This window comes from Gavia stellata, chromosome 1 (assembly GCF_030936135.1).
Source record: "Gavia stellata isolate bGavSte3 chromosome 1, bGavSte3.hap2, whole genome shotgun sequence".
NCBI classification, from domain to species: domain Eukaryota; kingdom Metazoa; phylum Chordata; class Aves; order Gaviiformes; family Gaviidae; genus Gavia; species Gavia stellata.
Window position 1 is genome coordinate 119,317,367 of NC_082594.1, and position 144,179 is coordinate 119,461,545.

A 144,179-nucleotide genomic window follows, 5' to 3' on the forward strand; every position below is an offset into this window, starting at 1 on the left:
GATGAACTGATCATTTAGTTCCCCTTTTAGGGTAGGATGTTTAATAAGCACGGTGTACATTTAAAAAAGGGAAAAAGTGCATCTAAAATACATGCTATATTTTTATGTGCCTTCAAATCAAGGTTAAGATGCTATAAGAACACTTATTCAGAGATGGAAGTTTTACCTTGTTAGTCTGTGCCATTCTGACGTACATCAAAAAATGGTTTGAAAGCCGTTCATTCATGGATTCTCACTGAGGCAAGACATAACGCTTCTAGAGATCTCCCCAGTAACAAAGAACGTTACTCGATGCACAAGGGAGAATCAGGAGGAGTCATGTCAGGGCCCATACCCAACGCAGCTGCTGCAATACAAGTATTACACCAGAATAGCATGGGTGACGGAGACACAGCAGCAGTTAACCCAAATCTCTTTTGGATCGCTGTGAGAGCTACTCTGATGCTGCACGTAAATGAGCCTCTTGCCTATTTTGACTGCTTTATTTGATTAGCTTTATCAGAAGTAAGGCCAGGCCAAACTGTTATGGTCATTAAAGATGAAAGCCATACATCAGTTGTAAAGAACAAATCAGCTGAAGTGCTAGCCTCATTCGGATTTGGGTAGCTGTGCTGCCTTCTAGTGCTTTTATCTTCTTTAACAAAAGACTTAGTTCTGCAACAACTTTTGAAGCACTTCTTACTATAGAATTGATTACCACCTGTGGTTTTAGGGTAGCAGATCTATTTCCTTTTCCTCTGTGACCATGAAGGGTTACATCACCACGACACACTGGTAAGTGACCATGGTACTGGCGCATCCCTACTATCACAAAGTGAAACATAGAGGAAGCATTTACATAAGTGACCACCTTAAACACAGCTGTAGGGAGTGGAAATTCTTCAGTGAAATACAAAGAGTCACACGAAACCTAGGTTTCTCTCAAGAACACTTGTGACTTTTTGATCGAGGCATTTTATTTTGGTACCACCTGAAACACATTTTTTAAAGGGAGCCATGGGAGCTCTGTGATGCTTGCCCCTGTTGAAAACTATGTACTACTACTAAGAAAATAAAACCTTCCAAGGCCATTAGGCCTTGACCTCAAATCTTAGGAGGCAGCCAGGAAGATCAGCCAAAGAAAGCATTTTCCAACAAATGTTTCATGATTGCTATGATCTGCTTTATAAAAACCTGTCTTTAGTAAAAAATCATGTGGTGGTGACACAGCAGCACCATCTAAAAGCTAAGACTAGTGACTGCATATGCCCTGTGGTCTCTGATCCAAGTTGGACAAACTGATAACTGAGAACTTGAAGTCTCACTTTTACCTGAGTTTCTACCTGGAAGTTAAGAGACTACATCAGTATGTGCTGTTCAAGTTTCCCCTGGAACAACGTCTCACTTATAGCCAACATTGCATAAAGTTACATCAACTTGCCAGCAGGCCATGTTCTATGACAGAACAGACTGTTTAAGCCAGATCAGAGGCTCAAAATTTCCTCCCACCAAATCAATTTTTCTGACAGGAACACTGCACTGATACAGCCATTCATTTTGCAAGAAATGGGTCACCATGCTCTAAAGTGCTCATAGCTAATTTAAATACCCTGCAAATTTAAAGCAAGCCCCCCGCAGTTTTCATGACTGATGTCCTCAAAAGACATTTTTCTCCTAAGATAGCCAAATGAACTAAGGGCATCCTCCCCACCCCAGCAGAGCTAACTGCAGCTCCCACTCTCCCCTGAAGGAACTCTCCTCTCCCCACCACCGAGACACTGACAGACATTTTCCTGCACCAGGTACAGCATTGCTGCTCTTCCATGCTAAAAGCCATGGCATCTCTTCTCCAGTATTTCACATTTTTCTTCCACTGCTGTATCCTTGATCTTTTCATTTTACCTCTCTTTCAGCATGTTTCACCTTCTCTTTGCACATCTTAGTAAGAAAGCCAAGAGTTTGTTAGTCCCCTAGTTGACTGTAATAGTCCACAGCCATTTGAGTGTAATCTCTTTTTCCACTCTCTTCCATAGTGGAGAATGCTTTTGACAAGCCATAATGTAATTGTGTTAGATGTCACTGAATAAAGGATAAAATTTGGCAAGGCCTTCATTTCTTATTGTGCTAACCCCCCCACCACCCCCACCCCCCAACCTAACAGGGAAATTACTTTTTGTACATTTGAAAAGGGAATGGCAGAAAAGCATAATAATATTTGAGCTCGTTATCTCTGCTGCCTCTGAGGTATACTGGCACTGATATGTGCTATGCATAATATGGTTGTGAGTAGTCAGACAAATACGGTCTTAATTGCCCTCACTAGAGACCATGCAGATTTCTCTGGCTACTCCACAATCCAACAAAAATGGTCATTTACTTGCCCTGAGCTTGCTCACCTGCCTTTTCCCTGGGGCTGCAATTTCCTTTAAGTTAGAGTGCCTGACTTGTTTACTACCTCATTTCCATCAGAGTTGCTTGTGAAAAAGGAGGCAGGACATAGTACAGGTATTAAATTACAATTCCCTGAGAAAAAGGTGTAAAAAGGGAAAATGTTGCAGCCTTGTCCTGAAGGTGAGCAAAAGTCATCTTAGGACATCAGAAGTATCCAAGAGGTACTTGAACAGACACAAAAGCTTTTCCAGTACTCTTCAGAGGACGCTGCTTCCCCACATGTGCAAACCTTGCCCCTTACCTCTCCACAGGCATGCCTCCCATCCTTTCTGCTTTTCCCTTCTCACACCTTCTCCACCCACATGTGCTTACCAAATCCCTGTCACCAGCCAGAACTGATTACAACAGAACAAAAAACAAACCTCTGCAGCACTCTGGACTAGCATTCATCTGCTACAAAGCAAAGTAAATATCACTTATTAATTAGCCTTGTTTTTTCCTGCATTTTCAGACTAGCTGAAAAGAAACTCCAGGAGATCAGCAAAGGGTTATGCAGAACTCAGTGCAGCTTTTACATACATCAGGAGGCCTCGATGCATAATTTACATCTAATGCAATGCAGTTCACAGGGAGTCGCCCATATGCTGAGATTGAGCGAAGTTCAGTTTTCAAGGATCCCTTTGTTCTTTCTGTGATTACCTAGCTCATGTTCTCCTCAACCATTCAGTTTAACCACGTATTTTAATTCCATCCCTGAGTAAGTTACATTCTTGGCTTTCCATTTCAATTTCCACAGGGCAAATAAAACTGATGAAAAGCGTTTTGACAAGGGTATTGTTATTGCATCCAGTAGCCTGAGATGACTCCAAATCTGGATATTACATTTAATGTTTCTGAGACAGATGCTGTTAGGTCTTTTCAGAAGAACACAATATTATCTGCATACATCAGTAACTTCTGTGTCTCAAGTTGCATATGCTTTATATCCTCTTAAGTTTTCAGAGACACTGCTGACAATTTAATACTACACGGGCACCTCCAACACTTTTCATTCACAAAGTAGTGAAAAGGATAACCGTGGAAGCTCATGCACCAAAGGGGCAGAGTACCTTATGCATTTATTTCCTCCACCAAAAGATGCAGCAGTGAGAAACACTGCCCAACCCATGCTCCTCTTAGTCATAGAAGCCTGAAGAACCAAAGCTACTGCTCACAACCAGCATCTGCTTTTAGACATCTAAGATTTTCTTCAGTTCAGGTGCCGTGGTTCTGAACACTGCCCTCTCACTGCTCTAGATCCTATGGACTGGACCTTGCCAGCAGCCACAATGCTCAGACTGGGGGCAAATGTGGAGTGCTCCATGACCATGGGTGTACTGACAGAGAACTGGTGCGAATGTAAAGTCGAAGCTCATCAGTGTAACAAGGTGAGCAGAGAATAAAGGTAATGAAAAGTCAGAAGAATTTTTCAGAGACAAAAGACAGTTCAGTCACAGTTGTACCAAGTATTTCTGAGCTCACAGCAACAGCGTCACTGGAGAATCTCACGTAGAACTACTGCATTTCCAGCCTGGTTACATGGAGCTCCTTACAGAAGACCTCAGGCAATCAACTTTATTCCTGCCTTTGTTAACAAGGTGCAGAATCACCAGTGTGGTAGTTTTTCCAGTATTTACACGTTGATATTCTTTTGTATTCAGAAAAAAAATAAAACCTGCATTAACAAGTCATGTTTGTGATTGCAAAAAACTTATAATTACATATACACAGAGATGTACACACAGAACATATGAAATATATAAATATACACAGTCTCACACACACACACATTTCCACATGAGCAACTCATCTACCAGAAAAAACTCTTTTCTTTAAAACACCATTCCTTAAAAACAATTGTAAGATTCAATCAGGGAAAGGACCCCTCTTTGCTCGGAGAGGTATGACAGGGCTCCGTTCTACTTCAACACAAGCATTCGACCTAATATATACACTGTTACATGATCCACTCATAGGCATAATTCTAGCACTGCTGGATCAGAAGTTTTTACACCTAACCCACTGGCAGTACATAGGAAGACACAGTTCGCATGTGCATACACATGAACTTGTGCATGTATATCTATACATTTATCCATAGCATTGTATAGCAGAATTGAGGGAACCTAAAAACAACATCAATACATGTTCGCACTGGGACCCTCTTTCCTTACACGCTACAGATATGACATCACGAATTCACATAACATCTCTTAACTCGGTGGATAAGCCACTTCTCCAGACTGTTTTGTTCGTCATGACTGTAATTATGTAACAAAACTCTCTGAATACTATGCCGTTATTGCGGTTATTAATCATTCTGCTTCTGTTTCAAATATGTGCTCTAGAGCCTGCTGGATATACTGCATTATGCCACAAACTGAGTACTAAAGCTAAACACATCTAAATCCACTGTTTTAAGGACATCTCAATGTAATGTACTCTTTCAATTTATATTTTTGTAAGCTCAAAAATATAAAAATATTAAAAACCAAAAAGCTGGTGTCGATATAGCTGCTGACCTTTGCAACTGTAAACAGAAGACAGGTTTTAACCAGAAAACAACTTAGCAAATACGAAACCTGTTTTGCCACTGCTTGGAATAGTCAGTGCTTAAGAAGACAGACTCTGCATACCAATCAGTTCTTACAGGAAAACAGATTTCTAGTCATGTTTGAGAGAGAATACAGGATTTCCATGACTTCAGAAGAAGGCAATATTCAGACCATTTATTTTAAAAATACACTGTATTAAAACCAAATTAGTAATTAAAAAAAAAAAACAACAAACCAAAACAGTGCAAAAAACCACCATGCAGGCCTCTGTTCTAAGATATAAATCCATTTAAGAGCATCACCTTGAAAATAATACAAAGCTCCCTGGACTTCATAAGGACTTCACAGAGGCCCAGAAGTCCATATTAGAAGACACATTCTGTATTTTAAACTAAACTAAGTATCTAGCTTCCTTTTTATTAGGCAGCATCTGATACAAAACTGCAAAGCCCTAAATTCAGTTGCCTTGGACATGTTCATACACACATACTATATTAGAAATAAATACTAATTTATCACATATCCCTTATAAAAAACTAACAGGCATCAGATGGACTACATTTTCTTTAACTTAGCTACGTACATTGGACCCCATGCTCTCCCTTTCTCTGGGAGAACCAGAAGTTCATGCTGTTGCATACCACTGAAAAAAGTGAACTCCTGAGAAACAGCTTTGGCTATTTTACTTATGTCTACAGGAATAACATTACTGCAGGAGTTTAGAATGAGATTTATTACATCGCTGTTTTCTGCCTTGGAGAGAGTGCATGTAGAATAGACTAATGATCCACCAGGACGCAATGCTTTAATAGCAGACCTGCAAATAATGAAAAAAAAAATTTCAACATAAGAAGTGACATACTGGGGGTGAAGGAACATGTAAAGACTTACAAATCTAGAGTTATAAATAGGTATAAATAAATATGACAAAAATAACATCATGAAAACGTCTTAACAGTATGTAATTGACAGTTCAGGAAACTACCTGCAACACATTTTTGCTTTCTCATTTATTAATGTATTCTTAGTTAAAGGAAAGTATTTTTTATACAACAGTGACAAGTAGAAAGCAGCATCCTTTCAGAGTTGCAGAACATACTTCAAACATTTATATGTGCAGCACATCTGTGAAAATGCTGCAACTGTGCATACAAAACGGGTTACACAACACGAAAAGTGCTAGTTAGATACTTAGCTAGCTGCTTATGTGAACAAATATCAGTCGCAGTAATAGCCTGAACTAATTACTGCGCTGTAATTTTACAAACATTTCTGAAAATTCTGCAACTTACTTAGCAAGTAAGAGGACTCAGGGGTTTCACTGAGCCACTACTTTTCAACCTGATTTCCTAAGGAAATATGACTTATCGGAACATATTGTCTGTTTGTATGCCCTTCACTTATTAACCTGTTGACAAATTTTGACTAAACAAAGGCAAAATAGTGGCTTAAGATTTCCAGTACCCTGAAAGCTTCACGACTACTGGTGGCTGGACAGAACAGTTTTGTTTCCACTTCCCCACTGAAACGGAGTTTAAACAGGCTGTTTACTTTCCATTAAAGCCGATCTGCAAGGCCCTTTTTCAGGCAGATAAAATCTAACCTGTAAGAGTATTGAAATGAGATATGCAATCTATATTCACCTATTGCAAATTAAAACAGTAAGGAGAAAACCCCCAAATCTTGAACCACAAAACAGCATTCTTCAAATCTGGTGCCACCACATAACTGAAAGAGGAAGCTACACTAAAAGTTCATTTGCTATGAAAATGCTCTCTTAAGGTGATCCCTTTTAATCATACACTTTGGAGCCTTCTAGGACATAATGGCTCAAAGATTGAGTTGTAAGCTAGTATTCAAACAGGTCACCTCACTGCTGCTGGAAAACAGATATGACCAGGTGGGAGCAAATACCACATTAAAATACAATTGTTCCCTAAACAAAACTTATTTTCTTTAAAAACAAGAGAATCTGAACAGGTGAATACTGTTACTCAGCTTGTGAATATCAGAAAGACAACAAGGTAGCCACTCAGGGGACTGCAGGTGTGTCAATGGGAATTCAGCAGGTGCACAAGGGCAGGGCAGATACTGGAAGCATGGACTCATGGAGCACAATGACACATGCAGTCATGCTGTATGGAAAGATGCTGAATAATCTCAGATTGGTAGATATTACTAATAATACTGCACTGACCCCCAAAAAAATCTACAGGGAAAAATAAAAAGACAAAAAAAAAAAAAAAAAACACCAAGAAAAACCCCCATATCCTCAAACCAGAGGAGGTGAGCAGCCTGCAAATGTAGTAAGCCTTATTCCAAGCCCAGACAAACAAACACAATGCCACTGAAACAGCAGTTCCTCCAGAGGCAAGCTGAGGACTTGCTAAGGGTGATATCTGAACAAAAATAGTTGAGAAAGGAAAGAAGAAAATATAAGGGGAAAAAGACAAGTCCTTTTAACAGGATTGGGCCTTTTCAGGAAGAGAATCAATAAAGAAAAGCCTTATCAAGGATCAAAGCAGAACACAGATCAAAGCTACTCTGAAAGTCCTGTCCGAAATAATAAGGAAACAGCAGGAAAAATGACTGTTTCAGACATAGAAAATACAGCTCTGTTCACCTTCCCAGGTGAAAACTCCTGCGTATTATACCCAATTTCTTTCTCTGGGGAGTGTACACATTATCTTGCTCATCTCTTCTATGAGTCTCAGTTATGTTAATCAGAAAGCCAAGTACATATTTTACTGGAGTCTATACTACTGCAATTTTAGGTAGTGTAAAATAACAGAGCTCTCTCAACTGATGATGCTCAAAGAAAAATCAGTGTTTAATGCCTTTGTTGTATCAGTCTTCAGTAAAAAGATGGAGAGTGAGCAGATGGCTAGCACACTTAGCCTAAGTGAGCAAGCAGTTCAAGTTCAGCCTGTTATAGGTAAAGAACAGCTTACAGAGTACTTAGGTAGTCCGAATACTTTCAATTTAACTGGGCCTAATGGACTCTTTCTTGGATACTTACAAAATTAGCTAAAGCTATCACAAAACTGCAAGCTTATCTCAGACTTCTAAGTAGCTTTTGAGAGTCTGCAAAAATATTTAAAACTGTTTTAGACACAGGTTGATACAGGACGACATTTACAACGCCAGCTTGAGACAGTAAAAGAGAGCAAGTGTCATCCTAACGTCCCTTCCAGACCTTATTTTCTAAAACTCTGCAGTTACCAGCATGCATTTGAATTGCCCAGCTCCAAATACGTATCCTTCTACCCCTCTGCATCCCAACACACATATACTCCTTAGCAGGCTACAAGAGCACCAGTACTGGATGTGAGGCCCTAAGCTGTCTCCACTTTCTCTCCAGCTACCTTCCTTGTTTGCAGCTGTCCTGCTGGAGCTGCAGCTGTCCATTTAAACGGGCAGGGCTTATATTGCTGCTCTCTGGCCTGTGTGAGCAACCACAGTGTGCGCAGATGTATGGAAGGTAACTATTGTAAAGCAGAGCAGGAATGTACAACCTTCCCTTCTCATGAACAACAAGCCAGCAAGAGAACCGCACACTGATCCGCTGTCTCCTTGGCCTCATACCAGTTCTGGAAAACATAAAAGCATTTCTTCCCCCGTGTAATAGTTGCTTGCTTTCTAGCTTTCACATTAGAACTCAAAGAGAAAAGGGCTGAAGTCTAAATGGGGTCTCAAAGTTGAGCTGATCTTCCCAGTACTGTTAGAAACCACCTACTTTACTCATTTTCATAGAACTTCGCCCTGCAGCTACACCTTTTCCATACATATGGGAATGCCAAGCCATGAGAGGGCAGCTAGTTGGCTTGGAAATGGGAAAGTGTTTTTTGCATGACAATCAAGATGTACTTTTAGCATACCTGGTAACTTTACTCATAGAAGCAGGTAACAGCAACTGCTTTCCTACCTATAAGATGGATAAAACATGAACACTTATACAAGTGAGAATATATTTTTACCATTGAGAGGCGGAAAAGGTAAAAGGTAAAGGTAAATACCAAAAAAGTAGATAAGCTACAGCTTACAGGGTTAAAAGCCTGGACACTTGCTAAAGGTCCTTTTCTTACCATACATAAAGTAACACCCATTCAAGACAACACTTTCAAAGGCACCGTGCTCCTACAACTGAGTCACTGGGGCAGTGATTCAGAGGAAAGAGCAGCACAGGCTTCTGAACGAAATCCTGAAAATCTCACATCAAAGACCCCCTAACTCTAAGCTTCCGTAGCTTGGCAATCTTCACTGGCCCATGACCCAAAAAGGTCAGGCTACTCAGTGCAGTTATTTTTATTCTGAACTTAAGTCATGAATTAAAATATCTAAGGAGGATTACTTGATGCTGCAAGGTTAATCAATGTATCTATCCATCTTGTCAAATTCAGCAACAGTTGTTTCAGTGGCTGTGTTCAAAGTCAACCGACCGCCATCCCTGATTAAGCCGTGCTTGGCTTTTGATAAACCTGCACTGAGCTGCAAAATTCAAAGTGAAGAAGTGCTGGGCTCAAAGTCACAGGGTGATACTACGCTGGGCTAAGCAGATTCAGGCAGTTTGGTTGTCCTCACCAGCAGCATGACAGAGAATTCATTCATAAGAGAATTTGTTCAAATAAATTTAAGAAACTAGTCTTCCTCTACAATCACTGGAGGGAAACAAGCTTATCCAGAGCTGAAGCCTAACTTACAGACATCTGGCAGAACCCACCACCGCTACTATGATGCCACCATCTAAGAATGTAAGATTCCTCTTACATTAGGCATCTTGATTATCCCCCAAATCCTTACTTAAAGCTCGACTCCTGGCTGAAGGAATTTGGTGCCTAAGGTACTCTGTAACTTCCAAAAATGGGCTCCAAATCTAGAATGATTAAAAAGGATGCTAGGGCAGAAGACCCTAAAATATTTTTTCACCTTCCTCTTATTATAATATATTGTTTAAAAATAAAATACATTACTTAAAGGTAATTAATCCGCGGTTATTTTTCTCTTAGTGGTACAGATGACCTTCATGTTTATTAAAGAACTAAAACTTTCAGTTTAACTATAGATCTAGTTATACTTAAATTTCAGAATTTTAAATTGTTATATACATTTACCATTATGAATTTTACATGTTAAAGGCACTAATGCTGCAAAGTTTCAAGCTTTATATGGAGAAACATAAGAATACACATTAAAAGCACAGGAAACTTTTCCTGGAGCCTCATGACTTGTTCACCTTTCCCTACAACCATTTTTGGCTTAGTAACATGACAACCCCTTAGTACTTGCAATCAAAACCCTAAAGAAGCAGCACCACTGTTGGCAGCTGATGTGTAACTCCAGCTTTTATGTTGCATGCTATCATACTACACCACTGCAGAAGTACGATGTTACTGTTTTAGCACTGTAAGATAGCCAAGGCATAGCAGAAAAGACTAAAATTGGTGAAATGAATAACAATCCATTAACATGCCCCATTTACCATTTAAGGCCTGTACACAAGATCGCCAAGATTAGTTCTTCCAGGAGATGATATAAAACAGTATGCAAAAGAAGTAATTACATTACAGAACTGCAAGTACTACTGCACATTTGTTACAAGATTACATACATGCTAAACTACAGAAAAAAAAAGTCAACTCTTTTCTGGAATTCTGAACACAACTTTAGCGCATATCACAATTTAGAAGACTTTAGTGATATCAAATAGTCCAAAATTTTAATGATATTTTCAAATCATCAATAGCTTGGAATTACAATAGCTGGAAAACTGCAGGATAGAGTGAGATTCACTGCCACATCATTCTGTAGAAACTTGCCTGATGCTTCTCCACACTTGCTTTAAACTGCTGACATTATCACTTTATAGCCACCGAATCCACACTTAAATCCTTCCAGCACATAAGTGCAAGACATATCTGTAATCCAAACAAGAGGGTGGCCGATGTCCATCCCATTCTGGAAGTACTCTAAAACAATGTAACACATGCAGATTGCTCCCCTTCTCATTCTAAATGAGGTTTTACCAAAAAAAAAAAAAAAAAAAAAAAAATTAGCAATACCTTATATTTTTGCAGGGTGTGTCTTTGGATACAGGTTCAATGGCACATATTGTACTATGGAAGTCAGAGGTACAGAAGATGCATTAGAGTAATCTATCCTAACCCCTCGTATTACAGGAGTACTGGATAAGATTTTTAAAAAGAAATACATTATTTTAAAGCAGTTTTATTTAGCTTATTTGTCAAGATTTACTTTAAATCTAGCAATAGAGAAGATGCTAACAATAAATTAGGGAAAACAGAGCAGTATTACTATTTAATATCTGAAGGAAAAAAGACCACTCTAGAGTCACACAACAACTCTAAAACTAAAAAACTCTTACATGCAACAAAAACGTAGTTAGCCAGAACCTAAAAAGAGGATTTTTCACACTTATAGAAAATTAAACATGATAGGCTGACATTTTGTTCATTCTAAAAGTCTTGGTGTCTCAAACATCCTTTTAAAAACAGGCAGACAATAAATATATATTTCATACTATACGTAGCACCTGCATGTCCAGCCTACTCCTCCTGTGCTTGGGTTTACGTTGCATGCCATTGGAAGGGTCAGCATTAATTATGTTAATCATTCAACCATTTTCAGTATTAGAGTAAAAAGATTACATATATTTTAAGGCAATTTTAAAATAATACAACACTTCAACAGTGCCATCTATTGGTAACTGGGATGTATTTCTGCTCAATACGCAAGATAATGTCTGATGAGAATAAAAACTGCTAACCCTTTTATGTTATTCAAGAAACAAAGCATCTCAAGATGCATTTGCTTTTATCCTCAATCCTTTTATTGACTAAAGATATCACACATTTTCTTCGTCCTCTTACAAAAGTCCAGATACATCATGGTAATATGGCCCGCATGTTAAAGATTTTGCTCTTCCCCCCCCCCCCACCTCCAAACCAAGTCAAAATGATAAGGAAAGTCCTCCTGTATCAAAATACCAATTTTTTTAATACTTAATGACGGGTGGTGACAGAGGTACACAGGAGACACAGACACTAGTTCAAGTATTCTCTCCATACCGCAAGCATGTACGCCCTCTGCTTTCAGCGTTAGATTGAACTATAAATAAAAGTAGACATGGCCACCAAAAAAATCCCCAAACCAACCACCAACCACCACAAACTCAAAAAACCCACCCTGTTCTGCTCTAGACAAAATTTGTCCCGAAAATTCTGATAAATAACATTTCTATAGCAAACAATTTTAAATTCTTCTAAAGCAAAGACTGAACCTTCAGTTTAAAACTATTGAGCTTTCTCCTCTAATGCATGGTGACTTCTGAAATACTCATCCTGTTAACACAGGGCTATGAGATATCCTTCACAATAGCAGCTGCCTCGCACACTCACATGCTGGGTTTCTGCATGCTCAGTATCACTAACAGCAAGGCTGTTTCTAGCTGGCTAGCCTCCAGCAGCCAGAAGTAGTCCACTTGTCCTGCTGTAATAATCCTTCAATCCTTCCGTTATTTTAGGCATCCCAGGACTACCTTCTTACCTTATACACTCTCAGAGGTCCATCCCTCTTCTCAACTTAAACTTATTATTTACAAGAAGAAAAACATATATAGCCCAAGCAGAACCTTCTCAGCTAGAGAAGCTATCATAAGGGACTTGATCCGTAAGTTACTCACAGGGCACAGCCAAAGGCTTAAGGAACCAGGCAGTACTTAAAATTAGAAGCTATTTATTGTAACATCTCTGATGGAAGACAACATGGACCCACAACAATGGCCACAGCACTCACTCTCTGTGAAGAAATTCAAACCAACTATGAGTCTAAAAAACTCACTAAAATGATTCATACCTCCAGCAATATAACCAACAGTGTTTTGGGGAATGGCACGGCACAAACACGCCACATTTAAGCATAAGATATTAGAAAAAAAATAAAGGCTCCCTGTCCAGTCAGCAGCTATTAACTTTTCATCTGGAGGGGCAAGGGTGCACAGAGAGGGAACACAGTTTGCACAGCAAGACACCCTGAACAGCATGCCCAATTTGGAGCCTGGGCAGTCTATATAAACTACTCAGCTTTTCCGAGATGGAAAATGGTTAAAGAAGGAATCATCCACACAATCCACAGAAGATCTGTTGGTCCAACAGTTGCAATTCTAACAAATTCTCAGTGGAGCTAACTGACTAGAAGGTTACGGATAATGAGTGGATTAAATAGTCAACTACAGAGGAGCAAGAGGAAAAATTCCAGGGAAAGAGATGAAGAACAGTGCGGAGAAGCAACTCGCAGTGCGGTTTTCCTGACTTTCCCCTGTGTCTTTTTTCCCTTCTCCCCAGAATATGGCATCCACTTCACTTCCTCCCTCAGCTCACCTCTCCCTCTCTGGTGTCGCGGTTCAGAATTCCCTCAGGTCACTCCAAAATGTCCTGAACTTCACCCAGGGAGCTCCCGCGCAGGAGGCCAGCACACTCCAACACAGAAATCTATGGCACAAGACAGCTGCTGCATTTCTTAAGGGACTCCACTGTGCTTCTCCTTCCCCCATGGCATTCAGCCTTGCCATCCTTTTAATGCCTAACACTAAACAAACTCAAGCAACTTCTACAATGGCAAATTTTTTTTAAAGGCTCAAGTCACTGGCTCTCCGTGCCTTTGCAATGAACATTAAAGGCTGAGATTTTTTTCATCAGTAGCAAATCATAAACAAATCTGAATCACTTTGCCTGGACAGGACAACTAGCTAACTGTGAGTATCTTCCTTTTTACTTCATCATTACATCCCCATGTGCTATATAAAGGCTCTTATCTTAATCAAAGCAGAAATGGTACAGTGGTACCATATGTTGGTACCCAAACTATACGATGATATATTTATAAAAAACAATTTTTGCCTACAACAACAAAAACACCTCGACAATTAAGAGCACACAATTCCTCTGCTAGGTACATGTGGAAAACTCTACATCTCAACAAATAAATCTATGAACATATGTATTCTATGAAACCAAGTCACTAATTTTCACATACCAGAGAAAACAGAGCAGCTTGTAACTTAAGGACTGTTATACTTGTGTCCTACGTTTTCACCACAAGTTTTAACATACATTCTAAGTAAGATGTATTTTCAAAGGTCTTGTCTTGAGAAAATAAAGCAGGTCCTGTGGCATATAGATTAGCCTTTAGACTTAGGTTGCCAACTCCACCTGATGACTTAAGGGAAAATGTCAATCTCATTTTACTTCCCATGCGTGCAGACTGGTAAACCACCATACAAAGTGGCTTGCATGATCAGCAATCTCTGCTTCAGTGAAGCCCAGGACTGAAGCAGCACGACAAACACGGATCAAAAGCTTTACGAAGCCGCTTGCACAACACCTGGTTACTTATATATGACACTAACTAATGGTTCAAGTACCCTTTAATTCAGAAAAATAGGTCCAGAATATTTAGGTTGAGGTTTTTTTATTTCTCCTTCCAAGTGAAAGCATGTGCACAACGCTCCTACCTCCCAAACTATTCAATGGGGGGTGGGGGGGGTGGGGGTGGTGTGTGTGGGTGTCAACAAACCCTCCAAAACTTCTGGTAAACTTTTCTTGAAAAAGATCAGCAATTTCAAATGCCATGTTATGATTGATATCCAAAGCAAAAAAATGTCTTTGTACAGAGGGAAACCATCATTTTATCTCAGTATTGCACTCCGCTTGCAGAGGGTTTGTAAGAGGAGATACGTATGTTATACGTAACCAGACATAGTTCCTTAAAAATCATTGTATTTATAACCAAAGCAGGGATTGAAACATTTCACTAACTAGGAAGAATAAAGAGTTTTCTGTATTTCTCCATCCAAGTTTAATGCTTCATCCTGAGTTTTGAAAAATGGGAATACATACAACTCAAAACAGATCAACTAGGAAAATGAGCCTTTTATATGGCTTATTTTGCTACCAGTAATCCAAAGCACAGAATATTCATGGTCCTTCAAACTTCTCATGCACCCCGAATTCCCCTAAATCTCCTAGCTTTGTGCGTGCATGTCTTAGGTATTCAAAACAATCTCCCTTGTAGCTAACTACTCGGGAGAAAAAGAGGTGAAAAAGGAAAGTCAGCCAATATGTTTCTTTTAAAATTAGTCTGAGCTTCTGTGGACCAGAACTCTATTAAATACCAGTTAGAGCTGTTTAATTACTGAGAGATGTTGTGTATAGAAGAGTTACAGTAGTCTGAATGCCTTTGCTACGTTTTCTAAATTGTATCCTGTTGGATTTGTTTTCAGCTGAACCCTAACACAGTTTCTTTCAGATGCAGTAACTGGTCTAGCAATAATTACAACATCCGTAACAGTTTCACCACTAAGTTATTATGCACTCGAGCTTAACCCAAAATTTAATTTCTATCTGAGAACCGATAACATTGGTAAATTCACTTACGGGAACCACTGCATTTTGTGCTAGCATTCAGTATCAGGAAATGAACATTCCTTCCTTACTTTGCAATTTGTTTTCTGCATGAACACTCCAAATAATAACAAGATTTGCAGTGTGTTCTTGGATTATAGCACTCAGCAGGGATGCTTTGGTTTTGGTATTAACGATCATTAAAATCTCAATTTTCTTCAAATCAGTGGTGCCCTCACTGCTTTTAAAATTTGCTGTTCAGCATTTATGCCACTTATTTATATTTCAGAATTTATGCCACTTATTTACATTTCAGATTTTATTCAGACTGGAGTAGGAAGATCATTGCATCAGTTTCAACACTTCTTTCAGATCTTTATTCTCTGAAGCCTCTATGTACTTAATAAATTACACTGTATTGCAAAAAATACTTTTCCTTCCTTCACTTCCTCTCTGATGTCCCCAGCTTCCCCCCAAGTTGATCTGCTAAAAAACTCAACACCCCCCCCAAAAAAAAAAGAAAAAAGCACAAGATGACCAAACCCAGAAAAATAGACTACAAGATTACGAATCCCAAATTTTGCGCTGAGCATCACTTGATAGAAATGAAAACAGAACTCCCTTTTGCATTTAATTCTTCTCATTTGTGTGTAATCCTTATACTTAATAATACTGCTAAACTGAAATAATGCTTGGCTTTAAGCTTCGTCTTCAAATCACACAATATTTCTTACACTACGCTCAACAAAATCGCTGGGATCCAGCTTTATACTTATTTTTGTTTTACAGATACAGAAACCAAGGTGAGAAATGCCCACAAGCATAAAGCACCAGGTCATCTAAATAGATAATCCAGAGGTAGCTCTGCATGAGCCGACTCACATAAGATGCAGTACAGCTGGATTAATGTAGGTTCAGCCTTCCTGAATATTACTGGAAGTATCAGAGATGGGATTCAAACTCAATTTTTTTTTTTATAATTATGCACTCTAGCCATAAAACAAAGGCTTGAATAGGGTAGCATTCCACAATTTTAGTTTCACCAAACTTCTAATGCACTTGCATGTATCATTTAGCCTTTCCTGGTCTCATTTTATCATTTACTTTTTCTCTTTCACATGGGATTTGAGATGTCTTTAGTATTGGAAATTCATTCTAAAGTGATCAGATAAAAGGAACAATAAAAATACAGTGGACAGCTATACCATTTACTAAGTACACGTCAAATATTTTACCCGGTAACGCTTGTAATGTCTAACTCTTGAACCTAACCATTTATTTCATATGCTCTGAAATCTTTTAAAAGACAATAATAATTCCAGTGCACACAACAATAGATTGGTCAATTGACAGAACTACTCAGACCTATGTTGAACAATAAAATTGAAATTACCATCCTTTAACTTCAATTTACATATCAAAAGTATTTTGTCCTTACAAATCTAATTCTTATTGTTGTTGCTGTAGCAAAGCATACTTTCAACAGAAGCAAAGTTCTCTTCTTGATTTAGGAATAATTCAATTAAATCTGATTTGGGCTGACAGGATTGTCTCCTTTTTCTAAAACCAAGGTTCCTGCTGTCATGAGTTCTCCACTTCAGGATTACAATCTGGAGTGATTCATGCAAATTTTCAGAATTTCTCTGCATGATATATGCTTTCTTTTGGTAGGGGTTCACAAATTGGATTCCGTATGTCAAATATTGAAAAGGGAAAACTGAAACAGGTCAGTGTTTTAAATGTGATTGATTTCTTCAAAGGAAATGGGTGACATGATACATTACTGCAATAAGATAGTCATATTTCTGTTATAAATCATAGGCTTCTGCTAGGCCTTTTTCAACTGGAAGTCATGCAAAACTATCTTGAACTGCTGCAATGGGAACTTTCCATGAAAACTTTTTCTTTTTTATAATATGTTATTCTTCCCTCAATTTGCTTTGACAGATGGACTTCAGGCGTGACTGTTACTTTGCAAAAAACACGCAAGTCTAGGAGGTGTTATGGGGAAGTCACTTTTTCTAGGTTTTTTGACCAGCGAGAAGAGTTTGAAATGCTTCACAAATGCTAGCCTATGGCTGGCATCATTAAAAAGTGTGATACATGACAACCTTGATTTGGATTATTGGGTAGATGTTCTTGAAAAACAAACAATCCTCTCTCCCCCACCAAACCCCACATTCTTTTACTCTTTTACCCCATCAATTATGATCAGTAGTCCTTCTGTGCTACAAATAGTGAAACGGGTATTAAATTCAAGCAGCATGTAAGAATGTGCAATAGTGGACTCAATCTCTTCATATAAATAGCCCAGAAAGCAAATTCTGAAGCAGCATTAACTAATGACCTAAGTGGTGGTTGCTAACCAGTCCTGACTTACAGCTCAGTTATTAAAAAGACTGTAATAAAGAACTGTCAGGGATATTTCTGTGAAAGAACATTAACAACAACAAAAGGAGTTTGGGGAAGAATGCCCAGCTTGGCGGGTTTATAGACTACTTTCACAGATAATTTAAAAAAACGCTATTAAAAATTATATACTTGGTTTTGCTTCAGCTGAGGAATATATCTGAAACCATTTAGCTGTGTCCACCAAAAATATTTTGATATGGTACCAGACTGTTCTAAGTCATCTGAAAATGGACATATATGTGAATAAGTGAGTTAAGAGGACTGTACAGCAGTACGGTGGTAGAGGATCTAGGCCTCACTGCTTATATTAGCCCATACAAATTTCCATATTCGCATTAACTTAGATCAACTGTTTATTCTAAAGAGCATTGCAACAACATATTCTTCACATTCTCTTCACATGGTGAAACCTGGTTTTTGGTTATTAAACATGACAAATCTTGCCCTTGTGTCATTTTTATTAATTATGAAAAGCTCCTTTTATAGCTTTCCTTTGCACTTCTCACCTTAGCAGCTGGAATTGTAGAGACGATAACTCCTTCCTTTGTGTTAGCCTAAGCATAGCTTGCTGAATATCAGAAGAGAATAGCCAACTTCTGTCATTTGAACAAGGAGCATCAACCAGTACCTATATAAAAAATAAGAGCAAATAAGACAATTCACAATAAAGATACTCACTTTCTGAACACTGTGTGCCAAAAAATCTACTCAACTTACTTTTGCAAACACTTAAACCACCTTTCTTGTTTTCCATTTTAGAGGCAAAAATGATCTAATTACTATTTTGAGATGTTTTTATGGAGTTATCAGGGGGAGTGAGGGGGAGAGATAAGAAATTACTGCTCCAAAAGTACCCCCTACCTGAATAGCTCTCACCTGTTCCCTCCCTCCTAATTACACATCATGCAAAGAACACAGCTACAAGGTCTTCAGAATTCACTACCAAGGCTAAATGGGTAACATCATCTAACACATGAATAAATGCACAACAGGCTTCATAAACTGATTCCTAAGGCTCTGCAAATCCTGTATGACCTTGGTTCCCCTTGATAGGTCAGATATTTTTGTGGGGGCCAGAAAAAAGAAGAAAATTAAAAAGAGAGCAGCACAGGAAGAAAAAGAATGCAGAAATATCATTTGCTAGTAAGTAATAATGTTACCTTGTCATATAATTCCGGCTTAAGATCTCCAATCTCTCTACCATCCAGTTTAGAGACCGTTATTAAGTTAATCAAATGATCTGGGATGAAGGATTCTATTGTTTGTTTCAACCATCTTGACCTCAAATCATCATATTCGTTACAGTGAAACTGACCTTAGAAAATTAAAAAAATGAAGTAAACACCCTAAAATAAGACTTTATGTTTTTCCTGTTTTGTTTTTTTTACAAATAACAGGACTTACACCAATTTCAGAAGTTCTACTGTTTTGCCTTGACTGCCATGGAGTTTACTCCTTATGTGCTTAAGTTATTGCACATTTTATAACACTGCTGAATTTTTATAAACCCCAGTAAATTTCAACATGCTCCTATACAGCAAGCCATAAATATTTACTAGCAAATACTTAGTGTAGCAAGACTTCCACAGTAAAACAAACTTTAAACATGATCCATATCCAAAGACCAGTGCTAAGTGAGTGGGCTCCTTAAGCCATTGTCCAAGTGAAGTACATGCCCCTTATTAATTAATTAATTGACCTTTAAATAAATAGAACATCACTTTTGTGTATCCTAAGCCAAGCAGTCCAACCCCTATTTATTCGAAATTTAAGCTAAAAGGTTTTTAACAGAAACGTTTTGATTGCAGTTACTTTCAACAACGTAGCCAGAGTAATTACCCCTTCAGAAGAAACACTGTTGTTGCTTATACCCAGAGCAGAAACCCAGCACATTATTTTTTCCTCTTAGTCCTGTTTTCTGATTTAATAAAATTTCTATTTTCATGTCTCCACAGGTTGTCCTACACCACGTTTGCCACACACAATATGGTACATTTTAGCATTCACTGAGGTACATTAAGAATCAACTTCCTTACATCTTAGGTTCTCAGCAACAATTTGATATTTTCAGAAGCAGCCATGGGATAAAAGTGTTTTTTTTCCCAAATCTTTTGAAAGGGTAATCCACATGTAATTTACCTCACTGGCACCACCTCGTTCCTCTAGAAGAGGAAGGGAGAACCAGCTGTAATCAACAGGTGCAGGTGGTTATAGTAATGGTCTCATCGGTAAGAACATAAGGTGCTGTGAACATTTTGAGACAATTACTACCCAAGTTAACACATAAACTTGGAAACAGCAATCACACCTGCTTTAATTCCCTGGCCTGGATGAACTGAGCTGCTACTTGCTGTTGCCTTCCAAACACTGTGATTATCTTAGTGCCCTTCTGCAACATCTAGGTGGATTCAGACACAGAGCTTATTAAATACTGATATAAACCAATTTCTCATCATAAGCTTTCTCCTCTGCCTAGATCTTGCACATTTAATTTGTTATGCTCTGTTTTACATCAGTATGCTTAAATTTACCTACACTATTTGCATAGCACTGGCCAGAGAGTTAGCAGAGGAAAAGGAAAAAAAAAAAGTACAAGTATTCTAAGATTGCAGATTACTTACCTCCCTGTGCCAATAAATCTACATGATTTTAAGTAACTTCTTGAGAAGTAACAATAAGGGAACCAGGGGAGGAAGAAAAACATAGAGCTACTCCACTTTTGTCTGTCAGTCTGCAGTAACCTATATTTAAATAACTACTGCATTTTTCATGCTCTTTTAGGTAAAAAGACTTCATAAAAATCTTAGTAAACAGCACGGACCTACTTGGAATATAAACTGTTGTTTGGTTTTTTGCCCCCAATCCAAATCTTGTACAGAAAACAGGCATAACTGAAATAGCCCAGGCACAGAGCCAGGGATCAGCTTCTAACAGCACCTCGATACATTACCTGGATAGGCACACTGCAGTATAGCTACTGATTTACCCCCTGGTGCAGCACAGAGGTCCAAAACATCTTCCCCATCTTGCACTTCTAATGCCAGCACTGGCAACAGCGAAGCAGCATTCAGCAGGTAATACTCTTTCAGTTTACCAGCCTGGTGTTTTTGTGCTGGGAATCTCCCAGGAGTTCTCCTGATGTAACACTTCAACGATGCCGGAAGATAGGGCAAAGGTCCTTGAAAGGGAGGATGATATCCCTTCACACGCAAGGTGTTCTCCAGTTCAGCGGACTGGCTGAACTTGTTAAGCAGGATGGCGTACTGCCAGCACAATGGGTATGTGAGTACATCTCTAGATTGGAAAAAGGAAAAGCTACTTAATAACTTGGCAAATAAAATGAGCTTTCTATAGCGTAGGAAGCCTTTTCTTAAATGAGGGTAACAGTCTCACCATTGGATGATTCTGGTACAATCAAAAAGGAATCATTTTGATTAGATATGATTAAGAAAAGTATGCAGGAAAATAATTTTAATAGGAAATCAAGCCACTGTTTTCTCTAATTATTTAAAACACCAACTTCTTCTGAAACACGGTATTGTCTATTTTTCCTAATTATTTAACAAATGACTACAGAAGTTATAAATTATGAAGCATAATGTTCTTTCTGACTACAAAGTAATTCCCTAGGGACAAAGAACAACTGTAATATTAGTTGTAAATATCACAACAAAAAGAATGACACCATAAAATGCAGGTTTTACAAGTATTCTTTTCTGTATTTCCTTTTATGTTCTGCAAACATTGGGCCAGAAAAACTTAAACCAATAGATATTCCTAGAAAAAGCAGTGCTTATATGGTAGGAACACACTTGTTCATATTTCAGTTCACTTTTTCAGATCTTTCTTACATGGATTTCCCCCATTTTCTATTTGAATTTCTCTCAGTATTTTTTCATTTAGCCTCAAAAAATACTTTTCAGGATTATTCAATACCTAAAAAAGAAATGCACATTGATCCAACCTAAAAGAGTTTTTAAGTTGATTCACTTAAACCTATGCTGTATATCTATGCTTTTTTTTTTTCCTTTAAACAATGGAGACACTTATTTTAAGCTACTTTTTAATCCAAACACACTAAACCAAAGAGGGCACTCAGAGGAATCACATGGTTTCTAAGGCACTGATCACGTAAGATGCCTTTCCCTTCAAAGCAATGTGACACAGATCATGGAAGCACTGCTCATGCACTTCAGGTCAAAGCCAACTGTTTTTGTCAAATTCCTGTTGAAAAGTATAGCAGCTAAGCAGTGAACTTCTCCAGAGGGACTCTTCTGCTGGCTTTCCTACAAGCGACAACCACCAGCTAGCAAGGAAGGGAAGATACCTTCTCTCAATACCACAGCCAGTTCTTTAGCAACTGTGTGATCAAGGCCCAACTTAAGCGATATCCTTTTCTGTACATGTCTTTAATATTCAATTTCTTCTAATGAAAGAAATCAGGGGATGTACTTCTCTCCTAACATCCTTGTACCACTCTCTCTAGATACTATAAAGCTGTACAAAAAAACTCGCCTAACAGCAGCTGTTAAGTATAAAGGGATGCTTTTTGGACCATGTTTTTATAAAACTGTCAACAAATGCAGAAGATGGCAGTCTCCTTGCAGTCCATCTGCATACAGAAGAACAGAAACTTCATCATGCCAACAGAATCATGTCAAGGAAAAAACCTAAGAAATACCAAGTTTTAGTCTTTTGTTATTTCACACTTCTACGCTAGTTCTAAACTGAAAATAAACTGAAGCAGTTGTTACAGTCCATGACTCTTTTCAAAGTTATTTTATGAAGCACTTAAAAAATAACAGAACCTCTCCCCTCCCTCCCCCATCTCCCCAAAATAACAGACCTGACACTCGTCCATGTATCTCCCAACTCCATTGTGTACTGCTTCTCAAAATGATCCAGAACAACTTGACAAATCTGCTTTTGAAGTTTCCCTTTTGTTTTATTTTCCAGCTTCAGAGAAAGGAGGAAAAAAGAAAAGTAGTAAAAACAAACAAGTAAAACCCTCCCTAGTTCTCACTAGAATTATTAAAATAATATTTTATCAATTTAAATCAACTTAGTGATATTAGGATGCTCAAATATCAAGGTCACATCACACATGTGAACAAGATGTAACAGACATTTCAGAGAATAAACAAGTTAAGCTCGCATACTCTCTTCTTCCCTATCAGTGAAGAGGTCATTCAAAGCTTGTTGATAATACTCCTTCTCCGTGTCCACCACGCTAATAATATGGTGGTTTCTGGGACTCTGATATACCAGGAGCAAAATAAGCAAGGCATGTTTATGACCATGTACTATGATCACCTCTGCCAGGATGTACCCATGTCCTTCACTAAAAGAAAAAAATTAATTTGGGTCATTGTGGAAGTCAGCTGGAGTTGAGCCGCAAAGCACTGCAACAACTAATTTATTCCAGGAATAAGGAAAAAAAAAAAATCGGATATACCTTTTTTTTAAACTATGAAAATTTTATATTTTATTTGGAGGGGAAGAACTTTTGGCTTCTAAGCAAACTTGTGCTATTCAGAAGGAAAACCCCACAGGGAAACACTAAGTTTTGCGGGATTTCCCGCCCTAGGGACATGGAGCAGCCCCCCCTCCCCGCCCCCTGCACTGTCCTTCCTCCTGCTTCCCCTTCCTGCCCAACACCCCTCCCCTCCGAACAGAAACACCTGGCAGCAGGTGGAACCCGAAGGACCAGCTAAGCTCCGCGTTTCTTCTGTTGTCTCGTAGTTTCTCAATCGAAGATCACAGGGCATTTGTGGGTCCGATTTTTCTCTCTCAACACGAAGCCACTCCTGTACAGGAGGGCTGCACCGCCTCACCGAGGCAGCCACCGCTGTACCGCGGCCAAATGCGGACGGGCATGGCACTGAGGGCAAAACTGGGCAGGAGGAGCTCCCAGTACAGAGGACTGGGACAAAGACACGCTTGTTTACAGAAGGGACGAGGGGATTGCACACGGGGCCTAACCGTTGCGGAGCGGCACCGGTCAGGAGACCGTACCGGGGCTCTTTCTGCAGCTACAAAGGCCCCCAGGAGCGTCAGAGCACCCCAAACCGCCGACGCCGCCGTTTCAAACGCTGACGCTTCCCTCTCAGCAAAGCGAGGGGCCCCTCCGCGCTGCCCCGCCCGCAGGCGGAGGCAGGGGCCGGCGGCCGCGGCCCTTCGCTCCCTGCGGCGGCGGAGGGGACTACTTCCGTACGGGCCCGAGCCCGCCGAAGGGCTCCAGCCCCGGACACGCAAGAAGGGCCCGAACGACCCTCCTGCCTCCGCTTCCGGGCCCGAGCCGCGCCGCTCGTCCCCCCGCCGGCGCCTCACCTGCTCCGAGGCCCGGGCGGCCGCTCGCCGCGGCACCAGGGCGGCCGCATCGCGGGGGGGCGGCGGCGGCAGCAGCAGCAGCCGCCGTGACGCCGCTGGCGGCAGCCGCATGGCGGGAGCCGGGCTGGGCGCCGGGAGTGGGGCGCCCCCCGGCGGGCGAGGCGGGCAGCTCCACCGTCCGGCCCCGCCGCCCTCCTCCTCCTGCCCCGTCGCTCCCAGGAGGTGCTGGGGTTGGTTTGAGGGGTTTTTTGTTTGTTTCTTGGATTCTGGTTTGTTTGTGGTTTTCTTTTTTTACCCTGGGAGGCTGTACTGTCCTCCAGCCCCCAGCAGATAAACCAGGATTAGGCAGTGACTGGACCCTTAGTAAATCAACTTAAAAAACTGGTCCTCAGCCCAGAGCCTGCTTAAGCTGCTGCCATCCAGGCCACCACCGTCAGACCTCTGCTAATGGCTTTTCACCAGTCCTTAACTCCTGGCTCAAGCTGTGCCAGGGGAGGTTCAGGCTGGATATTAGGAAAAATTTCTTTACTGGGAGAGTGGTGAAACACTGGAATAAGCTGCCCAGGGAAGTGGTAGAGTCACCATCGCTGGAGGTGTTCAAAAAACATGTAGATGTGGCACTGCAGGACATGGTTTAACAGGCATGGTCATGTTGGGTTGATAGTTGGACTTGATGATCTTACAGGTCTTTTCCAACCTTAATGATTCTGTAATTCTGTGAAATATCGATAGAAACTTGGGAATTATTCACACAAATGTCTTACGCACATTTTCAGATAACCCATTCTCTGGGAACAGTAACCAGGAGAAACACCAGACCCCAGTTCACCAAGTGTAACTGGTTTAGCAGCATTAAAAACTGGGGCTGCCGAAACACCCAGGCAGTTCCTCTTCTGACCGCTTCACCTGAACAGAGCCACGTAGACCTGCAAAGTCCTCCTCTGAGAAAGGGCATCTTGCCTTGTTGGCCATCTCTTGCTGCAGTCGACGTGGCCCAGCAAAACAAAAGTCACCATGTACACTCCCTCTCTCAACAGCTCACTTGTCCACCAGCACCTGCAGACTCCTTCCGTAAGAGCAACCCCTGTGGAAACAGCAAGTTTGTTTAACGGTGGTTTCGATTAATGGCTGCTCACTCAGCTTCTGCGTGCCGAAACCGGCCTCTGAAATCCAGGCTGGAAAGGGGTGCAAAGGTAAGGAGTGCTATCATAAAGATAAATATTTGAGTTTCAGGCACTGACTAATGAAGACTAAGAACACTTATGCAAACCTCATGCAAATTACCATCAAACTAGAAAGCTTATTTAAAACGTTTCAATCAAGATCCTGACAAAGAGCCAGTAGACAAAATGGAGACCTCCTACATATCAAATGTGAAAGGAAACCAGAAAGGCTTTCTGATAAATGAGTTGTATCAACAGATGCAGAACAAAACTGGTGTAAAAAGTACAGTGCTTCTCTGTGGCTGTAATTCTGCCAAGACCAGTAACCTACAAGAAAATACATAGAATAATTGAATTTTACTGTACCAATAAATCAAAAAAGTATGCTGAATGAGTCACCTTTCCCTAAATCTAGGGTTATATTCTACTTGTAGATGGTGCTGTCAGTATTGCTTAATGTGTCTGAAACCAGTAAGATTTGCAACACATCAGAAGCAAAGAAAGGACTTCAATTAAACAGTTTGTTCACTAACACCACCACCATCACAAACAGACGAACTGCAACAAAACAGTAAAAATGCTACTGCAACCTGTATCTCTCTCATGTACAATGAAGAGACTGATTGACTCTGGGGGAATTAACTTCAGTACATTTTGAGAGGCAGGCTACTGTGCCTTATAATAAAAAGCAACCCAAAACTATGCGTTTTCTATCACCTAAGCAACTACGCTTGCCACGCTAAGTGACCACGTGCCTGCCTGGATGCCCTGTTAAACCACAAACCACAAGCTGCATCTCATTTCTGCAAAATCCATTGTATCTCCACAACTCCACAGTCCACAATTCTCTCAAGCTAACACATTTCCTTTAAAGGTAACTTACCTTATTTCAAACTCGTGTTTTCTAAGCATGTCCTTGCATTCAGGAAAGCAAAGGAAGAGGATACAGCATATGCCCTATTGTCCCTTGATACTTTCAGAGAGTAGAGGATGGATGAAATGTCTTAAAATTAGCGAGTCAGTATTCAGAAACACCACCACCAACACATCAACATCCTCCAAACCTAGCAAACAGAAAAGAAAGGCCATTACTGTGACTTTCACTATTCAGTTTCAGGTGTCCACACCTTCCTGGAACAAACACAAATTGACTCTTCACCATCATTGTATAGTAATTTAGAAATACACAAGCAAACAGTATTCTCCTTGTTCGTTATATTAGGACAGACTTAGCAAAAGCTAGGTTTTATGGAGATCAAAGTCATGGACGGCATGACTTTAAGGATAAAAAAATACGTAGATTACAAGATCATGTAAATTAACGCTATTGGGATGTAGTACTCTTTGGGAAGCTTTTTTAAGACTGTATTTTTCTGCATGATAAATTTTAGGACACTGCTTTTCGCAGTAGCAAATGCAAGCATGGTGGGAAGACTAACTAAGCATCAGTTTGAGGTCTGCAAAATCTACTACCTTCTGAAGAAATTTTTAAGTGTATGTATACACTTCACAATCCTGAGTCTCCTATTCTTCCTCAGTCCTTCAGTCTATCATCTAGTTGATTATCAGTGAATCATTATTTCAGTAGCATAGCTACCTTATTCAGGCTCACCTAGCTTTGTTGGTCTTCACAAGTTTAACCCACATACTTGGCTTGATGCAAGGATTTCATTTCTTGTTACTCATCCTCACTCAACTTTTCCCTCTCTCAATCTTTCTCTTTCTATTGTCTTCCAGCAGGAAGAAAATTTGAAGTGATCTTAAATTCATATTCACTGGGGAGTATACATAGGTTGCTAACCATATCATGGTCCACTCTCCTAAAATCTTCTGGAAAACACAGATTTTGTTACCACAGAGGAGTTGCCAGAGCAATCCTAAGTAAGAAAATACATGTTACGTGAACAGTAGAGGGAAGAAACAGAAAATAAATAAATCCCCCAAAACCCTCACAAAGCCAACCAAACAAGAAAAAGATTCTTCTGTCCTAAGATAAACTTGTCTCAAATTACACTTGCTTTTAAAATGTAGGTCCTCACTCCATTTACAGATGCGTCTATTTAAATACTGTGGGGTATGTTCTGTCCAAAATAGTGAAGTACTTTAAGTTGAATGAATTCCAGAAGCTAGGAAGCGAAGAGACAGTACGGCAAAGTTAGTGGGTAGCATCCTGAAGTTACAGTACTAAGCTTTCAACTAAAATACTAGAGTACCTTAGTGGCAAAAAATACTATTTTAATGTCATTTAAAGAAAAAATCAAAACCCTATGCTGCTTACTTTGTTACTGTCCATCGATCTTTTCTAATGTGACATCATTATATGCAAAACTGGTTTCTACTGGAGAAGAAAATTGTCATGAGACCACTCCTGGCAATCTGATTTTAAGAATCATCTAAAATAGCAAAACTGAGAAATCCATTTAAGTGACAGATAGGCCTCCAGAGGATAGTGTTACAGTTCTTTGGGTTTCAAGGAAAGGATAACCACCGCAGCCTTTATAAGGCTCATACAGAATTCACAACCCAGAAAGTGAGAGCTAACATGGGCTTAAAGCCTGTTGCACAGGGGCTTCCGCGGCCCCACTGACAGCCAGTGGGGTGACTGATGTGCTCGAGGACTGCCAGCGACACTTGCCTCGCGGCCCTCTCTGCAGATGCCTTGCTGCTTCCGCCTTGATTCTGGTAACCAGAGCTCACAAGAGGGCCATTAGAAAGCTGGCATCAGCTGTCTATTGCAGGTAATTCTTTTAAAGCTTTCTAATTCTCCATCAGGACTGTGGAAATGAAATAGAAATCTCAAAAGATTATCAAATAGCTTCCTCTAAAATCGCAGTGCTTTTGTCTCACCTCAACATGAGCATACCTCACCTACTGTGTATTATTGACATGGAGACACCATGTCACAGACGTGATGCTAAACATAATGGATATCAAATATAGCTACCTTTAATAATACAATTTTCATTACTATTTTCTATTTAAAACCTTTAAATCTCTGAGTAAGGTCCTTCTGCGGATTCTAGGTTTTGGCTAATAAGGAAGACAACAATGAGAACTACTTATTTTGAAGTACTGATTACCTTTTACATTAATTCGGCTCATGAAAATTATTATTCCTTATCTTAGAAGATACATTTAACTTACCTTTAAAATACGTTGTCTGAAATGTATTTAAGATGTTGCACATAGATAATGCAAAATGTTCCGCTTATGTAGCATACTTCTGTGTACTTACCACTCCTGTATTTAAGTACGAATACTCTTAGCTGAATGCACTATTTTGAAAGTGATGTTACTGACCATGGAAAGCATCAGATCCCGACAAAATCTTCTAATCTGTGCAATAATTATTACCTCTCGGCTTACAACTGTGCAACTTATTACCTCTCAAAAATTAAGTCCGCTATCAAAGCACTTTATATGTATACATATATATAAAACTTAGTGCCAATCTATCAATATATTCTAAATTTGGTCACATTGCAGTTGTAAAAATATGCAAAGATTCTGTCAATAAGGTCTCTATTTTGTACATTTCAGCAATGTAAATGAGACTTGCAGCCATTAAACATTTATGGCTGTACTTGCTTCCAAAAAATTCTACATTTATGATAATATGGGAAACATGTTGATACTGTGCATTAGTTTTATTCTATACATAAATGTCATCTTGAGCAAATACAAAGTCAATGTAGTATAAATTACTGAAAAAACTACTGTAGTAAATAATTACAGATCATATTAAGAAACAAAACTGTATGAAACATTTTTTAGAACTTTGGTCACATATTGGTAAAACTTATTTTAAAAGCAGAAACAAAACTGATACATGTGTCCACACACACAACACGCACAACACACATTTCACATATAAGTATCAACATCTTCCATGTCAGTTTCTCAAATTTTGTTTCCACAGCAGTATTTAGATTTATTTTTACTAAAGACTTCCATTAATTTATTTTAGATTAGTGTTAAAATAAAAGGGTAATACATTCCTAGAAACTGAAGCTGTAAAACATAAGCCTGCAAATTTAGAGCCTTTAAGCCAAATAATTTAAATGGTAACATAGCTCAAGAGTAAGATTGAGATGGCACAAATAAACTTTTATGCACACCTCCCCCCCCTTAATATTGTGTTTGTTTGAAGTGAAAATGACTAAATCCTGAGAATAATCAAACTGAACCATGTTACACTATTAGAATACAACAAAAGTATTCTCATGCTGACAGTCACGTACAAATTGTTTCATCCTTCCACTAAACTAGCAAACTTGGAATATTCCTCTCCACCCATTCGAAACTTAATATTCTTGACAGAACAAGAGAAAATGGCCTCAAGTCGTGCCAGGGGAGGTTCAGAATGGATATTAGGAAAAATTTCTTTACTGGGAGAGTGGTGAAACACTGGAATACGCTGCCCAGGGAAGTGGTGGAGTCACCATCCCTGGAGGTGTTCAAGGAACGTGTGGACGAGGCATTGTGGGACATGGTTTAATGGGCATGGTGGTGTTAGCTGATGGTTGGACTAGCTGATCTTACAGGTCTTTTCCAACCTTAGTGATTCTGTGATTCATAAGACTGATTTTCAACACCCCCCACCCCCTCCCTGCTCAAACATACTCTTTAAAAATCTTAGTTAATTCAATTAATATGGTAGATGTTTATTTGTGTAACTCATTGTTGTAAGGGGTATATGGTAAAGACTTCTAACGTCAAAATGCTGAATATATACATTGCATTGCTTTAACATCCACTAAAATCTTTTGGTAATAACATGTTATGGAAGACTGAGAGCACAATAGAAAATCATCAAGTAATGCTTCTTCAAAAAACCTTTGAATGGGGGTTTCATCCTTGCTGTAAATAAGTGGCATAATGACATACCTATACGCAATATACCAGTGGTTGTCTCCAATGTAAGAGGAAGAACAGCATATACAGAACATTTAAGTAGAAATATATCCAACTATAACCCTTGTTGTTTATGTATCACTTGTGCGTGACTTTTTAATGTAAAATTAATATATTACATGGAAATATTATGTAAGTCCTTAAAAATCTGGAGTTTCTTTTGTTTTCAAGATGGTATTTTAGTATTATTGAGATTATAAAGTGCTCAAGCTTATATGCATACTGGTTCATTCAGTTTTCCATCAGAATTGATGACTGAATTAGTGCAAAACTTTCACTATGTGCAATTTTCTTGTATGATGTAGTAGACAATACTCAGCTCTATTTTTTCAACTGCATTTTTTACCTATGCCAAACTCAATTAACGAACCAAAGAAAACATGTAAGAAAACTTTCAGACAATTCAAATAGCATAATTTTGTGGAAAATACATTTATCTTAAACTGCCCTTTCTACCTTCCTCTCCCTTCAGATAGCCAGAAATACAAAATATGCATCTGGTAAGGTAATCCCTAATAAGAAGTATTGCTACTGTAAGAGAGATGCAAGAGTCAAACATACTCTACTTGTATGCAGTTGACTATCAGTCTTCTAATGATTTCTAGGTATCTTTTTATTGGTGGTAGGTAGGCATGTCCACTCTAACGTTCAAATAATTTTATAAAAAGTTAGAAAAATATACTCAGTATTTGTTGCATAACCTTCCTATATTCACTCTATCATACATAAATCTTACAAAATGCTTTGGAACCATTTATTAGCTGCAAAAATACCAACCACTGCGCAGCACCTGGAGAAAGATCTTGTTGATAATATACAATCCAGTATTATGTGTTCTTGAAGGTATTTTTCTTCAGGTTAACAGCTATGTATTTTCACAAGTAAACCCAATAAATATTCAGTACCATGTTCATATGAGCATCCATGGACACATAGACCTTTCTTGATCTCATGCTAAATCCTGAAGAAGAGCTGGTGATGTGAAAAGTAAATGACGAAGTCTGATCAACTCAGTACGATAGAATGAACTCCATGTTTAATCGTCACTAAGTTATTTTGCAACAAGCTGATAGACTGTCATTTAAAAAATTTTCCTTCAAGGGCAAAAAAAGTTTCTGATACAATTTTTTAAAATGTTTTTTAAATGCTATTTGTAATCCAGTTAAGCAATGACATCATGGGTATCACTGTTGGGTCTTTGGCGTATAGTCAGCGGGGGCAGAGGCTTTCCGTAGAAATCTGCGTTAAGAAATGCCAGAGAAGAAAAACACATTAGTCTGTTATTTACCATCTCCCTTGCTTAAAGGCTGTTTAAATAAGGTAAATTCTTGCTTCCTTAATGAAAGCTAGCTAGCCTACAAGTTTAGAGCTAATTCCTACAAGTAACTTCCAGACATAGTGCTAATTAATGTCTGGAGGTGTATTGGCCAAAACAGGGTTTAATTACATTTTGTTATACATGCATCAGCATTTGCAAGATCAATCCCAAAGGTAATCTGTAAACATCCCCAGAAATAGGAAATGAGACACCCAAAGTATATAAATAACAATTGAAAAAAATGAAATCTCAAAATTTGAATGTTGCTGTAGTCAAGACTGCATTGCAATAAAGTTCTAAGTGACAGAAATGCTATGCAGCATCCAAAATTTTGGGACCATTTATGCATGGCATCTATCTTGAAAGCCATACTGACTTACTAAAAGAACTATATTAAGAATTTTTAGATAAAAGTGCAACATTTCCTTTTGACAATAAATGAGTTTAAAGTAGTAAAATGGTTTAAGACAACGTCATTAAGCACACCAGAAGAGAATAACAAGTATTCTCAAACATTTGTAATTGATATAAAAGAAAAAAAAACGTGCAGACTGGTACATGCAAAGCATTTCACAAGCAAAATAATATCATGAGAGGTGGTAAGAGTAAACAGGTAGAAATCAAGAAAGAATAAAAGCAGCTTTTTGAAGCATTCAAATCTCGATTTCGTTTATACAGACACCATCCTCCCCAACAAAGCCTTGGTGGCCTACCAACGTGAAATTAATAAATCATAATAAATTGTAAATTTCCAAGAAAAATATATTCTACTTGTTCTACCTATGCAATAACTAGTGTTAAAATTGCACTCCTGAGCTAAAATTAACAAAAGCAAGCAAGTTAGATTACTCTAAGAATATGTGTACATGTCTGTAGGATCAAGGTTTCAGTTATCCTTACATTTAATCAGTAAAATAGTAACACTTTTATATTATTGTTGTAAATCCTTTGATTTTAATAGAGCTAATCCAGTGTTACAGCAGCACATAAAAAGCAAAAAAACTGCAACAAATGATTATAGGGTAAATTAAAACGTGTACAATGGATGTTTTTATTAATCAGTTTCTTGAGGTCTGGCAAACAACTTTAGGACTGGCAGGCAATTTTACCTCCTATAATGAGAGAGGTTTATCATTCTTGCAAATGTATCCTCCAATGACAATAAATAGACACTCATTACGTACTGTTGTGCTAGAATCATTAGCATGACTGGAAAAATTGCAGTCTTTAGTGAAAACAAGTGTATAATTAAAGATTTATATAATTGACTCTACTGCCTGTTAACTCTGCCTGAACATCCAACATAATGTTCTCCGCTAAGAATGACACAAAAATGGCTCTATATATATACTAAATAGCCTGCTCACTAGCACTTGAATTCTTCAGTTTGCGCATTAAATCATTAAGACAGATTTTATGTCTCCAAGATCAACCTTTGGAGGTTGTTTCAACCTCACACTACACTAATATTTCAGCAGCAAGGTCTAGCACGTATCTCTGACACTTTAAAAAAAATCATTTTTAAGACAAAACCAAAGGAATAACTGCTATCCTAACTGACAAAGACCTGTACTAGAATGCATGGGAATACTGAGAAACACCTATTCCTGTGTTTTTCCATGGACTAGCAGAAATCAACACTACAAAAAGTGGTATCTGTTTTGAAGCCTAAGGGGGTTTCTTGACTTACATTGAGGAGCTATCAAATGTTTCATTGATACACTCTTGGACATAGACTTTGAGAGTAGTCCTGAAAATAACCTCTATGCATAACCAAGGCTCCTTAAACTTTTAAAAGCAGACTGTTAAATACTTTTTTATTTCCTTGCTCTTAGAGACACTAACAATTTTACCTGGAGTCCTGACAAAAGCATCTACTGGGCATCCTACTGGAATTGCAGCTATACACACTGGTCTACATGAAGGTAGGTGCTCATTTGCCCCATATACAAAGACTTTTCAGTCACTTGGCCAATTACAGTTTGTCAAAGCAAATTGTCCAACAGAATGCAGTATTGCTATAGAAAACAGCGTACTTCAAGAGAATCCAAAAAAACCCACAGAAAAGAGTCTTACTAAAGTCCCAGCTAGAGGAACTTAAAAAAAAATATTTTAAGCTTTCACTGCAAATTGTGCCTTCACGACATTTATATCAGTTAATCATGAAACCAACAAGGAAACCAGGCCTTTCTATTTCACAAAGGTTGAATGGCTAAAAAAACTTTTAAAAACACCTTTACAGTGAATTTTGGGCAAAGCTGGGAAAAAAAAATCAAAATTAATTTATTTCTCTGCTGAAGGGACAGCCAAAAAGAAGTTGGTTTTCAGAAAGATGCAATTCAGGGAATATTCTAAAAAGTGGATCAACGGTAGGCTCCACTGGTCTTGGGAAAGCTCGAATGAGCAGGTTCTCTGCCCCCAAAATACGTAAAATCTTATTGAAAAACATTGTTGTGTGACAGAAAACGGGCAAAGACAGATGGCAAACTAAAATCAGTGCAAGATGGACTTGGTAGTGTTAGGTTAATGGTTGAACTCAATGATCTTAAGGGTCCTTTCCAACCTAAATGATTCTATGGCTCTCAAATGGTTTGAGTAAAAAAACAAGTGCTTTAAGCAAAATAAGTAATTGATGCTGTTTGATATCAGGACCTAACTAAAGGTTTGACAATGCTGGACAATGTGTTTGAAGACCTTTTTTCATTTATAAATAGTGCTTTCCTAATAGATGTTTTCTTGCTTGCTCAGGATTTTCTGTATCTGTGTGAATCTTGTGAGCGTCTCAAAATTCCTGAAAAAAAACCATCTCAGCAAAGAGCATGCAATGTCTTGAATTCAACTGCAACGTTCTGAGCACTCCAGGTTTCCTTTGATCGCAATGGTTATACCCCTGGTCAAGAGATTGTTACACTACCAACATCTTTTCCATATTTAGATTCCAAAATACTTTAATTATTATCCTTATTTTACAAATGGACTAAATTAACACAGATCTCAGGTTACTAATTTACACACCTGTGAGTAGACAACCTAGCTTAAGTGTTTTTTTTTTCCTCTTTGCCCCACCCCTGCTCTTGCTACAAAATTCAACACCTCCCTTAGGCACAGATAAAAATTGAGTATCACTCCTTCCTTTTCTTCCCCTCCCTACCTCTTCATCTGGCTTTTCTTTCTTGCCGCCTTCTCTCTATTTGCCTTTAAAAAAAAGAGCAAGATAGTTTTAGGATTAAGACTGCAAATTACATTTTATGCACATGAATTACGCTCCTGTGAAAATAAGTATCTAGTTTTTAGAGATCTTAATTCCCCTTTAGGCATCTTTCGGTTCTTTGGCAGAGAAGCTCCATGTTCTGTTGCTTCAGAACTTCAGCAGGTATGTCCACATGGTGCTGTACTACGTGATAGTAGTACAATCAGTTCAAGTCAGGGTTAAGTTCAAGGGTCACTACAGCCACACTGAGCTCCTTTCTCTATAAGTTCCTCAATTAATATTCTCTGTTCAATTTGTGTAAGCGTTCCCATTGCTTTAGTTTGGTTATCCTCCTCTCATATTAATCCAGATGTCTCCACTTGGCTTTTCAAAATTTGAAAAACAAAAATGTAAGAAAAATGAAGAAATTATTATCTAAAACTGAGGAAAAGATGCAATATGAGCATATGAAAAACAATCTTCCATGGTCTTCCAAAAATAGAAAATAGTCATTATTGAACAGAGAAATCAAGAATCTGCCTACTACACCTTGACATTTCCAGTTATTAAACTTACTTCTCCCATCAGTTTGTAAACTTTAAGGGATACTGGCTCTTCAGGTAAAGCAGCAGATCCCAAGCTTTATCACTGACACCTCTCCTTGCAGACCAATAACCTAGTTTTCTGTTGGAAGTCTCACTACTTCTGCAATCCAATTTATGTTGGGCTTTTCATCACAGTCCCTCATTTGGAGCTGCTAACATAATGCACTTAATTCAGAGGTGCCCACATGACATTAGCTTTCCTTCTCACAAGAAAACACCCCCAAATCAATGACAAAAATCTTACAGACTATGCTTTAAAAGCCATATGGAAACAGTAGCAGTGGATAAAAGAAATATTAGACTATCTCGAGAAGCCACACAAGGAGTTAGCTTACACACAGCAAATTCAGCTGGAGGTAGGCTATGGTTCACAGAACTACAGAAATACATGGGGCCTATTTGGATTCAGTATTGTGAAGCAATTAGCACTTCCAGATCAGATCATAAGATCAGTGTGAAAACAAACAGGCAGCTTAGTGCAGAACCAGCCTGGATGTGGAAGAGCCACTATGGATCCCAAATTAATAAGCCCTGCTGGATCTCTGCAGTCCTGCTTAGGTGTTTCTGAAGTACCCTGTCTGCCGAGTACCTCAGACTTCTTCCAGTATCCAGGTAATCCAACTCCTGTCCCCACTGCATCAGATAATGCTGAACTGTCTACATATGGACAATGGAAATATACTTTGAAACTTTTATTTTGAATGCAGTATGTGTTTGGACTCTCAAATTAACTGGTCCTGTTACTCTTTGTTATATCACATGTTATAATGTTTAGGTGCATGCTGCTCTGCAAATAACTTCAGATCATTAATAGCTTCTGATATCTCGCACCACTTTAAACTTCATAAGGGAATCTAAGAAAACTTACTCTTTTTGGTAAAAAAAGAAGCAAGACTTGAAAAATCAAAAAGATGCTTTCTACTAAGGAAAAAGGTTAGCTTTTGGTCAATGAAAACTGGCATTAAGAAATTAAAAAAGGATTAAGAACGAAATGAATGTAGAAGTGAATGAACAACGGAGGATGCTTTAAAAAAGTGCAAAACCCAAAATCTTTTCAATTACCAGCATGATGTTTTTCACCAAGAGGCTCAAGTTTTCGAAGTCTGTTAAGTTTGGGAGTTCCCCAGCCAACTAAAGGAAAACAAAGACAGTCAAAAAACACGCCACAACTGCACTTGATTCTGATGAAATGTACGGACGCCAGTTCTCTTCGGGAGAAATCAATGCATTTAGAAATGCCAAAAGTATGTAATATATAGTATATATGGTGAATAATGATGAAATACTTCAAAATCAAACTGATTTACCCTTAAAAATATTGGTATTTTTTTCATCAGCGAATAGTCAAGTTTCTGACTCTTTTTTGTGAAAATAGTAACATCTTCCCCCAGGGAACAGATCAAATCAATACTGCTGAAAGTTCATACTATGAAGTGGGAAACTGCATCAAAGATTTCCTAGAGGGTAAGGTGTAGTAGCATATCTCTATGAAAACCATTCCAGTTTCATCATTCACAAATGAATATTTTAAAGGATTAATAACCACAAATTGAGACATCAATAGTACACTTACCTGGTGGAAGAGCTGGTGGTGGTGTAGGATGTGGTGGTGTAGGATTTTTGGGAACAGTGTCCTCTGCATTAATAGGTTCTACTCTGTGGCCCCTTTTTAATTTTAGTTTTTTATTTTTCTTCTTACTGTTATCTATACCAAAGAAATAAAGCATACATATCATACAGTTATATTCAGAGAATCTCTTAGATCAGCTTTTAATACAGTTGTTGGGGTGAGATACATCAGCGTTTTCAGTCCAAACTTAAACACAAAATTATGTAAAATGTAAAATTTACACAACATTTTGCTATAGAAAATAAACTCTAAGCATAAAATGTATGCAAACTCTATGTTTTAATAAAGAAATTCAACTTAGCTTGGTACTGAAAGTGCACCACATATTCGATTATGATTAAAATGAACCCAGTTTCAGCTACAGCATCAGTCATGCCAACAAACATGCACATTTTTGAAGGAGATTTTCCAATACAATAACCTAATGGTGCATTGTTATGTTTTCAATAGATTAAATTGATGTGTGCTATCATGAAAAATAATACAGATAGAGGGAAGAACTATGTGAAAAATAACATTAAATGACACATCAAAAGGAAGCGGTTTTACCTGAGTCAAGGCATTCTGAGGCTTGCTGCTCATTCTCTTCTTCATGCTGCAAAAGCTGTGTAGTTGTAGAATTGCAAGTTTCTAGTCTACTATCATTTGTATTTTGGCTACTGCTACTTGATAAGTGCTGGGAATCCATTTGTTCCTGCTCTATTTGTGATTTCAAGACAATCGTAGCCTTTTCAGTCTCCAACCTTTGCCGCTTCTTTTCCTTTTCAATTTGTTTTTCATTCTAACAAAAAATATAAGATTTTTTTTAACAACTTCTGATGCTGTAAACTGACTATTAAGACAAGAAGGTTATTTTAAAAATAAAAATATTCCTAAAATATTTTTCTGTCCCACAGCTAGCATAGAAAATATTTTCAAATGGTGAAGAAATTAAATTTCCAGTATCCTCTCGGGGGAGATTAACAGCAAAAGAAGTGATTGTTAGGTTTATAACCTGTTTTCTTGCTTTCTTTTTGGTCATATGACAAAAAAAAAAAAAAGCTAGCTAGATAAACAATATCAACAGTCCTGAGCAAAAGGTTAGAAAACTCCTAATTTCTTCCTCTTCTTTTTTTAAAATGTTTTAGTTAAAACAAAATACACATGCACAGAGTTTAAGTATCCGGAAAGTGCTACCATGATTTGGTCAAATACCAATTGTGTCATACAGACTCAATGATAGACTGTTTCACAGGTTCTATATCACTAAATCACCGTCTCTGCAACACTCGCAGCTATACTCTTCTCTTTGTACTCTGTATGTTATTATAAAGCATATTATTGTGCATGTAGCTGACTTTACAAGATATATGGATATGGCTGCTTTTGTCCTGGAAAGAAGAAAATGTTTGTGTTACTTACTGGAAAAGTCTCTGAGAGTTTACATGCTTCTTGAAATTATGTTATCTCAAATCAACTGAATAAAAAAATATAGTACAATAAATAAGAACTACCTTAACTCAGAAACACAGGTTAAGGAATCTTTATATATTAATATGCTTTTCGTATTTCAAAGCTAAGAAAACTTCTCAATTGTCTCAAAAAATTTTGGAAATTTCAACAGAAAACATCTTATGCTCAGAAATCTAAATAATTGAAGTAACTTCACAAGAAACGAATAGATCTTGAATATTTTCCACTCCTGAATATCCAATAGTTTAATGAGGAAATGTGATCAGTCATCGGTTCACAATACCTTGATTTTACTGTGTCTACAAAACTTTTTGTCCCCGAATCAATAATAAGGGATTTTCTTAACATGAAAGCATTGATTCAATGCACACAAAACAAGACTGCCAGGATTTAAAAAAAAAGAAATAAAAAATACTTAGAACAATTCTTTTAAATGAACTACTTTTCTCATTACCTCTCAGACATTTGTTAGTGGTAGGTCTAAAACGATCCAGATTTCCACATATTCTCATACCTCAGAGATTACAGCAGATATAGGCTGGAAGGGGTTTTCAGAGTTCCCAGGCTCAGGGTCTTCCTCATCAGGTACACTTCTTCCTTCTTCTCTTTCCCTTTGTTGTTGTTGTTGGGTTTATGTTGTTGTTTAGAGTTTTTGGGGTTTGTTTTGGGGTTTTTTTTGGGGGGGAGGGAAGGGAAGGGAAAGAGGGGGGATGAACAAAGAATTATGAAGAAGCCAATACATAAATTTTACATAATAGGAACACTTATGAGGTCATCTAACTCATAGTCCAATTTATGCCAGCTGATTTTTACAATATGCTTCTGTATTTTGAAAAACATTCTACAGAAATCACAATGACAGTATAACATCAATAAAGCACAAGTATATGCTATGGCAGAGGTAGAAACACATGCTGCTATGTGCCTGAATGTTCAATCAGCACTTCAGGAAGTAGAAACAGTTTCTGAGGACAGGATATGTGACAGGATAGATCTGTAACTGGAAGGTTTTGATTGTTCAACAGTATGCTGAAATTTTCATGCTGACATTTTCACACTGGTAATCTTTTATAACAATTGTTTCAACGTATTCAATAGTTTTTTTAAAAAAAAATCTATATGGTGGGAAACCAGACTATCTAAAACCTATTCTTCTATTTTTAATAAACCTCCATTTCTCGTAATTCTAGATTCTTCTTAATATACATAAAGGAGAACTGGTGTCAGACTGTTCAGTTTATGTAGTAACAGTTAGGGAATCGTACTTGCTTCAACTAGACTCAGAAAAGTTCAGAAAGACACATAATGCTCAGTATACTGTTGTTGCACTAGCACTAGTTATTTTTTATGTACCAGATCTCTCTGAAATAATATATCATTAATAAAGTATATGCTCATCAAATACTTTTCATCAGTTGATCTGATGGTACTTGCACATAGGAAGTCGCTGTTACACCTACTTTACAGTTGCAAGTACTAAGAGAGGAAGTAACCCCGTTGCTCAGAGGCACAGATGGGAATGAAAAGGAGGTCACCAATCTACCTATGAAACCATACTGCTTGGAAGGAACGGCCAGTGCTATGTTAAAACTTACTGGCACTACCTCTCTCTGGTTTTCCATTTGGAACAAGACAATTGCTACTAATATTTTGTGGAAGAAATGCACTTTGAGAAAACATTTAGGGAAGCAAATCTGAACAAAAAGCAGTCTGGGGAATTATTAAAACACAGAATGAAACAGAATTACACTTGAATCAAGATTAACCTGTTTCTTACAGTAAGAAATTGATTTGATGCAAAACAGCAAAATGAGAGTTAATGCCATCCCTTATATCTGAGACAAGCCCTGAGCTACAGGTAAAACTAGCAGAAGTTACCAGTTAGCTTTCCTCTAAGACACAAGAAGTTTAGCAAAACTTCTAAGCCTTTAATCCAATTCAGACCCAACCAATTCTTCCAGTGAACAAATGCTATCAAGATCACTGAGCAGGAACAGAATCTATGGAAAATGCCCCTATCATCAGACAATCTCTTTGAGGCATGTTTCAAAGTCAGTCTTCCTCACTACACGTCTCAACATGGCATAAACCCAACACAGTCCAACATGGTCAGAGGGTTTTGTCTATGCAGAGACATTTGGTAGACTAACAGCATATGAATTTTTGTATAAGTTTGTGAAATATGTATGAAGACCATGTCAAATTCCAGGTGTTTAAAATGTGCTTAAGTAATTTACTTGCTAAAGTAAACCAAAACAGCAAGAGTACAAGGCAAGACACTACACAGTAGCTTCACAGTTACTTCTCACAGTAACTGAGACTCGCAAATCTCTGCATATAAAAGGCAGATGGGGGGGCCAGGGGTGCTCAGCAAATTTTTTAAGAATGCCCCAGTAAAATGATTCACATCAGTCTCTAATAGGAACCATGGTGGGCAGCTGATAACCACAAAGGGCTTTGAAGGGAAGTAATAGATCACTTGTCCTGCTCCTCCTCCCTGTATCATCTTAACTCTCTCCATGCCTCACCTGCTGAATATCCTGACGTTTATTAAGCATAGTGTTGAATAGTTTCACATCTAGTCTTTGCTATTCACATATAGGTTACAAAGTCTAACTTAAGTTAATAAAAGTTTATTTTTAGAACACAGTTGAAGGTAACTTAAGATTAAATGACAGGATTTATTTTTTAGGTTAGCCACTTGTGAAGTTATATTAGCAAGGCCAAATTTATTCCACAGCTACCTTGCAAGTCTCATTCATGGTACGTTTCCAGCATACAACGAATAAAATAAAGGGGATGAACCAGGCAAAAACTTTTAGGTCTTAAAGAAAGTCTCCAGCATTCAGGTCTGTAGTTTAATATGGAGACTCTTGGCTTGTAAGCTTTAAATCCTTGATAGCTTGGTTCCCATAAAAGGTATGTACAGGAATGAATCAAGTATCTTAGAGAAAGGGAGTAAGAGGAGGTAGGAGAAATTACAGAGAGAATACCTTTCTTCTCGTATCCTTCTCACTCGCTCAGCTCGTTCTAGTTTCTTTTGTTCTTCATATGCTTTTTGTTCGGTAGTGTCTCTTTGGATGCGCTCATTTAAGGCATCAAAATCTTTTGCTATGATATGTAGAAGCCAATATAAACCCTTTTTTATTGATTTATCAATTTTTTTCCCACAGCCCATGATAGCTGAGCAAGGTTCCTGTAAATATAAGGAGAAGGAGGGGAAAATTATTTGCAGTTCAGATCACATTCCTTGACTGAAAACAAGTAATCAGCCAAACAATTACTGTTTACTGTGAAGCTTGCAAAACACTGAGAAGTATGGGAAATACATTTGCATTTAGGTATTCTATAAATTTAGGTGCTTTTTTTGCCAAGATACAAATCACATTAGTTCTACCAAATTCCATTCTTTCCAGACCCATTTCAAAAATACTAGAACACTGCACAGAAAAACATGCTTGCATGTCTATCTCTAGACATATATATACACCTGCTACGTATACACACAGCTGTTACATATACACCTGCTATGTGTATATATGTATATTTACACACCTGTTTCTATAAACATCCATATCTATGCATCTATATAGAAATATAATTTATCAACCCCAAATATGTATGTTTTGTTTTGCTGCTGGTTTATAAATAGTCCATGTTATATTTATCTAGTAAAATGGAAAAAAAGAGATGCAAGAGAACCAGCTTAGCTTCAGTTGATGAATGACATGTTCGACTTATTCATAAGCATCCAGGGGATAAATGAATCCAGTGCGAATTTGTCAGAAAAACTGCCAAGCCAATTCAATTTTTTAGATCAGAACAGAATCACAGAATCACAGAATCAGTACGGTTGGAAAAGACCTGTAAGATCATCGAGTCCAACCTGGGGGGGGGGGGGGGGGGGGGGGGGAAAACACACAACCACAAAACCCACGCCACACAACAACAATAACAAGCCACAACCCACCCAACACCACACAGCACCATGTCCATCAAGCTACATCCCACAATGCCACATCCACACGTTCCTTGAATACCTCCAGGGAGGGTGACTCTACCACCTCCCTGGGCAGCCTATTCCAGTGTTTCACCACTCTCTCAGTGAAGAACTTTTTCCTAATGTCTAGCCTGAACCTCCCCTGTCGCAACTTGAGGCCATTTCCTCTAGTCCTGTCACTAGTCACTTGGGAGAAGAGACCAACACCCACCTCTCTGCAACCCCCTTTCAGGTAGTTGTAGAGAGCGATAAGGTCTCCCCTCAGCCTCCTCTTCTCCAGGCTAAACAACCCCAGCTCCCTCAGCCGCTCCTCATAAGACTTGTGTTCCAGACCCCTCACCAGCTTCGTCGCCCTTCTCTGGACACGCTCCAGCACCTCAATGTCCTTCTTGTAGTGAGGGGCCCAAAACTGAACACAGTATTCGAGGTGCGGCCTCACCAGAGCCGAGTACAGAGGCATGATCACCTCCCTGCTCCTGCTGGCCACACCATTTCTGATGCAAGCCAGGATGCCGTTGGCCTTCTTGGCCACCTGGGCACACTGCTGGCTCATATTCAGCCGGGTGTCGATCAACACCCCCAGGTCCTTTTCTGCAGGGGAACTTTCCAGCCACTCATCCCCAAGCCTGTAGCGTTGCCTGGGGTTGTTGTGGCCGAAGTGTAGAACCCGGCACTTGGCCTTATTGAACTTCATCCGGTTGGCCTCAGCCCATCGATCCAGCCTGTCCAGATCCCTCTGCAGATATTGCAGATATTGTGGATGGGGTGAAGCAAAGTATTATGCATCCTGATTGGACTAAAACTTTTGTCATGATATTCTCATCAGCAAGCAAGAGAAACATGTTCTAGGCCAATCTATTGTTGGAAGGTGGGTGCAAAACCCATTGCTAAATTAGTTTGGAACACTTTACCTAGCTTGGATGCAACAGTTCAAGGAAGTGGATTGACTGGAAGGAATCAAGAGGAGCAAAGTGAGAAAAATCAGACAAAATTGGTTATGAAAACACATCTGGTAAGAAAACGTTGAAGGAACAGTAGTGGTTCTCTTGAGATGAAAAAGCTTCAAGGAGATACGATAATAGCCTTCAAAAACATAAGATTAACTGCAGATAGGAAAAGAAAAAATTGCTTTTTGTGTTCATTGTCAGGAGGACAAGTATAATGGGCTTTAATTGGAACAAAAGAGATACAGCGTGATTCTAGCTTAGAACATGGAAAGGGGCTAGATGACCTCTCAAGATCTCTTCAGAACTATTTTCCAGAATGTTTTGGAGCACTGTATGGGTCTTTTAAACTGTTTTCTGAATAATAATTGAATGGCTCCAGCTATGTATTTGACATGAAGAAATGGTATTTCACACTGATTGTGTTCAGGATTTGTGTTCATGAATGAAGGAAGATTAAAAAAGACTAACAATATCAACACCTAAAAAATTCTCTGCGTTATCTCTTCATTTGATAAGCATTTAAACAGCACCATATTCAGATATGGTAAGTATGACTTACAACTGAAAAAAAATAATTCTGACCTGTTATGTCCCCCCAGAGTGCAAACCTAGTTTGCATTTCAATACATTCCTACTTTGCCTAAATTAAGGTTCAAATATGAGTGTTGTTCACTTTGGAACACTACAATACTCTCTAACAGAACTTAATCAGGGAGAAGATGTATAGACAATCATACCTTGTTTCTCTGAGAAAACTAAGGTAAAACAATAGACAGCACTGGGGCAATTTTCTTCTCAGTTTGCACCAAGATTATTGTTGCTGTAGTTCAGCTATAAAATACTGAAATTTAGAAATACATAATATACAGTCGTATTAAAAAAGAAAAAGAGGAAGGTCATTCTCACTGACACTGTGTGACAGCGAGATAAATGACTCCTTCCATTTGCTTTAATATTTTGTGGGGAAATTTAAAGATCCAGAAGAAAACTAATTAAAAGAATAAGAACAAGGAAAAGGTTTTTTGGTCCTTGCCTAATTTTATTTAAATCTTGTTTCACAAGGCCCCTGTTTAAACTCACCCCATGAGTCATCATATTGAAAAACTTTAAGACCATGTTTACCTTTAATGAGCCTAATAAAGAAGCTGCCCATCTAAGTATGTAAGATTCTCAGCTGCTTGCAGCTAAAATGGCTTTGAGTATGTGATCTAGCTTCTTTGTTGATTACATCCAAGATATAAATGAAGAACAAGAACAGCATTTTACTGGAACGTGTCATAAATTAAGTAATTCTAAAGTATTGGAAAAATACACTAGAATCTTTCAGGTCTTTTATATTGATAATGCTCTGCAAGAAAGTATTTTTGTCATAGAAGTCCCTTAGAAAAAAAACGAACTTGCATTCATTGCTACATATATATAGTGCAAAGTCCACTGACTGAAGAAAAGCACTCAGAGTCATGACATAATGAACATCGCTATGCCCTGCTATAACTCAACTTTCTAGAGAAAATAGCAATATGTACTACCCTACAAATTTTGCAACTCTCTCTAAGGAATTAAAAGTACTTTTTAAATTTTAAAACCCAAATACCAGCTGGAATGGTTTTGCAAAATTGCCTTCTAATTTTGCTTAATAACAGCATAACTCTCATTATCTTTTGAAATGTTTCTTATTGCAATTAGAAAAAGAATATAACAGTAAAGCCCACAAATAGTTAACTAACAAACTGGTTGATTAAAACAAAGGCTTAAAGAAAACTTCAGGGACTACTGATTCAGATAAATTATCTGAAATATTGACCAATATTAAGTAGCTTTCACACAGATTTCTGGTTTTGGCTCCCCCCTCTTTTTTATGTGTTTTTTTTTTTTTTTTTTTTTAACATGACTGTGAATACTACATCTGAAATGTAGTTATTTTAGGACAAATATTAACTAGCAACTAGCTCTAACAGTGCTCTTTGGTGACTACTGTGCTGGGAATTAGATGCCCTAGAAGTTAGATTAAGTTCTCACTGTTTGCCAGATGGTGACTCAGAATAAATGATGGTTTTAGCTATGAACAGAAATGAGACAAACATCATATCCGAAGAGTGATCCTTCCTGAATGTCAACATAGGCAAATTCCATTTTCTGCTTCTTTTTAGAAAGGTAGAATACTAAACTTGCTGTCCAATTAAACAAGTTTTAAACCACATCAGTAACTAAGTATTTTTACATGGTTTCAGAACAGACCAGCAGGTACACTTTGAGGATCCTTCTTACAAAGATTTCTTCAATAAAGCCAGAAGCGGAACATCAAGATGAACAGTAGAATTGCTTGCAGAACAGATATATGTACTGTATCTTTGTAGGGATTGCAGGGTTTTAGTTTCAGTTTTACGCTATGCGGCACAATCTCCTACTGTATTGCAAGCTTTACATATATATTAGAAAATGAAGTATCTTAAAATATACTTACAATTTGACATAGACACTTGTGTTCATTGACAAGCTTTTCCAGAGATAAGGACTCGATTACATCTGCTTCTGACAGAGCTCCTTCTCTGTCCTGCTTATTTGCCAGACTAAAGAAAAGATCAAAAGAAACACTTAGCACCCTGACACGAGAAAGATTCTCAGATCTCCAAAAGCTAATTTTTTGACAAAAGAAGGAAGAAGAAGGGGAAGGAGAAAGTAAAGAGAAAATGCCTTGCTTCAGCTTTAATTCTTAATTGTTCTTTCTACTTAATAAACATGTTAGTACATGCACTATTTACAGCAGATACTAACATTAAATAATTACTAAGTTGCTTAGTAATTATTTAATAATTATTAATAGACAAAGCCATTATATTTTACAGCTAAGAAGATGGATGTAAAAGACCATGTAGACGTACCATTCTACATCTAAAGCTACACAGTACAATCTATTGGAGTCTATGGATCAAAGTTCAGAACTTTGCAACTTCCCAAACCATGCACATTTCCCCACATAACACTGCTTCACGATCATCTCGGGTCTGCCCACTATCCAGAATTTCTCTCTGATGCCGAACAATTTATTATGTAATTTTTTGAACCTGCTCTTCATAAGTAAAACTTAAAGCTTGGAGAGAGTAATTTGCATGAATGGCTCTAAAAAGCATACTTTATTATTAAATAGAGGGAAGCAAAAAAAAAAAGTGTATGAAACACATAGTTTACAAAATTAGTATTCTCTAAGATTAAGTGCTGTCATTGTCTTATTTCTTAGAGATATGGTAGCAAAGTGGACTCCAGAAGATAAACATACTAAGTTTTTGGGAGAGTGTTGTTCTTGATCAGATGTCTTCCATGTACTCTGTAACTGCATCCAACACTACAGTCAATAACGTGTGTTTTTTAAAAGGCACAAACCAGATCTGATTTACCACCCAAAGAAATATTATTCATAATTTCACACTTCAATATGAGCATACACACTGAAGCAGAGGCTGTTATGTTCCTTTCAACGCTGTTATCGATAACTACTACAAAGATAAGAGGGCTGTCCAGAATTATAAACATCCCAAACGCTTCAGTTATTCACCTCAGCAAACTCCTGGTGATACCATGTTCTAACCACAGAAATGAAAGTTACTTCCTTTTATCAAGACTAATTTTTTAAAGTTTCACTGAAAACTCCTCTATATATGAAATGAAACTGGGAAAGCTTCCCATCTAAAGCCCTAAAACATACATCACAAACTACATGGAAGAAAAAGCAAGGGTAACTGCCAAAAACTGTATGGAGCCACCTCTCACAGAAAGGCAAAATCTTTTCCCTTATGGGGATTTCTCTCAGCTATCCAAGTAATAATTTTCATGAAACTCACAGGACTTGACTATCCTTGAGACCTCAATTTCTTGATTAAAATGGGTTTAAATTGGTCAACATCCAAGAAAGTAGGATGGATTAACAAGGTAAGTTTATCTAAGTATTTAGGAATGTGTTAGCCAAGCAGATGTATTCTCTAAGAAGAAACTTTAAAAAGTAAACTTGCAGTCATGTTGGTCAATGATTTTCTGAGTTCACTTACAAGCAAATTTTAATAACAAATGGAGACATTTAGATAGAAATCCAAAATACATATTTTAAACAGACAAACAAGAATGACAAAAAGAAACGCATAGGTAAACATTCATGTTTCTTGAGGGTCCGAGAGTTCTATAAGGAATAAACAAAACTTCACAAAAGAGGCCAAGGCAAAAAAGAGTTGTTCCCATCTTTCGTAAAAACTCTTCGTGACAATAGGATATATAGTCTTTCCTCTCCCATAACCTGCTTTTAATTAAAAGCTAGTATGGTAAAACTCTAGGAACTATGAAAAGATACTAAATAACATTTTACAAGCAATAGACTACTCCTGTTCAAAGTTACTATTTTTCAGCATGAAAACCGGTACTATTTTCTTTGAACCAGTGTAGACCATTTTGGAATATAAGTATACAATCCAATCTTATTTGGCACTTTCTACAACAGTAATAACCCAAGCTAAGTGCACAAGCTGCGAAGAGGAGTATTGCATAGCATTAGGGAATCTGAAAATTGCACTTATCTCTCTCTGAGAAAGGAATTCCACTAAAATAATGTTGCTCTGAAATTTAGCAACCCTTTCATTACATGAGAACTCTGATTCAACTTCCTGGGTAAAATCACAAATATTTGGCTTCCATGAACACAAGAGCAGATGGTTTTGGAACCAGACATCATAGTCTTTCTTCTGAAATCTCAAGTCACCATTATTAACTCGAATGGCTTTTAAGGAATGTTAGGCCAAAGCTTGTACTTTGGATTTATCATACTCCTTGCTGGGAAGGAACAATGGTAAGAATGTACTCCATAGTTAGTAGAACTTGTTAGTATTTCAGTTTGATCTAAGACCTTATTTCTTCCTACCTTCCAGAATCACAGTATGAGAGCCTCAATTCTTACTTATTTTACTCCCAAGAGAGTTTTTACCTTCAAAGAGACATTAAAAAAAAAGCTGTGTTGCATCTACAGCTCAAAAGAACATTCCTTGTCACCATTAACCTAATGGACTATGATTCATTATCTAATCTTTCTTTTCAAGAAGAGTTTATGAAGAAGACCATAGAAAGACAGCTTTTCAAATGCCCATTCTCTCTCAATCTTCACCAGTCTTAACTATTTGTGGTCCAAAAGGTTCACTTATTTATCATCATCTTGGGGATAAAAACCCCTACATCCTACTGATAATCAAAACTTTGCTGACTTGTCTGCAGAGCAAGAAAGAGCTCTGCAAAAAGACTCTCCTCCCCGCCCCTCCTTTGATAATCCATTCTCACTTCCCAACAAAAAGAGTACTTCTACAGTACTTTGTACAATTTAGTGCAGAGATTCCCTAACTGTTGTTCAACACATGTACAGAACCTATGACATTTTCAATATGCTTATGATACTCTGGCACTATTCCTTCTCACCAGCCAGCCAGAACGAGTAATGTCCTCTCAGTATTTATCTAGGAAATAGGGCCAATGCTAAACCAGAGAAAAACTGAAATGAATTTCAAGAAAGCTGTGGAAAGTAATTAAAAGACTGGAAACAATTATCTCAACTTTTTTTTTCTCTTTCCAGATAACCTATCTTTGTTACAGTCTGAAAATCCTACTGCACTGCCCCTTAGTCTCAAAAAGCATTCCTCAGCAGTGCTGTCAATTCATCTAGATCTAATTGAAGAAAATATTTCTGAACACAGAGTTTGTTGCCACAGCCTACTACTTTCTCACCTGAAGATTAAATAACTGCACTATTTACTATGTTATTGGACTGCATATTCTACAAAGCACAGCTGAAGCAGGATGAAATGTTGGTAAGCTGCATAGCTCAGTGTGAGTGTGACACTAACGTCCTATATCTTGCAGTAGCTGCTGATTTTTAACCTCTAATACCTTGAAAGGTGTAAGATTTGTCTTTTTAGTCAATTAGCTTCCATTTTCTCCACAGCACTCCTGTTGCAATACTGACTGTATTAAGAAAATACAGCTGGGGTGCTGTATTTGAACAAGTAGCATATCTGAATAGCTGTCTCCACCACCTCATGCACCCCAAGAACTGAAGTGGTTTTGCACAGGTCATACATTTCCTGCTGTACAGCTCTGCCCGCTTCAGCCTTTAGGTGAAACTTGTAAATGGAGTTCAAATATTTTTAAGGTACTGACTGTGATATAGGGTATTATTATGCTGGATTTTTTTTTTCTCCTTTCAAGTAAATGTATGAATGACTTAGCCTTGCTTCCTTTTTCCTTCGTGCTTCAGCGTAGAAGAAAGCAATCCCTGCACTTACACTTGTGCTTCATAGGTAGGCAGTGCTCCACCTCCAGCTTATAAGGCCTCTCTGTGTACTAGGGAGCTGCTCCTAGACATTTCCTGCTACTGGGCAGCTCCAGCAGTGATCCGCCTCTCAGCAAGGCTGGGTTTCAAACAGGCAGAACCAGATTCCCCAAGTGAAAATAATCAATTTGCCTGTCTACTGCAGTTGCAGAAGTCAGCTTCTCTCTCACACCACCACTCCTGAAGATGAACCCTTGGACAATTATTTAAGAACTAGAAGCAGAAGGTCTGCAGAATATACTTAATGGAACGCCACTCCAGACACATTACTTAGGCAAATATTCGAAACAATGTTTTTCAGATTATACTGAAGCTTACCCTCAGGAGTTCCTCTGAAAAGGATAAAACAGAAAGCCACCAGCACAAGATTAAAAGGTAAACACTTTTCTTTTACTCAATATTTATAAAGTTGCAAATGTCAGAAAAAGGCTTTGCAGTGTGATTTAGAATGGAAATGTGCCTAAGTCTCAAGACATACAAATAATGGATGTCTACCCTGCAAAGAACTGGATATTTCTCTGGGTGAATATAGTCTCAGAGCTCTGCTGCTCACGCACAGGAATGCTACGTTTTGAGACAAGTTTTATGCACAAACACAAAACTTCCTTCTTTAGGGAATATGTCAGAGGATAGACCTTGATTTTAATTTTCCAAGTCAGTAGAACTTCATATATAGCAATTTTTCATGTTTAAAAAACTGTACGAGGTATATATCAAAACATACTTGAAAGCACAGGAGAGTGTCGGTTGGTTTATCACATTAAGTTTGCTGAGCAAAAAGCTTTCATATATAAAAATCATGCTTGGCTTATTTCAATTTCACATAAAGTATATTTGGAACCTTCTTAGTGTAACAAACTTACTTTATGCAAGAAATAGAGAAAAGGTAGGCAACAACTGCTTTTGTATCAAGTAGGATTTTTTTAAGCAACTAGAGAGCTTTTGAACTTTATTTTAAGAGTTATGGGAAACAATGTGGAAAGGGAGTGTATGTGTGCATTGGCACAACTGACATCTACAGTTCAGTAACAATATTTCTCTCAGAAGCCAGAAGACATGCCAGAGAAAAACGAAGTTTGAATGCAAACCTTGACCTGTTTCTAAAATGTAAATTACTGAGCAAAGGGGGGAAAGGAAAAAAAAAAAAAAAAAAAAAATCAGTATTAAAGTTTACTTTACAATCCAAAAGATTTGGTAAAAAAAAAATCCAGTATGAAAAGGACACATCTGTATCTCAGCATTCATCAAAAATCCAAGAAGCGTTACAGAAAAGGTTTATTTGGGAAGAAGGTATTTTGTGTGAGGGTATGTGTGCAGGCATGTGTTTGTTCTCTTGTTTTGCAGACTTGGACGTTTTTTTAAATACTGTTACTTCCCAACTTACACGTTTCTCTCCACTTGTGTGGAGTTACTCATACAGTAACATAACACTGAAAACTAAATACTGTAGGGGGCACACACGGGGGGGTGGGCAGGGTGGTAACCTGTAAAAGTGTCTCAGAGATGCTGCTCAGAGCCAGTTATTACAAACCCAAAATTTTGGGTCAAACCTGCATGGTGGCCATCAAAATTAACGAAGAGCAAAGCATCCCTGAAGTCAAAATATTACAGTATCAGAACTATCAACATGATTAAAAGCAACGTAAGGAAAATGTATCTTTATGAGAATGATTTATCTAAGATCAAGAATATTAGTCTTTAAGGCTACTTCAAGAAGCCATAGCTTTGAGTGACTGAATTAGCATCCCTGGGAAAACAAAGAACCAAGAGAACCTTAGAATTTAACAGCAGTCTACATGAGGGGAGGGAAAGAACAATGTCATATTCTTCAGTCTGTGGTCAATCTTCTATTGAAAAATGCCACTCTACCTTTTTTTCCTTCAGAAATTTCATCTCACATCTATTAACTTTTTTCTTAGGCAATCCTATGGACAGCAAGCAGTAGGATGTTTTTATCCTATAGAAGCGAGGGCTCAGCAGATATAGCAAGAAAAGGTTTTGTTAGTCTCTTTATGTTTTGTTAACATCCATGAAAGTCAAACTCCTGAACCACAAACAGGCAGAAAGATGTCAGTTTGTCAGATTGTTTTGCTTGTTCTTTCCTCTTCAGTTACTGGCAGTTCATTAGCTTTTCGAGGAAGTCACAGAAAACAAAATTCTTGGTATTTTTAACAAACAAGCAGATAGGAGAACTAGCCAACAGTTTCAGGCCTCCCATGGAGACCATAAGGCACTCTAAGATTAAGCTCTGAGCCCCCTCTTTCCGCAGACGTTTTGCGGATTGCCTTTAAAAGCTTTTAACTACACTGCAATGATCCCAATGGTGGCTGTTAACAGATCTTAAACTACATTCTTCTTCAGCACTCTAAGCCCCTGAGCCTTCTGGATTGTCGACAGCAATTACAAACCCATCAGTAACTTTTTACTGATTGGCACTAGGCATTTTCTCAAATAAGCTGGTTTATTTCAGTTGTCTAGTTTGCTTTTCATGCTTTCAATTCTTATGCAAAACAATCCTTTGAATATTAGGGTAAACTATAATGAAAAACTGGTGCATAAAGTGCTACAAGATTATCTGCCTGCAAACATCAATTAAGAGTTTGCCTTCATGCAGTTGCAGGGAGATATAAAAGACATTTCTCTAATTCAACCTTTTCCCTAAACAGTTCCTCCAGGTCACATTTAAATAAGAGAATGGTTAGAAATAAGATTCTAAACTCATCCTGTTTATAATATCTCTAGGCAACTCTAGAGCAACTTCATTCTCCTACTACCTTTTGAAGTGGTCACAAGAATGTCAACAATTATAATTTGTTTCATTTTGGTTAAGTGGCCTCATTCTCACTTCAGGTCTGAATCATATGCCTATTTACCGAAAACGTATTTCTCTGGCACACTCTGCTATCAGTTTAATCATACCTATTAATCAAATAGGCTGCATCCAAAGAGATGCCTGAGCTCATGTTAAGAATATTATGTTCAGATTTGCCACTGATTCATGGTGCATCTTTGAACCAAATGCTTCATAAAATAGCAACAAAACCACATTTTTCTAATTGGAACGTAAGAGAAGTACTGACAGTTGTAGAGATTTCGAAAGTATAAAAGCTTGTAATGCAGATGATTCACGAACTGCTATACTCTCTTACTCCACTAATATTAAAGTCTATTCCTTATATTACTTACTCCCTTGTCTTCTCTCTCAGGATTCTTTCCCATATCATGCAACACCACACAATCGACACGAGACAGCTACATGTCCTACAATGATTGCGTTACAGATTTCTGGCCAAATGCCCAAGAACATCTGGATTATTTTAAATAACTAAGGTCTATCTTCCCCTTTTACATCTCCCTTGGAGGGCTTACTCTAGCAGCACGATTTGGTTACACTTTTCCAGCAACTTTGGACTCATTCTTACCCATCTTATGAACTTCTTGAATACTCAGACCTGTTTTATTCCATTTGAATCTCATATTTTTACTCAGTATCAACATTTCTCCACCTCCCATGGTCTATGTCACTCTAATTAGAGAACTCCCAAGCTCCCTTGCTTCAAATGCACCATTTTTATGCTCCTGCATAATGGTTATTTTGGGTTCACTGGGTAGCCTTATGGCAGTTATGGGGGGTAACGTTGTCTCAAGGGGACAAGCAACCAGATTGTATTTCCTCAATGTTACGTAGTAGGCAATGCCAGAAGCAATGTGCTATAGGTTATTTCCCAGAGCCAAAGGCTGACAAATACGAATGTCCTTTGCATATTAGTATTTTTCAATATTAAGAATGAGATACCCATTAACACTTAAGTCCGCTGTACTGAAAAATTACTGATTTTGCTCTATCATATCATATATACTCTGATACAATTTAGCTACCTTCCACATATATGGCATCTTTTTTTTAGGCTCATAACCAGGGCAAGCTCTCTGCCTTTGGTATTTTCTTGTTGAACCGCTCCCATACTTCCCACAAACAGAAACTTGAACTTCGAACTATTTTTAAATATGTTTTTCTAAGGAATTATCATCTTAAAACAGCAATGCTTTAAGGAGATATTTTCATCCAGCCACATTGCTGTGTGATAATACTTGGTTTAAGCATGTTTATTTAGAAGGTATTTAAGTTAAAGGAAAATTTTTTAAACAAAGGAGAAAATAAACATAACCTGTAGCAGGATTGCTTTAGTTACTTAAGATATATCTTCGGGTAATAGGGCAAGATTCCAAAATACCATCAAACAAGTTCCTTCCTTTCTTGTGAGAATATATGAGACCACAGCCTTTGGAGCAAAATGAAATTTCAACTCAAACCAAAATTTCAACTCAAAACCCTGGTTTTCCCCACAGACTACTATGAGTATCTTAAGCTGTAGGCATTTAAATGGTATACGTGTCTCACTAATTTTTTGCTGCTAAACTTAAGACACTGAAAGCAGTAATCAAGTAATCAAGACCAGAATATGACTCCAAACATTACTCAGAGCCATTGTGCTGAAAAATAACAGTTGTACGGGTTTGTTGACACCATATAACAGAGCTATAATGCAACTTTACTGCAGCCTGGAAATGGATTAAAAGAAATAATAATAATAAAAATAATAAGATTACTTGTAACCTGAAATTCCTTTGGGATACATTGCCTGAAAGTGTCCTCCACCCAGTGCCCATAATCGACTCATAACTAAGAAACAGGAAAACAAACTGACCCTTATTTTTGTTGCAATCATAAAAAAAAAAAAGTAGCTATTTCAGCAGAGGTGAAGAAAGGAGTATGATGCAGAACACAGACCATACATCTAAAAGAGTTCTTAAAGAGAAAATTCTGTCCCTTGGTTGTCTGCAAGTGCTCTTCTGGTGGACTGCAGTATGTAACGTAAGAGGGCATGCAAATTGCATCAAAGATCAAATGCAAATGGAGCCCTTTGTGTCAGGCATTTCAATGAAGGTGCTGAACAGCCAAGAAATTGTGAACAAAACTATGGAAATTAAAATAAACAGGATTTTTTTGGGAAGTTGGGGGGTGGGGAGGAAACGAAACAATGCATCAAAGCCAAAAAAGAAGCCATTAAATCTAACTACAACCAGTAACAAGAGTTCTGTATGATCAACTTACATACTTCACATATCCATTTATGCCTTTTAATTTAATGCAGCCCAAATCTCATTTTTGGATATAGGGCCCCTGATTACTGGGTCTACTGATAAATTAGATAGGTGGAAGAATATTGTATATGGCTGCTTCGCAATTAAGCAAAACAACTTTCAAAGTGCCTTTCCCCCCCCGCGCCTTAAAAAATGGGAGGAGATAATATAAAAATTTTCATTTCCATCAAATTCATTATCTTTGAATTTAGGACATACTTTATCATCATGACAGGTAATAGTGGCCCAGGCATCAGGATCTATTATTGCCCTAGTCAGTTGCTGAGGTAATAAAGACTTTCCCAGCCACGTATGTCATCAGTTTGATTGAAGAGATTCATAATCCTGATGAGCAACACAGTAAAGTTATCAGAAGACAAAGACTCTTGCAATACCCTTAAAATGTATTTGACAAGGATGTGAAAATTGTGTTCCTGAACCTGTCAACTATATATAAAGATGCCTACCAGAAGACCAAATACAAACTTAATCAGCAGTGGATATGCACCATAAAAACACTGCGAGGGGCAGGGAGGGAAGCCTTTGTAGAAGATAAGGTATGCCAGAGTGACAAAACTGAAATGCTGCATGTGCAGTCCTGCTATTTCTCCCTAAATACGTGTATGAAAGCACATCAATAATCTTTAAGCTCCGAGTACAACTAAGGTAACTGGGCAAAACTGGGCCTGATTCTTCCTCCTTTCCCTTCCTTACCCCTGCCACCTCCTCCCCAAACCCACCCTGTAGCCCTGCCTGTTCTTTGGCTATGTTTTCAATCTTACATTGCTTTTAAGTGTGAACAAAGAAAGCACAGGGTCACATCAGTTTGACTAAGTTATTGCAGCCATATTATTAGAGCAACTCCGTTTCTACAGATTATCTTTTATTAAAGACCGGCTAGTGATTCTGGCTCCAAACACATGGTTTCACATCAGTAACAGTTCAGATAAAAAGGTGACACAGCAGCATTTATGACTGAGGAATGGCCAGAAACATGGGCAGACTTCACTGATGCTCTTCAGATATATATGTGTAAGAGCATTTGGGGCCATTTCTAAACATAGTCAATAATTTGAAGCTACAGTTTAACAAGCTAATGCTTTCCAATCTACTGATTTGCTTTGCCTTTCCTGCAGTCAGTGTCTTAGCCATTTTAACCCAAATTTTCCAATCTTCAATGAAGAGAAGGTCTGACGAGGATGTGCTAGGCTGTGCTACTTTATCATTTCAGAAGGATCATCTTTTAAAATCTTTTCTTGAATGTAGGGGACACGCTAAGTCACTGGAGCGCTTTCAGTCCACATATTCCGTTTACCCAACTCTAAAAAAAATAGGCATATTCTCCCTTTATTGACAAAAACTTCAAGGAAATGGGACTTTTATCTTAATCAAAAGAACGTGCCCCTATAAATATACACAAACACATAGGACAACACCAAGACTCAGTGTATGAACAAAGCTTGTTGCAGAACACTAAAGAAGTCAAGCCAACAATTTTCAAGGTTATCTTTGTCATGAAGACATCCTTATTTATTTGAAACCAGCATGTGTTTCAGTTGCCAGTATAATCAACCACATTTATTGACAAGCACGTTCAGTGGCAGGTTTTGAAGGCAAGCCCGACAGGATATAAGATATGAAACTATGGTTCAATTACTTACATTCCACTTGCTAGTGAGACTGATGTTTAAACAAGAAAAAAAAATTCCATTAACAGCAATCTTAAGCATTTTCTGCTTACTTCTTTGCAAGTTTGATATTTGAGAATATTTGCGGATTTGCAATTCTATTGCTTTTTTCCTTTTTTCGCCCTCCCCAACAAATACAGCTATTTCAAGACCAAGGCACCCAAAACATTGAAAAGTAGATGTCAATCATTAATGAATACACAAATTGAATATGAAGCCCAGTATAGTTCGTATGCTCCTGTGTTTAGCTTACTTTCAAACCACAGGAGATTAATCATATGAAAAATCGGTAACTTCTGAGAAATTGTACTGCGTTCTGAAGGAGTAACTGGATGACTGCACGCATGTTTTAGAGCTTTTCAGTAATTACTTGCATTCTCTTAGATAGAGGAAAGTCTTGCCACCTCATATAAGCATTAATGGTGCCCTTATAACTTGCTTTTAATCACAGGCTTGTCAAGCCATGCTAAATTAACATGGGTCAACAGATGTGTTAGGCTATACTAAAACAGATTTTCAGGTCACTTCTCTGAAGCCTCGTTTAGCACTCCTGGTTCCTTTCACATGCCCCAGACTGAACTTTCCCTGCGGCAGTCTCAGTGGTGCCAAGCAGCTCTGAAACATTCCTAAAGAATGTTATCTTGAAGAAATTGCCTGACTTCTACTGTGGGGAGATACACAGCAAGTTAGGCAATGAAGAGGAATTACTGTAACAGAATTAATACGTGCTGCATTTTCCCCACCCCAAAGTAGTGTTTTCCAATAAATTACTTTCAAGCTTGCCTGATCACAAGACTCAGTACATTACCATAACTTCTAATGACTGCCAGGCTTTTTGGATTCTCTTGATGTGAATCAGCAAACACTAAATTCAGGTATTAAGGCACTAAGGGAAAAAAAAACATAGCAAGGGAAATCCACACTGGGGTAGAATATCAACATTCTTTCTCATGATGGACCTCCATAGCATTTCAAGTTTTGTTTCTCAGCTAATCCTCCTGCAGACGGCCAGATTTAAGTCTGTGGAAGACACATTCACACTGTTCAACTCCATGACTTACATTATGCAAAAGTCTATTTAGGAACTTTAAATGCACATCAGGGATCAGAGATACCACATTTGAAGCTGTTCAAATGTAACAAATGTCACAAGTTACTGGATCGATCCTTTGTAGTTATTACAAATGCATCTTTTTGGATACTATAGAAAAATATTGCATTTGCTTACAAAAAACCAAACCAAACCCCCAAATCCACCCACCCAGCCCCACCCCCCCAACTTTAGAATTGGGGGTTAAGAAGAAATGCACCTATAAAACACTACTATTTCAGAAGACTGCCTGGAAACCTCTGAAAACAGCCAAAAGATACTACTGTACTGTTATAACACTTACGCTTGAACAACCCTTTGAAAGACGCACATTTGACTTAACCAGAAAACCCTAAGTAAAAATCCCATAATCTTCTAGTCCTAAACATTTTACTTTTTACTGCAATTTTCCATTCTTGATCATAGTCCAAGGAAAACGTTCATGTAGAGTTTGAGGAAAATACTTTCTTCCCTATAATTAAAAATAGTTGAACTTAGATATTTTCTAAAATGTACACAATAGAAAATTTCTCTTAATTATTATCTTCAGTAAAGCTTGCACAACAGCTAGGGTAGAAAACAGAACTAAATCCACTTTTTATTAAATAAGAAACAATAATGAATTATATGTCACTATGGTGTCCAAAGTACATTTGCATAAATTTTATGAAGACTGCAAATGACAATGTAAGAATAGATGACAGTAATCCAAAAAAGGCTTAGAAAATCTTCAAGCCGCAACATTGGTGATATGGATCCACCTCTATGAAAACTCAGACATTAAAAATAATATGTATTTTCATGCTAAATTATTAGAGTTCTGTTGTTTTGCTGTAGAGCTAACCGCTTCAGTTACTATCAGTTTAACCCCTCAGGTAAGGGAAAGCAAGGAAAACGGAGAAAGATTTTTCAGTGTGGCTGAACTAAAAGCCTGAAGTAGATTATTCATGCCAGAACTCTGATTCATTAGATAGATTATCTCATATCCTCAAAAGCTGAAGTGTGTCTTTCCTACTGGGAATCCAAAAATGCAGCAGCAGATTCACTTCTATTTCTAAAAAGATTTAAAAGTTGATTAGCTTTCATCAAATAAGGAATTACAATAAAATACGAATTTGAATTACTCTTCTCTTCCTCCCCAAAATAAAAGTCCTCTCCATATGCCATATTCCTCATCCTTCTAAGTTCTGGACACTACACCACAAAAATGGGCTTGGGCTACAAATCACTGTCTGTGGAAAAAACACTACAGTGAAGAAGCTGAGAAAAGACTGTTAACCATACCCAACTGAAGATAAATTAAAAACTTTAGGTCATGATTAAGTCCTACAGAAACTGGATTAAATGGTGGAGTGCACTGACACCACCTATCTTGTACATTTGTTCAGAATACCTACCGTTTCCAATTCACTGCTACTTTTACTTTACCTTTGTGCAGAGGGAAGTAGCTCTAATGTCCAAAACTAATTTTCATGTGTACAGATAACTGCTAATGTTGATTGTGGTTACACTTTGATTGCAGTGAAACAAGAAAAAAGATATTGGAGTCAACTCCCTGTGTTGCAAGAGGGGAAAAAAACCTGGACACAAAAACCATGAGAGACCGCCTCCAAGAGCTTAAACTGAGAGCTAAGGAACTAGAGATAGCTGGAGAAAACAACGGTGCAACTGTACAAGAAGAGCAGCAGGAGGAGTTTGAACAGCAGGCCATTATTTATGAAAAAGAGCCCATAACTGAAAGGCACTTGCATGAAATCCAGAAGCTTCAGAATGAAATTAATAATTTGGTGGAGGACGTTCATAAATTCAGTCAACAACAAAAAAGCCTAGTATCTTCAATGAGAAGATTCAGTGTTCTTAAAAAGGAATCTAACACAGCAAGAGAAATAAAAATTCAAGCAGAGCACATACGGAAATGTTTGGATGAGCTGTCAAAAACAGTGAAAAAAGCTGAAAATGAACACGGGCCATCACGTGCCACAGTAAGAATTCTAGCTTCCCAGCATGCTTTCTTATCCCAGCGTTACCTAAATGCTATGCTGTCATACAATGATGCTATAACTGCTAAGCAAGAGAAATGCAGAAGATTTATTGTCCGTCAGCTTGAAGTAGCTGGTAAAGAGGTATCTGAGGAAGAAGTCAATGACATGCTCCAACAAGGAAAATGGGAGATTTTCAATGAAAATCTACTCACTGAAGTCAAAATTACCAAAGCCCAGCTTTCGGAGATTGAACAGAGACACAAAGAATTAGTCAATCTGGAGAACCAGATCAAAGACTTAAAGGAACTTTTTATCCAGATATCAGTTCTGGTGGAGGAGCAAGGGGAGATGATCAACAACATTGAAATCAGTATGAGCAACACTCAAGAATACACTCAAATATCAAAAGAAAAATTTGGGCTTGCAGTCAAGTATCGAAAAAGAAATCCTTGCAAAGCAGTATGCTGCTGGTGTTGTCCATGCTGCAAATGACAAAAGAAATTAACCGTTTGAAATACCAATTGTTCCTTTAGTAAACTAATCTTGTAAAGTAGTCTGAGGATCACTCAATTGCTTCATTTTTCCTCCCATTACCCCTTCCACACAGCTCTCAGAAAAAACTGCATCTGTTTTTCCAAACAGACTTAGAAGAATGCAAAGAGATCTTCATCTGTCCCTGAATTTTATGGTTTGCAGAGAAGCACATGATCTAGAGGAGAGCATCAAAGGACACAAGTGACACTCTTTTTGTTCTTCCATTCCTAAGAAGCTAAAACAATTGGCAACAACCACCTGTGCTTTTGGGAAGCATCGAAAATATTGTTACTCTCAAAGACAGGATTCGTAAGAACGGTTTAGTTACCTTTTATAAAATAATAATTAGTGGTTTTAATTGCCTTGTGGCTTTTTAGCACTCATATTTACTTGGTTCAAATTCTAAAATTTTTTTCAGGAATCGTTAGTAACAATCCAGAACCTGATGCCTAAACCAAACAATAAGTCAGAAACCAGTTATTAGGAGTGTTTCAATACTGCCTCTATAGGAAAAGTTACTTACAGGCTTACTTACCTACGTAACACCATGAAATAATGCTCATGTTACAGTAGGACAGCATGCACTGTCTTATGAAATGCAAAACAGACATTGGGTTATTTATTTTAATGACACCATTCTGTATTTCTTACACATAGGTGTTGAGCTGGTATTTTCTGAACACATTAAAGATCACTAGCAGCAGAAGACCACATCACCAAACCTACAGGAACATTTGTTAGCAGCCTACTGAGAAGCCAAGCATTAACAAACTGACATAGAGATATTTACATTATTCAACTACATAGGCAGACCCCTAGCAGGTATCATATTCGTAGGGGAATATGATACTTTATTACACAGTGATAAGACACATTCTTATTGCTGCCTAGCCTATCTAAATATGCAGTTGCCTCTGCAGTCTCACTTTCACTAGTACAAAATGAAGGAAAAAAATATAATAAACAACAGAACTTCATTCTTATAAAAATAAACACAATCTAGAACCAGAGAATGCTTTAGATTGGAAGGAACTTCTGGGGGACATCCAGACCAACCTCTTGCTCAAATCAAGACAGGAACTTCCCCGGTTGCAGCTCTTGTCACCACTTCTCATCCTACCATCACGCCCCTGAGAACAGCCTTGTTCTGTTATCTCCACACATTACTAGTAGGCAGCAAGAAGATCTCTCCCTTAGTTTCTTCATCTTGAGTCCGAACAAATGCAGCTTTCTGACTCTCATCATATGTCACACACTCCAACGCCTGAGCAGTCTGGACTCACTACAGTATAATCAACATCTGTCTTCATGGTCTTCTTGTAGTGACAAGTCCAGAACTGGACACGGTATAGGACATGCATTTATTTGTACCACTACAGGAGTGGCCAGAAGAATTAGTCAACGGTTTGCAGAACTCTAAATGGTTCCACGAAATTCTGCTAATTGTAGAAGCCTAGGATCCTCATGTAGGTATGCAAGACAGATGCCTAAAGTAGTAAATACGAATACCTCCCCTGAGTACCTAAAACAGAGCAGCTAGCCATTGACTCAACCTGTCCCTGAAGATAACTTAGATGTTCTTTATGAAATAGATGAATTAGCAAGACAGGAAGTATACCACTGCTTTATTTTGCAGCAGGAGTTATTTCTGCAGTGAATAGAAGCAAGCAGATGCGGACTGGCTTTTGCTTTCCATAGTCCTAATGGGTTGGCTTCTGCCCTGTACCCAATCCCTTTTGGAACTGAATGAGAAACAGTGCTCTAATGCAATTTAATAGAAAATAACAATGCAACTGAGATAAAAAAGTTATTTCCAAAAAGAAAAGAAAAAACACCAAAACCAAACACCAAACCAGGAACGTATTTCTGAACTCCTCTATGCTGTGCAAAGACACAATCGATACCACTATGCCTGGATACAGTCAGAGAAGCTGAAACAAATTGCACTGCAATTCTGCAAGACATTAAGTGAGCTAGATGTCTTTGATTTTTTTTCCCACTAGATGCAATAAATCTACTAACAAAAGGGACTACCAAATTATTTTCACATTGCAACATTTATAAAAAGTTGGATTCCTACCATCCCAGCTTAAAATTGCAACTGTACAATCAGAGGTCTGAACCTTAAAGTGAAAAAAATTGTTTACACAGTAGTGACAAAAACTTAAATTGGATAATGACACCACTGATACTATTCCATTAAATAATCTCCATTAACTGTTACATATGTGGAAGCTACCTTTACATTCCAAGGGCAGAGTAGAAACTAACCAAAAAGCAACAGAGAAAAAAGTTGCTATGGCCAACATGCTCTTTCATATATATATATATGTGCATATAAACGTATATAATACACACAGAAATATGCACTACACAGAACCACCACCCCATCTTTTCTTGTTTTTATTTTTAGAAAAAAACAAAGGTACATAACAGATAGCCCTTTCCTGCTCTCCTGGGGCCTTAAAAAGGCAGGCATTACAGTACTTCTGTGAAGGATTATTGCAGCCAGCGTTGACAGACGAGAAAACCAAAATACAACAAACATCACCTGTTTACACAGCAACCCCCGTGCAGGAGTGTTCACATAAGCATCCTTATCTGAGAGAGAAACATGTTACCGAGCTAGCCCTTCCTCTTCACACAACAGATATGTTTCTTTGAAGTAAACATAGTCTTGTTAAACAAGAGCTGTACTTTACATCCTGGAATGAAATTAAACTTTCACTAATACTCAGGAAGACAGCTGCCTATCCATACACATGTAAACAATTCAAGTAGTTTTCAGTTGTATGTTGGCTAGAAAATGGCAAAACAGAAACATACGTAACATGCTGCAGAAGAACTGAGAAGACAGAAAGCCAGAAAGACTCATGGAAAGCTTTTTCTTAATATGAGGTGCTATTAACTGAAAGTAATTAGTATTAACTACAACTTACATTGACATCATGAGAATTTGATATTGAGCACTCAAAATGATTAACAGCAGAAATTTTGCAGTAATCATTAAAATAACTTTCCAGTGGCCTTTTTAATTACATAGCTATGCAGAAGACCAAACAAATTAAAGCAGAGCTGCTAGTGTTCTAATAAGAAATGTGAAATATTAATAGCTATAATCCGTCATCGCCAAAGTAACAGGTAGAAAGTAGCTTTTCACTAAAAAAAAAATCTGCCCAGCAATCTCTCTGGTATAAAAATATCAGCCACAGCACATGGACTTGTCCTCTTGCATGTGTTTCATGTCAAAGTAAAAAAAAAAAAAAACAAAACAACAACAAACACAAAAATAGCCCTAAACAAAACCAGTATTTGCCTACATAATATGAAGTCTAAGTGTTCCTTTCTGATAAAAGGAAGGACAAAAAAATTCTAAGAGAATAATATTTAAACTTGCATACCTATGCTTGAGGATGCTGACAGAAGAATTGACCCATGAACGTAAGAACTGCAAGAACTCTTACTTTCTGCAACTCAATCTCCCCATACATAACAGACTGATCAACTACTTAAGCACTTGAACTTGAGTGTTCAATAAGGCCTACATGAATAAAGCAAACATAAATAGTAACACTGAACAGTAAAAAAATGGCAAATATAAAGTTTAACACCTTTGAGTAATTTGTACTAAGAGTCAATAACAGCCAATACCATCAGCATTTTACGAAGCCTGTCTTAAAATGATACTGTGATACTTCCATGGGCAGTGATAGATAGTAAGATACCACAGTACCAATTCAATTTGAAGCAAGTACCACACTGAACAATATCAGAACTCTTATATTCCCATATTACTGTAATATAGAGGGTCTTGTACCAATCTTATACCCACATTGCACAGTTCAGCCTATTCTCTTTCCAGGTTATTGGGCCTCCACTTCTCCCTAAATAGTGCTCAGGCTTGCTATCCATTCCTTTATCAGGGAGGGTGAGGAGCAAGAGTTGTCTTCCCCTTTACTTCTGTCAATGGTGTATCTTCCTACCCCTGGCAAAAAGCAGTTGCCCCATGCACAAGCGTGCTATCAGATTAGAGCATACCATAATACAATAGACTGGGATGGAAGAATAGCTGGCAAAAGGAAGAGTGGGCCAGTGACTCCCACTCTACTTTGCTCTGTAATGAAGACTGCATCTCAAACTCTTTAGTAATGGATCCTGTTCTTCATTGTGAAATGAGACCACCTACCCATGACAATTCACGGCGGTATCTTGCTAGCACTACTCGCAGTATAAAGTTGATTATGAACAGAAGACATCTAAGACAACATGCAGTGATGTAAATTGACATTAATTCCCAGTGCTTTTCAGAAAGGACTGTTGCTTGTTTCAGATGTAAAATAAAACAGGAAAAATATTCTGGGGAAATGTTCTGTTACACAAAGAAACAATAGAAATAGTATATTTTATGGGAAAAGCTAGCATTTTAAAAACCCTAGTTTTTTAACTGTAAGGAAAAAAGTTATTTTCCAGAATAAAATACATATATTTTTTCAAGGACCTACTCTTCTACTGGAAAGATTTTAAAGTATTTCTTGTGGATATAGTTTTCCACATACTTCATGAAAGAACCAAGGGCTTTATTCGCACACCTTCCTACACATCATGATTAAAACACTTTTACTGCACACATCACAGTCCTAGCTGGATAACATATCGAAAATTGCTCTCCCACCTCTCCTACCCCCCTTCTTCCAAATACACACATTAACTTAGTTGCTCAGCTGGGTGATAAATTATAACTACACTGTCTTTGTGGACAGTGCCAGAGAGCAAGCTCTGGCCCCTGGATAAAGTGGTGTGGACTGGCACCCCTGTACCCTGTTTGGCACGAAGAGCTTTTGGAGATCCCCTTCTAGAGAGGACTGGCCACATCTACACTACCGCACTTGGCCCCAGTTGCTTGTGGGCTGCATATAACATCCCTCTGACCTTAGGATTTACATATATAAAATTATTTTATTTTTAATTCAACATGTCCAAAATAATGATCAGTGCAATGCATCTCATGAAAGAATTGTTCATGCTGATAAGATATGCTTAAAGTTTTGGGACATAGGATGAGGGCATGTAGTGTGCAAGACCTGCTGATGCAGTGTTGCAGACCTGTCCTGAATAGTAGGAGCTGAAGTTGGTATGGTCTATCTGACCAAACTAAAGTGTTATTCAGACACCTCCTCTCAGAAAGAGGAAGGACATGCAACCGTTTCTCTCCAACAAGGAATAAGTGAATCAGCTACCACATACCCAGTATGGCTTACTGTGGTGACAGCACCCAAAGAACAACAAAAAGAGGGGGGAGAGGGGAGGGAGTAAAGGACTAAATCTCTCAGTGTAGACAATCCACATAATTACTGTGCTGTTCAAAATAGAAAAAAAAAATGTTTAATTTCTCTACTTTCATTAAGGACTGTGTGTCAAAGACTCCCAAGCCTTTCCTGGTGACCATCAAGTGTATCACTGTTGAAGTTTGTTCCTATTCTTGGGGCTTTTTTTGTGTGTGTTCTTTTTTGGTTTAATTTTTTGTTTGTGGGGTTTCTTTTGGTTGTGTTGGTGTAGCTTTTTTGTTAGTGTTTTGTCAGGGGAGCAGGGTTGGTATTGTGGGTTTTTTGGTGGTGGTTTTTTTGGGTGTGGTTTTTTTTTTTTTAAAAAAACTCCAACTCCACATTAGCAAATGAGAAAATCTTGAAACTGAATGAATCTACAGAGCATTGAACAAATATATAGACTAGCGAACAAACCTGCCATCGCGTAACAGCAAACAAGTGGAGAATACTTTTCTTTAGATGTTACTATCAGAGATGTTTTTACTGTAATGAACCAGACCCCACAGTTACAAACAACACTATCTTTTTACAGGAAGAAACATACAGTTATCTAAATCAGGTAGGATATGTTATTTTTTTTTTTTTAAATCTTTGAAGTTTAAAAGAAGATATATTTAGATAAAGGAACTTCATGATTCAACATATTCATACATCAAAATTTGCCTACCTGAGTAGAAGAAGTTTTTTTCCCCACTACTTTTTTAGACCATTTTTGCAAGGACAGTTAGCTCCTACAATAACTGTACCGCTGACCTATGTCAAATTCATATGGGTAGAAGAGAGAGACCAAAACTAGTTTTAATTTATTCACTTCACCTATTCTCAAAGGCAACAGACAGCCGAGTACTTTGCTTGTTGCACCACAACCAGACACAGCCATGTGCTTACCCAGGCAGCAGAGTGGAAATGCTGAATGAAAGAAAGGAAGAGAAGGATAAAGAGAATAAGACTGCAGGAACTAGTGAGAGAGGTTAGAGTGTGTAAGAAAAGCAGAGTATATTAGGGAATGTGTTTATGCATTAGCACAGAGTTATACAAATCGAATTTTATTTCCTCTTGGAATTATTATTGAACAACCAGTTTTCTAAAAGCATTCAACAACAGCACTCTTAATCCAAAACCTAATGTTCTGTACACCAGGAACTTTACAAGTAAAACAGGATGAAAATTCTAGTAAGCATTAGTTTACTTAACAGGGAATGCAATTTATGTTTCAAGTTTTTTTTTTATATATGCTGAGGTAGTCCATGGTATAAAAGCAGATTAGGAAGAGAACTCTGACAGATCAGAATTCTTGTCCAGAGGCAAATTCCTGCCTCTTTACCATTGCTACCACTCCAGTAGCACTCTTATCCAAGCTTTATCAACTAATAAGGAAAATATTACAGAGCACAGCCACGAATATGATATTGATAACCTGATAACTGGGATGTTCCTTTACAAATACATGAATTTAATTGTCTGATGAGCAATGGTTTATTTCAAAGGTACGTCTCAGCTACAGGTCATGAAGATTTTATTTTTCCCTGATACAACTGGCAAGATTAGTTTTGTCCAGGTAGATGGAAGTCCATAAATGCAAAAGAAAAAGGTAATTTTGCCTTTTTGATTATTATCTACGAGAAGTACACACACAAAAAGAAAAAAAAAGGCATAACCAGCAGGTTATTTCAAAGACAAGCAGATGCTAGGTACACACAATGATACACCTGATACTGCATATACAGCAACTTCTGTTACTGCCTTCAAAATCCAGAACGGACTTGCACCCAATCTTACAGCATACTTATATGTGCAGTATCTTGTACAATGAAGTATACAGCACCAGACAGAGTAAATAACATTAGACTAAAATCTAGTGCTGACTGTTGAAATTTCGGTACATTGGTTCAGTCTATGCTTAAAAAGAAACATGAATATCCAGTATAAACATTTTAACTGTTTCATTCTGATCAAGTCACTAGTACCTCTTTCATCATTCTTCAGCCCACACACACTTTGAAGTTACAGCTCATTCCTTTTCATTCCTTCAGAGTTTAGTTTCTTCTATTAGTTTTTAAGAGGATAATTGGTAATTAACAAAACATTAATGAACAAGCACTTTGTATTTAAGCATACAAATAACATAGTAGAGAAATCTGTACACCTACAGACAGCAGAGAGTAAACAAGTTACATGTTTTTCTGCTTCTCCTTGTTTATTTCAAGTGCCAGAGGAACAAAGCAGTAGTCTAGACCACAGACACACTCGTGGAGTGTGGAAATCACAGAGAAGGAGTCTCTCTCCTCTGGCTTGAAATTATAACAGTATTCTATGGAAAGAGAAATAGATTGTGCTCTGCACTGCAAAAGCATGGGAGAGAAGGGAATTATTTAAAGTAAGTAATTCCCAACTTTCCTGAATTTAATACTCAGAGGTCACTGTATTGTTTTCAGTAAATACTGGCCTTCACACATTCATGCATAGATAAAATGCACAATTAGAAACTTAGCAAGATATTAGGGAACTTATTGCTATGTGGATACCAAATAGCTCATTATTAAAAAAAAAAAACCACAACCAAAACAGAAACCAAAAGCTGAACATCCTTAGAGAAGAAGGAAATATTAAAAAAAGGCTAACTTTCACCACAAATTCGGAAATCTGCTGTTTCCTTTATTCTGCTCTTGATACATTTTCATTTCTCAGTTTTAGGGACTTAAGGGAAAAAAGTTTTTGCCACAGAACTCTTATTTGGCAAGTATGGGTGACAGGGATTTGCAACTCCAACCAAAGGCATCATCAGGGATGGAAAGGTACATGGGACCAGTTTAATCTCATTTGCTAAGCACTCAATTTCCATACCACAAACACTAGTGCTTACTGACCAAGCCTGCTTCACAACTTGCAGGGTTCACAATATAAGAAGCCCTTCAAATACTAGAATAAATTCTAGGGTTTATGTGATTTGAACATGCCAAGAGTAGTATAGCTATGCTATGAACACAGACACCAAACAGAAAACAAATATAATACAGGAAAGAATTCATAACTCAAAATGCAGGCTTGTATAGGGAGCATAAAACAAAGAACTACTGGATCATTCCACAGAAATGGGACACTGCAAGAGCAAATTCTGCTCAAAGGCTAGAGGCTCAATCAATTAGAAAGCAATAACGTTAACAAACTTAGTTTAGTCACCATTAGACTCAGTTAATACACTCTGTCTTCTGATTAGCTACTGACATGGATCAAAAAGCAGGATCAAGTCCCAGGGAAGCGAGTGGGGTCCCTGCAGGTACAGCCAGCCACCCAAATAAACTCTGTTATGGGATTAGGGCATACAGATTTCTATGAAAAACACCTTAAAGTTGTATTTACTTAGAAACACTGCACAGTTGTCAACTGTCACAGTTGCATTTTCAGAATAGATTTGAGTTAAACTAGCTGCATTAAGTTGGTTTTATTGCCTTCCCTGTACTAATAACATTCAGATAGCAATGGAAGCTAAAATCCAATCTATTTTTCGACATATACACTATCAGCTTGCTGAACTACACTCCACTTGATCAAAACAGATTACCCGGTTTCACCCTCAAACCACCAGAGCATCACTACTTCTTAAAAGTGAGAGGCCTCTCCTCTTAGCTTTATAGATTCTTTATATCACAGAAATGTTGTTTAATTACTGCATTATGGAGGTCCTATGCCCACCAGACATAAAGATATTGTCCTGATAAACCATTTTAAACTTTCTTAGTTTATTTTGTAACTTCAAAAGGGTATTTGTCCTCAAAGACTTTTTGTGTGGTGGAATTTAATAAAATATGTTATTTCCAGTATTTTACAAAACCTAGTTTTTAAGCAGAGAAGTTCATGAATCTATCTGTTCTGTGAAAGAATGTCTCTAGACCTTTTGAAATGTTAACTTTTTCTTTTTTAAATAAAAACACATGCACTGAAACGAAAGCACATGCCAAATACTATTAAAGTAAGCCTTCTTTAATGAGATTTTGCTGACCATGTATCAGCAGCACCACGATGTGTTAAGTGAAACAAGACATTTATTGCCAAGACATTACTGGTATTGCAGAATATAATCAACCATTTACAACTTAAGTAATTGATGTAGGCCTAAATAGTAACAATACTTTTATACCATGTTGCCATGCCAAACTTGTAAAGCCTTTCATTATCATACCCTTTTGAGTAATATTAGAATTTTAAAGAGTTAAAAAACCTCCCCGTATTATTCTTCCGCTGCTAATGAAAGAGATGAGAAATAAGTATCTCTGAGAAGGACTAAACAAGATCTATGTCAGATGCAGTAAATGGATTCAGTATGTCACCATGTACAACTCAGGAGGGAAAGAAGGAGGAAAGAAAGAAAAAAAGAGAAGTCTTTGTTAACTAGTATGATAGTAAGATTGGCATAAATAAATACTTCAGAAATACTGTAAAACTAATTGTAATATTGCTTAGTGCTAAAGTCAGTAGTATTAGCATACTTTATACTTATGTTTATACTATACATAAATACTTCTTTAGAAGGTGTATTGAAGGTCAAAATTTATGAAATTTCATATTATTAGAAGAACATTTTTAACATTACTTACACTAACACAGGTTTTCCTGATATCTTAGGGCTGTTCAAAACTTCTATCATGGCTTGCTTTGTTTCTTCCATTCTTGCAATGTCACTGGAATCCACAACAAATATTACACCGTAGGACTCAGCATAGTAATTTCTCCAGATATTTCGAATTCGTTTTCCACCTCCTAAATCAAAGATGGTGACTTCAAAGCGTCCCTGTTTAAGGTCAATCTTGGAAAACCCAACTGTTGGAGCCACGTCTTCAGGAGACTCTGTCAGAGTTCAAAGAAGAAAGCCTTCAGTAAAACATGTCCTTAGTTATTTAAAGAGGATTTTACATTGTGATTTGTGTAGCAAAATTTGTATTTTAAAAACGTGGAGCAAACGCTCCCTGTTAAGTGACATCATATGGCTAGCCACATATTTTTTACATTAAGATTTTCCCTCTTCTCAGGTAATTTCAAATTAAAGCACTAGTCTCTCAACCAGTTGCTTAAATTTAGATATGAGCACCTGGGAAAAAAAAAAAAAAGGCCAAAAATGCAATTTTTAATATCTAACACCACAGTTAAATTTCAGTGGTGTTCAGTGTACTGCAGTTTTTACTTTCCCCCTCACCACCAATGCTCCCATCTGAACAGTTACACAGCATTTGCACGGTATTAATCCAAGTTTGAGAAGGAAAACAAACAGAACTTAATGCATTATAACCTGGGAAGCCTTGTGCTCTGCCAAATTTATTCTTTATTCCTCATGGTTGCCAAAACAGCTTCAAATGTTCAAACCAAAGGTTGAGATGAAGTGACCAAAACCATGTTCTTCTGAGATGTAAGCTACTTTATTCTCTTTCCTCAAGATCAGGTTTTGGCCTTTGGTTTTTTGTTTATTTTTATTTTCTGTTTTTTAGTTTGTCATAAAATATGCTAAAAAATTATAGCTTTATATTTAATACCTTTGCCTGCTGTCTCCCTTTCCGGAGGGCAAAGAAAGCCTGTACTTGCCTCACACCACTAAGCTGTCTCTGCAGGGGTGAGTTAATTGGATCTCTGCAACCGTTTTATGTAGCTTTGTAGCACAAGGCAGGAGAAACATGTAAAATTCAGCTTGTTGAGAGGAAGAAATGAAGGCATGGTCAAAAGCACTGAGCTCTGAAGAGCAGCTGCAGAAGCTAATCACCACCAGCCTTCTGCTACCACATTCCTTTTTTGAGAGAATCCTTCACACACAGCTGAGATGGGGATTCAGAAGAGACCCCTTGGCCAGAACAGCATAAGTCAAGACTCCAGCAAGAGAAGGGTCCGGGACCCCCTGTTTGTGAAAAACTACAGCTTCAAAACTCAGCAGACTTTATTTTGAAAAACATTTTGCACTGTGAGCTGTAAGTATGTGCTCTTACAAGAGAGAACAATGTGAACATGAGGGTTGCTTAAGGGTGAAAGTTATTGATGGTGCTGAATGTAAGGGGATATTGTTGAAACATATGTGCCAATGGTATGGTGAGGTCTCCAATAATAAGCAGTCTTCAACATAAAAACAGGCTCTGCCGTATAAGCTGCAGATCATTTTGACAAATATGACTTTGGTAACCGTGCTGATTTGCCTAGGTTTAAGAGTCCTAAGAACTGAAATATATTTGGTTTCCGCTAACACCCAGCAATCATAACTGCAGTCTCCTCCTACAGGCTGTATGACTGGTGCACAGCCAGAAATACTGGTTTTATCAACCGTGAAGACTAACGGAAGGTTCTAATCTCTGCAAGCTCTGTTAAGGAAAAAATAACAATTGCTTTCTAAGGCAAGCACTATTCAAGCCCTGGGAAACAGTCACAGAAGTCAGAACTATCTTTTCCTAGAGAGTTTCCCTTTAGAAATACCCATCTTTATCCCATTTTTTCCCCAGAAAAAAAGGACTTTTAGAAATAACTGTCACATTTAGCTGATAAAGGCATTAAAGTTGATTTTGAAACAAAATGGAAGGCTAAATAACGAAGCACTCATGTTTTCAGGGCAAAGATTCATGAATATAAATGGGAGAATATTCATAACTTTATTCACACCTTAGCAAGTCCATAACTTACACAACATGCGTAAACAGAAAGTTGAGGTGGAGACTCCAAGTCTGCCAAAACACTACTAAGTACTCTCTTGTTATTACACAAGATGAATGTTATTTAGATAAACAATTGCACAAGGTAAAAAAAAAGGATAGATAATTTTTGTTTTCATAAGCATAAGTTTTATCTCAAATTATATCCTGCTTGCATGTGTCATTGGATGGTGCAAAGTACCCTCCAAAATCAAATGGTGTCTTACTGAAGTAAGTGCCTAGAAAATTGCTAGTGTTTTTCTGGTGATAAATAATGATATAAAATATGTATCACTAGAACCATCCTTTATGGTATATACATATAGATGCAATTTCCTTCTTTTGAACCTTTTCCTCATTATACATACTTAAAACACTGATTTTTATATAAAGTTTACTGATGTATGTGCATTACTGGGTGGTCACCTGAAAGCAACTTCAGCACATGCGCACAAGGAAAGAAGAAATAATAATAATAAAAAAATCAGGTTCATTGATTTCTCTAATGTATACTAAGATGTGAAACACATCATTAACCAGAAAATTTTGTATCATTGCATTAATTCAAAGTAATTATTAATCAGAATGTGGTCTGCAGCCTTCAGAGTTTTTGTCCGACTCTTTCTTTCACTTAAAGCAACTGACAGAGACAGACAGCTTGCTTGTAGTTACAACATTCCTTCAGATATTTATTGAACCACTGAAAAAACCTTCCTCTAGTCCAAAAATACATTACGATGCTCATGAAATTTAAACAAGAACCCAATTGTTGCAGTTTGGCATTTTGCACAGTTAACAATACAGTGATCAACTCAAGGCACATAAGCACCAAGGTACTCTAAACATTTGATCTTAGTGTTTCTAAGATAATTCAACATCTCTATGGACTATTTTTTTCTTTCTCAGTGGACTAAGGGCTCTAACGCTGCATGGTGCAACATCTTAAGAGGCAGCTCTCTCCATACTATCTACCTTGCCTCTACATCATACTACTACCTTGGAAAAAGATGTATCAGAATGGTAGCAACTTTGCTGAACTACCACTGACTTGGTCTACATTAGCTCAACACGATGTTAAGTGAAGTGGCCAACGAGCAAACGCAGAGCTTGCTCTGCTACTTCGCCTGAGCATGAAGCACATGACTGGGAGGACCTACTTTTTAAGTCACCCTAGCATGACTTGCTGGATATCAAAAATCAGGATCTTTACGTTTCAAAGGTAAGACCCTTAATTTTTCCCTCATCTGCAGGTCTTCATACAATTGCAACCACACTTGTACCACTTTTGGTGATACAATCACCAAAATTTTCTTTCAACAATATGGGAAGGAGAGATAAATTAAAAGATGAAGGAATATTTTTAGATTAAAATGATGGAAAATTAGTAATTATACTCTCTCTTTCAATGCTCCATTTAGATGATAAACAAATGAATTGCTTACCTCCTTGAATTCCTCGGACTGTAGCAGTTTTACCAGCATTATCAAGACCCACCATTATTAGTGTCACCTTCCTCCATAAGGAGAAAAAAAAAAAGGAAAGATATTTCAAATCTTTTTTTCCTCTAGCTAGACATCACTCATTTTATTAAGTTTTTTAATACATGCATAGCAAATTTACCACAAAGTAGTAGAAAGAATAGGCCTCAAAATACCAAGTAGCAGGCATTGTTATCATTATGTATCTGGTGTTCAATATGTCAAACCATCTGATTAGACAGAACAGCAGAATAAGGTATGAAATGAGAAGTCTAATATTGTGCTGTAAGTTTCATATGACACAATGATTTTGCTTTCAATTTGCATTTGCCTGCTGAAATTTAATTTCATGGTACTGTAAATTCCATCCTTTTTTTTTTGGTGTGGTCATGGTCTCCTTAATGATTTTTGTAATTTCATTTCCATTACCCTGTATTTTTACCGCCTCCCTACCTCAAAGTTGTGCCTATACTAGACATTTACTTCTGTCTCAACCAGTGCATCTGAACAACACTATACAGTATACAACACTTGTGTAGACAACATCAGATGCTGTAAATAAGTGGCACTGGTACTTGTCGTGCCTTTGTTTCAAGCAGGAGCAACCTAGACTGCAAACGTGCAAACCAGTGGTGTTGAGTATGTACAATATATTAGCAAACTGGTATACAGGTTAGAATTTATACCAGGATAGGATTTTAAGCAAAGCAATAGGAAAAACGTATCTATGTATATACCTCAATTGTTCCTCCTATTCACAAAGATTCAGAGGAGTCAAAGGAATTTGCTCAGTTTTATGCCCCTTTAAGTGAACGAATACTAAAAACATTGTTATTTCCAGTCTTAAAACTGTAATAGCATCACACATGAAGCATAATTTCTGCAGATTCTTTCAGAAGAGCCAAAAACCTCTGAGAAAAGAACCTAAAAAGGAACAGTAGGATCATAGTAAACTATACTTTAACAGTAAGCTAAAATCAGAACAGCCATGAACATTTATAAACTCACAATTGTCTATAATATACTGGTGGTATCAGGAAGCTATTCAATCCAATATCGTTCTTTGAACAGCAGCACCTTCTGTAAAACCTAAACTATGTAGCATTAAAGAAAAGAGCAAATCCTCCTACATGAGTGTAAAGTATAAATAAGTGTGGTGTACCCTTTATTTCCCTTCCCCATAGTTTGTAAATAATTTGAAACAAACTATGCACTACCTGTGCATCTCTGCTAACTGGAAAGAAAAGGATGCAGGATGTCAAAGTAAAATTAACAGAAACAAATGAGAACAGTAGAATTCCATAAGCGGGAATGGATCACCAGGCTACCCACAAAATGCAGTATTAAGACACTTTGATAATAATAAGAAAACTAGGGGCTACAGCCTACTGTTGACAACAAAGTGTTTTAACACATTACACTTCAGAATCTCAAAATGCGGAAACTAAATCAATAAGACAAAACCCAAATAAACTTTACATAAATATTCTAGCATCACCCCATAATGCTCAACTTGAGGAAACAGTATGCAAAGGACAATATTTTGAACTTTATACTTTCCTGAAGTCAGAAACAAAGTACCTGAATTACAGATGATTAACATTGCATTTTTAAGTTCAGAAGATGTATTGATTCTCTCTTGGAGAAAAAAAAAATGACGGATTTTGTCTCAGAATTAAAAAATACAAAACAATGTTATCTAGCAAATAAAGTAAAACATAGGTGAGAGGACATGAAATACAGTTTGGGAAGGTCAGAACAGAAATGTAAAATACTTTCACATCTTTACCTGACAGGTTCCTGCCACCGTTTTAACCAGCTGCAGCAATTGGCCATTAGACTGAACATCGCTCTTCACTGGCCATCCAGAGCCATGAAAGCTACAGAAACAATGTGGACAGGCCAGAACAACCCAAGAAGACTGGGAGAGAGACTGCAGAGGCCCAGATGTTGTCTTATTACTGCTAGCAAGGAAGAAAGGAAAAAAAAAAAGAAAAAGAAATGCATAGTTAGCCCCTAGGTATAACCAAGGCAAGCCATTTCCCTAGCAGCAGCCTGTCTATTCAGAGTGTGTCATATTCAGTCAGCCCCATGACAGTCTCATTATATCTTTCACTTGTCCATCCTCTCACACTTCATCTGCCCCCATATCTGGGCAGCAACAACACAGTACTCGTACAAAATAATAGCGCAAGACCACTGCACATAATGAAACCTGCAAGTTAGAGCAGTAAGACACACTACGCTATGAAATTCCAGTGCTTGCCTTGCTAACGCATCCCACAGCTCTGCTGACTGACAGAAAATAAGGACTAATTTCAAGCATGAGTAAGGCTCGTAAGAACATAACAGGATAAGACATTAAAAGCAAACTAAGAATGTCCTACCTGTTAAGTATATTCATGACAAACATAGGTTCAAACTGGTAGTAGGAATTACAATCAGTCTCAAGGCAGAACTTCCATCAAGAACAAGGATTTCCGCAAAATTTGGGTGAGACCCTCTTGACACTTTTGCACTGGAGATACTAGGAGCAAAGCGTGATTGGACAGTAGTGAGACCAATCCTTTCAAGGGTTGCGAGCTGGGATGAAAGGTGTCCGTCTCTTTTCCCAAGTAACAAGTGATGGGATGAGAGGAAACGGCCTCAAGTTGCGCCAGGGGAGGTTTAGACTGGATATTAGGAAAAATTTCTACACTGAAAGGGTTGTCAAGCATTGGAACAAGCTGCCCAGGGAAGTGGTTAAATCACCATCCCCGGAGGTATTTAAAAGCCGTTGTAGACATTAGGCTTAGTGGAGGACTTGGCAGTGTTACATTAACAGTTGGACTCGATGATCTTAAGGGTCTTTTCCAACCTATATGATTCTATGATTTAACTGTCAATTTCTCTCACACAATAAGATCCTGCAACACTGAAACTGGGTTCTCTAGTGAGTACTTTGAGGAACCGGCAACTTAATATTCCATCATTTTACAATCCCACTTTCTACTCTTCAAGCAGGAGAAACAGAGAATATTCCTCTTTCTGATGTTGCTCTGTGGAACAAACAACGGAGAATAACTGTGTGATCATATGCATGTTTATTTCTTTGTATGCACACTTAGCTACGAAACAGTAAAGCTTACACAAACCATGCAGTCAAGTGCACAAAGATGCGAAAGCTTTAAAACTCCTTTAGTTATTCAGCTACGATAACCCTACTGTGAACAAACAGTAGTTGTCCAGGTAAAGGCCTTTCACTGGCAAGCTTTCGGCAATTTTACTTCACGAGTTGAAATACATGACCTCCCTGGTAGGATGATGTACTGAGTCTGGCTGCTATTTTCTTCACGGCAGCCTGTATGGTGATGTGCTTTGTATTTTTGGCTAAAACTGACAATAACATATGAATATTTTGGCTATTACTGGACAGTGCTTGCACAGCATCAAGGCTTTCTCTGTTTCCCACTCTGCCCTGCCCCCCTCTCCCCCCGTCAGTAGGCTGTGGTGTGCAAGAAGCTAGGAGAGGACACAGCCAGGACAGCCAGCTCCAACTGACGAGAGGGATATTCCATACCATATGACGTCATGCTCAGCAAAAAATAGCTCAGGGAAAAGAGGAGGAAGGGGGAACGTTCATGGTTATTGCATTTGTCTTCCCAAGCAGCCATTAAGCGTGCTGAGGCCCTGCTTTCCAGAAAGTGGCTGAACATCTGCCCACTAATGGGAAGTAGTGATTAATTCCTCTTTTTGCTCTGCTTGAGCATGCAGCTTTTGCTTTCACCACTAAACTGCCATTATCTCCATCCGCAAGTCTTCTCATCTTCCTTCTATCTTCTCCCCATCCTGTGGGAGAGGGGAGTGAGCAAGTCACTGGGTGCATGTTTAGCTGTTGGGCAGGGTCAGCCCAGCCCAGTCCTTCTTGGTGCCCAAAGTGGGGCTAAAGATAATGACAGCTTTGATCTAAGCATGTTATAGTTGTTATTGGCAGGCTCCTGCGCTGATCACTGAGCTTGCTTGCTTTACTGCATATTAGAGTCCAGTGCTTGTTAGTGGCTGGAAAAGGCTGTGTACGCTGCTTCTCCCTTGGGAGAAGGCAAAGCCATTTGTGGGATTATGTTTGCTCAAGTGCACTTGATGGACAATGTGGAAGGATGGAGAAATCCAGCATTAAATCTCAAGAAGATTTAAACTTAGGGGAAAATAACCCATGATTTGAGTTGTATGTTACAGAAACAGCACAGCAGGAACCACTTGAACCAAACGAGGATGAGCCTCGTGAGGAACCAGGCAAGTGTGGCAGTGACTCAACCCAACTGGGTCTTGGCACCCAACAGTCCAGCAAGCCACTTCCCCTGCCCTGAGTGACCACCTCCAGAGATGAAGCCCAAGTCACCAACTGTTCTTATTTGGGGAAGGGCGGGGGTGGGGTGGGGGTGGGGGTGTGGCTATGGAATAGGGGACTAATATCCGTGCATATGTCATGGGATAGGGGATGGTGGTTAATGACATACCATCTCTCCTCCAGAGATTACCACAACCCTTGTAGAAGGAATATGCACTATCACCTCAGCTCATAGGTTCATATCATCTTAGCTCCCGTTTTGATCAGCCGCTTAAGCTAAACAAACAACTGGATTCATATCAGAACAGCTGAGATGTAGACAGGTATTACCTACTGCTAACTTGCCTCCATGAGCACATTAACTGAGAGTAGTGACACTTGGAATTACTATAGCAAGTTTCCTAAAGCTTGTTTCTCAAAATTACTTTTTTTTTTTTTAACAAAGAAATTCCTTTCATATTTTAAGTGATAACTAACCTGAAACTAAGGTAATTTCAAACTATGCAGAAAACTGAATAATTAAAGATTATAACAACTTTCCAAAGTTGTCATCTTCCCAATCGAGACCAATAAAAGTGGGAAAAAAATTGAGGAACTATCCCTAACAAACATATTTTGTCCCTAACAAACTATGATGGTTTGGATAATTTATACAGGTAGGAACTGAGAACTCCTCCTGATCTTATGAAGCTGCTATATTCAAAGACGCCTTTGTGTGGATCTGCCATCATTCAATGTCAGAAACAGGTCAGATTTCTTCCAGAGCAGAGACAACAGATACTCTTTAAATATTTATATTCTGTTATACAAGGGCACCTGAGAATAGCTTCTCCACAGGACAGCTTAGTGTGTGAAGAACAGAGAAGTTCCTAAAAAGGAGAGCAAGATGATTACAACTTCTACAAGTATTCAAATCAGGCTGTGAAGAATCCAAAATCAAAAAAAAACTCAAAAAAACCCACATGCAGTGGAGCGTGGTGCCTTAACCCACAAGCAAGTACCAACAAAGCTAACTTTGAGAACATAGCTCCACAAATTTTCAGCTAGTTCTGCTGAAAAGCAAAATGTAACAACTCAATGAACAACACACTGACAAAAATGTAACATTTTCAATACCTGAGCATCACCATAGAACAATTCCCATACCATATTATGCAGATTGTCTAGCTTTGCAAATTGTCGCAAAATTGCTCTAAAGCACGGATATGGCCCATAGCATTCAAATGGGATTCATGAAATGAAGAAAACTTGTTAAAGAGTGAAGAGCAGAGGACGACTATGTCATAGCAGAGGAATCTTGTTTAAATACAAAACCCCAAAGGGGGGTGGGCAGGAGGTGACAAATAAGATAAAAAAAATTCCAAAACATACCACTATAGGAGGAAAGGGCATTCAACACTGCTGAGAAAATGATGGTAGGGAGGCAAATTACATCGTGTTATGCTATTTTGGAGAGACTTGATCTCTGAAATATGTACGGAACATACTACATGGATTTTATATGTTGCATTAACAACATTCAGAAATTGTTCCAGATATTATATCTGTCAGCTTGAACTCTTTATGCTTGTTGAGGTGAAGCAAAACCGACATGCCCACAAGCTCAGAAATATGTAAAACTCTGTAGTTAAGCCCAGTATACCATTTAGGTAGCAGGTCAGCACAAGTGTCAAGGACTAAGAACGTCAGAGATCCCATTTTTAGGTAAGACAACAGAAAAACTGTAGTACAGAGACTAAAAAAAACATGAGAGATAACTGCATTAACTGTAGATTAAGATCAAGAGCTACTTAGCAGCCTGTATGTTATGTGACCCAAAGTACTGGGTACCAGCAAGTCCAACATCCAAAGTCATCTGATGAGTAAGTTTATCTATTTCCATATCAAAGTACAAAACAAGCACCTTTTTACACATTCCACTGTCAGAGTTTACATTAAATGTTCTGCCTTTGTTAGAGCCTTTTACGGTAGAGAATTTTTTCACTGTCATATCAATCTCTCTCTTTCCTTAAAACATGCTTTTCCTTAAAACAAACCATTTAAAGCTGACCCTCCTCAAAAAGTTTAATTATTTAACTTCCTACTATGATGTTCCTTGCCCGACTTGTTTGAATTTTAACTATAAGAACATTGTATTTCAGTTGTATTGTGTTATATTTTGAACAATAAACCAAGTGATTGAGCAGTGAAGAAGGCATATCCAGCAAAAACCTGAACACTATCCTCTCTGCCAAAATTGCAGTGCAGTTAGCAAGCGCATGAAGTGCAAGCAAGAACTGTAAGGTCTTGAAAGACTGAAGCATATAAGTATTTGTGAAAAATAGCTCTAGGACCATCAGTTCTTCTGTAAAGAAAAGTTACTACAAGACTAGCAGTTCAAGTGAGGTTCCACACTTTCCAGCCATGTTCCTACCCTTCTTGTGTTTCCAAAAAGAAGCAGCTCTAAAATCCAGACTCTGGTTCAGGCACGTTTCCTTGGCTTGTCTCTACCACCGTGGGAGCACTTTTTTTGGTTTTTAAAATCAACATTTCAGAGAAAATCTACTCTGTATTGCTCAAAGACTTACACGCAGGCTGCCAAGCACCCACAGCCCGCGACTGCCGTTGCAGACACGCACCGACGTGTTTTATACGGCGAGACTGGAGCGGAGCTGGAAGAAACTCGACCCGAGCTCCGCCAGCCGGGAGCCGAGTCTGGCGGGGCGACCCCAGCCGCCAGCCCGCCCGGGAGATGCCCCAGCCCCGCTGAGAGCAGACGTTCTCTGGGCCCTCCCCGGAGGCGCAAACACCTGAAGAAGGCGCCCCGCGAAGACCCCGAGCCCCCAGCCTCGCCCCTGCCCCGCGGCACCGCCGGCAGCCCGCCGCACACGGCGCTTCTCGAAAAACAGGCCCCGGCGGGGCCGGGCCGGGGGCGAGCCGCACAACCAGCCGCCTCACACCAGCAACCGCGGCGGCCGGCAGCCGCCCGGAGCCGCGGCCGCTGCCTGCGCGCCCCTCGTCCCCGCCCGGGAACTTACCGCTCGCTCAGCGGAGGCGCGAGGCGATGAGGACACGCAGCCCGAGCGCTAACGGCTCCGCGCTGCCCGTCCGCGCCGCAGAGGGCTCCGCGCCGCGCAGCCCGTCCCCGCCACGGCGGCGGTCAGCGGGACTGGCGTTGCCCTGGGCGACGGAAGGCCGCGGCCGAACGCGGAGAACGGGAGGCTGTGACCGCAGCGCCGGGCCCGACGCGGCCGCTCCGGGGTCACGTGCCCGGCGCCCCGCTCACGCGAAGCCGCCCATTGGTCGAAGCCGAGCTCTCCGAAGCAGTGAGGACGCGTAACCAGGCCGGTAACCCCTGGTTACCGCTAACGGGAGACGGGAAGGGACAAGCTTGTCGGCAGCAGCGGAGCGCGAAGGCGGACAACGCCGACGCTCGGGCGGAGAAGCACGAGAGGGCAGGCCCGCGGCTAACCAATAGGGGCGGGCGGCTTCCTCGGTGCCCGCGGAGGGTCAGCCAATCAGCTACAAGGGGGCGAGGACAGAAGGCTCTCCCAGGACCGCCCGCCCGAAAGTAAACAACGGCGCGCGCGCCCGGCCGCGGCGCGAGCCTACAGTAACGTCAACTGCCGCGCGGGCGCTGCCGGGCCCGCTTTGCCCCTCTCTCGCTGGTGCGAGGCCCTCCTTGGCTTGCGCTCTCCTGCTCGCTGTGCGCGCCGCGCCGGGAGCCGCTGCCGGGGAGGATGTCCGCGGCCCCCCGCCTGCCTGTCTCCCGCGGCCGCCCCTCGGCGCGGCCCGGCCGCAGGTCAGGCGCGAGCCGCCGGCGGTGCTGCCCCCGGCGCCCTGCTGACGCTCCCGCAGGGCAACGCTGCCCGGACACGGCCCGGCCTCCCCCCCGCCCCGCGGCCCCTCCCTCCCGCCCCCAGAGGCTCGCCCGGCCCCGCCGCCCCGGCCCGCCGCTCAGAGGAGCCGCCGCGCAGTCACGGCGCCGTGCCCGGTCCCGGCCCCCGCCCCGCCGGTAGCGATGAGGCCGCGATGCCGGCGGTGCCTCCCGCTGCTGGCGGGCCTGGCGGTGGCCATCGCCCTCGCGGAGGCCGCGACCTGTGAGTGAGGCGAGGCGGGAGGAGGCGAGGGGGGGGCGAGCGGGGCCGGGGCGCGCGGGCGGCGGCCGTTAGCGCCCCTCGCGCTCCCAGCCGCCCGCCCCTCAGCGCCGGGGGCGCCTTGGGGCCGGGGGGCCCCGCGGCGAGCTGCCGAGCGGGGGGCCGGCGCCGTTCCCCGTGGGCCTGGGGACGGGGTGCCGCGGGCGGCCGCCTCAGCATCGAAGCGAGGGGCGGCCCGGACTGGTGCGGTGGGGGCGCGGCCCTCCCCACCGGTCCGGCGCATCGCGGCCTCCCTTGCCGGGTAGGTGCCCCTGAGCCACCGCGATGGCGGGGCGCCTTGACCCCGTCGGTTTTGTCTGCTTTCTCGAAGGCAGCCGTTGCTGCTGGGGCAGCCGAGCTGCAGCTTGGGGCCGGTCGCGGCTCGGAAGCTGTTTGCGGCCGAAACGCAGCTCTGCAGGTCCGGGGAAAATGTGCCTTCAAATAGCGCTTGATTCGCTTGGGGAAAAAATACACGATAGATCATAGTCTCAGGAGGGTGGCATTATTGTGGAGTCCAGGCAAGCAGCCCTGACTCTTGATAAGTTCAGACCTGTCAGCCTAGGTAAGAACTACGTGCTCCCACAAATAGATAAAAAAAAAAAAAAATCAAAGCTTATGTCTTTGACATGAAAGCCTTTGAGCTTAGTACTAAAAGAAGACAATGTGTATCTGGAACAAGCAGAATTGCAGCTCAAAGTAAGCCTGTTTCTGACGTGTTTTACTAATGATTAAACAGGCAGAAGAAAAACGTAATGTTTACTAGTCAGACTTCTGTTTGAATGCTAGGGATTCTGACTATGAAAGGAACGGTATGGAAAGATGAAAGTTCATTTTATAACTTACTTTTGAACAGGTCCTACAAGTAAATCACCTAATAAATCTTTTGTCATGTTCATTTCTCTGTTTTCATCACATTTTCTGTTCCACTTATCTCCCCCACCGCATAACTTGTCAGTTTTCTCTTTTACGAACACTGGGAAATTAGAAGTTGTCCTACTCATGCAAAATTTCTGTGGCCCATGTAGTCCGGCTTCCTATCCCTGGCTCTGAACAATGCCAGGAATTTCTGAGACAGGTAAAACCCCCAGAAAACAGAAAGATCTTAATAACGTAGCTTGTACCATTCAATAATTATAAAGGAAAGTTGCCTCTCTGCTAGTCTTGGTGCAGCTGCATTTGGTCCAACATCCAGTGAGGGACAAGTTTTGTATAAGATGGAGAAGGAACAGGGAAACATCAGCAGTCAGTTGCCTTTATTTTGTTGACTGCATAAAGCTTATGTCACTGATGAACATTTTGGGAGACTCCAGTCGCTGGAATTATGGAGCTGACTGCAATATAACAGCTGTACAAATAAGGTAACGCCACTTTCTACAGTGGCATCACATTTCCTTTTTGTTCAGTTTATAGGGTCTGAGTTATAGGGTCTTCAGTTTATAGAGTTTCTGAGGGAGAGCATGAGTAGGCTGCAACTGCTTTCTACAGCTGGGGTATTAGGTAAGCAGCTCTATGCTGCGTCTAACAAGCCCCCTTAAGACAGGTTTACAGTTGCATCTGCACTACAAGACAGCTGTAAGGAACCACTGAATCTCATCCTCTCTCCCCATTTTTTTTTCTTTTTCAGTAGCATTACTTCTAAACAAGTGCTTGATAAGCAATCACTGCACAGTGTCTGTACAACACCTATTGAAATCGTAGCTAGAATTTCCGTAAGGCTTCAGTGATAATCAAATGAAACAGACCGAGTTCATTAAGGGTTAACTATTGGTTTGGCAGGGTCAAGTGCGCTGGAGTTTCCTGTAATCAAACTGGCAGCAGTAGCAGTGAGGAATTTTTTGTTTTTAATAAAGGTCCTATCATAATCTTTGTAAGGAAAAACCAGTTGAATAAATACACTACTAGTGCTATGCATGTGAATTGAAATATTTGCAATAAAAATACGGAATTTGCATTGCATTACATGCCTTGTTTAAACTCAAAAGTCATAGAAAACCAGCTTAAGAGAAGGGTAAACTGCTGTGATGTAGGGGAATAGACCTGTTTCCATTACCCCCCTGTATTCAAAATAGGTAGTGTTAGATCTGGTGTAATGTCCTCAAGAATGTTGTACTTACTTAAAATTCTCTTGCACTTTACTGGAAAAGTGTGTCAAAATGAGAATTATGCAGCCAAAGGTCAAAACAAGATTTTTTAAAGTCAGCTGTGAATTAGGCCTCATCTACACTGCAGAGCCTCTGCCCCAAAGCTATGTCGGCATGCTTGTGCTGGTAGTAACTTCCAACGTAAACAAAATCAGCAGGTGCAATGCCCAGTTTTACTATTTTGTTGTCACTCCTATTACCTCAGAACAGATGGACTTTCTGCATCCTTCTTATTAGTCTGCTTTTATGTAATGAGAAATACAGCCATTTACCCAAATTAATTAAAATGACACTGCTAGCAACAGTTGGTGGTAAATAAAGTATCAAAATGTTTTTCTGCTTTCCAGCACGGTTAGGGCTCAGAAGAGCTCTCATGAGGCCCTTCTTGTCCTGTCATCTTGCCATGTTTTTTGCCAGTCTCCCAGGAGACAGTACGTTAGTGGTGGGCTCACGGATTGAGAGAAAAGATCCACGAGATCCACAGTTGCAGCATTTTCCAATTCATTGCTCCTCCTAACTGCTGTATGAAGGATAGGTAACAACCAGAGACTCCAAATCCAGCTCTTGAAATACGTTGTTAACAGCCCTTGAGACGTGCTTATGGCATACCTTAAGATTTGTGAAAGTGGAAAACTGTAGAAGAGGAAAGCAGGCTTGAATCATTTCTTTTGTGCCAAGAATTTCTGGAAGTGGGGGCCCAGAAAGTAAGATAAGACTTGTCTTTCTCCGAGCAGTTTCCTTGAGGATCAGTCTTCACCTTACAGAGTTCTTTCCATTCTCCAGTGAGACCGTCATGTAGATCAACATGTAAATAAGCAGAATCCTCAAATACCAGACTGTTGCCTGCTCATGTACTTAGTAGTGGGGAAGGGCACAAGCTGACTTCTCCTCCTTGCATTTCTAAGCAACTTGCTGGTTGCTCTCTGAGATAAAGGTGTGCTTTGAAACTTTGGAGGTGTGCTGTAGTATGTCCACCTTACGCTCAGGAAATGTTACCTGTTGCCTTACCAGAAAGATTAGTCTTACCAGAATGAAAGCAAGTAGATCAATTTGAAGTGACAAGCTTATCCCACACCAAATACATTTAGCATGCTGTAACAGAAAGGTTTCCTCAGGTCATTATCCAATGTTGCAGCACTTGAGAGTGCTTCAGTTGTGTGCCCCATCGCATGATAGAGACCTTTAGTAATGTGTTTAGGATGGTGTGGGTTTAGTTACATCTGTTACCTGAAAGCTATTCTTGCTACAAGTTCTGGGCCTCATTAGCTGCTCTTTCTAATAAGCCTTTTAAGTCTTTTCTTTCCTGTTAGTGCACAGCCATTGGGAGGCTGTTCTCTGACACTTGGCTGCTGGCATGTCTCATGAAGGTGCTCTGGGTTTGAGGTATTACGTGCTCATAAACAATACTGAATTGACTATGTCTGCTTGAATTGATCTTCTTCGTAGACTAGTGATGAATATGTATGTACACCATACCTGGTTTGCACTGTAGGTGTCATGACCCTCACACAGTTATGCTAGTCTGAGAGGTTAAGTAGTGCATAGGCTGATAGAAGAAGGGCAGGTGTAGAAGTGTGGTGCGCTCTAGTTAACATATGTCAGCCATGCTCTTTAACCCTATGAGCTGGACTTTTTCCAATTATGCTCATCCATTTTTCTCTTAATCACAAGGTATGTCCAAAAGTTAAACTAACGAGGCAGTCTAATTTAGTTGCTGTTCCTGTACAGTTGTGTGCTCTACAAAGAACATCGATGCAAACAGACATCTTTCATTTTTAATATTATGTCTCAACTCACTTATTTGTTCACCATTTGTGTAAAAGTCAGTGAAATGTCAATAACAAGATACATGAGAATTAAGTAATGGCACATAACATGATGGATCTGAAATATAAAAGTTAGCTAGGATTGTATTTTATCTTGGTAAAAAGTGAGTGGATTTGTAGGTTGTTTGCCTTGATATTTCTGAGGATATCATTCTCACCTTTTACTTTGTCTTGTTCTTTACAGTTCTGAAAAATAAAATAACATTTATGTTAATTACATATAGCAGGTAGCCTGGTTTTCTAAGACACGTTTTTGGACTCACATAAGTTAAATAGGATCAGAATATTTACATCTAGATCACTGAAACTGGTAATATAAAAGGCTTCACAGCTTTTTTCCACTTATTGGTCACATATCTCACTTTGTAATACCCATAGCTAAAAAAAAAAATCTTGTCCTGAATCTGGCATTTATATTATGCTTCAGGCATAGCATTGCACAAACTTTTTTTTGGTGACTCAGGATTTTTTTTTTGTCATAAACAGCTACCCCACATAGAGAAAACAGAATCCTAAGATTTCTTGCCCATTTTCCAAAATCATAGCAAACAGAAACTCCTGAGTAAGCATTTAATTCAGATTTTTGTGTTAGAAGCTCATATTTGTTCAGTGCTTACAGTGTTTTTCAGCTGTTAAAAATAAATAAATAACAACAGAGCTCCTTTGTTTCTACAAAGTTTTATCCCAGCAGTATGCCTCTCAGTTCCTGGTGAGGAAACGTCGAGCAAATTCTTTTATGGAAGAAAGTAAGAAGGGAAATTTAGAAAGAGAATGCATTGAAGAATTATGCAATAAGGAAGAAGCCAGGGAAATCTTTGAAAATAATCCTGAAACTGTAAGTATTTGATTAATATCTACAAGGTAGATAGTAGTTCTTTGCAGAGGGAAAGCTAAAAGTACACAGAATTCACACTGTGAAGCCAAAAAAAATGCATCATGCAGGCCAAGAACTGGTTTGAAATTCTTTTGTGTATAGAACCTGCACAATTAATAATGAAGACTGTATAAGCAAAGAGAATAGTTGAGTAGGTATTATTTTAATTTCAAGTACGGATCACAAGTTTTAGACCACAACTGTCTGCAAACTTTCCATGTGGGGAAACTGTTGGCTTCAACTAAAATTTTACACAGAGGATGCATGGCAGTGCAGCCCTTTTAATGAAGGGATAGGACACGTTACTGCGAGCTTTTTTCCTAGTGGGGAGAACTCTGTTCCTCCATTCATTCCCACTGCACATTATTTAGTATTAGGTATATTTTATTCAGTTTTGTACTGTAAAAGGGTAATTACAAAATATATGTAGTTAAAATGAATTCTTGTTTTGCAAACTATGTATCAGTTTTGTGTTCTGTCTTTGATAAAATTGCATTTATTTGGATATTCTGATCGTTAAGATTAAATCGTTTCAGTAATCAGTAATTGTTTAACAATTTTTAACAACGCTTTTCACTTTATTTGGAATTAATTGCACGCAAGATGTTCAAACTATTCCAAGGTTTTTGTTTATTTTGGGGTGAAAAAGGGAAGTAAAGGAGGCTGTTCTGCATCCAAGAACAACATTGGGCAAGATCCTCCCATTCAAAGAGACAGTTTTCAAAGCCATATTGACACCCAATTCATTTTCATTTCCTTCACTTTGAAAGTGTCCAATTCAGTGCAGTATCTTAATCTCTCCAGGGAGCCTTGTGCTTATTAAATAATCTGCTGCCTTAGCCTAAACAGTAGTAATATAGAAAACTTGTTCTATATTCTGTGAGTCAAAGTGACTTTTTTTTTTCTTCTTTTACAGTTATAATACAAATATATTTTAGAACATGATATATTTTGCTGTAAGTCTATCTACCTTAAATTTTTCTTACTCTTTATTTTTCTTTTCTTTCTGCAGGAGTATTTTTATCCCAAATATTTAAGTAAGTACAAAAAACCTTAACAACTCTAGTGTATCATTTACTGGTCTTCTTATTTGGGTAATACTAGTTTAGTTACTCTGCCCATAGTGCTTGAATGATTTCCATGCTGTTTATAATGCCTAGTAGCTCCTAGGCAGCTTTGTGTGCTTAGATCCTAGCAGAGGTACTCAGAAGGTTGGTCTGTGATCAGCTGTCCTTAATATGCCCAGACAAGTTTCCTAATTCAAGCTGTGAGAACAGTCTCTTTGAAGATGCCATTCATAAGGTGTTGTAATTTCAGTCTAAATGAGTGTTTGTATCATACGTAGATTGTGTGGGTTTGCATTTGCAGGCTGCCTTGCTTCCCATCGAGCAGGGGTTTTCAGGGTTACTGCAGTTACTCCAGATTCTCCAGCTGACCTGAGAGCTTGTGTCAATGGTAAGTGCCACTGTTAGATACTTTATGTATTGCACTCAGATCTACGAACACACATGTACATGGCTAGAAAGCAGTTCACATAGGCAGAAAAAGAGACACATCTCCATTTAACTCAGGCAAACTAAATTATCTGGAACAGAAATTGACAAAAAATTAGTAGGTGAGACAGAGCATTTTCAGAGCAAGTGGTGTAAATGACTGTTTTTAACTTTATAAAGCCTGCTGGAAAAGAAACATAATTAACTGCAAAATGGAAGGCAGAATTTTCTGGAAACATAGAAGAGTGTCCTACACCAACCCACTGATGTTCCCTAGTATGTCCTCTGTACTCTACTGTGTCTTTAATAGTTATGCCTGACTCTTTGCTTCTAGCAAGTCCTGTTCTGTCAATTAAGGGAAGGGACCATCTGGTTAAGTCTCCTTTCTACCACTCTTGGGCCCGTAGTTACACTGTAGCCCTTCATGAAGTGCATAACATTACCAGCTGAACAATTCAAGTATTAGCTGGTAAACACGGTCATTGACTCCAGATACAAGAAGGTCACAAAGCATGAAACTTGTGATGTTGCTCAAACATTTTATTTTTTATGCCTATACATTCATAAGTCCAGTGTGAATTGTGTTTTTTCTAGTAAATTCACAGGAAGCAATCTGTACCATATTCCCTACTTGTCACATTTGAAACATCTCTCTAAACCTCTTAAACCTTTGCAGCCTGGTTATGTCAAAGAAGCTTTCAGTTAGTTTGAATAGGGATACTTATCCTTAACCATCTGACACTGGTTTTGTCACTGAAAGCAATGGAAAGCAAAAAAATCCTTAATAATTACACTGCACATGGTTATGGATTAATATATTTTCCAGATCACTTGGCCAACGTGACTGCTGTCACAAACTAAAATGTACTCTCATTCATATCACTCTTTCTCACTCTTCATTAGAGGTCCTGTGCGGAAAGGATTTAGCAGAGTTGTGTGAATGTGCAGTATTTCTGTGTTACCCAGTGAAATCAACTAGTTTACTTGATAGTCATTGTATTTCTCCATTTGGGTTCACATTATAAAATCAAATTAAAAAAACTGTTACTATTGGTCAGTCACCAGGATAGAGGAGAAGTAAAGAGAGTATGCATAAAATTTTCAAGTGTTTCTACAGCTTAAATGTTCAATGAAATGTATGCACATTTCTAGAAAGGAGCTGCTGCTGAGAAAGCAGAATTTTAAATTCCCATTAAAACCATATAACAATTTTTTTTAATGTTTTCATTGAGACAAAGATCTTGTGATACTGATATTAACAGATTTTTGGTTTTATTATTTTAAAAGTTTTGTCTTTCTGAATGTATCGATCCAAATTGTTTTGATATTGTCAAAATGAAAAATCCAATTTTCCTAATGAGAAATAATTAAATAATAATAGGAACTTGTTTATAATAATACACTAATTTGAATCTCAAGCTGAAAAAAAAATATCAAGGAATAAAAATAACAATGCAAACAGAATTGAAAAATAATGTCATTGTTTTCAGATTCGCCCAAATGACTTATTTCAGAATACAAATGAACACACATTTCAGAACACACATTTCTGGATAAACAATTACAAAAATTAGTACGTATGTTGACTTTTTCATCCCCATCGAGGAAGGAAAAGAAGAATTTTCACAAGAATATAAGACTCTTTTTCATACTTTCCTAATCCAAGCAGATATCTAAGCTGCATCTTTAAGTCTCTAAAAATCTGTATCCCATAAATCTGCACACTTAATTGCTTTTGAAAATAAGCATGTAAAATCGCTGCATTTACATCTATCCAGCTCACCATGACACATCTCATGGATACCAGAGCCTCTGAGTGGCAGAGGATAAAGGTACCACAATACATTTCTTGCCATTTACCCTTTCTATTGCAGGCTGGGTGTATCTTCTGACATTTAGTTGTTGTCACAAATGATAAAAAGCATTGCTGGGTAGTAGGTCAGAAGGCACCCTGAGTTGGGAAAAGAGGAACACCAGGCCCGCTTTTGGAACAAATGGCCGCTACGTTACTGTTCCTGCAGTGGCATCTTAATCATTCATCTGTGTACATAAACTCTTTGTCCATCCAGTCCTGTCCATCCTGTCTTGTCTTCTTCCTGTAATGTATTTCACCAGTTCTCCTTTTTTCATTCATCAGTTTCCTCATTTCGCCCTTTATATCCTTAATTCACCGCATTCTGTCTACTTGCCTTTCACACTGCCAACCCAATCCATCATCTCTCAGTTCAAACTCTCACAAGCCATCACTGCCTTTTGCTCAGAAACATTTACAGTCGAGTTTGTTCCCCAGTTGCACACTCTAAGGGTAACTTTCACATCTATCAGTTATGAAATCCTTTGCTCATACCAAGCTTAGTTCACACACTTGTTCCCAGACCTACAAAAGCAGTAAATGATTAAAAAAGAGAAAAAAAAAATGTAGGGAGTTCCAGAACTTACATTTGGAAGTTGCTGTGAAGGATCCGTACATAAAACCCATTCCTTTGATTTCTTCTGCACAATTTCTTCTGTCAGTCTTCATCTACAACTGGAGTCCTTTGGTCTGCAATATGAAAATTAAATGACAGGTAGCGTCTATTCTAGAGGGGGTCTATAGCTTTGGAGCTTGGCTGGGCCCTGGGCTTTTGGTTTTATTGCAGCAGAATTTAATTAGAATCAACAAATATACTAACATAGATTTTGTTAAGCTTTCTTAGTCACAGAATGCTAAAGTTAAAATTCTGTGGGGCTTAGTTCTTTAGTTCTTTTGAGTGAAGCAAGAAACATTTAAGAAATCCAGGGGGGCTTTATGTATAGAATTGTAGGAAGTTTTGGTCTGCAGGAACGCTTGCCTTTCATTCCACTTTTTTGAATTTGAACATCAGTAAATCCTTTCTTCTTTTCATTCTGCTATCTGTTCTTTTAGGACACTACTGTTTTTAAAAGCATGCCTCAGAATGACATTCCAGAGCTTTGTAAGAATGTAACTTTAAAGTAGAAACACTATATTTGTAATGTTTGGAGACCTGCAGAAAAATAGTTCATAAAGCTACCAGCATATTCAGAAGACACAAATAGAATAATGCCTTATGTGGTATGCTGATGTAAAATTATGAAAATGGTGGGAAAAGTTAAAAGAACTTCTTGTATTTTGGTTAGAGGAAAAAAAGGCAGTGAATTCTGTGTTCTCTGCCCCAATCTATGTATTTTTTAGCCTTGCTTTCTGAGGTCTTGCCAGCATGTATAAAGAGTCTTCAGTCACTCTTTACCATGCAAATTTTTTGTCACTGAAGTTAAAATTTGTAAAAGGTGACAGTATTAGACGCTGATATATCCAGTCTACCCACAGGACCTGGACAGGCAAAGCAACCTGAGGTGTTAGTTGCTCTGTAAATGTGACCCTCCTTGAAAAGAGAAACTGATCTCTGACATCTTGAATTCTTGGTATTCTTGAAACTTGGTATTTCCAGTGAAATTTGTGGTAATATGATGGGGCAGAGCACTGTTCTTTAAAAAGTGAAATACGTCCTTAAAATGTAATGAAAATAGTATCACAAATCTGCATTTGGTCGCACCTTGCAGGGATTAACATGGCTTAGTGAGTCATTTGTTTTCTAGTTGTTTTCTGTCTGACAAAGAAAAAGTACTGGTCGCTTTGTTTTTTCTCAGTCACTTGCAAATTCTTGCTAACAGAATTAGTAGCAAGATGGTTGTATGGTACTTGATGTTATGCATCAAGCCCTTTCCTATTTCATGAAAGGTGAAAGGTACCCGTGGGAAGAGAAGAAGAAATACTAAACTGATCCTTGAGGAAAAATAACCCCAAATAACAAGTATTTCCAATGTTTTCCATCCCACAGAAATTTCAAACCAGTGTAGCCCTCTGCCATGCCATAAAGACGGATATAAGGATTGCATAGATGGACAAGCCAAATATACATGTGTCTGTAAACTGGGATGGCAAGGGGAGAAATGCGAAGAAGGTATAGTCTCTAATCGCATTACGATGTTAGTTCTCAGGAACACAATTATAGTTCTACTATTATTGAATAGTATCAGATCTTTAAGTATACCTGCCCCCACACAGTTGGTCAATGAAAGGCTTCCCCTGAGCAGAAATTTTTATTTTGTTTTCCTTCTAGATATAAATGAATGTGAAGATTTAAATGGAGGTTGCAGCCAACGCTGTTCCAATTTACCTGGAAGCTACCGTTGTTTATGTGAAGATGGTTACTTCATGCATTCAAATAAACGGGATTGTGGAGGTAGGAAGTGAGACTTAAGGAGAACATCATTACATGACAGTACATTGCCATTGACTAGAGAGGAAAGAATTTAGTCCAGTAGTTCTATAAATGCCCTAAGTCAGCAGAAGCTTACATTGTCTCTGAAAGATGCAGTCCTGCATCAACCTGGCTACTCATTCCACCTGCAGCCTTACACCACTGGAAGCACTTGCAACCATATAGTGAACCAGGTCAAGGGACTGAGGTGGGTTGAAACCAATTCAGGAAAAAAAAAAGAAAAAGTAAAAAAGAAGAAGAAAAAAGAGAAACACTGTATATTAGATTCTGCTTCCTTACTAGAGCTCTGTAAAGCTTGTTTTGGTCACTAACCAGTTTCACATACCCTTTAAGCAAGCTGAAACAAGAACACAGAGTGGCATGACCAGCGAACTTTGTTACCATGGAAATCCTGTCTGGTAAACACTGGTTTAGGCTGAATCACTCCTAATTAGTGATGCTGCTCTTTTGGGAGTTTGAAGTTCATTGGAGAAGAAACTATTAATGAATCTGAAAATGTTCTTAATGGAGAGAAAGATTTGTCTTTTACTCACCCAGCATAATTTTTTTTTGTATATGCTTGTGTCTGTTGTTATTGGCCATGACCTACATGCTTCATTTCATTCCAGCTAGAGACTATGTATTAACATAATTAGCAATTCTTACTGCATAGTTAGAAAAAAATACGACCTCATTCCATTTTAATGTCATATATTTTATTGCTGAACTATGCCAAGTTTTAGATAATGTCAAATACTATAAGAGGGCAGACTTGAGGGCCATTTCCTGCTGTCACTTCCTTTAGTCTATTTTTTTTTTTTTGTGAATGAGTAATTTCCAAAGACATTCCAGAAGAACAGAAGATCACTGTTTTGTCAAAAAGGGCAAGAAGAGAAGTTTGTTAGAATCTCTGTAATTCTTGGAAAGATACTGGAAAAGTTGGTTAAAAAAATATTGAAAGATAAAAATAGGCTAATTTACCTTAGCACCTAGAGTACTAGTTTGGTCATTTGATAAATTGGATTTAAGTGTTTCATTACATGCAACTACAAAATTATACACCTAGGAATTTGGAGTACGCACGGTAACTGTAGAAAAGTAGGCTGAATTCAGGACAGCTTTGACTTAAAAAATGTTTTGGGAGTCCTAGCAAGCCAGTGGCAGGATCTGTTCTCCCTGTGCAGTACCATTTCCACAACTGCTACAAAACCACAGAGAAAAATAGAGTCATCCCTGCACATGCAAGTGGGAATTGAAGTGCTGCCAGGGATTTGATATTTTTCTGTCTACAAGATATTTAGTAAGATTGATACTATATGCTGCATCCAGTTGTCACATCTGCATTTTGAAAATGACATTGAAAAATTGGAAACAACACAGAAGATACACACTAAAATTGTTTGAGGGATGGAGAGACAGTGAGGGACTTGAACACCTGTCAGCATAGCCAATTAAAAGACAGTTGTGACATGAATGGATTGTAGCATGTAAGAAACTGATAGGATTATCTCTTGTCTTTCTGTATGTCTTTTTCTAAGATAGGATTTTATTATGTAGTCTGGTTTAGCTTATAGGAAATCTGCAGACTGTTTCTCTCTCTGCCTTCCTGGACATGCATCCCTTTTCCTGTTATCCACAGAACACATGAGAGAATGAGAAAGGTAGGCAGGCAGAGAATTAATTTTTCACTGCGGGCATGCAGAAATGCCTTTTAGAGACCTCTGGAAGTCTTCACGGCTATAACTATAGTCTGCTATGAAAGCATGGTAGACCTAGCAAGAAAGAGCCAGTTTGCCAGCCTCACTCAGTTTGCACAGTTTTGGATAGGGTTAGGAACAAGTGGTAAGTGAGAGAGTGACTTGTTTTCAATAACTTGTTTGTATTTCTAGATATAAATGAATGTGTGTTACATCCAAACATCTGTGGGACAGCCATCTGTAAAAACACCCTGGGGAAATATGAATGTGAATGTGCAGATGGCTACACATATAATTCAACTTCCAAGAATTGTGAAGGTAGGTCTTTACCCCCCTGCCCTGCCTTTTCTCTTTCTTTTATATTCCCTTTTTTTTTTTTTCAATCCACTGCTATACCAAACTCCAGCATCTCATCTAGTAGTTTATTTATTAATCTTCATATTGTTTATAACACTATGACTCAATTGTTTGTTCTTGCAGAGGATCAAGTCAGGCTATATTAGATGTAGTGCGTACAATTGCAATGACTTACTCCCAGACATTGGAGGGTTTTACAGTATACTCCCATGGCCTGCTGTCTGCCAGATAACTTTCTCAGTTCATGGGAGCTCTCCTGGCCCACTGTAAAGAGGACTTTCTGTCCAAGCTCTCCAACCAGCTAGCGTGTTTCTTTCAGATAACTTCGAGCAATGTGTTGAGGATCTGGACATTACTAGAGTGTCTTGTACCTTGTTTTTAAGCATCATTACCATTATAAGGATGGATTATTTCATGTCAATCAGTTTAATATATACCCCTAACTCAAGACAAGTTATAGCAAAAGCAATTAAAAGTACTTATTTGGCAATTCCAATCTGGGCAAGACAGGGAGATTTATAAAGGGATAATCGCCAGAAATTAAAACCATGCTTAATCAAGTTGTCTCAAAAACCTAAAAAGCTTGTTTTTATCCATCTGATAGGCTGTTCAGGTGCTTATTTAGCCCTCATGGCCAGGGGCTCAGTCTCTGTCCTTTATATGTCCTTAGATCTCAAATATTGGAAAGAGCTTTTCACTGGGGTCATTGAATTCCATTTAAAGTAACATTTGTCTAATCCTTCCTCGGGGTATCTAGTTATGCTAGAAAATAACAGTGTTAGAGTGAACTGATCTCCATTCTAGGCTGGAAATGACAGCATGACAGTTGTATAAAAGATTTTGTATAAAGATCCCACATTTAAAATAAAAATGTTCTTAAATATCCAGAAAAGGAGCTATGAAAAAAGGAGCTGCACCAAAATAATCTTTCCTTGGGAGTATTCTATTCTGAAATGAAAATCTGGAAGAAAGAATTTCAAAACAAAGTTCTGTAACAATTATAGCAAAGTTGAAAAGTACTGATATAGCTAGCTGTAAAGCAGCAAGAAGCCATTCATACACAGACCATCACAAAATAACTTTTTCAAGTATTGAAAGTATTTGCATAATTATCCTAGAAGGTATTTTATTTCTCTCTACTTGTTAAAGTTTCTGTTTGGTACACACATCAGAAATCAAATTTCAATTGTAGAAGAGATATATAAGCTCTTAGAGATTTACTCTGAACAGGAATTTTCTACATTGACAGTTTAAGAAAATTACATCAGTGACTGGTTTTTATTTTAAATGCTGCCTTTATGTTGTTGTTCAAAAGGACACAAAAGCAGCTTCTTGCTGTCTAGGAATCTTTTGCTCCATGTCTTTTCATGCAGCTTTTTTGTGACAAAGCTTTGCACAGTGATAATTATTACATAGTCAGATGTCTGCTCTTTGTCCAGTTATTATGGGATTAAAACGTTACTGACAATTTTGTGTCCCTGCATGCACTGAAATGCGAAAAACTTCACAGTAATTAATCTGATTTTTGCTCCTCTTAGTACTTTCTGCAGATACATGGGTTACATCAAATTGAATGAAAGTATTGTTTTTCTTCTGAAACATGGATTCCAGAAGGTTGCAAGATGAGGATGTTAAAACGAGCAAAGTCTTACCTCCTAGAAGGAGGATTATGCTGCTAAGCTTTCAGACCTTGTCGTAACCACATTAAATGAGTCACCAAATCCTGTCTAAGGACAGGATTGTGCAGACTGACAGGAATGTAGCCTTACAGAAATACTAAACGACATTAGCTTTTCATTGTCATATTGCATGTAGGTGGCCAAATTCAATTATGCTTATTAGAAAAATCAAGTTTACATACTTTTTTGCACAACTATCTCTATGATGACAGATACATTTAGAGTGCAATAGAAGAGGGTTTGTTTTTTTTTCTCACTCATTGCTAGGAGAATGTTGCTACAGTTCTTCATCCCCACCTTTCGGGAGACACTATCAGTGGAAGATATCTGTACAGTCCAGTCTTTGTTTCATAGAAACCATACAATTTTAGATACAGAATTCGATTATCATCTTCTCACCACCTTTGCAATTTCAAACTTCTTGCCAAAAAAAGGGGTAGTGGGAATGAGTAAGTATGTTTATTGTGCTAGAGGGGTTTGTCTTGCAGTCAGTATCGAGGAGACAAACCGAGCTGAACCCATATTTTAAAGAATGACCTAAGTTTTGGCATGTCTTTCTCCATATTCTTCTTCCTTTTCTGAAGGGGGAACTTCTCTTAAAGAAGTCACTGAACCAGTTAATCAAACAGCACAGAGTATGTCTGTATTTCAGGTATTAGTCCCTCCCTAGCACATAGTCTGAAAATTTGAGACAAGGAATCAGCGTTTCCCCTTCCCACATGAATTGTTTAACATGGAGAAAACCCTGCCTACCCACATCCATGCTTTGAGGAAATTACTGTATTTCCCTAGTGTTATATAGAGTAGCTCCCTTCTAGGACATGGCATGCAGCTCCTTTGTGGCTGATTTTATCATATCTTAGCAACTTACCCAAAGCAAGCTATTTTAGCCTTCCACTGAAAGCAGCTGTGTGAACCCGGGATGGTGATCATGTTCACGGGTTTGCACGAATAGCTTCTGCTGACTGTTTTATGATGTGGGACTGACATTTGGACACATCTGTGGGAAGCCTTTGAAATAGCTCAAACAAACATGCAAAGATGCTGACTACAACTTGGAAGAAAAAAAGCGGGATAATTATAGCATAAATGATTAAGATAAACCTCCAGAGAACTTGGTCCCCTCCAGCCCGTGCATATGAGCATTTCTATAGCAGGACAATTAGCTCCGCATGGGGAGATCCTGCCATTCGGACTGATCAGGGATTCCAGAACATCTGCTGAGGAAGGAGACTTCATACTTATCCAGGAAGTTTGCCTGTCCCTCTGCTGCTGTAGTACATTCTGGAGGGAGACCTTACCCTTGAGCAGTAGGTTCATTTTGGTAATGAAAGTTTACACCCCCGCAAGACCGCTGCAAGTCTCCGAGTAACTGATTTAATGATAGAAATTCATCTGTCAAACTGTGTGATAAGCTTTCATAATAACTTCCTAGGGCCCTGGGCCTGAAGAACATGCTCAAAATTAACGGCTGCTTTCACAGAATTCAGCACTCAGATTTACCCTAGTGCTACTAGTTAAGCAGTGCTTGTAGTTTTACTTTTGTACTGCTAGGTGTTCAAGTACTGGAAGGGGTACAGGACCTTTCTCAGGAACAACGCCTCCTAAAGTGTCTACATACAGTCATGCTCCTCTGGGAAGGGTGTGGGAAGATAGGTGCTTCTCGGGGTCTCTCTACTCCAGTTCCTCTTGGGAAGTGTTAAATTTTTTATTTCCTTTTACAACTCCACAGTGAAGTGGGTTATAGGGTTGGGTTTTTTTCATCCAAGGATCAAAATCACCCTCATTAGAGTCTCTTATGCGGGAGAGATTTTGTTTGTTTCTATATTAGAAATGTAACAGTTACATGGGCATTTTACACAGCCTTTTATTTCTAAATTATTTATTGTGTACAGCCTACTAAGTAGAAAATGAAGTTCCTTTACTTGGTTTAACTTATTCACACTCAAATCAGATTGGTCTCCACAAATAGATGCTGTTAGAAACTTAGTTATTTGTGAAATTATAGTATTTTATTTTAAAGGGTATTTTGCCCTGAGATTATTTTGAATAAAGCACGTCCTTTCTCCACATACTTGCCATATATACTCTTAATACTCTAAGTTCTCATGACATCTATAGGGAAAGGAAGAGATCTAACTCAGAATGGCATTTCTGCCAGAAATGGTAATGATTTATTGAAGTCTCTCTCCCTAATTCAGCCACCTTACAGCTCAGCTACTTACTGCCTCACAAATCAGACCAAACTTTCTCCAGCTCTGCACACAAGGCCTCTATCAGATTACTAGGTCTTATACACCCAGCAGGTAATTCTGGACTGTAAATTTTACATAGGAGACATCCATTAGCATTAGTTTAGCTTAGCAGCAGTCACCTAGTGGATTCATGTTATGCCAGAGAACCCATCTTGTCCATTATTCCGTTAATTTATTGTGTTTCATTTCAGTCTGTGCCATGAATAATATGAATAAATCTTTCTGTATGCTTCCATTTCTTCTAGATATTGATGAATGTGTTGAAAATGTTTGTGCTCAACTCTGTGTAAACTCTCCAGGAAGTTATAGCTGCTATTGTGATGGCAAGAAAGGGTTCAAGCTCTCTAAGGACATGAAGAATTGTGAGGTAAAACTACACTATGTAAAATTCCATGCGGAAAAATCACAAAGTTGGCTATTCCTTGATGACAGGATAAGTTAGATTAAGGAAAATAGGAAGCTATTTGAGAACTGCCTCAAAATTTCTGAAAGTGCTGGGGATTCCGAGCTGCGGGTTTGGCTCACAAAGCAGACCAGGTAGGGATTCGGATGCCTTTCAGCTCATGCACAGGACTTCTGTCAAGAGAAGCTTGCCTTAGCCAGTCATCTTTATTCCCTGCTGCTTCCAAAATAAGCCCCAGCTTTCTCCTATCAAACAAGTAATTGTTGTTCAGCTTACTCAGAGCCAGAATACTCCATTTGTCCATATGTTCCCAGCTTTTTCTTAGGCTGCACAAAAGTTTGCTCTCACTCTTTCAGAATTACTCTATGCTTTGGCTGTTTGGGTTGAAAAAACTGGATTGTTTTCCACAGTTTTCATCTGCCATAGCTTAAGAAAAAGCACTTAGTAATACTTGCCAATTGAAGAGCATTTCACAGCCAAAATAGGCTGTTCCTGCTCAGTTTGAAAATTTACACACTTCTTAGTAGCAGAAAATTTTGGAACTCTGGAGAAATCCAGTGCAAGGATTTTCTTGTGAATGGTTCTCTGTATACTTTGAAAGGTTCAGGCAGGCTGAGACTTGTTTTGTGAGGTGAGCTCAAATAACTGCCAACAAAAAACCACCTCTAACACAGAATCACAGAATTGGGCTTAAACTGTAGGAAAAAGGTCTAATGCAAGTTCTAGCATGTATGTATTAGATCTTGTTTGTACTTTCTGAAACTTAATAGCTAAACAACATTTGCAGTCATTATATTTCATTTTGCTTATTCATGAAATAGGAGGAGCATCTTCTATCCTCATTACATGTTATTTTCAATACTGTTGTTCAAAAGTGATTGACTCTCTATCTGGAAGTTAGTTTCAGGCCTTTTAATTAGAAAAAAAGCCAGTTTAATGCAGTCCAACGACTAGTGACACTAGCAGATGTAAAATGAAGTAGCTATAAAATTCAGGATGAACACCTATAGATTTAATGAAACTGCTGCATCGTAAATACAGAAGTCAGGGTTTGGGAACTGCATTGTTAGCTTTTACCGAAGTACAGCATGTTGTGAGTACAGAAAAGCCCTTCACACCTGTTCTTGATCATTCTTTTCTGTAGGACTACTGTACTGCCATCATATAGAAGATACTCAAGGGATGTTTTGAGGGATGATTTTGGATCAAAGAGACTTCTAGGCGCCTACTAGTCAATGAGACAGGTGCTCTAAACCACATTCTGGAAGAGTCTTCCCACCTCTCTTCCCATGCAGAGCCTAGTTCCCTGTACCTAAAGGAAATCTGAGTGCTTTACTTTTAAAACAAAACTGTAGATATTGCTTTAATTATAACATCACAGTTTCAGAAGACAAAGAAGTCAACAATGCCTTAGAATGGATACGTGACATTCGTTTACTGAATGTTTTACTAGTTTAAACTTGTACCGCACATAAAATATACATTATTCCTGGATATAAAAGTCTTTGTTTAAAACTTCAGGTAGATGAATACCTGAAAGAATAAGCACCATTTTTTCCCCTTTCATTGCAACTGCAGTTGGCTGACTGTGATTACCCACATTGACTTTGGCTAGAGCATTAGAATTAATCCCAGTTTTACATGCTGTTGTAGGGCTTTCAGTTGCCACAAATACTTAGAACCTTTACAGTTTTCCTGAGAATGTAGTCTTAAGAACTTCATATCCCCACTGACAGTTCTCAGAAATATTAATTCAGTGATATTCCAGCAGGAATTGTGGTGTTGATTTTATCAACATTCCTTTCCAGAGCTCAAATAGGACAAGTACATTCAAGGAACAGCCAGACAGAAACATTTTCTATTAATCTGATACTTAATCCACTTGTAAGTTGTTACTTTTTATTCCAGGTAAATGATTCTAGTAGTACTAGCGATTGTTCAGCTATGAGTAGTTGTACATCAATATTGATAAAAGAAAATTAAAGGTGATTTTTTTAATTTTTTTTTTTTAATTAAATCTTCTCAAGATACAGCTCTGGCCCCATTCCATTCTACCACCTGATCATATTTAGATTCCAGACAACTTTAATAATGGAGCTACTAAATAGTAGGTGGGTGTCACAGGTCCCTGGTGAAAGGAAAGTGCCTGATGGAAGATTTGCATTCTTGATTCAAATACTAAATATTTACATATTAGTTGCAATTCACCAGAACTGTGTTTCAACCTGAATTATCCTCCAACAGCTTAAATAAATGGACATTTCAAGCAAAAAGAAAAAGCACACCCCTTCATTTGTACATAGGTATTCAAGTTTAAAAAAAGAAAAGAAAAAAAAAGGGGTAAGCCATTGCTTTAAAAAAAAAAAAAGACAGGCTAACAGCCAATAATAGGAGTTGCTTCGCGAACTATCACAATGCATTAACAGCTTTTTTTTATACTCTACCATTTTCAGTCTGTTACAGCATGTATCCCACTGAACCTTGAAAAGAATTATGAACTGCTCTACCTGGCAGAGCAATTTATAGGAATTCCTGTTCTGTACTTAAAGTTTAAATTGCCAAATGTCACGAGGTAAGCATTTGCTATTGATAAAAGTATGCATTGAAATTATGGACATTTGTTTCCATTAATTTTCTGAGGGTTTATAAAGAGTTCATTGCATGCATAAGTTACATCACCATCTCCCCACTGGTTAAGATACCTTTATATGCAGAATGAGTTAACTCAGGTTCCTATCTATACTAGCACTTAGAGGAAGCTGGAGTCATTAAGAGTAACGTGTCCAGCATCAGTGTACAGCATCTCGTATTGGTTGTACTATGTCCTTGAGCCACCTCATCAGCTGTCTTACATGACAAAACTAGAAGGTCAGCAAGTTTCTTCCAGATACCTCAGAAGCAGGTAGGAGGCAGTAGCAGCTGTGTCCCAGCCAGGAAACTGCGCAGCTACGGCAAGACATGCACCACTGGCATTCAGATGTGATCATCTATGAATAACAGAGTTGGAGTCATCCATCCATTACAGTCCTGGTTACCACTGCTGTTGTAGGGAGAGGTGTATGGACTGGGAGAAAGAGTTCAGAGAGATCCAGACTTGAATGGGCCAAAAACGGAGAAGGCTGAGGGCAGTAAGTTTAATAGGCAATAGGTCCCATTGGTTTGTGGACAAGAGAGCAAAAAGATTGGTGCTTCCTCATGACAGAAGCTTACTCTTCCCCTGAAGGAAAGAGCAGGCGCTGGGAAAGGTGGGAGGCGGCGTTACAGATACAGGAAGACATTTAGAGTTCTCCACATGAAATTCAGATGTTACAGGAAAATAATTGCTGTACAGCTTCCAGTTATATATGGGAATGGCTTTTGCTTGTATGTTGCTGCTGCTTCGCTTCTGCTCTGGGTAGAAGCTGCGACATGCTACACGCATACTGCTGAGAAACAAAGCCAGGCCAATGCTTCCCCCCCACCCCCAAGCTTCCTTTCACAGGACGTTCCAAGGACACCAATAGAGCACAGTACCTTGTCTAGAGTGCCGTCTGTATGATTTCCTTTACAGCTATCAGAACAATTGCTAATGGTAGTGACTCCTTTATTTCTCTTGGACTTCTTCGCTGCGGCAGCTGAAATTGCAGCATTCCTTGACTTACTGACCGAACAATTTAAGGCTAACAGCAGCAGCTGTTGAGCTGGTGATCCCCAGAGCCTCAGAACCTTACAGAAGGACATCAGTATTGAGAACTTTTTCCTCTGCCACAATTCCAAGTTGACCAGGCATTAATGCTCTCCTGGAAGACCTTTCTAAGATGATAAATGTTTGAAGCCATCTTAACAATCTCTGTGTAAATACAGAATGATTTTTCTGTGGGTCTGCATGAGAGACAATGACATCTAGTGGACAAAGAACAAGACTGAGTGTGAAAGCGACCCGAGTTCTTAATTACAGCTCCCTTACTTGTTTCTTTTGTTGTCTTCAGAAAATCCTAACTTCCCAATGCTTTGTTTTCTCCTTTCAACCTTAATCTATTTTATATAGTCCAAAAGTTCTAGGAGACAAGGACTGTTTTTCGCTATACTTATACTCTCTCTCTTCCACTGTACAGGTACTATATAATGTAAACCACAATTTTGCTACATATACACATTCAACCAACTGCCAAGATCCAGGCAACAAATCCTCAAATTAGAGAATGACATATAAAAGGCAGCAGTAACCAAAGCAAATTGCTAGGCTAAAAGTGTTGTAGGACAACACTTGGCAATCCTGTTGTACTTAAGCACATTCTAGATCATGTATTTTTTCCGCATTGCATCACCATGAAACGCAATAGGAATATTACAACTATCTTCTTACTCAGGGGAGTGCGATATCCTTCACATGTAAAGCTCATAGCAGATTTTGGAACTGAACCAAGGCTCTTTCAAATCCCAGGTCAGGGCGTTAATCTCCAAACTTTTCACTAGATTTGGATGAACAAGGCTTACATTAGATTCTGCTTTTGACTAATTGTGTGCAAATATCACAACTGCTCAGATACAGAGTTACCAAAAGGTTAATATCTATGAACTTCTTTTTACCCTATTAATGAGTTATCTTGGCTATACAGTATTTCATGTTTCCTGTCTTCTTATTAAGATTCCTTCTTCACAACTCAGATTTACAGCAGAATTTGATTTCCGGACATATGATGCAGAGGGAGTTATACTATATGCAGAATCCCTTGACAATACAGCATGGATCTTGCTTGCTCTTCGGGATGGGAAGATTGAAATTCAATTCAAGAATGAATTTGGAACAAAAGTCACCAGTGGAGGCAAAGCCATTAATGATGGACTGTGGCATATAGTAAGATGGGTTTTCCTATCCCCTTTCCTTCCTTTAACCCACTATGGGAACATTCTGTTTTGATAAGTAAAGTAGGGGGAAACTAAGCAACTATTAAAAAGGCTTAAAATGATGCCCTCAAATCCCAGATTTAAAAATCAACCAAGAAATGCACAAAAATGCCTTACAGCTGGGAAATTATGGCACCTGTTTACTATCAAGAAAGAGGTAATTACCACTAGCTGACAACATAGGAATTGTTCTTTGTAATAATGAAAAAGGAATCAGCAGCATATTAAAAAGTGTGATTGCATGGTCAACTGCCTAGTTCTTAGATACTTTGTCTAGAGAGCAAGTTTTACATTTGCTAGACCAGAAATCCATCTTGTTCTTCAAGCTTGCATACCTAAGATGAAAGGCCTTGCTCACTTACACCATCTATAAATCCCATAAAATTGTTAACATCAGTTAGGTTTGTTTTGTTTGGTTTTGAAGAGGGGTAAGAGAAGTTAGGATTCTGCATAGACCTCCTGTTTCAGTTCAGTACAACTTCCTTGAGATTAAAAATCTACTTTGATGCCTAATAATAGCAGGAGCAAGCATTGAACCTATTTTGTCTACGTCCCATCTGAAGATTCCATCCTCTGTAGCAGGTTGCAGTGACATGAAGAACTGTATGCCAGATGTGGATTGGATATAGAGCAATTGTAGAAATCAGCTTATTGCAAACTATATAGCACATAAAGCAAACTAATAAGCTGCATGGGCTTTCCCAGGGGCAGGATGGGGGTGGAGTGGAATATCATCCTCCTGTGGGTGTCCATAGATATGGACAGTCATCATGATTCAAGTTTAAATATGATGTGTTAAGTGCATTAAAACTATTTTACAAGTTAGGTGTTTAGAGAAACATTAATGATGCTTCATACAGGTATATGTAATTAGTATTTTAAATATTCTACATATTTGTGTGTGTATATATGTGATTATTTGTATTTAATTCTAGATATCAGTTGAAGAACTAGAACACAGCATCAGTGTAAAAATAGCTAAAGAAGCCGTGATGAGTATTAACAGCCCAGGAACTCTTTTTAAACAGTCACAGGGTTTCTTGGAAACTAAGGTGTACATAGCAGGATTACCTCGCAAAGTGGGCAACACTCTTGTTAAACAGGTAACTGAAATAATAAGAGCAATGTTGAATAATACTGTTCTGTTATTTGTTTTGTTTTGTATTGTTTACTTACTAGTCACAGAGGAAGGAAGAATGGCATGAAATTTACTTAGAAAATGAAAATCAGGTTATTAAACCACTGTTTTGAACATAAACATGCATGAAGCTTTGTAGTCTGTCTTCAGTTACGTTTCAGTTAGTAAAACACAGCACTTATGGTCTAATCTTTCAGGATTCTGTAGGCTGTTTCCTAATACAGCTTCCCTAAGATTCCCTAAATCACCACCACTTCTGCTGTGAGAGCATTTCAGAGTGATTCATGTTTCTGATGCTGGCTTTTGCCAGGCTCTGAATAGGTATGGAATTCACTGTGCAGGCAGCACAATGAGCTTTCATTTTTACTAGGTTTTATAATAGCCCAGGCTAGACAAGGCCCATGATTCTTTCAGTCTTCCATCGTCAACAGCTCTGTCTTATGCAAGGGATGGGTACAGTCAAGTTGTTGCGACTGTCTGCTTCTTAGTCCAGGAGCCCTCAAACTAATTGGCAGTCTAAACAGAGAGGCAGAAAGTAACTGTACAGTAGAGGCTGCACTTTTTTTTTTTATCCATTTTTGCTCAAAAGTGAAGCAGAGAGAAAAATATGAAGCAATACAACAACATCCCCTTGCCCAATAGAAAGTAATTCCAGAAATTTCTTTGTACTTTGGTACAAGGAGAAGATGAAACCTTGAACAAGGAACAGTGCTAGTGATCATTGTCTTTCAGCTACAGAAAAGCTGTTGTGACCTAAACAAAAGGACAGCAAGAGGTTTAAAAATTGAAGCAATCTATTTTGTACAGATCACTGGCATCAAAATGGGAAGTGTTATTAAATCAGAAATACCCTCTGAAGGCTGAGGTACTAAATGCATACCATTTGTTTTCTCCCAGCATCAGTGCTGTAACCTGTAGCATTGATAAGGCTATTATTGGCTACCCAGAAATAAGTTGATATGTAAAGTAATGCCTTATTATTAACATTTTTAAAACAACTTTGAATGCAAACACCTAGTGCTGTAATTCTTCTACAGATTAATCCTCGGCTAGACGGGTGCATTCGTGCCTGGAACCTGATGAATCAGGGACATTCAGGTGTAAAAGAAGTTATTCAAGAAAAACAAAGCAAACACTGTTTAGTAGCAGTGGGGAGAGGATCTTTCTACCCTGGCACTGGAATGGCAAAGTTTCAGATAAACTATAGTAAGTATTTTTCTGTCTATTCCTATATTTTTTGCTGGACTGGTGACAGAACTGATGAATTGTTAAAACAAAGAAAGAAAGAAAGAAAGAAAGATAGATAGATGCACACAAACTAAGCTATACACCACGGCATCCAGCAGTGATTCCCGTAACTTCTGTTAGAAATTTCGTTGAATGAGAATTCTGATCCCATTGGTGTCATCCATTTAATTTCTGAAGTGCTTTAGGTTAGGAAGCGTATTCTTTATTTGCAAAGGATGGGCACTGTTGAACACATTCACTTTCCAAAAATCTAATTCTGTCCCCTGTTCATCAATGGGGAAAGCTATCATATTACTGACAGAAAAAGAAGATTGGTGATGGAGCAAAGGCTCGCCTATAGTCTTGTGTATGCAATTCTGCTTCTAAACGAATATCCTTCCTAGAGGTTTTAGGTGCATCTCTTGTTCTTTCCTGAACCCAGAACTTTCTTGCCTGACCTCCTACCCTAGTTTCAAAAATTCCAATCCAGGATCATCCTGTGCACACCTGAGAGCCCAAAATGAGACATCTCTTGAGCACTGTCCCAAATCCTGTTGTCATTATACTCTTCCCCATCCCAAATGCTATGCTACCCTTCAGCCCTGCTCTAATTCCCAATTCTTTTCATCCCAGGACTTGCTATTCTTTCCCAGGCCTTTTCTTTAAATTCCCTAGCCCACTTCAAAAAGCTGGAGAAATCTTTCATATTCTGTGCTTCCAACCAGCTTATATCAGAGTTTTCTATGCCATTCAAGTATCCTCTACTTTCCTCCCATTCATTCACTAACACCGTGCTGCCATGACTCCTCGTGACCTTTGTGTTTGGGGCTGCTGCCATGACTTCACCCCCTTCCCTTTCTGTTCTCATACCCCCAACCCTGCAAATCTTAGAGGTTGCCCACACCTACTGCTGCCCTTCTATGAGCTGTTACAGTGCACTGCCTCCCTGCCCATTTGGCGTTGTGTAGGAATATAACCTCACCTCATATTTTAGGATTTCTGATTCCTCAAGAAACTACTTTTTTAGACTTCCAGTTCTTTCTAAAAGTTCCAAAGTTCACTGTTTTCTCTGGAGATTCGTACTAATTTTTCCACAGTGGGAGCAGATTAAATACTAATTTTTAACACCATATTAATTTTTCATGAGCAGATGGATTTATTAATTTCAGTTATTCTTTTTAAAACAGATAATCTTGACAGTGCTGAAGATTGGCTAATAAATGTGACTATGACTATTCGCCCATCCACAGACACTGGTGTTATGTTTGCCTTGGTTTCTAATGAAACAGTGCCTCTTGCTTTGTCCATAGTGGACTCTAACTCCTCTGACTCACAGGTGATCTTACAATTATCATAGCAGCTAATATACATATAAGTCACACCTCTTGTTTTTGTCTCACTTAACTTTCTACTGCATTTGTAAAAAAAAACAAACTAAAAAAAGCTACTCACACTGACTTGCAGTGGAGCTGGTAGGCTGAATTAATATTTTGAAAAGCACTTAGATCATGTAGTGATGTGCAGAAAATATATTACTATTAACGATTGCTACAGCAGTGACTAAGCACTAAGTGCTCTTATGTCAGGTACTATCCATTACATCATGTCTTCTTTAACCTTTCTTTCCAAATGCACAAAGCAGAAAGAGGAATATGACAAAAGTATAATGATGATATTACAGTAATAGCATCATGTTAGTTTCAATTTATAAACAGATCTTTTTATCCTGAAGTTTCCATTTACGTCTGTTTACATCAGGCATCCCAAGATAGAGCATGATTATACACCATGGCTAATTCATGCTTTTGCCCAAAATAAGAACCTATAGTGACTGCTTGGTTACCTTTGAAGCTGTAGCAGTACTCTATTGCCTTTAAGAGAAACAGGATTTCACCTCAGAACCATAGCCAAAGATTTTTTTGCAGTGAACATTCTCACTTATAAATTTAATAATATAAATGAATGGCACATGCATCACCAAAGGTGATGATTATACATCAACTTTGGTAACTTTTCCAACTTACGGTACCAGTTTTTAAAATGTGGCTCTAACATTTCCTTTTCTTCTATTTCCAAATATAAAATGCATCAGAACTAAGTAAAATTGTGTGTTAAAGTTACACGTGACATCTTTTGTGACCTACCATTCTTCCGTTTAGAAAATCATTGTGACCATTGGAAACATCACTGTTGCACATCTGGAATCAAAGAAGTTATGTACACCCAGAAAAGTGCTGGTTGGACTTGTAGTAACCAAACAGCAACTTGAACTGTCTGTTGATTCACACACAGACAGAAGCAATTCAGAGCAACTGTCTATCCTTCATCAAGCAATGATGGCAAATGTTGATACCTACTTGGGCGGCCTGCCAGGTGAATTATTTTTCTTTTCATTAATTTGATCATTTGTACAAGCCTGATTATATCCAGCCTTACCCAAGCTAGAAAAAGCCTACAACTATGGAAAAAGAAACAGGTTTTTTTCCTCAAGTGGTTCTTGTTTCGTTCAGTTTATTCAGCTTTTGAAGGATGCCGCTTTTCAACAGTAGCATTATTAGGCCCATTAAAAGCCATGAGTCTCTCTAGAGGTTTGAATTTGGAAAAATGTCTTGATTTTTGAGCTGGGGAGGAGTGAGCCATTGCATATTTCTGACATGCCACCAGCTGGCACAATTTAGGAACTGCATCAAGCATGTAAGAAAACCGGGCATTTGGAAGTAAATTGTCAGAAGTGGAGAAGAAGTCAGGAATATGGTTTCAGCAATTGAACTCTGGGCAATAGATGACTGGCGATCTTTATGAAACAGAAAATATGTTGAAACAGCAAATATTTTGTTTAAAGCAAGCTGCAAGTGTATCTCCATCTTAAAGACATGTACAAACATTATTTTGTACAGTATGCCTCTTTGTTAATTAATTCCGCGCAACCAGTGCGGCCTAAATGAGACTTGCACAGTTCTATGACAGCACTGTTATCATCACTGGAATAAAAAGAGCAGAAGGGCACAATTCTACAGGGCTGTTTGTGCAGTACCTCAGCTTACAGCAAAATAAAATCACAAGGAAGCAACATTTCCTCGTTCCGCAGACAATAAAGTCTATCTTCTAGGAGGGATAGGATCATTAACATCTGAAAAAAAAGATGATGCTCTTGAGATCAGCTTCTAGGCATCCTCATTCTAGTTGCTGAAAGTACTTGGATCACCTTATGTCTACCTTCTAAGAATCCAGTTGTACCCTAAGACCTTAGAGCAATGCCTGCTTTATTTTGTGCTTAGCATATTGTTTCCTGGAAGTGTATCCATGATCTGATGTTGCCATAACTCAAACAATACCTAGAGGAGCAACAGATAAAGTGAGTGTTTTACAGAGAATTCACTTCAAAGAAGCAGTAAGGAAGCAGTAAAATGAGTGGCGTTCCCAGGGGTCTCCTATCTGAGAACTTGCAGATTTGAATCCAGAGTAGCTTTCTGGCAAAAGCAAGATGGTTCTTTCTGTGATCTCAAAACCCATAAACATCCGTTTGTAGAGCAGGACAAGAACAGTGGATTCCAGGAAACAAACTATTGGTTCACTGTTGTTAATACAGAAAATGCTATTATGAAAAACATGCATGTAGTTAGGTTTCTGGATGGGAATAGATTTCTAACACATATTTCAAACTCTACGGACCTTTTTCAGCTTTGCTGACTTTATCTCAATCTTAAAGAAAAGGGAGAAGAACTGAAGTGTTTCCTGCCAAATTGCTCTTTTCTCTCACGGCTGACTAATGGACAGGGAATGGAGTATTACCCATGTTTTTGCTAATCTGAAAAATGCATAAGAAATTGCATGCCTTGGCCTAATAAATTGAATGTGTTTCTGTGCAGATGTTCCTCTGGGTGCTACGTTAGTAACTGCTTTTTATAATGGCTGCATGGAGGTGAAGGTCAACAACAGACAGCTGGATCTGGATGAAGCCATTTCCAAACACAATGACATCAGATCTCACTCGTGCCCACTGATTATGCAGTAACCATTCAATTCTTAATTTAACTTTTTTCTTTCAGATAAAATTTGCGTAATTAGTCTCATGCCATAATGAAGCCTGTATTATTTTATTCAAGATGTGCCAGGAAAATAATCAACAGCATGTTTTTCCTCTCTTTTATATAGAATGAGGGAAAAAAATCCCCTCTCTTTTCAGCTGTAAAGAGACAATCAAGATAAAAATTCAGTAAAAATCTTCTTTTATTCATATCAGTGATAAATCTTAAAGCTAGATTTGTCTTCCATGGTCATAGTATGCTCTTGATCTATTTAGTTTGGAGAGAAAGTTCAGGAAGTTCTGTTTAGAACGAGTTTTACTTCTTATTTTTCATATATCAGCACAAAGTTACAAGTTGCAAATTTTGGTAATGTGTTTGAATCTGAACAAAACCAGTCTCATTAAACTTTTCCAAGCATAACATACAAAGAGAAATCTCTACAGGTTTTGTAATATGTGCTTTTGGTAAAGAAAATATACCCCGGAATCCGGAGCTCAAGATTTCTGTGAATATGTTTACAAGTTGTATCAATATTGGTTAAACAACTTCAAAATGGAAATGTTTTTGTAAGTAGCTCAATTTCTGAAAATAGCTCTTGTTATACTGTACCAGCTTTAATTTTTCTATCTTACGAACCCAGCTTTAGACTTTTTACAGAGTTCTGGATTAGGTCAGGTAATTTACTTTCAAAGTGGGTTAAAATACACCCTGGGCAATTTTGGAAAGCAGAGGAGATGGCTTGAAAGAAGGAGCTCTGGTCTTCATCACAGCACATCAAACTGGAATTTGCTAAGTAAAGCTGAGAAATTGTGGCAAACATTTCTTGCATTTGTGACAAATCTAGCACTCCTCAATATGAGCATCCTCTAATGGTCCATCATATTCCCTTTATCTAGGTCAACCTTGCATTCGCAGAGCCCTAGAAGAGATTCATTTGTGAGCCCTATTGCAGTTGTGTTTCTGACATACCTGAAAGCCTAAATTTTTCTAGTAACATCAGAATGTAAAGCCATATTCTGCTCAGCCAGCTTTAATGGAACAGGTAATTAGAAAAGTATTGTTTTCCTCAGTTGTGCTCATTTCAAGCATTTCTAATATTTCTTTAACATCCTTTGAGTGTTCTTTCCACTTCCAACCTCATTTTCACACAACCAGAAGCCTCCCTGTGCAGCTCACCTAGTAGTTTTGTTAACCCCAAACCAAATAAATAGCAAGAGAATTGCTGTAAGTGATGAATATATACTCTCATCCATCAACCAGAGAGACATTTATCTGCCAGGATTCTTGACCTGAGGTTTGCTTTCTTTGTTTGAAACATTGAAGTGGAAATGTATGTACAGAAGGATGGATTGTGACAATATTCATTTTGAGGATTGCCTTTCTCCAGAGATATTCCCAGTGACGTTAGTGAGGTTTCTTTCCTTGTTGAGTACTAACATTAGTACATCAGTATCGCAGAATCTGAACCCATCTTTCAATGTTATTGCTTTGTCTGAGGTTATTGCTAACTTTACTTCCCACTTGTGTAACGTGATACAGGCTTTGCTCTCACTTTCACACCAGCCAGCCTCAGTACAGTCTCCGAATCTGTCCAGCACTGGTTCATACGTAGCTGCTTATCAGCAGGAATACCGTACAGCTGACACCCAGGAGCTAATTGCCAGTGAACTACTAATTCACTTTTCTAGGACGGCATGTAGAAAAAGCTTTGATTTATCCAGACGCCATGGATGGGGAAATAACTGCAGGAAAGCATTCCTCCCTGCTCTCCTCCGTCCCAACACACACATTCTTCATTGGGGCCTAAGTTGAAGAACAACTTGCCTGAAATAAAGCAGGTTTTGCATGCAAGGTGGAGCGGAATTGGAACTTTTGACATCAAATACTATAAATGAAGTAATCGTGTATCTCAGCAGCACCCACTGAATTCTGGAAAGCCCTTGGGTCAGCCTCTTTGCTTTGTACAACAAACACAGAAATGATGAGATTAGGAAGACAAAGTAAAATGTCAGCAATACTCTAAATGCTTATGTCAGCCTGTGCAAACAGGAAAGGAAAAGGTTTGTTTTGGGTTTTTCTTTAGGTTTTGTTTGTTTAAGTGTAATAAATGGTATAGAGGTGAAATTAAAGAAAACAAAAATCACTTAATTTTCCCACACAGGCATCATTTCTTTTTGTTTTCATGGAAAAATATTTTAGAGTATTGTAGTTATAATGAAACCTCTGCACCTTTTTTTTTTTTTAATGTAAAAGTGCCTCCCTATTGTAAGAATTAAATAAAATGAAAAGAAACTTGCAAATGCTGCTTTAAGTTGTATTTGCGTATCTTTGTTCATTGTCACTGTGCAAAACTTGTTCTAGTGGTCAGATGGCTTAGGAAATTGTGATAATCTTCAGCATCAAAGAAAAGAATTGGCTCAGATAACATGCTATCCAAATAGGCATCCGTATTTTCTACATAAATTTTTAAGCTTATTAATTGTTTAATATTGCCTGAGGAAATTATGCTTTGCTTAAAACTACATGTGGAAGAAAGGATATCAGTGAGAGTTACTGACTCCTATCTTTTCTCCTTCATCAGATGTATTTAATTGTATTTTTAGGTATAATCATTTCAGCAAGGGCCATTCAGTGTTTATACAGAACAGCTGGACCTGCTCTGTGCTTTTTCAGCTCCTGTGCACCATGTGTTACAAATCAGTACATCCTAATTTCCTTGAAAATGAAATGTAGTCATGGAATCGGTTCTCATTTGTACTAGAGCAGCTTCCTGCTTATATGCCTGATCTAAGCTTACTTTACATGCTTTAATGTCTCCTGGTAGAGATAATTGGCTAGGTTGTTTGCAAATACCTTCACTGTAGATATTCGAGATTAGCTGTAGAGCTGTCAGAGAAAGAGAGGCCAAACTAATTTTCCGTCATTCTAGTCCTGCTTATCACTGACCAATGCGCTGATGTTGGTCCTTTGATGTCATTAGTCATATGTACATGCTAATATTTGCTGCCTCAGCAACCTTCTTAGATCAAAATAATCACCCTGATTTGGGAGCAATTTCATGTTTTATCTGCCAAAAACAACAGTTATGTACCAAAAACAATTAGATACAAGGAAAACCACAGGAGCTAATACCAAAGGGGTAAGGCAGGCATCACTTTGTGAATGAAAAAGAACCGAGATACTCAGACTCTGGTTTTGTCCCACATTCTTTTCCTGACCACAGTCCTGCAGCAGCAGTTCAGAGCTAAATGACCTTGGTTCCTGTCATTTTGGGTAGCTTATTACCTGACATGTTGGTGCAAAAGTGCCAACAAGGTGGAAACACTGTAGTGCTATCATTGGAAATCTAAAGGATCGTCTACAGAAACCCCCATCCAAACTACCTATAAGAATGTCATAGTAACAGGGTTTACTGTTCATGTTTTTAAAAAATGCTTCCTAGCCACAAAATGACTATACCCCCACTGTTACACTGGTCATATCCTTTTGCTCTAAGGGTAGTTGCATTTCAATAGGAATATGTGAATAAGCAGCAGAATCATACGCTGGTTCCAAGTAAGGGAGCTAGTATGTCGCTTACAGACACTTGTATTGAATCAATCAAGTGGTTGCAAATCAACACAGCTGTATGTAATTCAGGACTTGATTATGTTGCTTTTTAAAAAAATGTTGGGGTTTTTTTTGTGTTTATTTTTTGTGGGTGGTTTGGTGGTGGTTTTTTTTGTTTGTTTCTTTTTGAGAAATTTGTAGGTTCTTGGCAAACTAGGAAAGTGGAAAAAACACAAGTAACCAGTATCACACAATGTAGGTTTGTGGAGCCACAGATTTCCCCTGTCTTTGCATTCAGGATGAGGACCATGGGAAATGCAACAACATATAAAGCAAAAAACACACACCATCCCCACACTAACCACACCCCCCCCCCCCCAAGCAGTTAGGTGCATTTTGAGAAAGTGAGACATGTGCAAAAATACTTTTAAAAAAAACTGTTGGCATAATTAACATTTTCATACACAAACATTAACATAATGCATCCTATCCAGTGATCTGTGCCAGAAGAGTTTCAAAGTAGCATGGTGCTTTGTTTCTGCCTCTGGATTTTGGAAGCACCAAAAAGGCAGAAACCCAGTCTACCTTGGTGCTCTGGCTTCTATCCAGTCTAGCTGAGCGCTTGCGGAAGGGGACACACACACCAAAACACCCTCACCAAAACCAACACTAACACCACCAAAACCCACACACCAAAAACCACAAGCCATTTTGATCCAATAGATACTTTCACCTCCTTCCCTTTCGCTTCCACTCTATGCCCCTCCAAACACATAAACACCTCTTTCAAAAAAATGCAGCTCACTTTTTAACCTCACTTGGCAATTTTATGTCATCCAGCATGACAACAGTTTGCTCAAAAGTCAGGGCTGTGTCCTCGCCTCCCCAAGGCCAGCTTTACGACTGCACATGTTTGAACAGGCATGCTTGCATGTAAATTGTAGCTGAAACAAGGACTTCAGGTTGCCATTGAGTATCTGTTGTTAGAAAAGTAACTGAAGACACTGAAAATACAAGACTGTAGTTTGTGATGCCAGACCTGCTATAGCTCGAGTCTCTTGCTCACCTTTCCTCATAAGCAAAATAGGTCCTTGAAGCACTTCTGAAAATCTTGCTTTACTTTTGTAAACCTTAACAGTTCCAAAGTAGCGCTTTGTTTCTTAAGGCTCATTAAAAAGCTGTGTTTCCCCTTCCCTCCCATCCCCCAGTTAAGAGGTAAACAAAAAACCAACACAACAATACACTACTCCACAGTTACAAAAAGCCATGTAATTAGCTTTTCTAGATACAGGACCAGAATCAGCCTCATTCTTCTCTGATCCGGTCAAACTTCTTCTGCTGAAGGCCCACCACAGCACTAGTGGGCAAGCACGTGCTAACAGCAATGCTGACACGTGGTGTAAGTGAAACAGAGGCGGTGAGGGCCACAGGACTGGAGAGCAATACTTCGGGAACTTGCTAGTGGTTTTATTTATGATATCATAAATAAGATATTAATTTATTAAAGGTACAATCATAATAGGATGTATGAAGACCACTTTAAGACACATACTAAGTTATATGTGAATTTTTGCAAGTGTGGGGTAGCACAGAAGCTACAGAATAAAAGAGGCTTTGCTTAAAACAAACCCCAAGAAAGAACAGCTCATGTATAAACCAGCCAATATTTCTGATTGCTATTCAGCAGTAGCTTACCTTTCCAGGAAAGGTTTTACTCTTCTTCAAGTTCTGGTCTGATTCCCATCAACCAAAACCCTGTTTTAAAAAAAAAAAAAAAAAAAAGGGGGAAAGAAAAAAAAGCTGTCATTAGAGCAAGCTCTTTTCTAATCTATCATGGAGTGCTTGATCATTCCCACCAGCTGGTCACAGACTCCTGCTAATGCAGCCCATTGAAAAACAATCTCCTCTTTTAAACCTGGGTGGAAGCCAGCCTTTTGCTTAAAGGGTTTCTTCTGGAACAGAAGGTCGTGTAGATTTAACAAACCTGTTTGCCTGGAACAGGCAAACCCTATCACCTTGTAATTCATGGCTTTATATTACCACACCAGGCAATAGAGGCATTAAGCAAGCTGCACAGATAAACTGAAGTTTGTGTCTCAGTGAAGGTTTATACATGCTCTTACAGTCTTTCAGAGGATTTATAAGTAGTTCGTTGGCAGCTTCACAAAATCCTCATAGTGAAGTCATTACTCTGCATTTGCTCTTTTCCACAGATGTGAACCAGGATGATATCAGGATCTGCCCCAAACTGTCCTTCCATCCGCTGGGGTGGGCCAAAAACCCCAGTCCTTGGGGTGCTCCACCCCGTATAGGAAATGAGATTAGCCCGGGTCAAACAGTCAAGAGAGAGAATGGTGTCCTGTCTTCACAAGTGAAGGCTGCTTTTGTAGGCACTTAGCTTTTTAGACAGAGATAAATGAACAATATTTCTAAGCATGCTCCATATAAAAAAAGATTGTCCCTGTAAATACAGGACAGATAAGAACAAACGTTTCAAGTAAGATGAGCACAGTTACTGTAGGTCTTTTTAAAGCAAGATGAGCCTTGCATTATTATTTTCTGAACCTTGTGGGGAAGACTTTAAAGAAATAAAGAAAATTAGAAATATAGGCTGAATTTTTTTCAAACAAGCGGATGGAATGTGATCACAATAATTTGGGGCAAGATGTGTTGGTAAGTTCTTTACATGTCACTGAAAAGCCCAATCATTGATTTAATTGATGTGACTTTTCTTTTCATCTTTTGTTCCTGCAGAAAATAAAATATTTTTCACTGCTGCTGTAAAGCAGGTAACTTAAATGGTTACTTTCTCACCTGTTTGTGCTCTGTAGCAACCTTTCTTCTGAACTGGCTTTGGACTTCTATCAAAAGGTGAAGATACCAGGTGTCCCAGGTTCCCCACCAGTAACAATACTAGCAGTCGATGCATTCAGTATTCCTTGTTCTGGTTTGGGTGTCAGTGACGTCATTAGCCGAAGCTGGTGAAGCAGAGCTATGACCTATGATCTCAAGGGCTGAAAATGTAGTTTATAGCTCATCTATAAGAAAGTAAGAACAAACTTTGCCAGTATTTCAAATGCCTGGCTACTGCCAGAAGCCTGAAGAAACTGTTGCTAACCAAGGATGAAATTGATTATTTAATCAGTCTTACCTTACACCCTGTTGTATGTCTTGATATAAAAAACACCCTCCAGCCCCCTGAAAAACCCAACCAGTGAAACTTTAAAAGTGGACATTAGTTCCTCGGGAATATGCACAATGAATATTAAACAGAACCCCAAAGCACTTTGTGCCTTTGCCCAGAACCAATTGGTTTTTCTCCATTCTGTTGCTAATGCTGGGTTTAACTCTGAACTTGCAGAGAGTGTGTGTGTAGGCAGATGGCAAAACAACACATGAAGGAATGAACTCTAAGGGCGCAAAGGGACATTAGGTATCCACCTGCCATTGGAAGTCAACCACTCCACTCCCCTTCACGCCTCTGAAAACCTGTCTTGTTACCCAGAGAGAGGAGCCTGACCTACACAATATCTCAAAGCCAAAACTTAAACTGTGTGCTGTTCTTTACCACAACAAAAATCTACCTGGGTACAAAGACAGAGGTTTATGTTTGCAACCAGAGGAAAAATGCAATAGCTCCGAAGATTCTCTGACTTCAAATAAAAATAAAACAAGCTTGTGCCAGTACCGTACTGGGGGACCAACTTTAACCTGTCCCTGCTAAATATGATGTATATAGAGAGTGAGAAAGTAATTTTCCAGGCAGTCCAGAAATCTAATGTCTTCCCATGTCTGTTGTGCATTGTACTATATATAAATGCATAGCGTAATACGTTTTTAAGTGTTTAACATAAGCCATGTTGGGTTTATGCAGCAATGCCAAGTTTAAACTCCTGCTAGAACCTTTCCCGTCAGACTTTCAGTTCCTAGTGACAAAGAAAGTCGCTATGACACTAATACCTTTCGAAATTGCGGCTAGATTTATTCGCCATTGCCACAGTGAGAGTGTGGGGGACTCCAGTGTGCTAGCAAAATTCATCTCCATGTCTGTTCCACCAGAGTTTGAAAGTCCAGTCGCTCGGCATGGCTATGTCTGAGCCTTGGAGGAGGGCTAGCTGGCTGTCACTCGGTCCCCCTAGCAGAAAGGAGGCTGGCTGCTGTGTGAGACATGCAGAGGAGAGAGAGCAAATGGTACGTGTCTGGTTGTTTGGGGTTTATGTTCAGCTGCTCTTATGAAGACCTGCTGTCTAGAGGTACCGTGGGATGCTCAACTGTTGGGTAGTGCAGAGCGCAGAGGATGTATAGCCTACAGATGAGACATCGACAGTTCGGGAAGCAATGATGTCTTACGGTAACCCGTCTTGCTTTAAACAAGCTGTATTTGACACAAGCATGGACCATGCTGCAAGCCCATTTTCTCTGCTTCATAAGGGGGAGAGAAGGCCCCGGTAGCACTGCAGCTGTTCTGGCTACCTGTCTGCCGTCTCCAGAGGCACTGCAATGTTGATGGGTTGATTTGCAAATATACTTAGAGCAATTCTGTGTGTTCATATTATCTACAAGGATCCATCTGCTCAAAGACTTCGGCTTTGTGCTGCTGGTCACAAGGTTGACTTTTCACTAGAGTACAATGCCAGTTCTGTTACCTTGCTTTCTAGGGCAAAAGCCAATCCTGCCCCCACCCCTTTTATTTTGCCTTTATAGCAGGGGAAGTTTTCTCCAAACACTGGCCTGAAGGCAAATTCTCTATTCTATGTTAGTCCTTTCCTTCCATGCATTAGGTTTCACGTCCATCACCTACACCGGTGAAAGCAGATCTGTGGATGTGCTGCTACTCACTGGATGTTCACATGGAAGTTCATCTGAGTACAAACGAAGCATTTTGAGGTCCTAGCGAATGTACATGTCTGACCTGCTTAGCTTAGCAATAAAATAATGGCTATGGTAGCTGCCAGCCCAGCAGCTTCACTTGCAGTGTAATAGGTGTGCTGGGCTCTTTCAGGCTCAGGCACCATCAGCGCTGCAGAGCCCACCACTGGGATTTAGTTATCCATTCCCTTGCTGCTTCATAAACCAGAAAAGAACCTGGCTGGTTGGTTTTTACAGCAGTCTGGGAAACCTGGACATTTTGTGAGTTCTGGTTTTAGAATCTCAATTTTTGAATTTCCAGTTTGTGTTTACAGATAAATTTAGACTTTGTTGTGCTACCAGAGTTTGCGTCACCCCACCTATTGCACAAAACAGCACACATGCACATGCTCTAATCTGAGGGCAAGGAAAAGTTGAGTTCCTGGTTAAGAACTAGAGATTTCTCAAGCTCACAATTTGCACACCCGCCCATGGGCTTTCATACTTTGTGTGCTGCATGATCAGAGGGGTTGTTCTCCAGGTGTGCAGGACTCAGCCTAGTACTCTCCAGCCCTTTCAGCTCTTTTGCTCCTGTGCATCTCCTTGGAGTGTTGTCCTCCTCTAGGTAATGAGATCTCTTCTCCTCAGAAGCGTGGAGGAGCCGTTATGTCAAGGGCTTCCAAAGACCTTGCATTTCTGGCATGCAAACATGTAATCAAGACTGTAGTCTCTTCCCGGTCCCCAACCACTCCCCTGTTGTGGCCAGGCCCATGCAGCACACTTGAATAGGACTCTACCTCTTCCTGTACATTTGTAAAACCTCCTCATTTCTAGCCCTTTCATTCAATTTTTTTCAACTCCAGACACTTCAAGTCTCCTCATGCTTCTAGATGATGAAATGCCTACCTGAGCCTCCTTTGCTGATTTGCGTCATACTTATTTCCCTGCCTCTGTTGTTAATCACAAAGTGGTATTTGAAGCATCTGGTGCCGTCCAACAACATTTTAGTCTTAATACTTAGATTATATAGCTCTGCAAGCTGTACTTGCACTTGTGGGAGAACTTGATCCCCTGCTGTTCCCCTGGACAAGTCTGTGGTCTGTCAGAAGCGATGTTCTGCTTCTAGGGTTACTCTGAGATGCCGTATCACTCTGCCATACAGTTTTGAAGGGAGAGGTGTTAGCTATCATGGAGAGCCTGAATTTTGAGCACTCTCAGGGTAGTGGCAGTGCAGCCAGGCTCCCGTCTATCCCTCCAAGGTGATGTAACCAGCTGTTGTTGAATTCAGGTCTGACTCTGTACCTGGACTCACCTTAATAGCTGTGCTTCCATCTAGCCCATGTGCAGGGAGTTGCTATGACTTCGTGGACACCGGGGTCTGCTTTCAGGTTCTCTGACACTGGTTTTGGGAACTTCCGTTTCTTTGCTGAGGGGTTGAGCCCTTGTTTCAGAAAACACAGATCTTGTCGTGACCCTTCCAGTACTCTACTACCCTGGCAAAAGGGACCCTAATGTCAACACTGACATTAGACAGGTTCCTGCATAGCGCTGCAGGGGAGCAGTGTTTTCCCGCTGCTGACTTTTGGAGCCTGACTCTCTATGTACTGCTGGTTTCAGTGCTGGTCTGCAACAAATACCTGGAGAAAGCCAGCGGTTTGGATGCATTACTGGAAACAATCTGTAGATGGTTAGCTGGTCATGCAAATTGTATCACTGCTACACTTATTAAATACCTAATTATCTGCTTTGGAACATTATCACTAGACCTGCGCTCTGTTTCTCCTACCTTCTGAGGGCAGAGGAAGAGAATTAAACGAAATACTCTGATCCTTCCAGGAAATACACATCTGAAGTTGATGGTCTTACAGGGATGCTGACCAGCTGTTTGTTTATTATTTCTCTGGAAGTCTTTGTCTTGTTTCCAGTAAAACACTTTCTGTCATAGGTTCACTATGTTTCCCTAAGACTGGGGCACTGTTTTTCATTTGTATTCTCTGTTTCCTGGCCAAACATTGCATTACAACCAAAGAAAGCTTGCAAGAACGTAGCAGCATATTGGGGTGGAAAATAAACATTCTAGGGATATTGCAAGTATTTCCAAAGCAAGCAATACACCCTCAGCAGGGTCAGAATTGAAGTTCATCTGAAAAAGAACACAAACACATGACGGTTTGAGACAGCACAAATAAGATTTCTTATATAGTGCATTCTGCATTGTGGGGCAGGAGAGCTTCTGCTTACAACGTGACAAGAGGTGATGGCCCCTATTAAGATATATCTGCCATGTAGCACTTCTGTCCGCATATACCGGCTGCAGCGACATGTCCACTCAGCCACTCTGCCTTTACCTCAGTGGTCAAATATGTTTAATTAAGATACTAAAACGAATGAGAAATGGATGTTTCTCACATGGCTAACTACTGATGTGCTGTCAGTGGAGCGTGTATGTGTGGAGAATCAGATATTTGAAGGACAAAAGACCCCCTGCCCACCCCCCCGAGAATGTCTACCTTAACCGACAAAAATCCTTTCACGTCAAACTGCATTATTTTGGATGACCTATTGCCAGTTTCTCACTTAATGCTTTGCTATAATGTGATACACCAGATCTTAAAGAAATTCTCATATCCATTATGTAAGCTATTAAACCCAACATAGTTACCAGGGAACACACAAGCTAGGCTTATATAGAATATTTGCTAATACAGTTATCATCAGCCTGGCAACATCAACTTGGAATTTGGTGGTCTTTCTACATGCTTGTCAGTGATGACTTACATTTTTTTTCCCTGGGGGTCAGCTATCCATTCATTTGCTGCTCCATAAATCAGGTTTCCAGAAATACAGTCACTTCCTAAGGGTTATGCAAGATCTGCTGTAGAGAAAATGCATGTGTATGCATTGCTATCTGTGAAAAACCTCTTTGATTTTCCTCCAAAATGATTTTCTTTTTTTTTTTTTATGTAATGCAAATGAAGTCCAGAAATGTGAAGGAATTACAGAAAAAGCAGAAAGTTTGTGAAATTCAGCTGTGGAGGAGATATTGTGCTGTGTTTAAAGATGGTTCTTGTAGGTGGAGAGCCGGGCACTGGGTTTCCCGGGCGGGCAGGGCAGGAGTTGCCCCCGACTCCTCTCGCCCCAGCGGGATGGCTCCCGGGGCGCCCGCCTGGCTGTGGGGCTCTGAGCGCTCAGAGGCGTTAGCAAGAGTTTGTTTCCTATTAAATCACACGAGGAGACGTTCAGTTCCTCAGCCAGGAAATTCCCAGTCAACTCCAGCTGGAAGAGACGAGAGACAAGCCTGTCAGCCGGGTAAATAGAAGCAAGAGAGGGCAGCTCTTCGAATAATATAGTAAGGTCTTATTAAACCCAGCTCTAACACCCTGCCAAGGCTCATTACGCATTTTAAGGATTTTTATTTCCCTGCCTCCCGTAGGTTGGGAACATTAAGGCATACCGTCATTTTCCTCCGTTCCACCCGCGCCGCGAACCCGCGGCGGCTCGGGGAGCGCCTGCCGCCGGCGCCGCGGCCGCGAACCGCGGGGTGGCGCTGCGGCACCGGGAGAGACGGGAGGCGGCGGGGCCGGGCGGGGAGGGGAGGGCGCCCCCCGCCGCCGCCTCCTCCCCCGCAGCCTCAGCCTCCTGCGCAGCTGCCGTCCCCGCCGTGCATGCCGCAAGGAAGCGGCTGGGGCAGGACGGTGGTTTCTTCTTCGTACAGAAGCGCTGTCAGCAGAAACCGACTGCATTTCACCTTCTAGGAGAGTTATAGTACAAATCAAGTAAGTCCTGACATTTCCAGACTTGCCAAGTCCTGTAAACACACAGTGGATTTTTTTTTTTTTTATTTTTTTTTTAATTCATGGGCAAACAGGGTATCTCCCCACCGTTGTAAAAAGTAGACATTTAGTTTGGATGAACGTTGGAAATTGTATTTGAAGATTCCGCGGAGTAACTGTAGCACATCTGAAGTGATCTGAGTAAATTAATCCTCCCTTCCACTACTACTATTATCTTTGAATTAAAGGGAATTAAGAAAGTTCTATCTCAGGCTTTTAACAATTACAAATTATACATAAAATCAGGAAAAACCCTATAAATTGCAAATAAGGGCAAGAGCAAAGAATTCATTAGTCTGGATAGCTACGGTCTTCATAAATGAAAAAGAAATATTTGAAGTGTGTTGGGCAGAAACTACTTACTTTTCTTTTTTAGGTAACCCAAAATGTTTCCTAAAAAAAGTATCAGCAGTATAGTCGGACAGTAATCTCAGATAAGCAGGGGATCCTCTCTAGGTAAAAGCCAAACTAAGGTTTTGTATCTGACTGTAAAGGAGGCTGAAAGCAGTTGCCCAAGTTATAACAAAGGCAACAACCACTTATCTGAACCTCCCTGGAGATGATCTAAAGTTGTACTTACAGTTACGTGGCTCTATACACTATTCATGACAAAAGGGAAAAAGAAAAAATGTGTTAAGGGATCAGAAGTCAATGTTTAAGATCCTGTTATGTACAGCTGGATTGCCATCCACCATTTCTGATAAAGGTCTCCTATATGTTCAGATAGGTCTGTCAAAGCTTTCTAGGTAGAAACAGCTACCCTATTTCTGAAAGCTACACCAAGACCCTGGCATGAAAAGTAAAACTAAACCCTAACCCAAAACGAAAGTACCAAGTCCACATATCATCAACAGCAACATTCTCAGTAGTCAAAATGCGCTGGGATGAAATGAGCACATCTGCTTTATGTCGACAGGCATTTTGGGGTAGCATCTTCACATGCAGAATGACTCTAAAGTCATAGCCCTGTACTACACAGACAGTAAGAGTTCTATTGCACAGCAGCTGGAGCTTTGACTGTGCTATTATTGAACACAGCCCTACCAACATAGGTCTTGCCTATTCACAGGTCATATGAATGTTTATGTATAGTCTGTTTATGCCACTGACTGTAAAAAAAGAGGGCAAAAAAGGCCAGATGAAGCAATTTTCTACGCAGAAGCTTCTTAGGAGGCACAAGATGGGCAGAATGTTTTTTCTCCAAATGTGCTTCAGTCCCCATGCAGATGGCAGGTTTTGCACCAAGGAACGGAAGAGGGAGTGTTGAAGAAAAGAGGAGATGAAGTGCACAGCTCTAGGCTTTTTCATTGCTTTCCAGAGCTCCAAAGGGACCAGGGGAAATGGGATATAAACTGGCTGTTCTGATTCATGCTGGTGATCCGGCAGGGACCAGGTGGCCCTCGCATGTCTTAACCAAAAATATCACTTACAATAACCTTAATCCTTATTTTTCCCCCGAGTACTAGGGATGGGGAACAGAGCTGAGGCCAGTCTTTCAAATCAGCCACAGTAATACTACAGGGAAGTGGGAACACCAGCTTTTCTCCCAGACATATGAACCACCAAACGTCTCACAGTCCCTGTTTGATTTTTAGGTAGTATTACTTCTTCCTCTCCACTCCTTATCCCAACTGTGCAGTGCAGGAATCTGATTTAGACTGAAGAACCTGGTAAGACTTCAAGCTAGGATAGAAGGTAGTCTCCTGTCAAAAGTCAAGCAATGATAAACCAGTATTACCTTTCTACTGAATTTGGAACAATTATCCATACAAAAGAAATGAGGCGGGAAATTTGATCTGTTTTGCTCTTTAATAAGCGTGGGTTTGCGGTTTATTTTGTTGTTGTATTGGTTTTGTTTTGACTATAATAAGGGAAGATTATACCAGTTTGGAAATATGGAAGCGATATGCACGATTGTAGTTTCCTGGTTGTCCTGAAGCCTTTTCGAAAAGCAGCATCAGATACAGAATGTCATAGATCTCTAAAACAAGGCTGACAAAGTGCTAAGATGCAAGAAAAGTTGACTGCTCTTTGAGTTTCTTTAGAGCTTTTGCACGAGTTGCACACTTACAACATGGCCCTTGCCCCTGTTGTTGTGTTGATTTATTCCCATCCCCTTTACTATCAAACCACTTCAGTATCAGCAGTTCTTCAGGACAGTCCCCAACAATTGGCTCCAACAGGGAAACTTCCTCAAGCCCCTCCATAATAAGCATTCACAAATGTAATACTTTCAAGCTTTTCTGCTACCGACTTGTCCTTCTATAGTGGTCTTTTTACATTTCAGTAATATCTTGGCCCCATCAACTTGCAGGCAAACTTCCAGCTTCTGATGTATTTTAAAAAAAAAAGGTTTTATTGTTACATTTTGCACCCTTGCTCGTCAGAATATGTTTTGGCCAGCTTTATTATGGCTTCATGTTTAGCTTGCCAGAAGTTTTATTATCTTTTCTATTTTCTTCATTTGGACTTCCACTTATTGAAGGATGTCTTTTTTACTTCTAATAATCTCCTTAGTTTGCTTTTAGCCATACTGGCTTCCCTTCTCATCCTCAGTTCCCTTAAACTTCAGGAGTATTGGACCACACTCCAAACACTATCTTTGAAAATGCCAAAAGAAAAAATTACCCAACTTCTTGAAAGCTGACAGATTATTTTTTTTTAAATTAAGTTTGAAACTGAAAAGGATGCCCACCCTGTAGCAGAAAACCAAGGTTCAAAGTAACTTGCTCCCTCTGAGATCCCCCCTAAAGTCATCATAGTTTTCCAGGATGAAAATAGAAGCATCTGAAAAGTTGATGGAGAATACCTTTTATGTGGGGAACCCCAGGAGGCAGAAAGATTTAGGTACGAGATTAAGTTCTTCAATATGCAAAACATCTACTTGCAGGTCTAAAAGGTTTAATCAGATCTTACGAAGTGAAGCAAGTTCAAAGAATTTAACAAGAGCATGTACTGCAGTGCTTGGGAAAAAATACTGTGATGTTGATAATGCAAGAAGCTCTGAAGTGAATAATTCTCGAAGCCCATGCGTGGAGCTCGCAAAGATTGTGCCCTTAAAACAGTGGTCGAGGGGGAACATGTGATTCGGTAAATCAGTCAAGCAGTGAGCTTTCATCTTTGGAGCCCTGGTTTATAACTTACTTAAGGCATTAATTATAAGTGTCTTGGGTATCCGTCCCTTGCTTAATTAATCTCCACACTTACATGAAGTGTGAACCCAGATCATAACTAGAAGCTCTTCTAGCACAGACGGCCTCATCTGACTGGAAGAGAAGGAAAACCACTTCAGGATCCAGGTGCAGTGGAAAGACAACTCACACCTGAAGACTTACAAGGACTGGTGCACCAGAGATGGTAAAAGATTTCACTTTTTCACCCAGCAGTGATCTTCTGGGTCTGAGGAGCCTCATCTAAACCGGGATCCTCAAAACTACTGCGCAGTGTAACTTCCCATCAAAGAAGGTTTTCCAGGATTTAGTGTGCACTTATTCTGCAGACTTTTCTTGGGAGGTTACATTAGCTCATGCTGACTCATATGGTGGCTGGACCTGTATCATCAACCAAGGAAGACAGTTTAAAGCTAGCGTGGAATCTACACTATTGTTCTATGACTGCAGAGTAGATATGCCTATAACCTTATGGTGTCTGGTCCTTCATTGTGCAGTGGTGTTACATTCCTGATTCAAAGAATATTGTCCACTGAAACTTCATGGATTAAAAGAAAAGGAAGCCGAAAGGTAATATGAAGATGAAAAAGAACAGAAACAGAGGAAGAACTAGGTACCAAAAAGAGAAACAGATTTTGGAGAGAAAAATATGAAAAGTGGCAGACATGTCAAAGGCAATTAGGTTGATTTAAATGCTTCAAAACCTGGACTTTTCTCATAAAGTACATTAAATGGAGAAACACTAGCAAACACACTTTGTTTCACTGCACAACACAAAGCACTCGCTAATTAAAAATAAATAAATCAAAACTTAGATTTCTGTGCACATCCCGGTCTTTTTACCTGTGTAACTTGATTTTTAAAGATTTTTGATGTCTTCTAGTGATGAGTTCATATAGAATAAAGCATCAGTGGATAAAAAAAAAAAAAAAAGACAAAAAGCTTTTTAACTTACCATTGTTCTTTTCAACCAACTGCAGCGTGAACATTCTTCATATGATTAGTTTTGCATGGGAGAAAGGCATAATTCCATAATGGACTCATCAGGTTATGGGAGCTTCTACATGTAGCATTTATGCAATCTGTTTATTATTGAAAGGGTAGAGATGCACACACATTATTTCAAAGCATTATTAACCACTATGACAAGATTTAAACATTAGATGGTAGTACTTGTTTTAGTTTTTTAAGATTTTTCTGGTTTAGTTATTCCGCCCATAGTCCATCCTAATTTAAGATTACAATTAACCGAGGCATTACAGGCTACGTCTGAGTCACTGCTTCAATTTGGAAGCTCATTTGTGTGTGTCTTCTAGAATACTACAACACAACCATGTTCAGAAGTTACAATTTTGTAGATCAGGAATTATTATATGGAATATCTGAATTCCTGCCCCCCCAAAGGACAAACAATATTTCTCAGATAGTACAATCTTTGTCTGCAGACCCACTGAATTTGGCCCTGCAACTCCAGGTGATGGTCTTTCTTAATGAATAATCACAGGTTTAACATCCTCAGTCCAGCTTCACTTCTGCTCAATATTTGCACTGGATAAAGTGTAGTTAAATAACTGAGTTAAACAGAAATGAATGCTGCTATTAAATGAAACTATGAATAGTTTTATCATGAAGATTTTTTCCTCACTGTAACTGCATAAGTTTTACTACTTACAGTAAAGCTATAGCTCTACTATTATTATTCTAGTAGAGGATAAAACAACTTTTCCGCTTTTTGAGCAGAACCAAATGTGTTACAGAGGCATCTGTTTATAATTGTCAGAGGTCTGGCTTCACAGCAAGTGCGAAATCACCAATAACTAACATACCTGCAAATTCCAGTCACCTTTTTTATATAGAAACAAGCTGGTCGATGATGCAGAAGTCCAGTGTAGAAAAAAGGCAAGGGCTTTGCCACCAGGGATCTGGCTAGAGTTCATCAGATAACCTAGAAGAAATTTCTTTTGCAGAAATACAGTTATTATCAAAACACGGTAAAATATATATTTGCCACATCACCCTTAAGGTTGTTGAAAAAAACTAGAAATCTACTGCTTAATAGCTTAACACTGAAATCTAAATAGATAGCATCTCTTTTTATTTAGTTCAAAACTTCTGATTTGGGCTCGGTTTCCTAGCTTTTGGGGACTAGCTTTTAAGTTGTGAGCACTTGAGAATGCTGTTATTTTTATCTTCTTTTTTCCAGTCAAGGGTAACCAAACCCTAGCTTTCTATATCTAGTTTCTTCTCATTGCTGTAAGCTCCGTGTGTGCGCACACATATAGAGTATGATAGCTTCATCTGGCTCTTATGGACCCAAAGTGCTTCAGAGGAACAATTTGAAATATCATTACCTTTAGGACTCTTTTTGACAAAAAAATATAAAGTTGCAGCTGCATTATAAATTTACAAAGCTAAAGTGAATCTCAATTTTATTTTCCTTGGAACTCAATGGACAATCTTTGGTGCAGAAATCAACTAGATGAAGGATCATGAATTCATGGCTCTTGAGCCTCTTGTGGTTCACGAACAAGTCAAGTGTGGCTCAAGCATGCAGGCAAAGTCACGTAACGACAGCTGTGTCATGGCGGTGCCAGCCCTACGGCAATCCACATACCCAGAGACATGATGGAGCGATCTAATGGGGAGCGTTTACTCAGTTCGTCAGTTCATCCCTACCCTTGGAGAGGGAGGTGGCTCCTTCAGAGTGCTACTGCTACCTCCCACATGACAAAGCTTTCCTGGAGCATTCTACCCACGTTTGTCCTTCTGGCTCTCGGTTCCTTCAAAATTTCCTAATGGTACTCCTAACTTCAAGAAAGTTATTTGCTCCACCACTGGATATGTCTTCTGTTTTGTTTTTGACCCCTGAGTCAAGCAAAAATCACATATCAGCAGGGATCTTGCTTGACATGAAAAGGTGTTATGTCTGCAAAAAGCATTAGTTCCTTAAGAAAAAAAGACACAGAATATACTAAGACTTTGTTTGCTGTGTGCCCTGACTCAAAGCGTGAAGATTCTGCCGGTCAGGTTGCTACGGGGACTTAGAAGATACCATAGAATGAGTGGGACACAAGGAGATAAAACACTTTTATCGCTTAATCAGGAAAGCTAACTTGACTTCCCATTCTATATGGGGAAAACAAAAAGGAGCCACTCTTAAAAAATAAAAGCTTCATGCAAATGAGTAGGTGCTCCAAAAAAAAAAAAGTGAGCTTAATTTTTTTTTCCATTTAAATGGATTATATTGAAAAGTTACTCACCAAAATACAACGTTTCAAATACTTCATACAGTCCATTTAAAACATGGACAGATATCCCACAGTCTTCATGAACATTTTTTTTTTTCTTTTTTGAGTCTACACTTCTGCCTGTTTTGTTGGGGCACCATGAGGCAGGCAGAGGGGTATAATACTGCAGGGAGTTCGGCAGCTTAAATAAGAGCCATCACTGTGCAAGCAGTTTGACAGTCATTTCAGTTGCATTGCTTCCTGATGGGGATAGACATCTGATGGCCTTATTTCCATATGAGAGCAGCAGATATTTAAATAACCACATCATTTTTCACTAGCAGGCTATGAATATTCAATAAAAAATATTTCCTACCGTATTTCTTATCCTGGCCTTTTTCCCTCCAAATGAAATGAAAAAGAAAATGAGGAAAAAGTCACAGCTGCTTGCTCTACATTCCCATTTTCTAACTTTTTTGCTGTTGTTTTGCGTAATACTACAGCTGTCCAACGAGCACAAGAAATCCTGGGTTGCAACTACCAAATTTCACATCTTTTGTTCTGCTCTAAATACTTACCCTTAAACACTTAAAAGAGGCCCAGAAAGTAGTAACCACCACTGCTGTATCTGGCATGTTAACCTCTTCTTTGGGGCTGTTTGACAGCATATAAAAGATGGTGTAAATTGTACTAGCCTGACACCGTAAGAAGACGTTCCAGTACAAAATTAATCGGAAAAAATTACTCTGGTTCCTTTATCAGACTTGTAATCAGAGAAACCAGTGATTGCACGAGCAGGTCCGTTGTTGATGCCCAGCTGCTGTCCCTTAAGATTTATACTTAGACAATGATGACAGTCTTGTTTTACCTCCACTATGCCACCTGAATACATAAACAGATTAGGGCCGTCGATATAACATCAGCCAGGAACTACAAATATTTAGGATCTGGAAGTATTCCTACAGAAGTCAATAGAAGTCTCACTGACAATTTTAATGGACGTTGGACCAGGTTCAAGGACAGGGAAAGACAAGGTTTTGTTCCTGTAAGTACCTTAGGCCTATTCTGACCTCTGCTATAATGTTTTATTTTTTTCCAAGCGTTTAACAGGAACAAATATTTGTATAGGTGTTACACAATTGTGCTATGGGGAAATGTTGAATTACAAAATAAACTGCATTCCTGACAAATTGTAATTACTGCCCAGGAGGGTGAACACCAAGAAACTGCTTCCTCTTAGTTGTGGGAACCAGGCGTGTGCTGTGCACCTGATCAGAAAAAAAGAAATAAATCCCCCAAATAAAAAAAAAAAATAAATTCCCACAACCAGAGGACTCACACAGATTCACACCAACATGTTTGGGATTTCAGAGCTCTGCGCAGATGTCAGATAGGGGACTGGGATAAGAGGGACCAGTGCCTGGTAAGTATGGTTACACGAGCTGACATAAAGGAAGTTTGAGATTAGAAACTCTCCCGCAAATCCAGAGGCCGGAAGTATACCTCCTGCTCACCAGCAGTAATCCCTTTCACTTCCATGATATGGCTCCAGATACACATACATGCAAAGGGCAGGATCTGGCCTCTTCATGTCTTGCTTTTTCCACAGTGCGGTATCAAGAGTTTCAAAGATGTGTCACCATCACCTCAAAATGTTAAAAAAACTCCAATATATGTCAAGCCTCAAAATTCTTGAGATATGCTAAAAAGTAGACTTAAAAGTAATAAATGCTTAGGACTTTTAATTTGCCCACCCCCTTTCACAGTATGTAAAGTGCACATATTTCAGATTTTTGTCTAAAGCTACAAGGGCCAAAAATGTATTTCTTTTCCAATAAAAACTGAGATTCTCAGGTGAAAACCAGATTGCCGTCCATATTGTGAAATTCATGACGCCAGAGGACTCAGCAGTGGCAAGGTGACAGACTCCAGTCAGATGAGAGGAAGAGGTGGGTGGCCAGACAGAATTAGCGGGGGCTGATTCTTTTTAAGAGCCAGATAAACTAAATTGGAGCCAAGGGGTTCATCGCATGGTAAGCGTGACCTGAGACCACATTCATACCAGGTATTCCTGCATCCTGCCATACAGGCAGGACCGCTGCTCCCATCGATCCCTCAGCGCATGCCTCCACCTACCCCAACCCATATAATTCCCATCATCTAGGCTCTCGCCAGGCTGACGGGGATGGATGTGCTCTTCCCTTCACGTCTATAGTCCTCCCAGGGCCTGCCCACCTCCCTGGAGGGTGCAGGGTCTCTTTTCACAGAAATGGGAGCACAGAGTTACCCAAAGACCCTGTGACGGACTCATCCTCCTTCCCCACCAAGCCCGGGGCTTACACACCCAGTCTGCCAGAGCTCAAGCCTCCGTATACCCTGGGGTTTACAAACAACCCTCCAGGGCAGAATGAGAGTTGAGGGGCACAAACTGCCTCTGTGAACTGGTCTTCAAAAAAAGACTGGGGATATAAGGCTGGGGATCAATAAAATGGGCACATTTGTTTCTGTTTCCTCAGCAAGGCAGAACATCCTTGGGCTTAGGGCAAAGTCCTCAGAGATGTCCTCAATCTTTCTCTTATAGTTTATAATTTTTCTCTGAATCACTGGAGACAGTTAAAGAGCCTGTCTGCCTCTCCTCTTCCCCAGCCAATTTCCTTTGATCTTGTCTGGACACGCAGTAAATAAAAACAAATTACTCAGCTCCTCCTTCCTGAGGTACTTCTTTCCTTCAAAACCAGGAGGCTTTGTTTCTCCAGCCGTTCCAGTTTTTTCATTTCTATTATCTGTGGGGGAAGAGGGATACACTCTCTACCTGTCCACCTCTTGGAGAAGCTACAGGAATCAGTTCTCATAGCTTCAGTCAATCTCTTGTCTTCTACCCATGTTTCCAGCTAAACATGAGATGAGTAAGGCTCACTGATACACCATTATCCCCACCTTCATATCTGGGCAAAAATCAGAACCAAAGACGAGTGTGCTTTAGTGATAACAGGAGCCATGCTGAAACGTCAAAAGCTTCCCAACCAGATGAAGGTTGAGGCAATGGCTTTTCTTTGTTGTCACTACAGCCTCTCCCAACTGACTCTCATCTCTCTCTGTAACAGCCCCATTGAGAAAGGCTCAGGCACTATAGGATTTTTTAACGTTTTTATCCTCCCAGAAGCAGGGAAGTGCACCTTTAAAACAAATGGGAAGCTGAGATGCAAAGAGACTGAGTAGCACACCAAAGGTCACACAGGACACATCTGTGGGGTAGCCGATCAGGCTCTCAAAGGCCACTGTCAAGTGCCTCAGCTGTTCAACCACTCCTCCTTCAGTCAGGTTTGGAGCCAGGACATGATGTCTGAACACCCTTTTAATAAAAAGAAAACCAGGTGAAGCTTTCAGATATAGATCCAAGACTCAAGCCTTAATTCTCCACAGAAACTCAGTTTGCTCCAATTTCAATCATGAACAGCTAGAGAAAACATTCTGGGCCACATCCTCCACTCGTTCAACCCTGCACAAAATCACTCAAACCAAGACAGAGTCACCAAAGAGCTGTCCACATATCTTATTTACTTCTCATTCCTTGGATGTAGCCCTCACCCAGGTGAGACTGAATCACATAAAGCAGAAAAAAGGTGACACCGATTGTGAAAAAGGGAGAGAGAGGATGGAGGAGCAATGCCATTTCTCCCTCCCCGTTTTCTCTAAACCCCTGCCTTTGCTAGCATTTTACTTTAGCACATGAAAGGAGCATGGGTTGCGTTTAGGACGTTCAGCCTCCACTCAGCCTCCATGTGTAGTTGATAGCTGGACCAATTCTTCAGTACAGCCAGTTTGTTAACACTCATAACTTGTCCTTCTAAGCAAAAGTACACCAAAGACAACAGGGAATTCAGACTTTGGGCTGGATGACAAGTATCTAAATAGCTTTCCAACTCAATGAGGCATTTTAAGCTTTTCATTAGCAGTAAGTACACAAGAAGTAGAGGTCACCACCTAAAATTTTACAGAGCTTGAAGAGGCAGGATTCAAAATGAATTTAAAGTTAGAAAATTAGATTGTACATTAACACAAGAGGCAGATAGATGGAAGCTATTGCTAATGTGAATCATTGTCTTGAAAATTTAATTGCCTTTGTTTTTTTCTTATGTTGCTTTTTTGCAACTTTTGACTATGAAAGCACAAAAGTTTTAGGTCTAAGGTGCTATAAACAGGATTCAGTGAGGTAAATGAAGAGAAACATCGCACTGAACTAGCCCCCTAAGTTATCATGCAATTATTAGTTACCATGCAATTATTAATTTGTGATTTCAGACAGGGAACAACAAAATCCTGTCTTTTGGCAAACAAGATCTTTCCCTCATTCTTTCTATCTACCACATCAGGCCAAGCCAACCCAGAGAGAGTTAGAGATTCTGGTTACTGATGTAGAAACCAAAGTTCTCTACCTTAAAAGTGCTTCCATGTAGGTGAATTCTGAGCAGTGACATTTATAGGATCAGAGCCCTTGTGTAAGATGCTGCCTTTCTCTCCAGTAATATTCCAGGAGTAGCAACAGAAGAGCTGTAACACAGCTGGAGGCCCTTGGAAAGCATTCTGATTTACTGAAGGAGCTGCATACAGCACTGTGAAGCTGACCCACATGCTCCTTCGAGAGTGAGCCTTTACTTAGAAAATTCATCTTTCATTGTCGCACCACATGGGTCAGAATCCCCGAGGGACCGTGGACTTTCAAAATGCAATGCACCTACTCTTCAAAGGGTCACGATGAACAAAGCCAGCCTCAGCACTCAGCGTGAGTGCTGATGCTGGGCTTTCCACCCAGCATGCTTCCTCACTCCAGGGCAGCTATACCCTCATTAAGAACAAATGCTGATTGTGCCCATACACAAACGTTGAGTAGGAGGATGAAGGCAAGCAAAGACTTCTTGAGCCTTTGCCCTGTGGCTTGCACCTCTGTAGACGCAAGCTACATATTGGCTGCCCAGATCAAATTCTTAAGAGGTATTTGAACCTTTAACTAAGTAAAGTTTTACAGAGAGATGTAATCAAGGGCCCCTATCAAGATGGAAGTAGCTTACTGATGGCAAACAGACTTCCTGAAACATGGGAGCATTATTCCCTACAAGGAGAAGGACAACCTGTTTGATTTTACAAACACACAGATTCTTTAGAGAGCAACCAAGTCACCTGTAATGGGCCTGTTCTCTAAATGTCACTACTGTCCATCCAGAGGAACTTCAAATATTGGTAATGTGATTATTCTAGGTTGGCAGAGCTCAACAAGTAAGTACAACCTGGCACATTAATTTTCTTTATCCTTTCTTGATTCAGGAGTTGAGAGTTTCAAATGGACTGAGCAAGTCAGGAACACACATTCGAAACCATCGGCAGGACATGCTCCAAAATCACGGAGCACATCAAATCTCTTGCTCTGCAAGAATCAGAAGAGGCCAAGTCCCCAGCAAACTCTGATAACAAGTGAAGTTCATTTGGCTTTGAGAGCAAGACACTGATTTCTAGCAGCTGCCAAACTGTCCATAACAGCTTTAAAATACACTGTAATATAGCAGGATGAAAGTCACAATATGTTCTTACAGAGCTGCAGAAGCTGTAATTTCATGTTCAAGCTGCAAGTGTCTGGATTCCTTTAGAAAAGGATGTAAGTTCACTTCCTGGTCATGCTAGTAAAAAAACTCTGTGATTATAGGGCACAGGAGAACCAAGGCTCTATAAATGTAAAGTAATAAACTTCCCTTTCCTAAATAATAGAGGGGCTGCATGTTCCTGTTTGAACTACAAACTCTGATGTACAAGCTCTGAACCTACAAGTTAAAGCAGATTATGAGTTAATTCATTCAGGGGCTGCGACTGGTTAAATAATACATAATAATGGCAAACCATACTTCACAAAAGACATACAGTGAGTTAAATAATGTGGACTCTCCTCAAATACGAAGAACTGCCTGCTTGTAAGAAGTTTTCAGTTTTGATTAATCATTTGTAATCTGATCAAATAGAAGAAAGCAAGCTGCCTGGTGCAAATGACTATTTTCCCTTTTTTAACAGCTGACCCAACAATTGGACACCCTTCTGGGTTGAGGAACAAATTAATATTCCTCAACAGTCTTGAAAGCTTTTAAAGACTGAAATAGGCTGCATATGGGGATGTAGCTAGAAGTGGGTTAAATAGCGAGCAATTAGCTGCATATAAACCATGAATCAGTCTGTTTTGATGATAAGACTGTAATTTCAGCTTTTGCCTTTTCAATGGGTTTCACAAACACAATAGGCAGGCTTATACTGAAATGTGAGGAAAATATAACTCTTCTGTTGAGTGAACACATTTCTTTTTCCTTCCTTACTGCTCTCTAGGAACCAGGAGGAGGGTTTGGTGCAGCGTTACGGACACTTTCTAAAGTTGTCTTTGCATCATCAAACCCTTCAAAAAACACGAGGAAAAGATTCACATTAATGTTTGAGTGTCCCATTGGGAAAAGAAAGACATCCCCAATATGATCAGCAGGTCAGACTTTCTGTGTGATACCATGCTTTTAAGTAGTTCAGTGTGACTGTCTGTAAAAAGTAGGTGAGTACTAAACAGATTATTTCTTCTAGGTAAAATTTTCCCCCTTCCTAAATGGAAAATAAGGCTTGTATTTCATGTTTGTTTGTCAAGTTTGTTGTTCTATTATTATAATATAATAAATACTTACATCTCTACGTGAATTCACAGAGTAAAATTATTACTGATGTTTGAAAAGGAGACTAGAGGTAACACAGAAGTTCAAGAAACACCAAATGAGGAGTGCCTTAATCTGGGGAATGCAAGAAAAAAAAAATCAACACTAAAAAACTCTTTCAGATTCATCTTAGAGTTTCTGTCCCAAACTATTTTGATTTGAGCCATTTTATGGTTCAACTCACTTGATTTGAAAGACAGGCCTGGTATACACCTTGATTAGTAACATAAAATCTGATCAAACACACTGGGATACACAGGGACCAGTGTTAAATGAAAGTTAAATGAAAAGAGGGTATAGCCATGGCTGTATTAATCACTAACCACAACATCAGGCTGATTTGAATGACAATTTTTAAGGATTGATTAATCTTTTTTTTTGCATGTGATACTTTTTATTCTTTAGGCTTTCTCCCAAATTTCCTTCTACTCAGAGGATGTTAGGTTAAAAAGTGTCCTCTTTCTGGCTGGAGAGAAAGGGTAGACAGAGGCACAGGAGAAGTTCTAGGGGGCCCTGCTCACTGAGGCCAGTTGCAGCACTGAAAATTGTGATAGATCCTTACATTAATTTTGTCAGCACTTCATGCGTGCAATATATCGTCAAATTGTGCACATTTCTTTCCTACTATGCACTCAAAGGAAAACACCCTTTTGGCAAAGATGGAATCAAGGATACAAAGGGAAAAGATTTTTCAGAGATGCAACCTTCACCTCAGCTTTTCTTTAGCCTCTTAAAATTTCATGGCTTAATTTTGACCTCTAGCTTTCTTATTGCTCTTACTCCATTTCATAGGCATGCACCTCCAAAACAGTAATGACAGTTATTTATATTTATAGTGCAGTTGTGAGCCTGGCCTTGGCAGTATCTCACAAACAGACCATGGCACTTCAGAGCATTAGCCACGGTTAGGTTGAGCCCAAACTGTGCAAAACGAGAGCTCAAGCTCTTATGCAGTGTAGTAACAAGGGGTACTGGCCCCTGTTACAGACCTGAGTTGTGTTTTAAGAATACAGTACAAAATCTACTTTCTTTTATATGAAAAATCAATGTAACTACAATAAGAATAAAACATGAAAGAGATTATGCTTCTCAGCAATCATAGCAGTAAGGTCTAAAGAATAGGAATGCCTTTTCCTTCTCTTATTCGTGGATGCCCTTCTGTTCATAGCATATTGGGACAGCAACACCAACGACGAAGCACTGCAGGGATTTATTGACCGTTTGGTGGGTAAGGGGTGAAACAGCTGGTTAAGGAAGCATGCGTGTCTGGAGCAAAGAATAAAATGAAGACTTCCTAGTTGCACTTCACATCAAACTGCTATGAATTAGTAACACAACTGGGCCACTTACTCATCTTCTGTTCCGAGAACAGTTTTCTCTATTAGAGTCAACTAAAAGATCAGATCATTTAGTAGATGGGTACACCAATTCCTGACCTCTTCTCAGAGTTTTTCTCTGCATGCTGATGCATGGCTATGGCCGTAGGGCTTGGAGCAGGCTCAAGATGGACCAGCTATTCTATCTTCTCTCTAGTCATGGCCATACATGAACATATTGGGCATTGTATTGCCCAATATTTGTTTTTAAAATCAGTTTTATCATGCCTAATACAACCACATTAAACCTGAGCGAGTTCTGGAACACACTCTGGTAGTCAGGTAGAGCCAGGAGTGTTTTGGAGCTGGTTCTTCTCCTTACTACATTTAACCACAGAGAAAGTTAACTGGAAGTTTAGTACCTTAGTTCTGGTTTACCAATGGAGAAATGATCTTACCTTGACAGCATTTTAAGGAAACATTTACAGGAGAAATAGAATAGATACAACTACTCTTTGGGTGTTTCTCTTATGAAACCTTATGAAGTTTGATAGGATTTTAGTACATAAATTTATAGATGTTTACTCTAGTTGAATAGAAGTGATTTACAAAGGCCTGCAGCTATTAAAGCACTCTTGCCTTCAGTGGAGAAAGGCCAGCTAAGAGACTGTCGGCATAATGCAGAATGAAATAATTTCTCTTTTTAACCATCCTATAGAGTCCTACGCATGTGATGTAATTCTCTAGTCAATTCCACAGAGATGGTATAATTTCCTATTAGAGTCCATCAGGTGTTTTTATGTAGGTTTCCTTTCACAGACTCCTTAGCATAGCCAGAAAATTCATTTTCTCCCTGTAAACTAAATGGTCTAACTCTTTTTCCTCTGAAGTCATACGATGTCTGTCACCACAAAAACAGCCTACATGCAGCTGTATCTTGTTTTGGAGCCTATACTCTTGCATATGGTTTCTAGATGGAGGCAAATATCACTGCAACAGAGCTATTTAAATAATACATTGTCACATAATGATTAATTTCTCTTCTATTTTCAGCGTGAAAATCTGTGGCATAGACCCCCATATGGTAAAATAATAGGCTGAAAGATTAGCCACCACCACCATCTGTTACTCGTCCCTGATTTCACTCCCTCTTTCAAGGGCTGATTGCAATTTTAAAATCTTTCATTGAATGAGTCTATTTTCTTTCAAGTTATAACCTAGATGACTTCAGTAATTCTATATAGATGGGGCCTGAAAAAGAAATGCTGAGACCAGTGAACATGCGTAATACATTTGCATAATGCAGTGGAAGAGAGGGTGCTGTGATAGGAAATTCGCAGGGCTGGGGTCTCGCTTCACCCATCAGTGTTTACAAGAACATAACTCCACTGCCTGTTTTGCAGTCACTCCAGAGAGCCACGCTGCTGCAAGAGAGAAACGAGGTCTTCAGTGTCCCATTTCTTACCAAAGTCATCCATTGTGTACAACAGGTGATAATAAACCATTTCTTCTTTTAGTATGCCGTTCTATTACATGCTATTTTCTTTAGATGAGTATTTATGTCTATATAGGTGAACTCATTATGTCCAAAGCATAAGAAAGTAACAAGGAGAGGGGAGGAGGATAAGGAAAGGCAAACAAAGAAGAGCAAGCATATCTTAGGTAAAGGGAAATCAATAAAAAAAGTATTTTGTGATCAGGATCCCCACTAATTTGTATGACTGACAGGCTCCAAGTCAAATTAATATGCACTGTACCTTTGGCATGCAGCCCTTCAAATACATGCCAACCTTTGCAGAAGAACCTTTGCCTTTCGAAGACTCAGCACTGCTGGCACAGCGGACACTGGTTGCGCTGTGCAGTGCTTTGCGATAAACATGAATCATTCTCGTGGATCAAGGTAAGGCAACCAAGCCTGGTAAGCAAACACACATGTTTAGCCTGTGGCAAATCCTACTAAAAGCAGGAAGAATCCACACTGCCGCTTTTTTTTTTTCCTATGGACGACACTATGAAGGCATAAGCTGCATCTCCACATTTTACCACCAGCAACACTGAAAACACTACTGCTGTTTCTGAAACAGAAGTAGAAACAAATAGCGTTTCTGATAATTCCCATTTGAGCAGGAAAAACCCCCTGCCTTTGTGCCTTTGGACAACGTTGTATTTAGAGGTGCCCTCTTCTTTCTCTGTCTCAGTTCTAGCTGGGGACCCCCCTTAAGGCTGTGAGGTTTTCCCTGTTTAAACTTTGAAAGTATATGTACAACATGGCATCAATGAAGAGTGACATTTTTCTACAATATGGATAAAAATGTTCAACTTCTTTAGCAATGAAATTTCACTATCAAATTTTCAATTTCAATTTCAATAAAGCAATTGCTTTATTCCAGGCTATCATTAAAAACACTTAGACTACAGGATCTGCCTGTGTTAATGTCCTTCTTTTTACACAAGCGTAGAAAAATATTTAACTTGCAGCTTTTTCCTCCATTCTGTCAGCTGAGTGAATGCTGCAGTGTCATGACTGGCCTACATTTGCTCCACGAGCTGATTCAAATCGCCCGTGCTCTGAGCCACTGAGGCATGGGCATATCGCAACTACGAAATCCCACTCTTCTCCTTAGCCTGGTCTTGGGTCCCATTGCCTGTAACATGCCCTGTCAGCTTTACTTTCCAAATTAGACTTCAGGCATATGAAAATGACTTCCCTGCTTGTAAAGTGCCTAGCATATCATCAGAAAGCAATAAACAAAAACCTCAAAGAGGTACTTCATGCCACATGGAGAGAACTTTGTTTTCTAGATCCATCACTTCAATTGTTCGCTACGGGATATCAGGCCAGATTCTCCATGGAAGTAAATCAGCACAGCTTTCCTATGCGTGACAGAGCTGCCCCAAAACTGAGCTACTAATGTTTATGAGCAGGAACAGTCTAAATGTCACTCTTATGTCTGGCTCATGATTCAGAAGACCGTAACTGTTTGACATAGCCCATGTATTTGTTATTTTAGGGGGCTGGTTGGAAGGAGATGGCAAAGGTTTAGGAGTCAATGATCTCCATCAGCTCTACAAACAAGGCAAGACTGCTGGGCTTTGTTTTCTTTTGGGAACTTTCCAAGCATCAGGACTTTGCATGTTACCCCCACAGGCAATTCAGTGTCTGTTTCAAGTTAATGTGCTTTGTTTTTCAGGCCACAAATAAAATCAGAACAAAGTAAAAGTTCAGATTTGTTTGAAAACAACCCAAATTGTGTACTGTGTGAAAAGAAAGGTAAAAAGAGGGTCAGGGAAACTGGGAGTAGAGAGGGCATGGGATAGGGAAAATCTCTCCAGAGGAGGGAAAGTGATTTTTAACACAGAGAAAAGAATAAACTAAAGAGAGGAGAAAAAGATAATAGCTAGAAAGGCTATGTGAAAATCACTTTGAAATACTGTAGCTCCCTTTCTCCTGGTGAGGTTCTGGTCTCACTCATAAGAGGGTCAAAGGGACCGAAACCTCTAGCTCTCGTATTACCGCTGTATTAGAGGCACATGAAGCAGATAACAGCAATACAATCAAGATACCAGGTCAAATTCTGCCCCTGATTACAGTCATTCAACTAATTTAGGAACCTTGTTCAACGTGATCTTTTAATGCTCTGATTCCTGAAAAAGCTATAGCAAGAATGGAGGACTTGATTAATCAGATATCAAACACACACATACCTTTGTTAAAACAAACATAACCATAGAAGGATTTAGAGGGAATTTTTTTTCATAACAGCAAAGAGCTGTTAAGGGAGGTACCTTTGTTTCCAAATTGTGAATATGATGCTGTGTCAGCTGATTTTCCCCCTACCTTATACTTGCTTTCATCCCACAGCTCTTTTCTCAAGGATGGCACAAGAGTTAGGCTGCTAACGTGGTGCTTGGAAGACCCAGTTTTACAATTCTTCATCCCTTTACAAATGTTGGATGAACCTGGGGACCGTGGTTCCCATCTGTCAGATGGGGATTACATTTTCCCTACAACATAAACAGGGCAAAGCGAAGAAAATGTATACTTCAGTGACGAGCTCTCTTAGTACCTCTTCTGGATTAACTATTTTCTCTCCTGTGTTGGATGTATCGCTTTGTGAAATCAGGCTCAAAAATTTCCATTGACTACCATGGAAACTGCATTGAGCCAGTAGTAGCCATAGTGATGCCAGATGGTAAGAAGCTATGCATATGACTGCGATAGAGAATTGCTTACTGAATGCTAAATTCAGATGAATGCATTGGATCCAAAGTAATCAGAGTTGAGCACAAATGCAGACAGGGAACCACTCCCCAACACAAAACCTAGTTAAAAATGATGCAATTATTTTGTGGAAATTAAAGCAGGGTAAAACTATATTCAGTGATACAACCACTTATCTACTCTCAGTGGGGTAGTCTCACTCTTTGGTTCACTGGACGGGTTCATCTTGCCATGAAGATATGCGAAAGAAAGGAAAAGAGAAAAAAAGGCCAAAAATGAATGCTGAGCAGTGGAACTGGCAGGCTCAAAGAACTGTAAAACAGAGATGTCACCACTTCAAGACTGGCTTCAAATCGGCAGTGACCCATAGCCATTATAATACCTGGGTAAGATTTTGGTAGCCTCCATGAATTGGGTTTGGGTTCTTAATCCAGTTAAGAGCAGATGTTCACATCAAGCAATTCAAAACCCAAACCTGCACTCTCAGGCAGTTAGAAGAAATGAAAAAACTAAACCTCATTCGTGACATTGAAAGGAATTGTGTCCTTGTCAAAAGCCTGAAATTAACAGGGCCAAGACTTCCTTCCTCTGTTTAATAGTAAACCTCAGTGCCTGGATACTACAATGAGGATAGCCAAAGAGAAGTTCAAGACAGATGAATGTGTTAACTGTCATCTGGGATAAGAAAGTTGGTAGAAGGGAGAGAAATTTTTATTCCTCCTGTAAATTGCGTAACTATGCTTTGCACTATTTTTTGGTTTTGTTGTTACTTGTATTTCTCTGAAAACAACTCAGAAAACTGCTTGTGCAGAAAACCAGAAAAGCAATGTAAGCTTCACCAGGCAGGGGAAAATTTGCAATGTCTGGTTACCACCTTGCCCAAGCATTTTATTTTCTTTGCAAGAGATAGAGAAACAGGTCCCTACTTTTGAAAAGACCTCTTGCTAGCACCAACAAAGAGATGCAATTGAAAAGCAAAGCAACATTTTAGATAGTTTCCTTTCATGATAAAGTTTCAAGGTTTTTCTCATATGAGTAAGAAGCAGTGGTAGACAAGGAGAGAAGCAGACAACACTCTCCTTTTGGATGATTAAAAACATAATAGATAAAGAGCCATTTCAGTAAAGCTGCAATAAGAAAAAGAAAAAAGGATGCTTTACACACCACGGATGCAGCTAGAGGAGCAGTCAACAAGGCGTGATTAACAACAGCTTGAAAATGTTTCTCCACACATAAATTGAATGCACGAGGGAATATATTTTCGCTATTGCTCTTAAAATTAGTCTACAGATGATTTTCCCAGATGAGCTAGGCACCTACCCGATGTCTAAATGTATTTACTTCCACAAGAGGAGACACTGATATAATGGCAATTTTCTGCAATGCAAATCACTCTAAACCATTGATCTTTTTAAGTTCAGCAGCTGATCTTGCATGGTTGCTTACAAATGCAGGCAAAGAGACCACACTGATTGCAGCAGTAAACTGAACTCATGCCTCACATTGGCTTGGAGATGCAGTTTGACAAGTGCTGCTTAAACAAACCTGAGTACGTCAGTTACTTCCAAATGATTTACTTGTTACAGTTGCTCACAACATAAAAGCCAACAATCAGTCATTAGCACGCGGCAGAGGAAATTTTCCCAGGGTATTATGTATCGTGTTTGGACAGTTAGAACTCACCGCTATTATTTATTCACGCCACTATAAAATATTCTTTGCAAAATGAACCTGAGTCACGTAAATGCTGACTTGGAAAGTACCAGAGGCCTCTCTTTTCCTGCAGCATGTATATTTCCTTTCTAATAAACTTACTGCCCAAAATGGAAAACCAAAGGCTAGTGGAGCTTAGGCGTTTAAAATCAATGCCCTGGAGGCACGGGAGAAAGCAGTTTCGTTAACATTTGCTGTGTCCCTTTTAAGGCTCTAAATTTGTTGAGGGCTTAAATTGTTCCAGCGCTGCAAAACAGCACCGCTGAAACATGTGAATAACTTTCATGCTGGTCTAAGCATCAGATTATTTGTCACAGGCTTTTTCTTCCTCTTTTTTTTTTTTTTTAATACATATTTTGTCCAGTCAAACAATACACAACTAGGCACTCTAGATACGCAGCAGTTTTGAGTAACTGTGCACGGTGTCACTTACAGCAAGGAAACCAGAAGCAGTCAACCAGACCGAGCCAGCCCCCTGCACAGTGAAAAGGCTTTTGGGACACAGATGCTGTTCATATTCCCAGCGTGATGCAGTCTACTAGAAACTGTACTGTAACACCAGTTCATTTTACGCAAGCCTCCTGACAGGTAACGATGTCGTCTCGTGGACATTGTTAACAGGGGTTGGATTTAAACCAGGGAAAATGAGCTCTGAAAAGCTCCCTGGGAGTTGTTATAATCAGCCAGAATCTGGTACCGAATTATCATTAAATTGAAGCCATTTCAAGGTGTCTCTGTGTTGGTTCATTCCCACAGACACTTCCACAAATAGTGGATGAAAAAAAGTTTTCCCCTGTTAAAAGTGGGGGGAAAAAAAAAAAAACCCGAACGAAAAAACCCCCCAAAAATGCCTTCTGCCCCATTTTGGAAGCACATGATTTTGAAAGACAGCTAGCCAGAAGTATCAAGGATGAACTCACAGGAGAGAAACTGAGTTGCACTCATAGGTCCAAGGGCTCTTCTTGGGCTCATCCTGCTCCCACTGAAATAAATGAATAATGCCCTCTGAAGTTACCAACATTTTTGCAGAGTTAAAGCCAAACTTTTTCAACAGATGGCCATTAAGCATAGACCATGTTATGCCTCTCAGCTTCCACAACAGCTCTAGTGGTACCCCACTGTTTTGTGGGGACTGAGTATCCTGCAGAGGCTGGTCTAAACCATGAACAAGTTGGAAATTTTCAGTAGAAAGTTGTATTTCTCACTGGGTTTAGTACTTCCTCTAAATTACCAGAAATGTAAACATAAGCAAAATTTTGG

General features: G+C 39.2%; 4 protein-coding genes across 5 annotated transcripts; 2 read left to right on the forward strand and 2 right to left on the reverse strand.

Annotated features, from left to right (window-relative positions):
* Nucleotides 1–5,222: 5,222 nt before the first annotated feature.
* NSUN3 (NOP2/Sun RNA methyltransferase 3) lies at nucleotides 5,223–24,235 on the reverse strand. Its single transcript, XM_059821449.1, has 6 exons — nucleotides 24,125–24,235; nucleotides 22,641–22,750; nucleotides 20,745–21,088; nucleotides 18,955–19,109; nucleotides 18,301–18,422; nucleotides 5,223–5,781 (listed from the first exon to the last, which is right to left on the reverse strand). Exons 1-6 carry the CDS (start codon nucleotides 24,233–24,235, stop codon nucleotides 5,520–5,522), a joined length of 1,104 nt encoding a protein of 367 aa, XP_059677432.1. The 3' UTR covers nucleotides 5,223–5,519.
* Nucleotides 24,236–29,905: 5,670 nt separating this feature from the next.
* ARL13B (ADP ribosylation factor like GTPase 13B) lies at nucleotides 29,906–80,966 on the reverse strand. 2 transcript variants are annotated; one of them, XM_059817820.1, is made up of 11 exons: nucleotides 80,946–80,966; nucleotides 75,391–75,562; nucleotides 73,566–73,636; nucleotides 70,060–70,309; nucleotides 45,808–45,913; nucleotides 41,390–41,592; nucleotides 38,911–39,007; nucleotides 37,494–37,725; nucleotides 36,888–37,019; nucleotides 36,377–36,445; nucleotides 29,906–31,440 (listed from the first exon to the last, which is right to left on the reverse strand). In XM_059817820.1, exons 2-11 carry the CDS (start codon nucleotides 75,447–75,449, stop codon nucleotides 31,364–31,366), a joined length of 1,296 nt encoding a protein of 431 aa, XP_059673803.1. In that variant the 5' UTR covers nucleotides 75,450–75,562; nucleotides 80,946–80,966; the 3' UTR covers nucleotides 29,906–31,363. The 2 variants fall into 2 exon arrangements, with proteins under 2 accessions (XP_059673803.1, XP_059673810.1); XM_059817827.1 differs by lacking the exon at nucleotides 29,906–31,440 and adding an exon at nucleotides 34,679–34,714.
* Nucleotides 59,220–60,098, forward strand: STX19 (syntaxin 19). The gene has a single exon (XM_009811715.1). The coding sequence runs from the start codon at nucleotides 59,220–59,222 to the stop codon at nucleotides 60,096–60,098; it is 879 nt and encodes a 292-aa protein (XP_009810017.1).
* Nucleotides 80,967–81,928: 962 nt separating the features above from the next.
* Nucleotides 81,929–112,593, forward strand: PROS1 (protein S). Its single transcript, XM_059835873.1, has 15 exons — nucleotides 81,929–82,007; nucleotides 86,688–86,845; nucleotides 87,897–87,921; nucleotides 88,253–88,339; nucleotides 92,217–92,339; nucleotides 92,499–92,621; nucleotides 94,529–94,654; nucleotides 98,873–98,994; nucleotides 101,484–101,602; nucleotides 103,678–103,867; nucleotides 104,853–105,020; nucleotides 106,093–106,261; nucleotides 107,470–107,618; nucleotides 108,442–108,655; nucleotides 110,152–112,593. Exons 1-15 carry the CDS (start codon nucleotides 81,929–81,931, stop codon nucleotides 110,295–110,297), a joined length of 1,998 nt encoding a protein of 665 aa, XP_059691856.1. The 3' UTR covers nucleotides 110,298–112,593.
* The last annotated feature ends 31,586 nt before the right edge of the window (nucleotides 112,594–144,179 follow it).

Excerpts from the sequence above, each read along its gene's own strand:
- NSUN3 (XM_059821449.1), bottom strand. The coding sequence starts at position 24,235 with ATGCGGCTGCCGCCAGCGGCGTCACGGCGGCTGCTGCTGCTGCCGCCG. Across the intron at positions 22,751-24,124 it reads CCGCCCGGGCCTCGGAGCAG|CTGGAAAATAAAACAAAAGG; the intron begins GTGAGGCGCCGG and ends CTTTCTCTGAAG. Across the intron at positions 18,423-18,954 it reads AGCCGGAATTATATGACAAG|GTACTGGTTGATGCTCCTTG; the intron begins GTAACATTATTA and ends TTTTTTATATAG.
- STX19 (XM_009811715.1), top strand. The coding sequence starts at position 59,220 with ATGAGAGACCGCCTCCAAGAGCTTAAACTGAGAGCTAAGGAACTAGAG.
- ARL13B (XM_059817820.1), bottom strand. The coding sequence starts at position 75,449 with ATGTTCAGTCTAATGGCCAATTGCTGCAGCTGGTTAAAACGGTGGCAG. Across the intron at positions 73,637-75,390 it reads CGGTGGCAGGAACCTGTCAG|GAAGGTGACACTAATAATGG; the intron begins GTAAAGATGTGA and ends CTCCTTATGGAG. Across the intron at positions 37,726-38,910 it reads TATCTGCTGTAATCTCTGAG|AATGAAAAACAAATTGAAAA; the intron begins GTATGAGAATAT and ends ATTTTTTGTTAG.
- PROS1 (XM_059835873.1), top strand. The coding sequence starts at position 81,929 with ATGAGGCCGCGATGCCGGCGGTGCCTCCCGCTGCTGGCGGGCCTGGCG. Across the intron at positions 105,021-106,092 it reads GCAACACTCTTGTTAAACAG|ATTAATCCTCGGCTAGACGG; the intron begins GTAACTGAAATA and ends ATTCTTCTACAG. Across the intron at positions 107,619-108,441 it reads CTAACTCCTCTGACTCACAG|AAAATCATTGTGACCATTGG; the intron begins GTGATCTTACAA and ends TCTTCCGTTTAG.